A 123,621-nucleotide genomic window follows, 5' to 3' on the forward strand; every position below is an offset into this window, starting at 1 on the left:
AGAAATGAGAAGAACCAAAAGAAAAAGAAGAGAAGAAAAAATATTTCTCGTTTGAGATTTGGGCATACTGGATTAAATAGTTCTCTGTGTATTTTATGGAAACATAGGTATGGTAAATATGAATACTGTGGAGTAGATGAAACAATTGAACATGTCATGTTGTACTGTAATAAATACGAAGAAAGACAGCAATTAATTCTAAATTTAAATAAAGTAAAAGTTAAATTATATTTATTTGAATTAGCTATAAGTGATAAAAAAAAAAAAAACAAACAAAGAAAAAACAATTGTATAACAGAATTTAATTCCTGAAAGTCATTCTGGTGAATTCTCTATACCAGTGGATGGCGGAAATGCAACTATTTGTTGTTTGCTAACAGCCAAAAACTTTAAATTCCAAAGCAATTTTAGAAAGTATTCAGGGAAAAGGAAAAAAAAAGAAAAGATTTCGTATTAGAAATCAAGCACAGTCTATTCAGATTATATAGGGGTGGCACTGATATTCTGTTATGTTGGGTTCCAGCACATGAACGTGTAAAAGGCAATGAAAAGACAGAGATATTAGCAAAACTGGCTTTAGAGGGAACAATAACCATTACAATTGCTTTTTGGGAGAGGGGAAGGGAAATCACTTATTAAGAATAAAGAATTGGAACAATGGCAAAAAAAGGTGGAATGAAGATATCAAAGGAAGAGGATTATATAAAGTACAAAAGTCAGTATTAAATAGAAATATTAATGAGAGAAACAGAAGGGAAGAAGTAATAATGATCAGATTAAGAGCGGGTTATATCTATTTAAATGGCAATCTATATTTAATAGGGAGTAAATAATGATAAATGTGAAGGATGTAGAGAGATAGAAAATGTAGAACACGTATTGATGAACTGTAATACATATGAACCTGAAAGAGTAGTTGAAAGGGCAGGCCAAGAATGGAGTCTTAAAGGATTATTGGGAAATAAAGGAAATATAAAGGATATTTATAGATTAAGGAAAGCATTATTTATTTATCTTCAGAATACAAAATTAAAAAATAGAATTTAATAGATGTAAAACAATGTTGCTACACACTCATGAACCGTAGGTGGCGGTATGCACCTTAAAGTTGCTTGCGATCCGCCATGATAGAAAAGAAGAAGAAGAAACTTCCGCCAAACAGTGTGGTGTCAGAAGTTAGTTTTACTTTTAGTTATAAAGTGGCAAAATTATTAAAATCTTTCGTTATCTAGCCACTCGGATGGCCCTGCCTTCGCCCCACCTTCCCGCTGAGATCTGGGTTCATGTCTTTGGATATCTGCGCGTGCCAGACAAACTTAGCCTGCGAGCGTGCTGCAAGTACTTCAGGAAATTAATAGACCACTGGTCTCTTTGGAAAGGCTGGACTGCAGTTTTAAATTTCAGAAACGGCTCCTACACCAAGCGCTTCTGGAGCTCTCTTCGTCAGAGGAAGGTCAGCAGCGTGGTGGTGAGGAGAACCGCAGCCCACAACTGGAGGCAGCTGTCCGCGGAGCTTCCTGGCCTCACCGCGCTGGTTCTGGAGGAAGGCGACATGGAGAACCTGAGCTTCAGCTCAGACTTCCCACATCTCCAACGTCTGGCTATCAGAAGCAGTGAGGTGGTCTTAGACGCGCTCACTAGACCCCACTTTGAGCAGCTCACTCACCTCAGTCTGTGTGACGTAAGGTTTCCCATTAAATCCAGCTTCCTTCCTTTTATTTCCCACCTCAGGAACCTCACATCTCTGGTCTGCCATAATTCTGGCACCTCAGTGGAACCCATCAGTTTAATAGAGAGCTTACTTTATTATTTGCCTAAGCTGAATCACCTTTCCCTGTCTTCTAAGCGAGCCTGTGTTTATGTTCCTAAGAGGCAAGTCAATGAGAGAATCTCCTCCTTGCTCTCCCTGGAACTCATCCAGTACTCTGACCATGTTTTCCCAGTGAATACAATGAAGAAAGCGCCTCACCTGAACAGCCTTTCTGTTTTCTACGAGGACGTTCATCAGAACATGCAATACACCAGCTCTCACTTGGCGTTTCTCCTAAACAAATGGCTGGAAGATCTCCCCAAGCTGTCCAAGCTGGCCGTCACCAGAGGCCCACCTGTAAAGATGTACGTCGCCTCCATCCCGGCTGCTGTGACCAGCCTGACGCTGTGCAGGTCAAGGTTGTCTCCTGAGGACATGTCGGCCATATCGGCACAGCTGCCCAATCTCCTCCATCTTCACATAGAACCCTGGCCTTCACATCTGGGGGAGAACATTGCTAGAATCCCAGAGCTGTTCCCGAAGCTCAGGACTCTCAAGCTGCGCCGTGACCGTGTGCCTGAGAAAGACTTGCTGCATCTCCACCGGCTTCAAGACCTGGAGCACCTGGAGATTCTGGACAGCTCACCGGATCTTTCACATCTAGCTGCCCAGCTTCAGGCTCTGACCAACGGCAGACTTCATGTCTCCTCCTCCAATCCACAAAGTGACCCAATGTCATGTGCATGTATTCATAAAATATAAAAAATCATTTAAACAGTTTCTCTACTATGATTTGTAGCCTTTCTTTCAGTAGCTCAGCATTGCCAAGTGTTTGATGTTTTGAAATCTTGCGGTTTCATTCAAAATGTTTCTAATCTTTAGAATAATTTCACATTCATTTGAACATTAATTTCTCCTCTGGGTTTCTTTGAACCCCTGCACTACATGTTTTGGACCTTTTTTGTTGCTTTAACAAACAGAAATCATGATGTGGGATATGGTGAAAGAGATTGACTCTGGTCAACTCACAACCTTACTTCATTTTCTCCTTTCCATACTACTTTTATATATTTAAACCTTTCTCTTCATAATTTTTTTTCATTGCAGTTAACTAATCTGATCATAAAGTTGCTTAAAACACAGTAATTCATTTAAAGCAAGATGTACATTATAGCTGGAGATTTTGTTTTGCATTCTGTTGCTATTTAATTTGGTTCTGATCCCCAGTTTACCTGCTGACTTTTATATTTTTGTTTTGTTTTTCCTGCTATAGTGCAGCTGGAATTATTACATTATATGGTCTAAGAATCTTACTTTAATGCTTTGTCTTACTGTGCCAAATCCTGAAATTCAAAGGACAAATGAAAACTAAAGGTCTAACATCCATTTTTGTTCTCTGGTGGAAATTATGGTTTCTTTTTTTAAGCTATTAAAGATAAAGCCAGATTGCTTTAAAGTTTTAAAATAAAAATAAAAATTCAGTCCAAACATTGAGGGTTATTGTTGGCCATTAAAAATTATTGAAAAAAATAGATATTTATTCTGTGATAAAGGATTTTTCTATGTGTTTTAGTCTCGTTTGCCTTTCTTTTTTGGTAAAAATATGAAGTGCAATTTATGTCAAAGAAATGTTAACATGTTTATTAAATTATCAATGCTTTTCTCTCCAAATGTTGTATGATTAAGTTCAATAGTATTAAATAATAGTATTTCTGATTAAAGTATCACAAGAATGGAAAAGAGAAAGTACTTGAAAAGTAAAGAAAATCAAAATTCCACATAAACAAAATTATTTGTTTTGGTCAATAAACATCCTTTTTAACATATGTTCATGTAGAAAGACAAAGTGTTAAACTTTTATCAAGTTTTCTTTCTAAAGTAACTTCAAATGGGACAGAGTGTATAAAAAGCATTTTCCATCTTTAAACTGTTTTTTGTAAGTTTTGATCAGTTCCTTTTCTTTTGCAAACCCTGGAAGGTATTCAGCACCATGGGTTCTGCTGTGTCTGCTGGAGAGGAAGAAGTGTGCATGCATGAGGCTGCCACATTCTCGCGTGATTTGAAAAAGCCGCGAGATTTTCCGCCAGATGGCGTGATTTTTGTCAACCTAGCGGTAATTTTGATGTAGTTACCAAAACGACAAACAAGCTAGAAAGCACTATCATATGGCAGTCTTCAGTACAGTGGTCATACATTAAAAAATGTTCATTAATTTTTTTCTCTTAGACATTGGAGAGGTGCATTTAAATGTTATAGAGCTAAACATGTTAAATTGGTGACCTGTTATGATTATCTTGTTTAATTTATTTTGTCAGGGAAAACTAATCCTGAGTCAGTTAAAAGTCAGGGAATTCTGAAATTAGGTAAGACTGTGGAAACCCTGTATAAAATAACTGTATAATGATTCTCTAGAAAAGTCACATTTTATTAATAGTATTATCTTGTATAAACATACTGTGACTCTAAAATAAGTTATTCATTTGTGACATTGACTTCTATCTTGTGATTTATCTTAAGTTTTTAACCTGTCAAGTTTTTTTTTTTTTAGATTTTTAACATTACGATTTGTATTTTTCCCAAGCACACAACAGTTTAAAGCAAAGTTTAGTTTGAAAAGAATGTGCAGGAAGGATTGAAAGGCATGTTAACACGGTAATGTAGGCTTGAGTTCATTATCTGAGGCATGCATATACACACCAGGAACCTGTAAAATTAAATACTGAATTACAAAAAACGTTTAAAAAACAAACATGTTTCATTTATATATACGGTATACAAAAATGAATATTAAGAACTATATTTATCAAACATTATACTGGGCAAGTAAAAATTGTTTCTGGGCAAATTAAATGTGAATGTCACTTGCCCAAAGGGGCAAGTGGTAAAAATCCTTAACGTCAACCCCTGAATACAACTTTATTTAAAAAAAGTACAAATATATCTTTTAGATCTCCAAACAAATACAACAGTGATGTTTCTTTTTTTACTTAAAAAAAAAAAGACCAAAAGTTAGATGTTAAAGAGCCAATCTAATTCAGGTTATCCACTGTTCCTCTGTGGATCATTTTAACCACTAGATTAATAAAGTTCAGAGGTAGAAGTCACCCTTGAAAGTAAGACAAAGTCAAAGTCTTCACCTGTTCTGTCTAAATGCAATGTGAAAAAGTAACTGGGGTTAAAATTGGTATTTGCAAACATTTGGTTAATGCATTCAACCAGCGACAATGATTAAAGAAGCAAAAAGGGAACAAAGCCACCAATTCAATATTTACCTTTTATTTGCAAAGGTTCACCAATCATTTAGCAGGACCCACAAAGGCTTGCACATCACCCACACACATTTATAGCTCAGTAAATTCAAATACCAAACGCTACATGAATGCGACTCCATCTACAAAAAGTTCACATATTTGCATTTAAAGTAAAAAGCTTTATTTTTTTCTTTGCATGAATTCTCCAACAGAAGCATAAATGTTATGTCATGTTGTGACATGAGATAAAACATGAGCAAACCCGGGGTCTTTTACTGCAACACTCTCTCCCCTCTGCATCCATCACACCCCCATATGTATGCTTTAATGTATGCTACGCAATAGCATGTTTCTCCCTGGCTCGTCTGTTACAGTGTATAGTTCAGTTAAAACGCAGCACGACTCCCAGAGTTCAGCTCAGCAACCAAAATAAAACACACAAAAAAATCACAGGAAAGACTCGAGAGCTCCACAGTGTCTGGGACGTTATTGCATTGACACGTTTGGCACAAGGAAAACACTTAAAATCAACTTAAATGTGGAGTTGGTGTAACTTTCTGCAGGATATGAAATTAAAGGCAATGGCGTTATCTTGCTGATGCACTATAAAATAAAAAACAAAGGCCATATATATGAAATAAAGATGAATATTTTCCTCTAAAGACCCTGATTTAGGGTCTTATTCTGATTCCTGATCAGTAAAGACCAGCATCCAGCTTCCATCGGCGACCTTTGCACCGATACCTCAGGATAACCAACCATGGTGTCTGCGTTCGTGTTGAAGGAATGAGAGACTATCATTACAGTAGGCTACATGCTAACAGAGCCAGCTCTTTGCTTAACAGAGTGAGCCTTTAACTGCTCTAAAATTAAACATTTCAATCAAACAAAGGAGCTTTAAACACGTTACAGGTGTAGAAATAGACGATTGTAACACTGGCAGCTGGTGCTTTTATACCTCTAAATAAATGATCATGCTTCAAATTTAAAACGCACCACCCCAAAGTCAATCTTTCACTAGTTTTATAGATGCATTTAAAACGGTGATAAATGTATGCAAGCTGCAGTGTAAAATATTCGAAAATATAGCTCTTTAGTTTAATACCTGCAATCAAAGCAGTAACATATACATTTTAAAACTATTTCAGGTGGTTTTACCTGCAATTTAAAAACATACCAAACCATATTATATGCAGCATTGGTATCTGACCTGATATCTTTTTTTTATTTATGTAAAAAAAGTTTTATATAGTTATGATTGTAGTACCACACAGCACTATGGCTGTAGTCAAATTAAAATAAAGGGAAACTCAGCAGATCTTCTGGAAATAAGTGAGCTAAAAAAGATACACAGATGGTTGATTTCATGATCAGCAGGACAAACATAAAATAAAGATCCAAACCATTTTCCATCCATAAATGCAAAACCTTAGTGCTATTTTTGTAAGAAAAAAAGAAGATTAGAGGAAGAGATGAGCAATCAGGATTTTCCAGAATGATGCTGATTTCAGGTTTCCTTTAAAGCCTGATCTGTCAACCAAGCTTTTATTTATAGAATATAGAATTTTGTATGATTGCATTAAGTAAAAATAAATATAGTAGAAGTTCTTTTGAACCTAACCTGAAATGAACAAACCGATGCGACTTAAAGTATCTGTCCCCAAATTTGTCCATAAAAGATGTAATGTTAAATATTTACGGTCAAAAATAGGAGTTAGTTTGAGCTTAGGGACGCAGAGTTTGCTTCAATGTTTTTATAAAAAATTATTAACAATTTTCAGTAAGCTGGTTGTAAAAAAATGTAAGGAACGATTTCAAACACTGCACCAGAGGATCAGTGCAAGTACGGTTAATGCTTTGACTAATGTGTACAATCTTGTTACCGCTTCATTTTCATCATTTCTTTAATGTCCTTAGAATAAAATTAAATCAAAATCAGCCACTTGGTAATTTGCATTGGCCTGGAAAATCCTAATCGGTGCATCTTTTCTAAAAATCAAAGTGAAATGTGTGCTGAAAATGAAAAAAAAAATACTTGTTTTTAAATGAAATCTGTAGAAAAATAAGAAGTAATTGACATCAACATATAAAACATTTAACCATGATCAGAACGCGAGCTTTAAGGCTTAAATTAAAAAACCAGTCTAGGCTAGAGAAGCAAGTAAAACGTGTGTCTGTGAAGATTTACATATAGAAAAGTGGTTCAGTTATTCCAAATGGCACCTCAGAAGTTTTCAAAGTTAGAAAAATACATTTTCATAGCACTCAGTGTTGAAACAAACGCTGATAGTATTTTAAAACTCTTTACTCCCAGTGGTCCATGCAATCAAGCAGCTGTCTCAGATCTGCAGAAAACTGTCACACAGACGACAGACGGCTGTGTGATGCTAGGGCTTGCCCTGCTGAATGGGGAAAATACTTTACAATCAAAACTCGTCGTTTACACACAAACAAGGAGATCATAACATGTTTCTTTCTTGCTTTTGTCACATTTAGGAACAAAAACTGAAATAAAAATCTCTTTGGGCTCCATTAAAAGGTCTTTATCTGAAGGTAAAAGTTGGCAAATCCAGGGAGATCCCTTTCAGTGTCATCTCTGATAGAAACATTTCTACCCTCCTTATGATGTATTGAAAAATCTGAGCGATGCCCACAGACATGGTGCATTCGTACAAACACTCATTGCACATACAGCAGACATGCGGTCTAACTGAAGAGTTTGATGAAGCAGCCGTGGCAGTACGGCTTGTCGTTCTGCTCTTTGAAGGTGCCCTTGTTCAGCTGCTTGAGGCAGAAAGCGCAGACAAAGTGCTCCGGGTGGAACTTCTTGCCCATGGCTGTGATGCAACGGCCAGTGATGGGTTTCTGGCAGCCGGAGCACATGGAGCCACGGTGCTCGTGGTAATGGGACTCGCAGTACGGCTGGCCGTCGTGGTCGAAGAAGCTGCCGTTTATGAATGGCGTGAAGCACTCCTAAAAAACAGAGCAGATAACTGGCTTACTTTCAGTGTTAAAATGTTTTAAGGTGGAACTACACAATATCTTCCTGATCCCACCCCCAGGACCCAACAAGCACCTATCTGAAACACAAGCAGAAGAAACCCATCAGGACAGGCCTTATAACCAAACTCCCCTATGACACAGTTCCTGGAAAACCAAAAAATTATTTACAATTTCTCAAGTTACCGACACAAACTCCACTGTCCTGTATTAGGATTTGAGGAAATACAGATCTGAGAGAGGAGAGAAAATAAAACGTCATGCGTGTTTTCCATCAATTCTGCCTGAAACAGCACTTGGGGGAATCCCTATTTGACTTTTAGGGATTTCCTCAGATGGCTTGTAAAGATAGAGGCCCCTTTTCTTGCTGTTCCCTTTATAACAGCTCCAACTTTTTTTTTCAGGGTTTGGATATGGACTGATTCATTCTAACTAAGGGATATGCTTTGATCTAAACTAGGGGCACACGGATCAAATAGCCTCGATTTCTTTCATTTTGGGTGATTGGGGATCAGTCGATTCATCCACGTAAAACTCATCTACCTCTGCAATATTTATGATCTAAACTTTTAATTTATATTTCATAGAACTGCCTCCTGTGGCGTCTCTTAAATCTTTTTGCATTGTTTCTGAGTTTTTGCTCAATATTTTATTTCCATATGGACACTAAGGGTAGTGTGACCTCATATCAGCTGACATTGTCAGTAATTAAAAACAAATAAATAAATGAAGAAAAAAAAATCTAGATTGCAGATCTAGATAGCATCCGAAAAAACTGCAATCACTCATCTAAATCCCTCAGTTGTAGCGCTGGGTGTGTTAGACTCACTGTCCTGCAAGAATCTCTGCTTCAATCTTAATCTTTAGTAGCTGCTTCCTAACAAATCTGTGTTGTCCTCCTTCATTTTTCTTTCAATGAACTCTGAGCAGCTTCCTGTCCCCACAGAATGATGCTGCCACCACCATGGTTCACTGTGGTGATTCCGTTCTGGGTGCAGTTCTACTTCCAACACCACTACAGTTAAAATTTTAATTTTCCACATTCTCTAGCCTTTTCTCCGCCTCGAGCTTCTTTTCCGAACATACGGCTTTTCGATCAATCACAAGCAGTTCTGCGCAAACACGCGGAAAAAGTATTATCTGATATATATCTGATGAAATTGTTTTTTTTTTTTTTATAAAGCATTTTAAATCCCATGATAATCACATTTAATGAATTTTAATTCCAATTAAACGTTCACGAGTCTACGGAAACCGCGGCAGACCAAACCAGATGAAAGTGCGCATTCAGCGTCTGCTCTGCCGATAATGCAAGCGTAGAAGAAGAAATGCATTTGAGATATAAAAGTACTCCAGAGTGTTGTTCAGCATGGGGGTGAGTAGAAAATGAAGGCTAATCATGTTTTGGGTGTACTATTCCTTTAAGGCCTTAATATAAAAAAAAAAATAATTTAATGACTTTTAATGATTTTTAATGACCCGCGGAAACCCTGCTAGAACTATTCCCACGTATTTCTATTGAATATTTTCTTTTCATCACACAGTTTAGTATCACTTTATGTCAATCTTATTATCCCAATAACATGCACAAGTTTTTGGTTGTAAAGTCAAAAACGCAGCGAAGTTTAAGAGCTCTAACAGCTACGAATACAAATGTCTGTTGGACTCATTAACATAACAGAATCATCATGTTTATCTGAGGGGTCTTTAAGTGTTATTTGTTTGGCCAGTTTCTCACCCTGCAGACGAAGCATTCAGGGTGCCAGAGCGAGTTGAGGGCAGAGATGTAGTTCTCCAGGATGGCCCGGGAACAGCCGCCACATTTAGGAGCAAACATGTCAAAGTAGTCCTTTCTGCAGAACGCCTTTCCATCCTTTTCATGGAAACCTAGGCAGCAGCAAAGGAAAAAAACAAAAAAAAACTCAGCGAAAACACCAAGTGCATCTTTAACAGTAACAGCTGTCTGTGGGTGTGGCGCTTACCTTCTGGTCCAAAAAAGGATCCACACTGAGCACAGAAGAAGTGCTCCGGATGCCAGGTCTTGTCCAAAGCAGTCACTACTTTCTGTAAAATCAAAAAAGCAAAAGGTCACGACCTGTAGATCTATAAAAAAGTTTAAATTGGAAGTAACTAAGCATGCTTGTATGTGATGGTAGGAGAAACTATCACTTAGGCCAGCAGAGGGCAGAAAAGGTTCAACAACAAAAAGACAGGCAGCGTATCCTATAGTCCTGACTGCCTCTGAGCAGCACATTATGGCTAAAAAACATCTTTATATGTAAAGTTTCTGCAGTGCAGAGACAATAAATAACAGTTTTAAAAAATAGTTTTAAGGTCATTTTAAGGGATTCAAACTCCTCCACCAGGAGGAGCAAGAGAGCACATTGTGCTATTTCTAACTAATGTAATTCTGAATAATAATAGAGGCATGTTGGATGCAACTTTTTCTTTTTACTAGTCAAAAATCTGAGTGGCATTCAAAGTAAACAAGTGATACTTTAAATAAGGAAGTCAAACAGCGCCTAAGGAAGCCGTAGCACTGACTCATGTCGACCTTCCTGCAGGCTGCAGTCCACCATCCTCAGCCTGCTTCTCTGCAAACACCTCTGGCAACCTCTCTGTCTGCATGATTGTGTGTGCGCGCCAAAGAGAGAAGTGACTGAACAAAAAAGAACCACCCAAAGGGAGCACGTCACCACGATGATAAGACTGAGTGCTGACAAGTGAGACAAGAGAGGAACATGCAGTGACGCGGACATATGAATTAGTCTGTCAGTATCAGCTATGGTCAGCTTAGTGGAAAAACTGACCTGCTTACGTCTTTGTTGAGAGTTTGAACTTAATAACCTATTATTACAAAACTGTAACAGGCATAAGGAAAGTTGCAACCAAAAAATTCAGCGCATTTTATTTGGATGCTGCAAAGTGTGGTTAGCATTTGTTTTCCGCTCCCTTTAATACGACGCCCCAAAATAAAGCCTAGACATTCCAGTATTTTTCAGGGCATCTAATTAGGAGGGAGAGTCCACCTGGGAGTAATTTCACAGACACTGATCTTTAGAAACAGCATCATGGAGACCAGGAGAAAACCCCAGACAAGTCAAAAATGAAAATGTTGAAAAGCTAAAGCAGTTATAAATCAAAATCTCAAGCTTTGAATGCTTGATAACAGAGAACTGATCAATTTATGGCCCAGAGAGGAAGAGTTTATAGAATTAACTGCAAATCTATCAGGCCTTGGCAAACCATCTTAAGCGCTTGTCAAACTCAAAGTCCATAGGCTGAATCCTGCCCCTCTATTTGGCCCTGGCTTTCATTTTGTACTCGTACTCGTCGTCTCCCACTTTATCCGGAACCGAGTTGCGGGGGCAGCAGACTAAGCAGAGACTCCCAGACTTCCCTCTCCGCAGACACCTCCTCCAGCTCTGTTGGGGGAAGCCCTAGGCGCTCCCAGGCCAGCCGAGAGACATAGTCTCTCCAGCGTGTCCTGGGTCGTCCCCTGGGCCTCCTCCCAGTGGGACGTGCCTGGAACACCTCCCGAGGGAGGCGTTCAGGGGGCATCCGAAGAAGATGTCCGAGCCACCTCAACTGACTCCTCTCGATGTGGAGGAGAACAGGCTCTACACTGAGCCTCACCCTATCTCTAAGGGAGAGCCCAGCCACCCTGCGGACAAAGCTCTTTTCAGCCGCTTGTATGCGGGATCTCGTTCTTTCGGTCATGATCCAGATTTCATGACCATAGGTGAGGGTAGGAACGTAGACAGACCGGTAAATTGAGAGCTTTGTCTTTTCGCTCAGCTCTCTCTTCACCACGACAGACATTTTGTTTATATCGATATTGAAATGATATTATATCAAGAACTAGACCAGGGTATAAGTTTTGGCTATATCGTTCAGCCCTACTCTCAATCCAGTCTGACTCAACTTATTTTGTGTTACAGATTTAGCAAAAAAAGAAACAGAGAAAAACCTAAAAAAAACTTGTAGAAAGCTGGTTCTACAAATGTTGACTCGGTGAGACAAAATACAAATGAACAACACACTTTATATAATAATAAAAAAACTTAAGAGATTATGCACTATTCTCTATTTATCTATCAAATACCCCATAAAAAATATTAAAAGCTGGTTATGTGACAAAAAGTAAAATATCTAAAGGCCCCAGAATTGTGCACCAACAGACTTCTACAATAGTGCAATTTTATATTTTTCTTAATAAATGATATTTAGAGAACTACTGGATATTTCACACAAGGAAGAAAAGTTGGGGTTACCATATTTTAGCACCTTCCTGGATTGACCTTACTAGAAGGACAAGAAGTTACTTCCATCATTTACTGGTTTTCCACTAATGCCCTAATATATCAGCTTATGAATAAGTTATCATTATTTTCTGCCTGTTCATTGTATCTGTGTGTGTGTGTGTATATGTTTGTGTGTGGGTGGGTGTGTGTATTACTAACATCCAGGATGGGTCCATTACAGTAGTGGCATCGCGGGGAGAACAGGTTGTGGTAGTCTTTCTCACAGTAAGGCAGTCCGTCACGCTCAAAGAAGTTCCTGGAGCCTATCTCTTCCTGGCAGTGGGTGCACACAAAGTGCTCCGGGTGCCACGTTCTGCCCATGGCAGTCACCACCTGGTGTGGGGAGACACGCCGCATTAAAATGTGATGAGCTTGCTCGGCAAAAGAAAAGCTGAGCCACAGAGCTGGGTGAGAGGATTACTGCAGGCGGGAGCAGCTGTTTATTAAAATGTTCAAATTCAAAGCAGCACTTTTTGGAAATGCTAATTAAACCTTAAAGGTAAGCTATATAATCTACAACCAGAGAAAAGGCTGCTTTAAAAACTGATGTAGGCCAAGAGAGAGATTTGTTTGTTTTTACAACTGTGAAGCAGCATTTTAATAAAGTAGAGAATGCAAATATTGCAAATAAACAAAAGCTGTCAGAGAACTATGACATGGGAGAGGCGTTGATGATGGATATCCACTATAACCCTTTAAAAATGCCGAATAAAACGTGTATTTTCACCATGGTGGTCTTATTAGCTTACTGGATGTCAGTATGCTAGTATATATCAGCAAATAGGCATAATGTCAGCTTTTACCACAATTATATCCAGTTCTTATTTCGGGAAATGTGACCAACAAAGATAACTAAGAGACATTTAGCTCTTGGTTGACATGTATACGCCTAAAAAAAAAATAGGTAAAAACGATAAATCTTTAATTTTGAAAACCAACATAATTTTGCAGGGGAAAGTACATATTTTTCTATAATGATGGTAAACTGCTCATTATTGAGTTTCATTGTTCTGCTATATTGGAGAATATTGCTTAATGGTAATCTAGACGTTTCTGTCGTTACCTGTCCAGCAATCGGTTTCTTGCAAGCACCGCAGACTCCCTTAGCACTGGTCTGGACTCCGAGTCTGTTGAGGTCAGACTGCAGGCTTCCCAACATGTTGTCCAACTTGTTGGCTGGTTTTGCTGGAGCAGAGTTTGAGGCCTTTCCCTGTGACTGGATCTAACAAAACCAGAAAGTGGACATTTATTTAAGAAAAAAAAAAAAAAAAAAGACAGGAGAAAGATTTTTTGAACACTTCTGTATAAAGTGTGCTTTATTTGTGCTCTAAGGTCAGACTGTCCATGTTCCCGGTCTGAAATAAAGCAGGATTTCCAGCAGTTAGAGTACATGCTCAGAGCAACTTGGGTTCATCATCAAATATGGCTGCTGTGCAACATCGTTTATGAGGACTCTATGATATGTGTGTACTTGTACCTGCTGCAAAGTGAGGACATTTATGGTGCATTTTAATAGCAAAGTGAGAACTTGGGTGTAAAGGGAGGACGTTTTACTGGTCCTTCCTTTGTTGGCTTAGGTTTATGTTAAGTTTCATGGTTAGGCTGTAGAAAGAGAAGAAAATGAATGGAAGGTCCTCTATTTGTATTTAAGACATGGATATGTGTGTGTTTGGCTGCTGCAGTGTTAGCAAACTCAGACCTTCTCAGATGTTGTGGTTATTGGATCTTCAAGACTCCCACATTCCTCTGAGAGAGAAAATAGCACCTTTACACCATGGATTCCCTTTTACACAAATGACCTCCTCCTTTCTTCTGATTCCGAAGCAGTATAAAATCTACTGGGATTGATTCACAACCAGATGTACACACAAACAACATCAGTGAAGGTTGATTGGACTAACATGGGTCTTTCACTTCAGTCAGCCTAAAGTCACGGGACCTGTTGACTTAAATCCTGCTATAAATGTGATGGTAACTGTGCTGTCATGTGGCAGATTAGGTTTCCGTTGCACTGCACGCCTACCATTCCCAAGCGTGGCTGGACACTTAGTGCAATGGGAACTTTGCAATGAGAGCGTTACTGTCTGCTTTCCCCTAAGCTCTTAAATTCTCCCCTCAACACCAAACACACAGCTCTTGGCGCCGTCGGATGTCAGAATTAGAAAATGGGCTTAGTCCCTCTACGCAAGGCGTCACAACCAGTTGTAACATAACCGGCTGGATTTCTGACAATGCTTGACTTCAGGTCAAACAACGGAGCAGAAGTTGGAAAACAAATCTGCAGAAACAAAGTGCAAAAGTAAATAAAGTTGAGAGAAAGTATGAGAGGTGATCCATGCCTGCAATGGAGGGAAGACAGGGTCGTATTCTGTCTGACAGCCCACTGATACAAAGACCTTGGGGGGTGGAGGTGGTGTGACGGGCTTGGGCGGGGGACTAGGTGATGGAGGAGGTAAGACCTGGGGAGGCGTGGGCTCCCTGGGTGGCGGAGGAGTCGGCTCCTTGGGGGGTGGAGGAGTCGGCTCCCGAGGAGGAGGGGGTGTTGGAGGTGGTGGAGGTAGAGGTGGGGGTGTCTGGTGGACCGGTGGGGGCTTTTTGGGTGCTGGGGGAGACTGTGGAGGTGGGAGGACTTTTCTCTGTGGGGCAGGTGATTCGGGTGGGATAATGATCTGGTGGGAAAGAAGGAAAAAGGAAAAAGACACAAAAAAGCAGGAATGCAGATAGATTGAAAAAAGCAACATAAAGGAAGTTAAAGATGTAAAAACCCTAACGTCCAATTTGACCGAACGTGGTACTGATACAGATCCTTGCTGTCCGTCTACCTTATCCACAGATGGCTGGATCCCTTCCTCCCGTGTTCGTTGTGGGTTGGACATAACAATGACTCCCTCTGTCAGCCAGTCATCCGGCTGTTGTTTCCGCCTGCGCTCCACTCGCCCGATCCCCAGCTTTCCCTGCAGCTCCTCTATTAGTCGATCTTGAGAGTTGCTTTTATTGACAATTATTGGTCCCATCTTACGTCTGAGCAATCCCTCCCTGTACATCGGATGTACGTTGGACGTCTCTTTGGTGCGGCGAATAACCGACTTGAGCTGGAGAGTGGAGGATAAGGTGTTTTGGAAAGCCAGGATCATGCCAGGTATCAGTAAATCCCATCTTTCATTGCAAGCTTAACACGTCCAGTTACAGAAAAACGAGCACTTGCTTCTAATTATATCTACTAAAACGCTTTCCATTCAAAAGTTTAGGGACCTGTTTGAGCCACAACACTGCCACCTTAAATTTAAGTCTTTACTAGCAAATTTAAGCTAAGGCATGCTGGACCATTAAAGGTAGAGGTGTACTGAGAAATCAGCTGGCCAACAGGCTAGCCATTGTTTTAGCCTTAAAGCTTTCTGACCAGTGAGCAGCAGGTTGGAAATTTTCAAGAATAAAGGTGCTGGCGAAAGGCCAAGCATTCAAGAATCCATGAGCATGACCAGCATCTCTTAGCATCTACCTTTACCTGAACTACCAGTGATTAAAAAGCAGCATTAGAAACAGACTTGCGTCAAAGAAGAGCAAGCGCAGACGTGCATCGACAAGCTTTCAACATCAGCCAAAACAAAAAGTTCTCTGCAAAGAATTCTTCCCCCTCAAGCCATTCTGTGATAGCTGTATGACACAACATGCATCACACTGCAGGGGATGAGGAATCTCTAAGACAAGTTTGTGCCATTTCACAACATTCTCAAGACATGAACACAAAGCTCACTCAAAATAAGCTTTTATTCCTAACTTAAGGGTATACATTTTTAGAATATGAGGCAAAGTTATAAAAACGGTGCACTAGTTTAAAATTGGATACAACTTCATGCCAGCAGCTTGTTTTGGGTGAGTCGAGATGCCTACTTGACCAGACGCAGACAGTCGATCAACTGCGGAGGGCTGCTGTGTTGGTAGGTCCAGTGTTGCATCTGGGGTCCCGGGGCAGGAAGAGGGGGTGAAGCACTCATCCATCCAGCTGGACTCCGTCATGGGTGTCAAGGTTCCCTCTCTGCTAAATTCAGGAAAAAGTCCATCCTCTTCCTCCCAGGATTTGTCTTCATCACCAGGTAAAACACAGGTGGGAGGCTGATTTTCAGTCAGGCTATTAGAACCAGCAGTGAGGATCTTATCCAAGGCATCATCCAGTACAGGTTCTCGGCAAGGCCAAGTTAAATCCAAAACATCCCCTGTATTTTCTTGGGAATATGGGGCATTCACTGGTACGGTAGCATGAGAAACTGGAGAAGCTCTGGGACTACTGGTGCCTGAAGTAGTGAGTGTTTTCCTAAAGACCAGAGGACTACCCTTAGGAACCCAAGTTTCGCTCTTTGGAACGGTTACTGGACTTGAAAGCCTAGGAAGTGTTAAAGGAGAGGAATTTCTTGGGATGGCTTCAATCCCAGAGCTCTTAGGTAAGACTAGTGAAGGGGAGTTGTGGGAAAGAGTCAGAGGACTTGCAGTCTTTGGAATAGGACTACAAAGTATCGGAATAGTCACAGGACTAGAACTTCGTCCAGCTATGTCAGGACTAGCACTCCTCTGGATAGGTAGTGGACTAGAGAGAGCAGGGACGGCCAATGGACTTGCTGCTTTCGGAACTGGACTTGAGAGCCTAGGAACGGTTATTGGACTAGATGTTCTTGGTACTGCTTCAAACAGAGTGGGTACTACTACTGGACTTTCACTATTTGTAACCTGTGGAGGACTAAGACTTTTAGAGTACAGACTTTTAGACTTTATGTCAGCAGGACTGAGGATTTTTGATTTACTGGGACTCGGGGTTTTAGATTCAGTCACTGGACTCTTTGGCACAATGACTGGACTGGAACTCCTTGCAGCAGAGTCTTTACATGCAGAACTTTTAGTTAGAGAAGTATGAACAGAACTGCTTATATCAGTTTGGGTTTGAGGCTTCAAAGCACTTGAGACACTAAAGCTCTCCAAATGTGAGACTTCGGACGTAACAGTTGTATCCTCATCTTTCTGTTGGACTTGGGAGAACTGAAGGCTCTTGGAAGATTTTACTATTACAGTTGAACATGAAGATGAGCCCACTGAGTAACCATCCTCATCTATGTGAAGTTCCAATGAAAGAGGCGTTGAGGACGGCGAAGTAGAGCTCAAAGGTCGGGGAGTATCCTGAGCAGATATAGATGGACCAACGACAGCTTGGGTGACGGGTGATCCAGCACCCAAAAATGGGTCACCAGAGTCCTCATTGACAGACAACTGAGAGCTGGACTGAGTCGTGGAGACAGTGATGTGATGAAGGCCATGAACAAACAGAGAACAGACAGTGATAGAGAAACCAAAATAAGGCCAAAATAATAGGGAATGAATTGAAGGAAATAAAGAGAGGAAAGACATAGAAAGGGTATTTACAGAAGAAGAATCAAATGATAAGTATAGATGTAATACAAATGCAGTTGCAGCACCTTATAAAGTGGACCATGGAAATACAAAGGTCACATAATTGAGACCAGAAATAAGGTATCATTGAAATTATTTACATTTTGTCACTTTAAAGACAACCTCCTGCTCTAGCTCAGGTATCATATTTAGCAATTGTTTTGGTGAAAAAAAAAGGGAACACCCTCTAAGTCTGAAGTATTTTTTTTAGCCTATGTTTTTGGCCTGTCAGTTTGGCTGAATGGTCATAATCAGTGAGCCGTGCCAATGTGATAAAATGTTATCAAGATTCAAAGGTTATAAACTTGACAAGGTGTTTCACAATTATCATTAGATTCAAGTCCAAACTTATATACATACAGGTATTTAAGTTAAAAATAACCTACTGGTACAAGACATAGTCAAAGGCAGTCACTACAGCAACACCTCTGTAAACCTTACGGTTAGATTTTATTACTTTATAGTTAACTGCTGGTGAAGGAAATGGAAAAATGGTACAAAACTTTAGATCTGCATGCCACAAGAGCAAGATAAGGCACTAAAGAAAACTGTATGACCCAAATGGCATAAGAGAACACATGAAGAAGCCGTCAAAGCTTAAAATACCTAGCTGTGGTTAAGTGTGAAAATCTCAGCCACTCGGCCCACTTTTGTACCCCACTCACATTGCTTTGGACTTTGAAGTCAGACAGAGAAGCCATGAGCTCATCCAGCTCTCGTGTGGCAGAGGATGCAGACATTCTGGCTTGTTGCTGAGAAAAGGCCTCCGCTTGTCCGTCATTAGGCTCATCTGAGACCACCAAGGGTGTGGGACTAAAACAAAATACAAAAATCCACTGAAAGGCTTATTTTATTTAACTGTAACAAGTCTCAAATGTCTTTCTTCTTACATGGGAGTGGGTACAGAGCTCTCAAGCTCATCCAGAAGGCTCTCCACACTCGGCCGTGCGTCTACAGTGTGCTTCGGGTTATCCAGGTTAGAATGAGGGGGTTTAACTGGAGCGGAGAGTCCATTCTCCTGGATGTGGCGGATGGTGCTGCTTGCAGGAAGTGGTGGAGCTACTTCTTAAAATATATGAAAAAAGGCTAATTTTAATCTTTTATGTACACTAAAAGCTGATTTGAACGTAAAAGAACAAGAAAACAGGCAAAACACAGGAAAGCACAGGAACCAAGATCACCCAACCACAGAAATAGAAGTGCTAAATTTAAACGGTGACATGTCCACCCCTACAGAGAAACTATTAAAGCACCTTCTGTGGGGAAGGCAGGGGTGCTCTGCTGGACGGCGTTGAGCTCCAACAGGAGGCGGTCCAGCTCAGACAGGTTGCTGCCCAGCAATGAATTCATGGCAGCCGGTGATGATGATGATGACTCTCTGTTCTTCTGCTTGTTAGGAAAACTGCACCATGGTGACAAAAAAACAAAAACAAACATATTACTTATTTCCTACACCTGCAGAAAAAAATATATAGTTTTACTTTTCTACCTTAGTTCTTTATCATGGATTAAATCAGTGATATCATAATTGGGGGATCTCTACTTCTCTCTTCCATCTAAAAGAGCTAATAAATCCCAGTTGTTGGTCACACTAACCTGTAAACGTGGTCCTCTTCACCGGCTTGTTGTTTTGGACTGCTGCTTTCTCTAGACCAGGGGCTTTTCGGAGCTGAGCTGAAGGACTGGATCATAAGATTAAAGTCAGTTTTAAATTATTGGTCAACAACTTGACTAATTTACTCTCAGTTCCTCAGGAAAGCCACTTCCTTCACCAAACAATGAGCATTTAAACCACCTTGAACTTACACAGGGTCAACCAAAGTCCGCTTTCACTTACCTCTGATTCATCTACTCCATTCAGACTTCTCTCTTGAGATGGAGAGCTGATGTCTTGCTGGTTCTGACCCCCAACAGGGATGGAGTAAGCGTCGTCGTCAGACAGGAAAACCGGGTGCTTGGAAATGTGGGAGGTTGAGGACTCAAGGTCCGCCAATAAAGCATCTATAAAACAAAATAAAAACAAATAAATACATACTTATCTTTAACTCTCTCTTAAACTTTACATCAGGAAAAAAAAAGGAAAAATTGTTAGAACTGTAAATTTACAGTCATTTTTACTATTGTTCAAGGCTGCACTTTTAAAAAGATCAAATTGTCCAGTGAGCTGTTTCCAAATGAAATTTCTTTTTGTTTTACACTTGTGTAAACAGAATGACAAAATCTGTCTAGTCTAAAATGATCGTATCAAAGTATATGGATAAATATGACCTGATCTTTTCTTATTTATCATCTAAAGAGGAAAATAGAAGCTGGTACAATTAAATAATTATTCCAGACGAGTGAGCGCAAAAGTCAGTTATATATTTAGCATTTAAGAACCAGAAGATATGCTTGTGAGTATTGTGTTTTTCCACAGTGGACACCATAATGTCTGAAATGTTATCTTTGCTCATCCGTAGATAAGAATAAGTGTGTAAAAGAATTTACAGATTCAAAGCAGATATATATGTGTAAAACTTCAAATTATGAGTTCAAATTTTGACAAATGTTTCTTCTCAGCTGATTGGTTGGGGTCATGTCAATTACAAATTAATACCCAATAACAGAACAGATGGGTTTAGCAGTTATGGCCGCCAGTTACGGAGCTGGAGGTCTAGCGAGCATAGCGCTAAAGATGGAGGACCCACTTCTGTTGCTCAGGTGGAACATAAACAACCTTTCTCCTATAATGTGTTCGAAGATCAAATTTTGAACTGTAGCTTTTGTGAAAAAAATACAACTTCTATAAATGCACAAAAAAATAAATGATTGGAAAATTTGATTCAAAGGCAGAAAAACTATTTGAAATACAAAACTTTGTGATTTACAATCACAAACAGCATATATGACTGAAGTTTGTGCAAACAAAGAGGGACCAGAATGTCAGTATTCCCCAACTTGATTCTTCTGACTAGAGCCTTGGCAGTCAGAAACACACCAAATTCAACCTTTTTGTATTTAAAAAACAGATCATACCTATGGAACTCCCACAAAAGCACTTTGGCTTAGACACTGGTTTAGCCATTTTAGGGAACTGCATTTATGACTAAGAAAACAATTTCTGACAGCCTGAGACGTGTCTGCTGTTTATTAACGAAACAGGAGGGAGAGAACAGATAACAGGAAACCTAACTGAGCCCAGAAAAGCTGATCTGTTTTGACGCTTCCAGCTTTTGACCTCCAACTGACATGAAAACCTGGAAATGTTGGCAGCATTCAAGATCAACATTTTCTTTGTTTTAAGACAAAAAAATTAAATATTAATGAAAATTCAAAGCGGCAATCTAACATATTCTAGTTCCTACAGATAAAATGGCTGAAATTAGTGTCTGCTGGTCAAAGCAAGAAATCGTCAACAAATAAAACAATTTTGGAGTTTCAAAAGAAGCCATCTGCAAAGGCATCTAAAAAGATGTTAAAGAAAACCTTTCCTTGAAGCAGATAGATGGACAGATGCTTTTTGATAGTGAAACAATCAGAATCAAAAATATCAACAACTTCCTCTTTTTCAGTGTAAACAAAAAGGAATTAAAACTATTCAGCTCCGTCCCAGACAGTGACGTGCTTGTCATCATGTACTCTTGGGAAGTAACGTTCTTCTCATCATGCATTCAGCTTGCAAACCCCCACAAAAAAAAAAAAAGTTACCACTCTTTCGCAATCGGTCCAAAGCCCATGTGCGCTGACATCAGAGGATTCAAAGTTGTAAAAGTTGACTCATGCAGCCTGTCATAGCCACTCTTTTGGTTACTCAGTGACCCTTCCTTGGCAACAGTGTGTTAAAACCAATAGGGCCAGTTCAAATACACGACCAAGCAAAAATCTCCCATCGACAAGCTGATTATCACCAGGGTTTTTTAATACTTTGAGCTGAAAACAAGCAAGATAAAGTATTCAATACCATTTTTTATATTTAGAGGATTAATTAGGGTGCCAAAGATGCATTCTAGTACGAAGTAAAAAACACAAAGGTTCTCTTAAACCTCTAGAGTTTAAAAATGAACTTCATATCTAGTCTACATGAACAGATTCCAGTTGAGTATGATAGTATATTTGACATGTATGGCCAAGGTGTGCTGAGCAGCAAAGTCCCACTCTAAGGCCTGTCCTAAAATAAACACCAGCCAAAAAAGTTACAAACTCAGCGTTTAAAGAGAACACCAAAGTGAGACATACCTTAGAGAAAGGCAAATCTGCATAATGAAGAGGTCGAGAGGAGATGGTATGAAAGGAAAAAGCTGCTAAGCACAGTTTACAGTACGCCAGCCAGGAACTACCTCTCCTAACTCTACCATCAGGCTCAAGGGAACCCGAAAGGGTGGGAGCAGAGCAGAGGGGTTAAAATACAAGGCAAGGGGTTAAGGGTTTATCCCTCTGCTCCCAAAGTGGCTCTAAAGCAAGAGATATTACTTACACACAAAAAATAGGGAGCACCAAAAGCAGTTTTCAGTCAGGTGAGGAATCCAACATGAGATGAAAAGGAGAAAGCAGAGCTGTTATCAACGCAGACCTGTCTAACTGAGGGAGTGGTATCACTACAGTGTTTAAGAGGTATAATCAGCCCCTCCTTCCCTCCGTTAGCACAGCTATGACTGGGTTTTAGTGCTTCACGTGCTCAGCCTGTATTTAACCTCAGAATAACATCATCATAGTACCATGATCTTGTTACCTAAGCCTAACCGAACCTGAAGAGGAAAGCCAGGTACGCCTGTCATCAGCGTCGTAGCAACTCTGTTGTGCAGACAGAACGGAGACATGTTCACTTAGACCGCCTTAGCTTTGGCGTATTTATCATGGCTAACATGCCAGCTGACTGGGTGTCACAGCAAAGAGTCCTTTCTGGGTGCAGAGGCCAGGGTGCATTCCTCTCAGTTTCATTATGGACACAGCACAGCACTCTGTTCACAGTAGTAAAGCCCATATCAAGCTTTACTTAGGATTTAATAAGTCACCGTTTCATAGCCGCTAAGAAAACCAAGATGTGCCCAAACATGTCTGCACTTTCTAAAAGTGTATAAAAGTGAGAGAGGGTGTATATAAAAGTGTATTTGGTTTAAATAAACGATTATTAAAATTGCAGATATTTCTTAATATCTGAGAGAAAGCTGAACTTAAGAGTTTATCAGGAAAGTTTTCACACATCTGCAGTTCCTTCACCTTTAATAATATTACCGCCCTTTTCTAAAAAGGTATTGACCACTTCCTTTAAATTTCTACACACAACACCCCATTAAGGATGTGTGAAAAAAGACTGAAGTTGTTAGAAACTTCCACTAACGGTCTTTGAGATGCAACTGAGGTTTCTGTTATAGTTGATGGGATCTACTCAGTTTGTACCGAATAGAGGATGACTATTGTGACCTGCTAATTGTTTGGTGAATTAAACATCACCCAAATCATGAATCCCCATTCTTCAATTTGTCAAACTACAAATAAAACAAAAATAACACAAAAATTAAATCTTAGAAGCAGTTTGGGATCCAATCAGGATGCTTCCTGCAAGCAGATAAGCTCTAACCCCTCATCCATGCAGACTCCTTTACCATACAACCTCTGTTTTGTGGTAAGTTGACGCCTCAGTCGCTATCTTGGTCATTTCTACTGGATCTGTTGCTCTAAGGAATAGAGGACAGACCCCTCTGATGTCTCTAAGACATATGAATCTAATCTATTTTTTGACTGGTGATGTGTCAATTTCCTAAAACAAGCTGAGCCAGAAAGTGGAAGCAAAAAGAAGATGTGGCCAGGAACAATCTAAGACGCATCGAGTTTGGATTCCGGATGGCGCATTTTGCAGGGGAAGACGAGAGGATAGGGAAGGTAGTACGTGTGAAGTTTGGTTCCTAAAAAATATCTTACATCACTAAGACATTAAGCCGACTATTAACAAGCTAGCCGAGTAGTTCAAAGTGCAGTTTGCACAAATGGGCATTTTTTAAGTAAAAATATATACAATATCTTTGGAGGCAATGCATTTTCATGATTTCTTTTTAATTTAACTTGATGTACTTTACAAAGTATGGTATTCAAGAGATATTCTGGTTGTTATAGTAAGCAAAGCCATCGGCTACCAAACTTACCCTCCAGCTAAAGCCTCTCTGTGAATCTTAACCCTAAGTGGTGGGATAGAAACATCCATAAAGAAAAACCAACAACAACAAAAAAGTTTGTATTTACACAAAAAGAAAACCTGCAATTTGAAAAATGAACAGACAGGTGGTCAAAGCTTCCCCTACGCTGAACCGCCAAAAGCAGAACAAGACAGTCTTCCTGTGTTAAAACCCCCGATGCTTCCTTCATGAGGTAGCTCACATTTTAGGAAGAGCAAAACGCACGGATCAAAAACAGAAGTGTCAGATGTAACATTAAAGAAAAAAAAAAGCATAATTTCATACTTACACAGTACACAGAATTAGATCAGATCCCATTACTTCACTGGAAACTGTCTTGAATAAATGGCGAGGATGTATTTTAGGGCTCAACACTGCCCGTTTCTGATGTCAGAGTAAAGTTTTACTGCAGCTGGCCCAGACCTCTGTCAACAGATGTTAGTCCAGATGGTTTACACAAGAGATGTTAATCAACTTAGCCGTGCAGCTGAACTGAATTTCACCCTAGTTACATGGGTTCTGCCACTCTAATGAAATAGAATACGATTAGACGTAAATATCAGGCTCAAGGCTACACAAAACACGCTCTCTAGGACGGGTTTCTGTGAGGGTAGACATCCTAACATCTGAGAGGTCTGGCATTAACAATTATGCAGATTAAATTAAATAAGCAGCCTATTATAACTCAATAGTGTGGCTTTAGTACTAATATAAATTATGTACTGTGAAGCTGGTGTTAAGCTCAATCTTTGGGCTGCTTTTGTTCCAAATACAGAGAGTCCTTGCCTCTCGGCAAGCCGCAACCCATCCACAAACTAGACAAGAGCACAGAGGTGTGTCACCTTCCTCTGCCAAGTAAACATACCATGACACACAGACTCCAGAGCAAAGCACAAGCTTGTACCCTAGTGACCAAAACTGGAAACTGCAATCATACCAAAGAGGAGAGCCAAGAATGAACATCCAACACTGCTTTACAGAGGGATGAACAAGGTTTATGTTCTTAACTCAATCTAACCATTAGAAATACAATCCTGAATCAACTAACATTATATCAGGATGTATTTAGAGCTTATAGTAAGGAGGCATATTTGCTCTTTAGTGTTAAAAACCATCATATTATCCAGCCTTAAATCTTCCACAAGATTTTAAAGATCGATTTTATGTCTGAGGAAGGATTACTGCGTTGGAATTGTCAGATGTTTTGCCTCCTTATTCTACTGAATGACCCCTTGATAGCTGATAATTAGCCTGGGTTGAGTTACACCCATTTTTCTCTTAACCCATTTAAGCCTAAAACGCCTGGAAAAAACACCTTAAAAACCTATGGCCGATTTTAAAAAATACCCCTAAAACCTGAAGTTTTTCTGTAAATTCAGCAACTGTGTCAACGCCTAGTAAATTATTGATATCTCAGCTTCTGTAGCAGATAGAACTCAAAATATATTTTATCTTTGAAATTCTTCCCAAAAAAAAAGTGAAAAGCAGTAATAAAAAAAAAAAAAAAAAAAAAATTCAACCTTTTATTTTTTCCATATGTGATCATGTCTTCATTGAGAATGTGCAATATAAAACGTTTTTAAAATAAAGAACAAACTACATAAATAACTATCTGATGATTACTTATCAAAAGTATTATTATGCATAATAATGCATATGTCTGTGTTATAAATTGCATACAACTTACCTCCAGATGGCCACAAATCTGTCCCGGGACATATTTTGGGGGAACTGCGTCCTGAAGAGAGGTTTACTCTGTCGCCAATAATCTCTTCGTACTGGCAACACAAGAAGTCCCATGCCCATACACAGCCCAATAAATGTCTTCATCTCCGTCACAGTCACGGGTGACCACTTTGCCATCTTTGCTCTTGTTGGAGTTTGGTTTGTTTGGTCACTGTACCTATTCGTCTCGGTAACAAGATGCATCCAAAGTTCTTCATTAAAAATATGCTCAAATGCCTGCAGCGGTGTGGCGTCTGCAGGCAAATCAACTTTCACTCCAGGTGTGCGGTTGAAAACACTCCGTGCATTGCGGTGGTAGTTCGATTGGTTCAGCGCGTTCAAAGTCATAATTTTCATCTATACCGTCATCAAAGCCGACACACTCCTCAAAATCACTGCCTTCCGACAACTCTTCTCTGTCAAACTCCTCCATGTTTGCTTGAAAAAAACTTCTTTCTTCTTGCTTGACTTATATGCTCTCCCGGCGTCAATGGTAGAATTACGCAACAGCGCCCCCGGCTTGAATGGTAGAAATGCGGTAATGCTTTCCCGGCCTAAATGGGTTAAACTCTCCTGGCATTTCAGAGCTCTATGATGACATGCATTCTACGAAGGATCTTTGAAAGAGAAATAGGCCCACAAATTCACACATAGCTGACATGTTTCAGGCCTGAATCATTTAGAGTGTTTGTTCCCAGGGAGCTTTATGTGTTTACAATTGTGACGGTAGAACAGAAGGGGTTATTTTTTTGTACCAAGTGATAAGAAGATAGCATCCACTAATTGCTAGACTTGGCCTCCATTTTTTGCTGTAAGTTTAGTGAGATTTTGATATTTATTTACATCCCTTACTGTTGGCTTAAGAGTAGAGGCGAAATAAACACTTTAGTTTTGTTTCTTTTTCTGTAGATATGGAAACATGTAGCAGGCAAGATATTTTATTTTTATGCAGCCATTTAGAGACACTCTGGTTCAACTTTGCTTTAAACTAAACAGGCGCACATTGAAAACTGATCACCGTGTAGAAAACGGGTTTCCAAAGAGCTGCATTCACAATCAGCGCACTGGGTATTTGAAGGACCAAAATACATCATGAAATAAATGAATGTACCATAAAATAAGTAGCTCTAATATGTATTTAATCAGTCCATGATTTAAAACATATATATTTATGGTTAAATCATATAATGCACAATCGAATAATTAAATGTTCCATCACATAATCAAACTTACATTAAAGTATGAATCAAATAAATGTTACTAAAAATGTGTGAAGGGTCATGACTAAAGCAGGAACAGAAAAATTGGCAGAATGCAAACAGAGAAAAACAGGAAATAACCACCAATTTCTGAGAAAAAGAGTAAAATTTGTTTTTTTTGTGAAATGTGCATGTCCAAGATATGAAGAAACCAGTCAGTGCTCTAAATGACAGTTTTAGAGGTTTTAAAAAGCGAACTCAGCTAAGCCTAACTGTAACAGCAGCACATTCTGAGACTATTAAGGAGTACAGCACCTCTTTATGTCACAATACATGATGGTTAACAAAGCATTGCGGAACATTGTTAACTCAATGATGGGGAGTGGACAGGCTTTAATTTTGCATCGGCCAATAAATTGCGTGCTTGAAGAAATCTCATGGGAACTTAAAGCAGTCACTATTGGAATTTTTTTTTCTTCAAGATGGACAAAGCTGAACTAAAGAACTGAACTAAAGAACTGAACTGCGGCTGTTCAGATTCTGACTTGGAAGGAGATAAACGGAAGAAAGGGATGGTAACATCTGCACAACTTTGGAGGACATTTGAAATTTCCTACTGACATTTGTATAACTCTGACGGTGAAAGTTAAACAGTCCTGTAGCTGCAAACTCTCTCCAGAGCTCACGTACAACTTATAGATTACGTATCATATTTTTAATGTATGTGAAGAAACATTTTTCTATTTCTTATGGGGCGATTTGAGAACAGTTTTGCTTGGGGGAGTGATGGCCTAGTGATTAGAGCAGTGCGCTTATGCTCACTGAGAAGGTTGCAAGTACCTTGTTCGATCCCCACAGCCTCCACTCTGGGTTCCTGAGCAAAACCCTTAACCCCACACTGCTTCCGCACAATGGCAGCCCACTGCTCCCCAAGGGGGGTGGGTTTAACCTTACCCTATTTATCCAAAGTGAGATCAATTAAGTTCAATAAATTTCTATTGAACAAATTAATTAAATTAAGATTAATGTCTCATTTTATCTTTTTTTTTTCATATTTTGACAAATCTATATTTGTAAGGACGTTGATATGCAATACAGTGCTCACGCTTGAAAAAATTGTGCTTGGCAGCTAACAGTAAATTGAATCTGTATAAACTTCCGGAATCCCCCAGTATATGCCTCTATATGGTAAACATATTGCCTTTTAACATGCAATCATTGGGAGAATTACTATTCATTTGGATGAAAAGCAGATAAAAGAGCCAGAAAAGAAGGTCCTAAAATTAACAAAAACAAACAAACATGGGACTTCAGAGAGTCAGGTTGCAGATCCCAGGACTGTACCATAACAATCATTACAGCCAAAACCACAGGAAGGAATTAAGAAAAAAAATATACAATTAATTTTATGTTTATGGTTATAATCGTAATTATTAAGCTCCTAAAAAGGAAAATTACCTCAATGTTTTTATTCTCAGGATAAAACCAATCCCCCGTACCTTAACGGTACGCTTTCTTGCCTTGCTGATTTTGAAGCGCGACTAAAAGAAATGAACATTCGTTCCATAGTGTCATATTTAGCAGGGAAACAGTATCTCATAAATTAGTGATTTAAAGTTCATAAAAACCACTGACGGCATTTAAACTATTTTAGACTCATGATCTTATTTCAAAAGCATTACTGCAACATTTAACAGATGGACCCAATTTTGAAAGCTAGACTTTAGGACTTTTGCCATAAAGGATGATTCTGCAGCAATGATTTCTACACATTTTAAAGCTTTTAAGCACAGTTGTTCATCCTAACTTATTGCTAATGAATTGTTGTTCCAAGGACTGGGTTGGTGAGAAGAGATTTTTTTTTTTTTTTGTAATTGGCAGCTCCAAGGCTCTGGCAGAGTCCACCCCTGTCTGGGAGGTCTGCTGGATTTTTAAGTGATTTTAATTCTCCATTAAAACACTAATTTTATTGATAAAACTGTCAAACTTACAGCTTGCTCGTTGCTTTTGTATTATTATAATTTCTTTATCCGTCTTTTAGTTCGTTTATACCTGTGCTGCACTTTGTTGTTTTTAAGCGCTTTATAAATAAACGATGATGATGGAAAAGTACAAGCATTAAGGATGCTCATCTCTGCAACCCAAATCATGACCTTCTAATCTGATTTCAAACAGCGAGGAGAAGAGAGAGGAGCGAACAGATGAAAAAAGATAACTGAACCCGGGAAGGGCATGTGTGTATGTGGCACTCACAAGGCGAATCCTCAAAGGCCAAAAAATGTGGGTTGAAACAGATTAAGGCGACTCCCTTCCTCCCAGATGAATGATGTGCATTTTAATTACAAGAAAACTGCTTCGCATGGGGCTTATTATGGGAGAGAGAAAAAAAAGGAGATGAAAAGAGGAGTGGGAGAAGCAGCAGCAGCAGAAGGGAAAACGACAGGAAAACCTAGGAATGGTTGTGCAGGATAGGAGGGAAAAGGAAACCATTTGAAGTATGTTAAAAGTGAAGGCCGATGATAGGTCGCCACCGTTCATGGTCAAACAACTGAAAATATTGATGAAATCTTAACCAAACAAACCAGAAGATGAGCACAAGCTCTACTCTTGAGTTTTGTTTTGTTCTGGAAATAAACAAGAACGTCCCAACAGGAAATTCGGCACTTAAATGATCCATTACGGCTGCTGACCACAGCATGGAGTAAATCAATGCTGTTTGACACTCAGTGCATCCAGTCCTGTTCATTTAGCTCTACTGGAAGCGATTCATTTCAGAGGACGCGTCATACGGTTTCAAAGCCTGCAGGGGGTGCTGTTGAGTCATGTCAACAACAGGCAAACACCTCACCTCTTCTTGTTCCTCCTCTTGGGGCTGGTATTGACAACAAAAAAAGCCTTTATCTGCTATGTTTGAAATGCTCTCTCTGATGCATGCCTCAACTGCACAGTGGAACTGAGCTGAAGCATATTAGCTGAGAGATGGTGTCTGGAAAAACATATTTACTCCTGTTTCCTGACCTTCTTTCTAAATCGCCAACCTCCCATTCCTCTCATTTCTTCCCTCTGATGTGTTTGATGTTTTGCAAGGTGCGCGCCGGTCGATATGAATTCCTTACGTGCCGCAGCCCGTCTTCCAAATAGGAGGGAAAGAGAGAAAAATGTGCACATCAGTCATGGAAGATAGTAAGATAAGAGGACAGGAAAGGAGAAGCACAAGTTGGAAAAAATAGAGGCGTTTGCATCGGTTTTAATGGGAAGAGTCAGAATATCTCATTTAAAAGAAAAGGCAAAACATTATCTTACATTAAGTTGAGTTTTAAAATTTGATCTAACCCACCAGGAACAGCTGGGCTCACGTGACCGTTAAAATTACGTAGGTGAAAGCCTGCATTCACCAAAAACAACTCAGGCAACCAAATCAAATAAAATGGAAGGCAGATGCTCAAAAAGGTGCAACAGAAATAACGTGCACAGGTGGCTCTATGAAGGCTGGAGCATCTGGACCGACTATAAATACTTCCCCACCTGACCCAGACTGCAGGGACAGACCTACAGTAGATGATTTATGAACATCAAGGTAGCTGTAGACCTTTACAGACCACCCAACCGGCCTGTGCTGTACATTATTACTGCACCGTTTTAGACATTTCTAAACCCTTAGGTTGTGGTGTGAGCAAAACTGCTGTTCATGCTCACACCAAGCATTTCCTGTTTGCATTTACACCTCCCCATTCTGATGAGAAATGCTAAGTAAGTTTCACAACATTCGTTGAATTTAAATACTTACAGAAGTAGTTATACCCTCTCACCCTCTTTCTCTTTATCGTGCTTTAACTACCAGAAATTTTACTGCACTTTACTTGGACAAATGGTATATTTAACAAAAAAAAAACCAAGATGTGTCTTAATTCTACCCCATTTACTTTGACACCCATTAATAAAGTCTAGATTTTGTAACAGCTCAGAGCATTACGGTGTGTCTGAGGTCAGGGAGGAACTCTATAAACAGTTTATCTCATATTATCTATCCCATTATTAAAAAATTAATGCTTTCATTTTCTTAGCATTAGCATAATTTTATTCAGGCAGTGCATAGACCAAAATTTAATGGAAAGAATGGCACTAGTGCTAATATAAGACATGCCGTTCACATTAATTCTCTTTAAAAATTCAGAACTAAAATCCACACCTATGCTTTTTTATATCTAGAAAGGTTACAAATGTCGATACTGGCATTTATTTGTGACTTCAGCACTATATTTGCAAAGCGTTTTCTCAACAGGAAGACTATCACAATGACTAGTTGCTTTTAAAATAGTGAGTAAAGAAGCTACATGGTTTTACATTTATTTTCCATAAATATGAAATATTGCATTTAAGAAACAAAACTCTTTTTCTGTTAACTATCTTAAAACTTACCGGTACTATGTATAAAATTATTATTCTCTAAGTAAACAACTGTTAAATTTTTTTGTAGTATGTGTGATTTTACCTGGTGAGCTTTCTTTTGAAGGGTCATGTAAGATTTTGTAGTTTCGGAAAAAATTAAGAAAAAGGGAAAAAAATCCCACCATGATTTTTGCCATAATTCCCTGATCCAAACTAATACGCAGGGAAAGAATGATATCAGTAAAAGAAGCAGCCATAGGTCATGCGGTGACTCTTTAGGAGCTGCACAAATTCTTAGCTCACGTGGGCAAATCTGTCGACAAAAACCTTTATAGGTTTACAAGCCCAACAAACAAGGAAGACTGCTACTGGTTAACAGACCACCAAACCACTGTAATGTGGAGCATGGTGACGAGAGCATCATGATGTGGGGATGCTTTTCTTCAGCAGGCCAAGGAACCACGTCAAAGGTCTGAGCATAAAGGTGAAACCGTGCAAAGCGGTTTCATCCGTCCAAAGGAGCCATAATAGTAGTTGTAAGGAGTTGCAGGAAAAGGGGCGGACCCAATCGTCAGGTTCAATTTGCATGTTTTCTAAGCCAAAACAAGGCTTTGCTTTGATCCACTCTATAAAGCCTTCAACTCAACGCTATTTCTGAAATTTTGAATTGAAAAGCTTCCTGGATGGGAATCGAAACGTCTTCAAACTTGGAAACAAAGTCCAGTGGATTGTTTTTTTTTTTTACTTTTTTGGAAGGAGATGTAATACTTATGCCACACCAGTGGGTGGATTGGTAATACTGTCATAGAAGTAAAGATGGAAAAGAAGGAAAAAGCGCAGGATGGAAAAACTACAAATAAAGAGGGAGTGACTCACCTTCCAACATCTAAACAGAGACAAAGCTAGTTAGAGTGGCCTAGCCAAAGCAAGTCCAAAGCTAAATCCAAATCAGAAGAAGTGGCAAGACCAAAAAAATTTATGTCCACAGATGCTTTACATCCAACACAACTAAAGTTAAAGTGCGTAAAAAGGAAAAAAGTTTAAGAACATCTCATTTTCTTTTTACTTCCTATACTTCCTGTATGTGCTACTCTGTAAACTTGTCTAACATCGTAAAAATACCATAAGGTATTTAAATGGTGTAAGACTTTTCTCCAGAACTGTGCATAATGTATTTGACCAACTTAACCCGGATTGACACAAATTGAACTAGGTTAATTCTTTATATAATACAGTGAGCTAAGTGGTGTACTGACTGGGTGGTTTATCCATGATTTGAACCGTCCTGAGTGAGGATCACTCAGCAGTCTTTCAGCTCTGGGAAGCTTTATAGCAGCTTTTAGCGTATTGATCAGCAGTTCCTCCAGGGCTTGTTGTGCAAACGTTACTTTTGAGACATGCTGTGCACACATTAAAAAGAATGCAGCATCCAGATTCCTATACAGCAGTGGCTCAGGTTCTAATGGGGGAAATAAAGAGGATGATTGGCATTTCATCTATGGTGATTTGCCAAATACAGAAGCTACTCGGGTAATATGATTTAAAACAATTTTAATGATTAAAAAGCACTTTCTATATGAACATTTATCAAAAAGGTAAAACTTGTAGACTCATTCCATATCCTTTTCAATTGTAACCCAAATTTAGTTTCAAAAAGAAAATAGGGACAGTGCATAAGCCTGATGAAAAAAGATTTTTCTTATAGAAATATCCAACCATAGAGAAGACTGCTGACATGTAAGGAAGACAACTTGCTGATGATATGGCTGTTCAAATGGTGATGCATGCAATTATGTTATGGGATAGTTGAGTGGAAATAAAAATAAAAAATAAAAAAAAAGATTAAAATACTTCCACATGGGGGTGGCATTTGCTAGGTTTAACATAAACAGTTTGATTGTTTAGTTATTTTAACAAAAACCCAGCAGTGACTCAAACCTGCAGCGAAAGATGTGGGCATATTGACGCTTGTTTCTTTACCATCTTTAAAACCTTCTTTTTCCAGAGCAAATTTTGAATCTCTCCTATCTTTTAAGTCTTATGCCTAAGAGCTTAAGGTTTTAGAATCAGACAAAACTATTGAAAAATTGTGTTCATAATATTCTGTTTATAACAAAATTAATACATTTGAATGAAAACTGACCAATTAAGGAGTTATGGAGGAGGTTACTGAGCTTAAGATATGACAGGATATTCTCTCATGGAAGGATCTGAGGAACATAGCAGGAAGGGCCAACCATGTTGCAGCAGGTTGGGAAGGTAGAGAAGTATATTTTCTCATGAATGCTACGGTTAAAGAGAGACGGTTTAAATCTAAAAGCTAAAAAGAAGGATAGGAAGGAAATATGTCACCATAGCCCTCCATAATTTGTCCTCTGCATTCAGCCCATCCCTTAAGGGTGGACTATACTTCTGCAACCACACACATCAAATGTCGCTTGCGTCTGGTTGCGAAACTGTTTTGCTGCCATGCTTCTGCAACATCGGTCTGGAATTTCTAGGGACGCACAACAGTTTCCCGCCAAAGGGCAAGGGGGAGCCTATTCGAGAACTCGCAAGAACTTCGGCCGTTGGTCACGAGAACTTCTTCGGCGGTACCAGCGAGAGCGTCGATTTCCCAAAACAACATTTCTGAGGCATTGTACAAGTGGTTGCCCCGGCACCGAATCGAGAAGGACGACCACACAGACAGCCGCAAAGGCATACCAAGGACCAATGACAGTGGCTTTTTGTCTGCGCACTTCCGCTTGAGGTCTGCGCGGGTTTGTGGCCGTCCGACGTGTAGTCAGGATTTTTTTTAAGGTGTGCAATGACAGTTGCAGAGCCTCTGCGCGTGGGGCGTGGTCGCGCATAGACAGATTTGACGGTTGCAGAGCCTCTGCGTCAGAAGTATAAATTGCCCTTTAGAGAGCAGTGTGCTGCTATGCCAAGAGGCACACAGGAAGCATTCTAGGGTTTAAACGGTCTAAGTTTCAAACCAGTGAACTGTTGACCCCTTTCCAGGATGCAAACAATGTGATCTCTACCCATTAAAAAACCACTAGCATAGGAAACCAGGGGGGGCATTTGAAACACAGGCCTTATAATTTCCTACTTTTTGTTGTTTATTTTTAAGGATTTATAAGAACTTTAATGCAAGTTGTGAGGTTTGCAACACTGTTGTTGCATTTAACACTGAAATGTTATTACTATGGCTGTTTTTATCTGTATTAGACAGGTACCATGCTCAGTGTGTACCCCAGGACCACTAACAGGATTAAGCAGCTACAGAACATGCATGCAGGGATTTTTACATGACATTTTATGCCATGAAATGAAAAAGATGTCTTCACAACGACGAATAACAAAACAGAGTAGAGGTTTAGCCTTCTCTGAGCTACCTTTCCCCTTCCCCACAATCAAAGGCTTACGTAGTCCTCTACGCACAGCTTGTGGGTGCTGAAGCTTTCGTGTGGTTTACAGACTGACTGCATGGCTTTTTTTGGGCTTCTGTGTACACCAGAGGAAAAAGGGCTTTTTTTTTTCAATTGTTTTTTTTAGGTTTAACTCTTAAACAAAACAAGCAAAATCTAGCAGAGCTGCTTTTATATGGTTTTGAATTTCAATATACATGAAAAAAAGCATATTATTTGACAAACAACTACATTGTGTTCAGGCTTACTCTACTGAAACTGAAGGGATTTTCCTCGGCTTGCCTGAGAACTTGTTCGGCTTTAACATGAAAGAAAAAAATCCAGAAACTGTGTCTTGAAGTTAAGCTAATTTAAGCAAGAAGATATAAGCACTAACAAAAGCTTAATTAGAGATGGACCGATAAGGCTGATGCCGAATAATTTAATTGTATCTCGATATGTGCAGCTGATTTTGTGGGCCGATTCTTCAGGCCAATTTTGCTTTTCCTTCCTTCCTACTTGATAAACATAACATATCAGGGCTGGTGGTGGGTGGAAAAAGCGACTTGTATTATTTGCTTGCAGGCGCGCTGGAAGCTGTTTCAAGCGAGGGGGGCTGTTGGCTGGGTTGGAAAACATGTGACGTCATTATGTTGAGGGCTGTGGCTGACGTTTTTAACATAATATTGTAGGCCTACATTTGTCGCCAAAAACTGCCATTTAAAATGCATCGGAACAAAGCATGAATATTTTAAACTTTATTTCTTCTCTTTTAATCATTCAAAACAAACAACAGCTCCCAATCAACAGGATCAGGAATACTTGAATAAAACATGGCCTAAATATCGCCTAAACTGAGCATTGAACGTCTTGAAAGTCCATTCGACTATGGATATGGGGGAATGATTTCATATCTGAAACAAAAAACACACACACACAAAAAAAAAAATTAACTAATTTCATATTTTATCACTAAATAGCTTAATACAGACATAATATTTAGTGATATGCAGCCTTATTCTAGCGTAGACTTCTTCAGCCACAGGACTAAGATGAATAGGCACATAACGCTAAATGCGGCAGTATAGGGGAATTAAAACCATTAATTACCTCGAAATAGTCAGAAATACGTTTCTGCTGCCTATTGCTAGCCATGCCTAAACGAATGTGAGGTGGCGGAAGCTTCCGGGGGAGTAGCCTAGTTTTTTATGAAATATTAAAATAATGAATCATTTGTTTATATCTTAGACACAGCCCATCATTTTAATCCCATATCAAACACAGTCTTTTAAAAAATAAATACATAAAATTTCATGTTTTTAAGTACCATATTATGTTACTCCATAGCCCCCCACCATGGGGGGCTGATGCTTTGACGAGGGAGGCTGCAGCCCCCGCAGCACCCCCCTTCCCGTGCCACTGTTTGCTTGTTGTAATTCAGCTAATTGGACGAATTTCAGTGCGATTTTGACAACTTTTGGGCCGATTCTCAATTCACAAGAATGCAAGTACGGACTTGTGTCCTCGCCAAGTATGTTCTTGACAAGAAAACAGGAAATTATGGAATTGGGGAGAATAGGAGAAGGCGGCATAGATATGGGTCAATTGGAACTGATGCGTACTCGTGATGTAACCACATGCTCAGCTCGGCTGGAGCTGCATTTCCCCTACTGTTATTAATAGTCTCTAGATGATAGGAAATTCCTACTTTTTCACTTAGAGGGGGAATGATAATTAACACAGGTCAGATCAAATGAACATTTTGCCAAATAAAGCAAAAAAAATAAATAAAAAATGGCATCACAGCCAGCAGTACCTCACACGCAGCTATGCGGAAGGGCTAAGGCGAGCCCTGGCTGCAGTTACCCTGATGTCCTCTGGTTGCCGTGGTCCTCTAAACATCAGAACCTTTTTTTAAATAACGCACTAAATCAGTAAACAGGACACATGGTGAAGCTTAAAATATAATGGGGGAGGGGCGAGAACAATATCCGGGGACTTTGTTCTAAGTCTTGTTTTCTTGTGAATTGAAACAGTATTATGGCTGAGGATGATGACGTTTCACGAGCACATGAGAACGCATAAGTACACATATTGAGAATCTGCTTCGGAATAACCAGCGGCAGTACTGAAAAGCACTGGACAGAGCCCTGAGAGAAGGAGCCAAATATCAATCAATCGGCCAATATGCTCATGACAAAATTTCAGTGAAGCGGTCTGCTACACTGAAATATGCTGCTTGGAACCACTGGGTATTAACAAAGGTTACATAAGTCTCAATTTTAACAAAAAGCAACATAAATAACCAATAAAACTAAAAAATAACAATGAATAGCAAACAGATGTAGTGTCAATGCAGGAGCTTCACAGGATCTCAAGGCATGGTTCCTGAATGCCATAATGAATGTAGCCGCTTTTAAAAAAAAAAGCATTACAATTTGGAAATATTTTGGATTTAAAAGAGAAAAAATACTAAGCCTGATTAATAAGTGTTTAATTTAAAATTTATAGGGTATCAATTTCGTAAGGCTCTTGTGGAAAGTGTTCCCAAAAGGGAGGTAAATTCAGTACAACCCCTTGAGCTGCTTGGGTAAGTCATGCCTCCATGTCGAACTTTTAGCCAATCATAGCAGAAGTAGCAGCAGTGACGTATCACCTCTTGATTTGTTTAAAAACTAACAGAGTTAACTGATAAATTAAACTCTTACCAAATCTATAATTTATAGCACTCTTTTAGTACTATGAAATAAGTGTTAGGTATGATTCATGCTGTCAAGGGATCAGGTCAATCGCGGTATTGGTCATTACTCAAAGCTGCAAAATCAGTATCAAAGGAAAAGGTTTTAATGGGACATTCCTACTTTGAATGGTCCAATATTAATTCATAAAACCCACTTATTGATCATTTGCTTGTACAGAAACATTGAGACAGTTTAAGAAATCAAATAATGTCTTGAGTTTACAATGTGTTTGCAGTCAAACTATTTAAAAAGCTGCGCCTATAGTATTAGGTATGAGCATTGGCATGGGTGTTGCGATATGATACATGTCACAATTCTTGTGTCATGATACGATATTATCCCGATATTGCAATATCACTATATATTACAATATTTTTTCCCAAATATCAAAATTACATTTAAGTTCTGTATATGTTCATCATAGGTTTTTGATCATTTAGTCATTTTGGCATCCATGTTGTTTGGGGTTGTAGTCAGTCCATGTCTTTCACTTTAACGGCCTCAACTACAGATATGGTGCTGCGCCACAAAGCAAAAGGGGTACACAGCGCCATCTATCAGAGTGGTGGTGCAGGGGTGGCCATTTTTCCCCTCATTGCTTTAGGTAAAATGTTTTGTTTTTAAAATCGATACTAGGAACTGAAAAATCCATATTTTATCAGGCAGCCGATAATCATGATATATCAACAAACAATTTTTTTCCTACACCCCTATACAGTATGGTTTGAATCAATTAAAATTAGTGTTGCACCGATACCGATACCAGTATTGGGCGGGGCCCCGATACTGCACTAAAATGGTGGGATCGATATCGATGAGTACCAACAAATAGGGCACCGATTAGAGTCCTGCAACGGGTCGGGTACCAGGAAAAATGCTCTTTTGCGGGTGAAAAATACATAAATAAAAATAAACGGGTTGGGCGGATATTTTTTTTAGTGCGGGTGGGTAGTTGGTGATTTTTTTTTATTTTTTTTTTTTATGCGTGTCTATTGTTATGGACATCAGAAATCTTATATTAATCAGGCACTGTCTGGGGTCACCCTTGTTGTAGCTTGAAGCCCTGCTGGCAGTGTGGGCTTCCCTCCAAAAAGGCCACAGTCAGTGCATACACGTCTGCTGCAGCGTACTATAGCCTATTACTTGATGTTTTAACGTTTTAAATATCAACGGGTCGGGTCGGGTTCGGATTTGAATTGAAGATATCCGCGGGTGACGGGTCGGGTTCGGTAGTCATCCTAACGGGTTCGGGCGGGTGCGGGTTGGTAAAACTCGACCCGTGCAGGACTCTAGCACCGATACCATTTTGAAAACCAAAAGTTTATTGAACTATTGTCACCCATTCCAGGTAGGCAATAAAAGTTCTACTGGATTCACTTTGTAATAGTCTTTTTTTCCTGCTTCTCAAAGGTAGGCAGCAGCTTGATAAAGCAATTATTTTACATCCAAGTAGTATGCAGTTCTTCGTATATACACACACATCAATTTCAAACAGATGGTATCGGTATCGGCCAATACAGCACAGCCAGGTATCTGGGCCAAAAAATGGCATCGGCGCAACACTAATTAAAATGACTGCATTTTATTTTTGGTAAGGTCATGTTAAACAAAAAGGATACAATAAATATTTAGAGTTTAAACAAATTTTTACCATTTATGAAGTTTTTGAGAATAATATGAAGTAAATATTTAAATTTATTATTAATATTATTTCTAAGATTAATATAAAAAATCAAAGATAACTAAAATAATTAATGACCGCAGCACTAGTTGATGCCTCATTAAGGATCTATTATTTGGGCGTGCAGGTGGCGCAGAGGCTAGCATGCTCGACCCATGTACGGAGTCCTTAGTCCTTGAAGCAGCAGACACGGGTTCGAATCCGACCTGTGGTCCTTTACCGCCCCCCCTTTCCTGTCAGCTTACTGTCGACAAAAAGAGCCACTTGTGTTGTTAAAAAATTTAATTCAATTCAAAAACAAAATAAAGAGTATCTATTATCGTACCCAAATAACAACAGACCAAATCATAACCCATTTCTGTCTCTACTTGGTCCCCCCTCTACAAGTTTCTGCTCTCCGTCTGTGTATATCTGCATTTTTTAAACATCTCAAGAGTTGTCATATATAGCAGCACTCTCTCCAGCAAGTACATATCCAACTATGTTTGTGTTTTTTTAATTACTAATCACTAAATTTTGCTGCGTTTATATTGATCATTATGTTAATTTTACTGAGGAAATCTGTTATAAGTACAAATATAATTCTGCATGCAGAGACGACAATCCTAAGGAGACGCTGTTATTGGTCTTTCACTGTGGTGGATGGACGGACGTGCAGATGCATGCTGTGTCAAGAATTTGTCTTAGTCTGGTTCTCTAAGCTCTGCTCCTCTAAAATACATGTTGGGGTGTTTTTTATTTCATAGAGAATTTAAAGAGAACCCAGAAAGAGCTTGGAATAACCCAAGGAAAGAACATCATCTCGAGTGTGAGACTGACGCTTGGTTATTGTGCTCCTTTAAGGGGAGCCTGCTAGAGCCAAAAATGCAGATTATTGCCTGAATAAACAGATCAATAGATGGTAAATTTGCCGTTCTTCTAATCAGTTCTGGCTTGACTGAAATAGGTCACAGCACCAGAATACAAGCAACTCTTTGTCTCCCCTCCAGCAGTGAACAGACATGGGAATGAAGATAGAAAAGAAGGATCTAAAAGCTCCAATCGTTCTCCTGGAAAAATATTCAAGTGTTTGTGCTCCTAATTCTTCATGCATGTAAACCTGTAAAGCATCATCAAGGCTGCCAAATACTCAAATGACCCTCAGGAAATCTCTCTTCTTCAAACAATCAGAATCTGATTGCAAATCCAGCTGTAATCTCAAATGCACGCTCACTTTTGAGTCATACTCCCTTCTCCCTCCGCCTGTCCTGCTTCACCGTTCATCAAAGGCTTTCTTTGTGACAGCTTTATATCCAGAATACGGCCGCGGGAGTAGTGTGTTAGTGATTGTTTAAACCTGCCACGAGCCCAGAGGAAACCTGCTGGGCTGCAATTCATTTCCAAATAAAGCAGGGATGTGTTACTTCAGCCTGCAGCAACAGCAACCATGCAAGATCTCAGAAAAATTACATTTTAGTACCAATTAGGGAAGAACCTGCAAAACAAAAATACTCCAGGTGCATCTAAAAAAACGGCATCTGACAGCTGGAATTGTAATTCATTGTCGTAAAGCCGGAAGCAATGTTTTGTTTGCTTTTAAAGTGGTCAGAGAGCAGCATTGCTTCCTCAAAGCGTTTCCAATCAGATGTTGAAATCACTGCGACATCATCGCTCTCTTTGTGAGAACCATCTACCAGCTGTTTTGCAGCTTGCACCAGAGAAGCAGCGGCGACGAATCAACTGAGCCGTCAGTCAGCGGTGGGATTGGAAAAGATGAGAACCCAGCAACAAAGCGGGGAGGGGGGCTGCACTTGTCAGAGCTCAGCATGATAGAGGGTGGTCTGTAAGAGCTTCAGGCATGAAGCAGAGAGTGTGCAAAGATGCCCGATACGAAATAAGTTCCTCGCTTTGTCCTCGTTTTGCTTCGTTTGGTCATAGATAACAGGCTATCGGAGGCAGCTCTGCTTGCCTGGAGGGAACAAAGACAAAGATGGAGCGATTTCCACAAAGGAAGTTAGGGTCGGATGATACATACACACAGATTGGTGTGACTCACATCATGTCTGGTTTTTACACGGAGGAGTGAACTGTGGCTTCCACTGCAACACAAAGGTTTCTAAGGGTGCCTCCTGTCAGGGGCCATGTTTAAAGTTAGACATAGAGCTGCCAAAGGGCTCTGTTGGCAGAAGATCACAAACACAGCTGCACTAATGGCTTACACATTACAGACAAAAAAAATTCATTTTCAAATTACGTAAAAGACAAAAGCAGGCAAGTGAGGCATGCTCTGACCATGTGAAGGAAAACTGCACTCATTGACATGAACAGCATAGGGGAACATCAGTTTTCAAGTCTTACCAGTTGTAATACTAACTGGGCCATGTAACCCATGGTTACGGTTTAATCTAAACCATTCCTCTGCAGCTCTGGATGCTTTCTAAAGCTGGAAGGTGAACCTCCAGCTGAACTCTCCTTTTACAGCCTCCATTCACCTTATTTAGCAAAGAATGTCACAGCAGGTAGTCAGTATAACAATGCAAACTTCACTGATAAATCTTTCATCCCGTCTTTTCATCAGCAGTGATGACCCTGATCAGAGATTTCACCAGCAGGCGTGGGTCCCTTTGAAAGTTAAGCGGCTCAAAGAGAACGGAAATGGTTATTCATTTTAGAAAAGGCAAAAGCTGCCATGTTTCAATTCAATTTTGTACATTATTAGAAAACGTTTAAAATGTTGCAAAGAAGAAATAAAACAAAATTAGGAATTTCTTCAGAAGTTGACATTAGGCATGGCAGTTATAGGCAGGAAGCAGAGGCTGCAGACCAACATGGACCACACATCTGAGAAAAATGGAGAGAGGTGTTTAGGAATGTGCTGCAATCAGGAAAGTTGTAGTTGTACTAGTAAAATAGTGCAGACGATGTTACATGCTTTCTGGACATGTAGAGAAAGTATATATAGATCAGAACATATTTCCATCTCCTGTTTAAGGACATTAACACTAAAAAAACAACCTGGAGCATAAAACATTCTTTGACAAATCTGAAGATATTAAATGAAATAAACAATTCCTTAAAAAAAAAAAAAAAAGCATAAAAAAAAAAAAAGAATTGAAACGTGGCCAATTGTTGGCCACCCCTACCATTTCTCCCTCTAATACAGATGGTGGCAGCAGTAATACTCTCAAGTGGAATATTCAAAACATTTGAATTTTTCATATATTACTTACTATTTTTTCATATATTCATAATTACGTGACAACAAAAACATTGTGGTTAATTATGCACATCAATATACTAACATTAAAGATGATAAGTAAAGAATTCATGCTCTTTTCAGAACTAGATTTGGTCTTATATGGGGTAAAGAGTCTTCAGTGAAATCAGAGATAAATCATATTTTTCATAAAAACGTATTAAAGGCACACTATGCAACATTTTTCAGTTAATTAATGTGTTCCATAACGTTTTGGATGATTAAATGAGTCATTTCAGGTTGAACAAAGGTATTCTCGGCCGCCCTGGTGGTCTGTGGGGGAAATACCGCACTTGCAATTGCAGGAGCACCGACCCGCACCCACAGGCTCAGAAGTCTCGCAAGAGTCAGTCTTGCTTTACGGCGAGAACTGCTACACGCCCCCAGGTAAAAGCATGCTCGTTGCTAGCACAGTGGCGATCTTTGTGCAGTTATGCTACGTTCACATCGGACGCAGCAAAATCGCGTCTGCTGCTTCATTTTTACTGCTTGTACCAGTTAGTTCTGATGCACGGCTGAAGCAGCTTTGCTGCCTTGGCTGCGCGGTGCAAAAGTGTGTCTGACGCACGTTGGGCGGAGCTTCACTATCCTTTCTCTGCCTTGCAGCTATATTTGCTGTGATCAGTGGGAATAAAGTAGCTTTAATATGTGTTTAAGTGAGAAAATACACCTGAAAACGTAATCAGTGCCGTCAGTTCATTCAGATTATTATCCTGCCTTCAATATTTTTTCTGTCGGAGCCGCTCAGACCCCCACATACCAGCGGTGCGCCTAGGAATCCCTTCATCAGCAGCCTCTGGCCGGGTCGCCTCCTCGCGGTTCACCGCGGCAGCTGGTAGGTGTTTTTCATCTAAATAATCCAAACTGCATATTCTGCCGGCAGATTTCTGCATTTTAAGTTAATTTAGGCGTCAATAAACTGTTTAAGAGGAGTGATCATCAGCGCTGTGTCTCTCTCCCTGCGTCAGATGCTTAAACGCGCCCGACGCGCTGCTTCAGCTGCTCAGACGCGCTGCGCCTGCTGCTCAAAACGCGCCGCGGGACCTTTTGCTGCGCCTTGACGCGCGTCAACCATTGCCTTTCCATGTAAACTCGCTGCTTCTGTCGCGCCAGCTGCGTCCAGTGTGAACGCAGCATTAGTCATTCGTTGCGTTCGCCTGTCTGCTAAGCTCAAAACAACCGCGCCTGGCTTGACGGAGAAACCAGGAGAACAGCTGTGCATATTTACGACAGTGCACTTTTACTTTCGCCCTCAGGGGGGAGCCTTGCTGGAAAATCAACACCGGTTGCATAGTGTACCTTTAAATAATAAATTTGTGTAGATATTAGGACTTGTAAATATCTATTTTATAAAAAAAATAATTATTGATAAAAGTAGATAAGTAATAACACTTGAAACGATTTTAAGCCCAGAACTCAAACCTGAAAAAATGTTATCCACTACGCTTTTTATCTAGAACGTTTAAATATATGCTTCTGTTTGTAGACATATTTGGTCTTATCTTTGGTTTGACCCTGAGGTTCTGGCGCCTATCCACTATCAGCCCCCCCTCAGTGTACATTGGTTAATGCCTGGCCACCCTAATAAACATTTTCTAGCTACGCCTCTGACGGTGACCTCTCAAACATAGTAAGAAAGCTCATCAATGAATATATTTTACTTGAAGCTTTGGGGTTTTCATGCAAAATGAATTTATATCCAAAGGTTTTAGTCTTATTTAATTGAGATTTAACTTGTAATTTTATCTGCCGCTTCAGGCTTCAAACTTGCAGGAACAAAAAAAAACTGTTGGTTATTGCTAAAACGTGAGTGAAGATTGTGCAACCTTATGTAACTTGACCAAACTGTAGAAGGGGAGATCAGTCAGTTCCAACATTTTCTAGGATACCTGAATGCCTCACCACAAACTGCCACCAGTATTCATAATAATTTTATAATTGAATTTTATTGATCTCACATTGGAGAAATGTACCTCTCCATTTAACCCATCATCTTGGGGAGCAGTGGGCTGCCATCGAGGGGCACCCGGGGAGCAGTGTGGGGTTAAGGGTCTTGCTCGGAGACCAAGAGTTGCAGTCTGTGGGACTGGGCCTCGAACTCAGAACCTCTGGATTCCAAGCTCCATGCCCTAACCACACCACCAAGAGCGGATTTAGGAAATTCGGGGCCCTAGGCAAGGACAGGCAGGGGGCCCTCTGAATTGAGAAGGCAACACATAAACATAACCATTATACAGATACTGAATTTTTTTTAAGAATAGACATACATCATTTGTTCTACCTTTTGTCCCTCTCTTCTTATCCGTTTTCCTCTCTATGTTTTCTTTTGTCCCTTGTTCTTTTCATATTGGCAATGTGCTAAACTGACCTTTAATGCTGTCTCAAAAGGAATCAAAGATTTTCCTATAACGAAACCCAATCTAACTTGGCTGATTGCTCCTTCCTGTGTTTCCAAAAAGGCAACAGCAAAACTAAATAACCCAGTCCTTCTTTTTACTGTAGACAAGCCATGATCTGCTTATCTGTTCTCCATTTTTCATTTGGATGAAATAATAGCTGCATGAATAGCAGGAGGCTGGGTTACCAATCTACTTGCTCTGGAGAGTAGAGTTCACTGCTTTTATGTTGTCGCCAATGTCTCAAGTAGCATAATAAAGTCGCTAGATTTGGCGATGGGTGCTTTTTTATAAAATAAAAGCACTAGAGGGGTCTGAAAAGTCACTAAATATAGCGACAAAAGCGCTAAGTTGGCAACACTGCTCTTCCTGCCATTTGTTTTCAAATGATTTGCTGCTGTCTGTTTGGACCTTTCTGAACATGTGCAGCAAATGGACTGAACCAATGTGGTGGACACTGAAGGGGGAGGGGCCTGAGACAATATTATAAGCGTTCTGATGGCATTTTACCGAAAGGATTTTTATCAAAAACATAATTAATGTGCACAAATAAGTAAAAGCTGTATTAACCATACATGTAAAAGTAGTTTTATGGGGCCCCCAGGAACTTGGGGGCCCTAGGCAACCACCTAGATTTGCCTAATGGTAAATCCGCCCCTGCACGCCACCACTGCCCACTGAGGCTCCCCACTCTTAAAAGCTCTTGGCAACAATTGTGAACGCTCCAACCGACAGCTGTCTTTGTCAACAGATTCTAGCTCCTGAGTCGTAGGTGTCTGCAGCTCCTCCAGAGTTATCAAAGGCTGCAACTTTGTATTGGATTTTATTTAGGACTTTTAGAGTTAATGGGTTGAATAAAAACAAAGAAACTCATCATTGTATTGGCCTATTATATCCTAATAAAAATACATACATGACTTTGGTTTTAATATATTTGTTGCATAACTGTTTTTTTACACACTGTTTCCTAACTTAAGAAGCAGCAGAAATTTGGAGCCAGGCCGCTGGTGCAGAGATCTGAACCCATGAGAGGTGAGCTGATGGTTGGCTGAGCGTGAATCTGCTGCCACCTCGTCGGCTCCCCTTACAGCGCTGTCTGTCCACAGCAGCGGACTGCGATCATGATCGTGCTTAGGTTTGAGCTAGAGTTTATCTTAATGTACGTGTATAAATATATACACACCGTATGTTTCAAAACCCGGCAGCACTTTGATTTTCAAGTCAAACAGATGGACAAACCCAAAAGGTGATTCTGTTTGGAAGCCTTTGGCTCCTGCAATGACTGTGTGTGTTTGATGTGTGTTTTAAGCTCAGAAAAATGGTCATTCAGTTCAGGCTGGTCGGCTGCAGCATCAGCCTGGGTTACCGCAGACTTACAGGTTTTTTTTTAGGCTTCAAAGAAACAGGAAGTTAACTTCTAGCGAGTTTTTTTTTTCTTCAGAAAAGCAACCTCAACCATCAACAGATTTAGCAAAAAATAAAATTGTGTGCAACAGTTTCAGGTGTAATTTCATGAACGTTCGAACCAAAAACACTTAACTTTCTTTCATTCATATTTTCTACAGTTCAACCTAAATGTATTCTCTTTGACAGAAAATTTTGTGACCCGTTTAGTGATAAAAAAAAAAAAAAAAAGCCAATCAAAAATAGTTGCAGCCTTTTTTGCAGTCTGTTTTATCGTAATATGTAAAACATTAAGTGTGCTGACATTTTTCTGACATTTTTCATTTTACTTGTGAGCCTTTGTAGGCTTTAATTGTGGAAATTTGTATTCAATGTGTAATTATATTATGTCTTTTCATGAAGGGTTTTAGGATTTTATCTGTAACACAGTGATAATCTATTTAAGCTATACTGGAAAATATACATTTTAATTGCATGTGAAGTAGATACAAGCATGTATAAAAGGACTTGTTTTTTTAATCTACTATGAAAACCAAGAACTTCAATGAGAAAGGGAGTTAGGAGAGGAGCAGGAGAGACTCCACAGGTTCTGGTAAAAATACTTTAAACAGTCATAGTTGCGTCTACAGATGAGATACCTGTAATCTGAATGTAGCAAATACTTATCAGAGCATTTTTAGGTACTATTGTGATAAAAATAATATTGAGGATAAAAACACACTGTTAATTTTTTTAAGTCAATCTTAGCTAACTGTATAGCTGTGAATTCATACCATGGCAATCCCCATAATCACAAACAATACTTTTGAAATAAATATAAAAATTTTAAATAGGCTTCTTCGGGACACTGATTACATAGAAAAGTGTGATTTATATTACAAAACATTGCATTGTAACGACATTTAAAGTTGTAAGGAAGCGACCGTTCCAACCGTTTCCGAATTCTCCAGCGTGGTGCCCGACTTTAAACAAGTGAATGCGATTTGTTGCTTATCAAAGGGGGCGGGATTGTTGTGGGGGAAGGTTCGCAAGCAAGTTTGGTTGTGGCCAGTGTCTCATAAGCATCTTGCTAACCAATTAGCAACTTAGTGCTAGTAGGTTCCCAATAGGAAATTCCATTGGGACCAAGTAGCACTAAATTGGTGACTTAAAACAACACTGTCAAGGAACGCTATGGACAGAGGAAACATGCAAGAGGAGGAGAGTTTTGTTTCGGAGGTCATAGATTAGTTTGCTCCATCATACATTTTTTTATTTAGAGGAGGAAAGCGGGGTCGAAGATGTTGTGGAAGAGGACGCCAGGGCGGCAGAAGCTTGGTTTGGTATAGAAGGCTTACAGCCGTACATGTTTGAGCCCTTGCTACGTAACGCTGCCAGCTCTGTTAGCTCTACGCCTGCTGAGGACACAGGCGTCCATCCCCATAAACACTGGGACGTAACTCAATGGGAAAGGAAATTATTCTTATTTCAATTGTTGCATTTATTAACTGCAACATATGAATCAAGATGCTATGACTGAAAAAATTTGATTGACAGATGGCCGTTGAAATATGATTGGCTGAATTTAGGTGTTCAGGCTGACGTAAAACTAACTGGCCAGCATAAGATCACGAAAAAAAACACATATTTTAAGACAGGATTTATTTTTTTAAATACACATTTTCTACATTTTGGGACAATATCATCTATCAATATATACATGTTTAAGCCAGAATTATATGACATTTAAATATGACTTCCCTACTACTTTAATCATATACTTAAAATTTGCCAATCCCCCATTGGGAGAAAAGTAAAGAAGAAAAATATAATAATCACAATTCACCCATATATATTTTTTTTTATCATCATTAAATCTGATTGACAACAATTGAAACGATTAATCAAAATTGTTGTCATGACTATCACAATTATAATAAAAGATATAACAAATGACAAACCCACAAATGAAACTGATAAATAGTTTGAGCCAAAAAAAAAAACATTTTTATGGAGGTCTGGATTTTTTATTTTAGGTTGGATTATTTCAGCCTGTAGCAAACTTTGATGCATTGAATATTGAAGGGCATTTTGCTGACCTTTTTAAAAATGTATTTATAAAAAGGCTAATGACATTTAATCGAACATATTCATCATACAAAACTATCATATTTATTATTGAACATATATGAAGGAGCTTTTTACCTCTGCGGCTCCGCCAAGGATGTTATGCTTTCTATTGAGCTTGTTTGTCTACTAATAGAATTACTAAAAGTTATGGAAGGATTTTCATGAATTTCTTTATCAGAGATATGGCTCATACCAAGGAACAATCCATTACATTTTGGTGATGATCCAGATCCTAATCAGGATAAGCGAAAAAAAATTTTTTTAAGCTACAGTGTGTAATAATTACAGGCATATAAAGTCAGAAATTTAATATATTATACATAACTATGTTATTTATCATCACCTATGAGCTCAGCCTTTTAACCATAATATTTGCGTTGCCTTAGAATTCGTTATTTATAATTACATAGGAGCGGGTCTCGCAGCCATGGAGGCTGACATCTTTGCGCTACGGCAAGCGCAGAGGCAACAAACTAGCGATTGCGAGATCTCCCATGACGCTCAAAAATAACTACGGCAAGTTGAGAGAGATGAACTGAGACGGTACTGAACAGTAGATGGCAGTATTATGCCTGAGAAGCGTTTAGTCTGCCTGAAACCAAAGAAGAAGAAGAAGCAGGTATACTGCGCCTCAGTAACAAGAAAGGTGAACAAGGCGGCAGGCGTGAGTGACTTTGCAAACTGTTTGGCACTGTGTGGCCAAACATCAGACGAATGGAGGATCATGCCTACTCTGTATCACAACGAAAAGCGGCGGACACCGAACCCCCGTCATCTAAGAAGCGGAAACACGACGAGAATAAACGCAAGCGTGACAAGAAACGGCAAAAAACACGGATCAACATTGGCACGGCATTTACACGATGGAAGTCACTGATGGAGGAAATAGGTTTTCAAAGTGACGCTCAAGTTGCCAGTTTTCTCTTGGACAGGTAATTAATCCTACACACACAATTGTCTAATATCACTGCAGTTTTTGGAGTACAGGATGCTCAGACCTGTCTAAAACAATAACATGCTGCGTGATGATGCTGTTACTCTCCAGTATACTTATTCAGCAACGTCCCTGACGTTTCACAGGTAATGATTCAGTAATTTTCTGTAAAATAATTTTCTGGATATATACCTCGGTTACTTCTCTCCGGCTCCTTTGGAGATCTTCAAGCCTTTCCTCCTCTGCTCTCACCCCGCTGGCTCCCCTCTCTCGCCTGGCCCTAGCTGCACGGCCTCCCTGCCTTCGCCCTCGTCCTCTCCCTCTCCCTCGCGTTGTAACCCCCGTGCCACCAAAATGACTTGGACTCTGTAAACGGGGGATATATATTCTTCCAGCGAACACAATCTCGCTGTTAAACTAATGACTACAATTACTTTGTCTGTTTATATCACCATGCAAAGCAGCTCACCAAGACGTCACAACGATGTAGAAAAAATAACGGGTATATTTATTATCTTAAGTCTACATGAAATCTATACCCTACACAGACTAATGAAATACTATCTGTAAAATTATCTATGTAAACAAACCTCATCACTTGAGAGGGTAGGTGATGTGGACGTCGTAGAAGAAATTTTGTCCCGTAACGCTCGCCGTACTGTTGGGGGGGAGAAGCGGTGGGGGGGAGATGTTCATGTTGCTGCGGTCTGTAGTCTGACCGCTAGATGTCGCTGAAAATTACACACTGTAGCTTTAAAGGATACTTCAAAATTATTTGGCAGAGCTAGTTCCGCCCTAAACCTGAGGGTGGCAGCGGTGACTATTGACAGTCTGGAAGTTTATTACAAGGACAAAAAAAAATAAAAAAAACACAAGAAAGGGAAGCAATGCCTTACTCCAAGTCTGGATCTGCTAATCAAGGCAAGAAAGAAGAGTGCTGATCAAATGAAGAAGGTGAGAGCAGAACAAACACCAGAGGCTGCAGACACATGCTGGGTCTTATCTATGAATTTATAAAAGGGTTTTAAGGAACTTTTTAACAGAGGTGTGCCTCATGCAAAGGAAAAGCTCATTAAAATTAAAATTTTAATTAACTTAAAATCAAAAATTTCATAATGATTCAGATCATATGCGCGTTTTAGCTGAAGGTGTAATAAATGGGGCAAAATTTGCTGCTTGGCTGAGGTCTGGGCTCTCAGATTGCTTTTCTAGTTTTAATTGTTGTTCTAATTTGGGAGGATTAGGGATTGAACGTACAGCTGATTAGCTAATTTTGTTTAAGCCAGCAGTCTGATGTATTGTACCATTGCCCATAGATGAGATATAATACCCCGTTTTTTGCTCATCTACAACTGCATCCAAATAATCATTTTCTCAGATTTATTTAAATTTCTTAAGGAATGCCCAAAAGTCGTCTTCAAAGGTCCTGCAGCTATCAGAGGCTTCTCTGCTTCAGCACAGCTAATTCTGATCATGGCTGGTATTCGCTTATCAATGGAAATCAGCTGTGCTGAAGCAGGGAAACCTAAAACCAGCTTTGGGCAGAACTGCTCTAGCGGCACAGATAGAAGTCGTACATGGATCTAGCGTTAGGCCTGTCACGATAATCAATAAATCAATTAATCACACGATAAATAAAAACTATCCATGTCATTTAATTTATCAGCTATATCGTCTCTGCCTGTGTTTTTCTCTTTCTATTGATGACACTGGTTGAAAAGGCTTAACCCCAGTGCTATCCACTGACCCCTCCCCTTCCTCATTTTTGAGGAGGTAGGAAGAGTAGACTATCGCATCAGGTAGTCAGCGTGCATCATTTTGTACTTCTGCAGGTTTAGAGCCCCATGAGGAGTTAGCGAGGTAAAAAAAACAAAAAAAACACATCTTATGTTGGGGGAAAAGCTCGAAATGGAACTGGTTTCAAAGTCAAGCGCAACAGCCGCAGTGTTGGGAGTATTTCGGATTCAAACCAAATGACCGAGGCGAACTGCTGAACCTATGCGAGCCAGTATGTCGCATTTGTCATAAAACAGTAGCAACTAAGAGCAGCAATGGAACCAAGCTACACATGCACCTAAAGCACAACCACCCAGCAAAGTTTCTCCAGCTGGAAACAAAAAGTACAAGCGGTGGCCCATCTGCTTCTTTAAGTTCGCGACAGTTCACCATCACTGAAGCAATTAATCAACAGGCAGCGTACAAAAAGGATGGAGCAAAGTGGCGCGCGCTCCCAGACATTGTAGTTCATTTAATTGCTAAAGAGATGCTTTTATTTAATATTGTCGAAAAGCTGGCATTTAGAAAAATGTTGCAGACATTTGATAGACTGTATGATCTCCCCAGAAAAACATACATATCACAAACATGATACAGTGGTATGAAAAAGTGTTTTCCCCCTTGCTCATTTCCTGTTTTTTTGCATGTTTGTCACACTTAAGTGTTTGGGAACATCAAACCAATTTAAACAATAGTCAAGGACAACACAAGTAAACACAAAATGCAATTTGTAAATAAGGGTGTTTATTAATAAAGGATAAAAAAAATCCAAACCATCATGGCCCTGTGTGAAAAAGTGATTGCCCCCCTCGTTAAAATATACTATAACTGTGGTTTTTAACACCCGAGTTCAATTTCTCTAGCCACATCCAGGCCTCATTATTGACACACCTGTTTTCAATCAAGACATTACTTAAATAGGAGCAGCCTGACACAGTAAAGTCCACCAAAAGATCCTTAAAAGCTACCCATCATGCCGAGATCCAAAGAAAGTCAGGAACAATTGAGAAAGAAAGTAATTAAGATCTATCAGTCTGGAAAGGGTTATAAAGCCATTTCCAAAGCTTTGGGAATCTAGTGAACCCCAATGAGAGCCATTATCCACAAATGGCGAAGACATGGAACAGTGGTGAACCTTCCCAGGAGTGGCCAGCCACCCAAAATTACCCCAAGTGCGCAGAGACAACTCTTCCAAGAGGTCACAAAAGACCCCACAACAACGTCCAAAGAACTGCAGGCCTCACTTGCCTCAGTTAAGGTCAGCGTTCATGCCTCCACCATCAGAAAAAGACTGGGCAAAAATGGCCTGCATGGCATAGTTCCAGGAAGAAAACCACTGCTGAGCAAAAAGAACAGTAAAGCTTGTCTCAATTTTTCCAAAACACATCTTGATGATCCCAAAGACTTTTGGGAAAACATTCTGTGGACCGATGAGACAAAAGTAGAACTCTTTGGAAGGTATGTGTCCCATTACATTTGGCGTAAAAGGAACACTGCATTTCAGAAAAAGAACATTATACCAACAGTAAAATATGGTGGTGGTAGTGTAATGGTCTGGGGCTGTTTTGATGCGTCAGGACCTGGAAGACCTGCTGTGTTAAATGGAACTATGAATTCTGCTGTCTACCAAAAGATCCTGAAGGACAATGTCCGACCATCTGTTTGTGAACTCAAGCTGAAACGAACCTGGGTTCTGCAGCAGGAAAATAATCCTTAACACACCAGCAAGTCCACCACTGAATGGCTGAAAAACAAAATGAAGACTTTGGAGTGGCCTAGCCAAAGTCTTGACCTGAATCCTATTGAGATGTTGTGGTATGACCTTAAAAAGGCTGTTCATGCTTGAAAACCCTCTAATGTAACTGAATTAGAACAATTCTGCAAAGATGAGAGGGCCAAAATTCCTCCAGAACGCTTTAAAAGACTCATCGCAAGTTATCACAAACGCTTGGTTGCAGTTGTTGCTGCTAAGGGTGGCCCAACCAGTTATTAGGTTTAGGGGGCAATCACTTTTTCACACAGGGCCATGATGGTTTGGATTTTTTTCTCCTTTAATAATAAACAGCTTCATTTACAAATTGCATTTTGTGTTTACTTGTGTTGTCCTTGACTATTGTTTAAATTGGTTTGATGTTCCGAAACACTTAAGTGTGACAAACATTAAAAAAAACAGGACATGAGGAAGGGGGCAAACACTTTTTCACACCACTGTATGTTGAACATATGTTTTTTTTTCCCACTGTGGTTTTATCTTGTGTTTTATTTTTATTCAAGTGTATTTTTAGTTAACAGAGACTGAGTCCATTTGATTTTTATTTGTCGTTTTATTTTGTTAACCAGTTCCAGTGTTAAGTGTTCTGTTGAAAATAAAGTGTGTTTATCTTTGGCAGGAAAATGCATGCATTATTACGTCATTTCTATTAAATCAGTGCAAAAAGGTCTCCAAACAATATTATCGTTTATCGCAATAATTTTTGAGAAAATTAATCTTTCGGCAAAATTTGTTATCGTGACAGGCCTATCTAGCGTACAGTGATGAGGATGCTTATTGCGATTGGTCGTAAATGATTTGATAGTAAACAGCAATTGTACAATATGCACACCAGAAGTTGTACTAAAGATGATTAATTTCACGTAGCATAGTGTTAATGGAATGGTCTTATAATATTTCAAAAAATTGCACAACGTAGGGAGGGCATGGTGGATGCAGATGGGGGTTTGAAATTTTCTACTCAAATACGGTGAAGCTTAGAAACTATGTTTGTGTTTAAGATGAATTGATGTAACATTAACAAGCATTGTCTAACATGGTTTCAGTCAGACTGCAACTAGCTGACCACAGTTAAAGAAAATCACATTTAATTCTGAGCAATTCTTTTTTTTTCTTTTGACATTTATTTGCTTTTCAAAACGAAAAAAGGAAATGTTAAAAATAAAAAATAAAAACCTGATCCTTAGTCATGAAACAGAAGTTTCTGCTAAAGAGGAACCAAACAAACTAAATTTAGACAAACTCCTCTGTACCACTGCTTGAGTGACGTTTCCAACGTTGGAGCTGCTGCGCCGACAAGCCTCTCTACTAACTTCATCTGAAGCGATGCCACTGAAGTGGCAGTGGAACGCATCAGAGAGACGGCGACGCCTATAAAGCAGATCAGAGCATCGGAGTCGATAAAATGAAGTTAACTCTAAGTGGAGGTTGCTAGTTGACATTCATGTCTTGTCGGTGCAGGCCCGGAGCAGTGAAGCAAGAGGCAGCGCTCGGCGGTGCTGATAACTGAGGAGAAGGGGAGGGCAGGGGGGGGTCAATAAAAGTTTCTCTGATGACATGCCTCGGCTTTGAGATTCACATAACACAAAGGAACACCTGGCATTTTAAAACAAAGCTTTTATTTGCAAAGATGCTGATTATTACACCCTTTCCAATCTTCCTCCATCCGATTCTCACCATAAAGGCTTATCTCCTTTCCTGCTCACTCCACCAGCTTTGGACTGTCAATAGATCCCAGGGTTTCAGTTTCCTTCACGATTTAACCACAGGAATGGTGGGGAGAGGGGAAAAAAAAGAAAAAAAGAGAGGGTGGGGCAGTGTAGTGTTAGTTGGCTGTGGTCCACTCTATGTGAGCCTGATCTACTCTAAATACCTGAAAAACAAAACTCTGTGGGAGAGAAAGGAGCCTTTAGGGGGAGAATCTCAGGATGTGGATTTATAGAGGATATGGGGAATTGGGAGGGGGAAAAAAAGCTGGAAAGTGAGGAGGGGGACGGGGAAGACCTGGTGGCAGGTTTCTAGGTGCTGCTGGCTCAGCCCTTCAGACGCTGGGCTGGAAGTTTAAAAATAGGAGCAGGTTTGCCAGAGTGATCTCCTCGTCGCCGCTCTAAACATCACACTGGTTGTGCTTTAATCTTCAACAAACAAAAGAACCCCACCCCCCTAAAAAACTAAATACATCTGTGATATTTTCCACAATGAAAGAACAAGAAGCATTGGTCTATACTCCTCTGTTTGCATGCCACATTTCTGCATCGCTCCTAAACCGTTGACTGGATTTACAGCCCTGTGACACAGTAATTACACTGGGTTGTGTAACACATATTTTTGATGCAGCTACTTTAAGGAGAGCCCCATAGCAGCGTAAGCTGAGAAGATGCCCATAAATACTGACTGGATATAGACCAGCCAATGATCCCCGTTTACTCTCCCTGCAACCAACAGGAGCCCCTCCAGGGTTAAAAAAAATAATAATCACCAAAGTGTTTTTTTATTGTAGAATAGTTAAAAAATTAACAGGTTTAAATCTTAAACATCAAAGGTTGCATCCATAGATAACTACTAGCATCTTTTCATCCAGAGGCTGTAGCTAACAGCTTTACCAAAAAACCTCACTTTGAAAAGTCTTAAAGGAGATTGAATTTTGTGAAGATTTGACCGATCTGAATGAACAACTCAAACAAAAACTATTAGACTTCAAGGATAAGACACTAGATTAGACCTCATCCAGAATAGCAAATTCAATTGCAGTTGCAAGTTATACCCAAAGAATTCCAGTTGAATCTGCAAAGTTATTAAAAATCAATGTTTGGCTGGTAAAATTTGAGAACAAAAACATCCTCCTTTATTTGATGTTGCCTCAGAAAAAATTTATTTGTTTCAATTTGTTAAAATAAGGTAAAACAAGGCACCTTTAGGTAACCAATTAGACATTCACCGCTCTGAGAATTCATTCACCTTTTTTTACTAAAGACCTGCAACATGAAATCAGATTAACCATCAGAATAAAATAAAAGGAAACTAGTATTGAAAGCAAGAATAAAACAGCAGCTTAACTGATTGCAGTTTCTGACCACAAAAGCCAGTTTCACATGGTAACACTGTTGGTTAAAAGACTACCTCCTACCTCCATTTCCTGCTTCAATTATCAACTCCTTCGTAATTTTCTGTCCAAAATAAACTCTTTAGCCTCGTTAAAGGCTGTACACCACCATGATATATCTGAGATTGAAGCATTTTCTGAAATGAATAGCTCTTTGGTTTTGGCTACTCTCAGACTACCTGTGACTAAATATAGAATGTATTGGAACATTTTTAAACCAGGGCAGATTTGTACCATTTATTACCTTTTAATGAAACCTCGGTTTACAGATACTGAATTATCCCTTTAAGAAACATCTCTGTTGTTTTAATAGAAGCTCCACCTGCGGTTCACAGTGGGGTGGGGAATAACATTTCTTGGATGGCCTTTGCTGCACATTTATCATCTTTGACTTCACTAACGCATTCGGGTGTTTTTTTAGCACATGAACTCAAGTCCTGAAATGCATTTCACGGATGTCCTGCTATACTTATCCCAACAGTCACTGGGGGGGTGGAAGTGTTCCAGTGATGAGAGAACTGCAAAGAGAGTTACAGTTTTTTACACTTCCACCTAACAAAGTAGGCCTCAATTACATAAGAACAGTCTTCTCTTGAGGTTAAATTACGCCACTCTACAAACCGCTACTTTTGGCTGGTTGCGACAAAATGATACTTTGTTTCTTAAATTTTAAAAACAATAAAGTTAAGATATGCATTTCTCCTATTTCCTCTGATAAAACAAAAACAAAGCCCCCCCCCGGCAAAAAAAAAAAAAAAAACACACTATAAAGCCTCAAACCCAACGCTAATTTTGACATTTTTAATTGAAAAAGCTTCCTGGATGGGAAGCAAAACATCTTCAAAATTGGAAACAAAGTCTGGTGGATTTGTTTTTTTTTTTATGCTTTTTTGAACTGATCAGAAGTTTCTGGCCTGCATTCAAAGTGCTTCACATGGCCTATACCAAACACTGCATCTCCCTGAAAGCGCCATCTGCTCTTTGAAACAGCATCATGCTGTCGGAATCAGTCTGGATAGGGATGCTGCTGGAATAAAAGCAGGCGACTTTGGAAGAAATCATGTTGATTTTAAACAGAGGCAGGTTTTTTTCAAGGTGCAGAATTCTTGCAAGGGTAAAAACTTTTTGAGATATAACCACACTAAAATTTGAAATGGTAAAATAAGAGTTTCCACAAATACTTTTAGGTTTCTTTGAAAAAAAAAAAAAGCAACAACAACAACACTGGAAAAATAGAAATCTAGACGATTCATTTTTTCTTCAAATAAGTGCATTTGTTCTTGAATTGAGGAGGTAAAAGAGACATTTTGCCAACGGAACAAGACAATTTACACTTGTAATAAGAAAAAACTATATTGAATTTACCTCATTTATCTCATTTACCTATTAAATTTAAAAATAAATACACTTCATTTAATACATTTTTACTTATTTATAGATCGCTTTTCCAATGAAGAAAACACATGAAACTTTCTAGTTGTAAGATAACATGTGAAAAAGTACAGGAGGTGTTAATACTTTTGGGAACTACTGCATTCATGCAGCTGAAAAGGAAAGGAGTCTTATCAAAAATGACATGCAAGAAGAGAAGAGGCAGGCAAACAGGGAGAGAAAGGGATTAAAGGGTATTCTGCTGAGCCTCCCTGTCACTGGAACCTGTCCCCTCAGGGTTTGCATTTATGGAAGACGAGTAGGGCCACTGAAAACATAATTAAAGTTAACTGATTTTTAAATATTATTTCTGTATAAGAAAAAAGTCATAATTCTGACTTTAATCTCAGAATTCTCACTGAATTTTGAAAGCTAAAAATACATGTTAGCATCAAGCAGTAGCCATGTCTGTTTTTAAGACTAAAATAGCTCTCTCATTTTAATCACCTTCTGTTATTCCATTAATGAAATAGCTTCAACGGGGACCCCTTGGACATGTCAAAAGTCGCTTAATTCCGTCTTTTTCCATCAATGTGTTACTGGTCCTCCCAAACAACTCACATCTTTGTCAGTGAAGCTGTGTGCTCACACATCTCTTCCTTCATGGTGCCCATCTACATTAACGGGAGATTAACGTCAGAATTCTGAGAAAAAAGTCAGAATTCTGAGATTAAAGTCATAGTTCTGGGATTAAAGTCAGAATTCTGAGATTAAAGTCAGAGTTCTGAGGAAAAAGTAGGAATTCTGAGATTAAAGTCAGAATTCTATTATTAGAGTAAGAATGCTGAGATTACAGTCAGAATTCTGGGATTAAAGTCAAAATTCTGAGGAAAAAAGTCAAAATTCTGAGGAAAAAAGTCAGAATTCTGAGATTAAAGTCAGAGTTCCGAGGAAAAAAGTCAAAATTCTGAGATTAGAGTTAGAATTCTGAGATTAGAGTTAGAATTCTGAGATTAGAGTTAGAATTCTGAGATTAGAGTTAGAATTCTGAGATTAGAGTTAGAATTTTGGGATTAAAGTCAGAATTCTGAGGAAAAAAAGTCAGAATTTTGAGATTAAAGTCTGAATTAAATTTTTTTTCCACATTAAACTGAAATAATATTTAAAAATCAGTCAACTTTTTTTTTCAGTGGCCCTAATCCTCCTCCATATGCCTTCTATGCTGGAACAAAGTGTTTTTATTTCTGAGCTCTCTGGGCTGCTTCTATCCGTCCATGTTAGGAGCAACATTGCAGCAATGTTATAAAATAGATAATCTGCTCCAGCCTGCAGCATGTTTTTATTTTTAACATGACAACCACCAGAACCTCTGGGGTTCCTCTCCTTTCAAAGTGATCATGATACATAAGTTGAGGGAACACAACACCTGACTAATCGGTTAAGTTTCCCACAGCACTGCAAACGCAGCATGGTAACTGCCCGCTACCTTCTCAGTTTACAAAAAAAAAAAAAACATCTAAAGACCACGATTTAGTTCTCCACCACATCACCCATGCTGTCGGTGTTTTCTCCTATCCGAGTGGGTGTCTAATGTTTTAATTAAACCCAGCTGGACCGAAGAATGCGACAGCAAATCCTGAGCAGACTTCCTGAGGGTTAAAAAGCCATCATATTGGCAGCATTGAGCCAACCTTCGCACAACTCGCTGCTTTCATGCTGCCTTCACGGCGACAAAACTCACCTAAATCATCCATGGTGGACGCCGGAAATGGGTCCAGTGACGAGAACCGGGACCGGGGTCCTTCTCTCAAACGGACACAACTGGACTACAAAGCCGCCGACTCGGTTCCGACGGACGCCTTAAAGGAAATTCCCTTTTCACTGGATGCGGGGAAGTTTTCAAGTCCTCCTGCTCCTCCTTCTTGCTCTCCTGCTGGTCTACGAGCCTCCAAGAGACTTAAAAACACACCTAACCAGCTGTACCCCCCCACATACACCGCACGAGTCCTCTACGGTCCACATCCAGCCCCCTGCTGTCCGCAAGGCACATTTCATAGCGGGCGGCGCCATCTAGCGGCTGGAAATGGTACACACCACAGAGTCGGGGATATTTATCAGTCCTGGACCGCTCACGCAAAATAACAAATTCTAATCAGAGGCGTAGCTAGAAAATGGTTTTAAAGGTGGCCAGGAAATAACCAATTTATTTAAATAACCAATTTACCATACAGCCTTTGCTAACAAATAGATGCATATTTTTAAACTTTCTAGATAAGAGGCATAGTGGATAAAATTCTTTCAGGTTTGAGTTCTGCTGCGAAAATCTTTTCCATTGTTATTACTTATTTGCTTTTAACAATAACCATTCTGCATAAAATTGATATTTACGAGTACCCTTAGCAAAAAGTAGTATACTTGAAGTAAATTCTATTCAGAATACTTAAATATAAGTTTAGAAAATATACCGAACAATGTACTTTTAGTTTACTAAAGTAATACTTCTTAGAACTAAATTGGAACATTTTTAAGTTTACAATAAAGTAAACAATAGTATAGTCAAGTACACTTGACTATACTATTGTTAAGTACATGAAATATAGTTTAGAATAAGTAAACTCTAAGTGCACTGCCTGATTTTAAGTATGAAATTAGTGCACTTTTAGTATACTTGAATAAACTCCTTTTTGCTAAGGGTTGGACTGGGTAAAAAATAGATTTTAATCGATTTTGGATCGATTCCTTTACATTTTTGTAAAATCGATGTGTCTGAATGAGATCAATTAGTTTTATAGTGATGCGCGTGACGTTCACATTCAAATGAGCAGGCTTGTGCAAATGCCGAAGCGAGTAACACACTGCTCAGCAAGCTGTCTCAACTGTAGTCTGATGTCTGGAACCATTTTGGATTTAAAACATAAGATATTAACAAATGGTCGCTGACCAGCAAACACCCTGTAGTTATTACAGACAACGTTGCAAATATGGTTTGTACAGTGGAGATAATGCAGCTCATGCATGTCTGCTGTGTCACGTCTGCTTGCTCATGTGAGGCTTCACTTTTTCACTTGTCACAAGCAAGTTTGCACTTTTGAGACAGTTTTGTTCACATCTCAAGTTTAAACTGTCTGATTTACAAGTTTGTGTTTAATATGACAGGAAAAATAAAATACATGAGTATTTTGAAACACAGTTGAACTACTTTCACAATTGTAAAAACAGATTGAATTGAAATTAATCGATTTAGAAATGTATGAATCAAACTCGAATCGATTCAGGACTTTGGCAAAAATACGCAGCCCTATTACAAGTTCTAATATCTACACAAATTTATTATTTAATACGTTTTTATGTAAATAGTTACTTTATCTCTGATGACTCCTAGAAGACTTGCAGTTTTTCTTTATCCCATATCACAAAATCTAGTTCTGAAATGAGGATGAATTCTGTTCTTATCATCCCTAATGTTAGTATATTGATGTGCATAATTAACCAGTGTTTTTGTTGTCAAGTAATTATGAATATATGAAAAAATAGTTATATATGAAAAATTCAAATGTTTTGTATATTCCACTTGAGGGATTAGAGGGGGAAAATGGTATGGGTGGCCACAGGGGTGGCCAATGATTGGCCATGGGTGGCCATGGACACCCCTTGCCCCCCATCTAGCTTGGCCCCTGATTCCAACGAGATTTTAGATGTTATACATAAAGAATTGCAGAGTATAATTATAAGCAAATATAATCCAGTCAAATTTATCGTATATATTTGGCACGTTTTTGTTCTATTATCTCATATCAAAATTATTTGGAACCAACAGATTTTAGAATGTATTTATTTGTGCTTATTGTGGTTATATCTACATCAGTTTTTCTATCTCCTAGGTTCCTGGGTCTTCATGCTGCAATTTGTCCATCAATATTCTCTATTAAACCTCTGAGGCCTTCACTGCACAGCTACAATGATGTCTAGATGACATTCAAATAACTAGGGGAGATATTAGGTGGGAAACAATTGAATTCAATTCAGTTTATTTATATAGCGTCAATTCACAACACGTCATCTCAAGGCATGTTACAGTTCACCAGATCATGCAGTCAAGTTGATTAAAAGTTTTCTATCTAAGGAAAACCAGTTGATTGCATTGACTCATCATCAATCCCTCACACTAAGCATGCTTGGTGCGACAGTGGGAAGGAAAAACTCTCTTTTTACAGGAAGAAACCTCGAGCAGAACCAGGCTCAGTGTGAGTGGCCATCTGCCGAGGTTGACTGGGGTTAGAGAAGACAGAAGCAGGCATACAGTTAAACAATGAGAAGCAATCTTCTATCGTGCTTTTCAGTTATAAGCAGACAGAAATGTCTCTTGTAGTTTGATTTGTGGGAGAGTTGGAGGTTTTATCTCCAACATTAATGCCTAAAGAGGTTGTCTTGAAGAAAAAAACATAGAGATTGTCAGAAAAACTAACTTGTTTCCAATCCTGACACCTCGCTTTTAAATCTGTTACACACAGTAATTTAAAATATCCTTTGGAGAATATATATTCCAGCAGTGAAAATGCAGAGTATAAATATTATGTATTTGTCCGAGTCTTGGAACTGGAAGAGGATTAATGATTCCGATTTCTCGTTAAGTAAAAGAGGTAAGGTAACAAAGATTATCCTGCACAGCATCGCATTACGGCTTCTATGTCAACAAAAAGTGAACATAAAAACAATTTCAGAAATTCTTGTCACATTAAAAACCGTTCATAATGTCTTGCATTGCTGTGGCAAACATTAACTAGACCACTTTTTGTATATTGATAATAATATTAATAAGTGTTTGTGTTTTTGCAGTTACTTCTCAGCTTTTGCTTTTGCTGTCCCGTCCTGTGAAGAGATCTAACAACTGAATGGACAATTGTGTCAAGCAAAAAAATGATACTTTAACTAACAATAATCTCTGAAATAAGTGGTTAAAGGATTGGCATTTTAAGGGTATTATAATATTTCTTTGTTAGGATGTCTAACACTGGTCTCCTCCTATGCAGGATGTTCTATGTAATAGCTTCTCCACAGAAATAAAGCACGACCTTTAGGTTCAAGAAGAGTTTGATTGTCATTTGAGACGGGGGAGGTAATATCTGAATTTTTTTATTTTTAATATTTTAAATAAATGAATTCATAAAATGATTCTCAAAGGGTTTTCCAATGTTTTCTTAAAATTTTTGAAATTTTATTTATTTTATTGTTGATATGGAAAAGTTTCCGACTTTCAGTTAAATTAAAAGCTGTACATTTGGGCTGAAAAAGAACCAAAACAAAAGGAGGACGCAAGGTGAACCACCTAAAGGAGGGGTCAAAGTGTGAACAGACAGTTAGCTGAAGAGAAAAAAAACGTCTGTGGAAAAATATTGAAAAATATTGGATAAACTTGTGTATGCAGACTCGCAGAATGAAACCATCTTAGGTTTTAAGGTCCTGTTGATCACGTGCATGAGTGTAGTGTCCATTGTAGCAGGACATTTGTGCTCTCAGAGTAAATGCACTAAAACCACAAACACTGAAAGGGTAGTAATTATAAAAAATTATTTTTTCCCCCTGCTATGTACTTGAAGCATCCTATTTACTGAAGAGAATACAAATGAATAAAACAATCTGTCTTTGCAAAAGGGAAGAAAGCAAAAAAAAAAAAATGAAAACATTTACTTTGAAAATCTAAAATTTTAAACATTTATTTTTAGTAGTTACTGTTTTGGAGACTTATCAGGGCGATCTAACAAGAGGAGGGATTCTTTGTTCCCAGCTTTAAGCAAAAGAATCGAATAACTTTCCAGGGGAAGCTCCATCAGGACATCATTAAATAAACTGACTCTGCAAAACCAGAGGCTTCTGACAGAACACCCATCCATTATTCCTCATGGATGAACTATAAAGGCTCTTAAGCACTGCATCAAATGTCAATAGAAACCCATAGTTGCACTTTATATAATGGGTTTCCAGAGAAGGAATTGCTGTTTGGTTGTACATGTGATTCCCATAGGAGGTTATAGTCAGCTGTTCAAAGGTTTGATATGGTCACTGCAACTTATTTGATACAATTTAACGAGATATTAATTAGAACTTTTCCAATATAATTTTTATTGTTTCTAATTTTTCTACCACAGCACACTATGAGAAAGTTTCTTCGAATCACAGTTGCAGGCTTTTTGTGTTTGGTTTGCTAATCTCCTACCAGGGGACTTTGGCTTCATTGGAGCCCAAAAATATGGATATCCATCAGTGCTGGACTGGATGTTTTTAACACATCTTTGCATCAAGAGTTTTGCAGCCTCCGACAGGTTCGTGTAGGTTGATGGCTGTTTTTTTTAGGGCTTTGCAGATGTTGACGTTATTGTCTCATCACCTATACCTGCTTTAAACTAATCAATGTTTTTTTTTTATCTTTGACCTATTCTTTGCCTACTTACCTTTAGAAATGGTTTCTTCAGAGTTTTTCTTCCCCAGTCCTTTCTTTCGTCAGTTAATTAAAAAATCATCAAGGGACTTTCCTGTGTTGTTTTTTAATCTGAGTCATCTAAGGTTCAAAGAGGAAACTCAATGTGTTGGATTGATGATCAATCAGTTAAGACCTGCCAAAAGCAGTCCTCTTATTTATGCTTCCCTGTTAGGGGCGGAGCTAAGGGATAGCCAGGGGTGACTCATGCCGGTCACTGACCATCCCTGGCAGATGATTTGCTGTTTCCATGCAGATCTAATTTATTACCGCTGGAAAAGCAGTTCCCCAGTCCATCAGAGGGTGGCAGCAGGGAAGTGGAATATATTGTGTTACTTTTTAATTGTTAGTGCACTAACCATAAAAGGACAACAAAGCTATAAATATTTATGATTCACAGCAAAGATTGTATGCTCTTTTCAGAACTATTTTTTGTGTTTTATGGGGGGGAGGTATGTGTCTCTGCAGTTGTAGGAGTCTCCTATGTAATTAAAGATAAAGAACTACTCAATGTATTTAACATGTGGATTATGTTAAACCATAAATTATTCATTGAGACTGTATGGTTGTTTTAATATGTATAATAAGGCTTCATACAATTTGAAGGGTAGGCTTGAAACTTTACTTTTTGATAAAGGTAATAGTTAGAGTGGCTCAGGTTATCCTGACCTATCTCTATAGTTATGTTGCAATAGGCCTAGACTTCTGGAGGACATAGGGACCCTTTTTCATCATTTTGCTTCATTCTATCTCTATTCTCCCATTCTGCAGAATCTGTTAGTGCAATCTCTAACTGGTCTGTTTCTGTTTGACTGTGACACCGCCCTGGAGAGAAATATCAGCTGTGCTGCTGCCATGAACACCATTGTTTATAGATGGTTGAGATTGGCCCATTTTTCAGTGTAGTCCTGTTTCTCTGACCGTGACTGACTGGATGTGCTCTCTTCATCCTCTGACATGGGAGTTGGTTGGAGCTCATCTGCCTGGCTGTGTGTTTCCTGGAAGGGGCCACCCCTCAGCGCACATTGGTCCCTGCCTGGCCACCCCTATGAAAATGGTTTCCTGCTGTTGTTCACCATGTAAATATATCATAATTAGATTTCCAATGTAAAGCAGATGTAAAGCTGATTAATTTACTGACCTTCTTAAAACCAAATAGAGACAGATTTCTGTTGTGACTGAACTTCACTTCCAGTGCTGTTCCATGTGTCTGTAATAGAGAGCAGGGTTCTGTTACTTATGAAGTCCAGTCATTAAGTAACAGAACCCTGCTGTTTTTTTTTTCTTATAGATATATTTAGAGAGTTTGGAGATATTGGTAATCTTTCATGTATGAAGACAATGCAGTTCTAAATGTCAATTCCTTAAGTTCCTGTTGGTTTTAACAACAACCATCAGAACATCCAGAAATTCTGCATACATTAACCTGAATACATTTGTTAATTTGTCTCCTTCCTTTTGTCAATAATGATCACTGAAAGATTAAACACATGATTCCATCCATCAAAGGGGGCTTTGCGCTTAAGGTTTCTTTCCTACCAATTTTTCATGCAACAGCAAAATATTTTAAAACTCCAACACTACAGTAAGTCTGATATGTCAGATAGATGAAGGTGGTGCCATCCATTTGTGAGCCAGCTGCGTAGAATCCCCAGTGTTGTATTACCAATCCCCACAGCAGCTGAGTCTAAAGTAAATACAGGTCTTTGTGGGAGTAATGCCTCGGTGTTTCAGCAGCCACATGTTTTTGGAAGTCTGTTTTGAGTAAAATCCTAATCTGTAAATCTCTGATTATAATTGTTGTCGACATTCAGCTATGCGATTAAAGTGCTGTTCTAAATTTAACACGTGATCCTCTGACGTGCCGGCCACAGGGCCCCCTGGTGAAGATATTTGTTTCTGATGTGCAGGCAGGAAGCTGGGTTCAGTGATGTTTATTTGACATCACTGAATTGTATTTATAAAGAACTATAGAAATGTAAGCTTACCACTTCTCCCCTAAAGACGAATGGCTTTTGGAGGAGGAGTTTTTGTATGAAAGACAGACAAAGCAAAAGCAAACTACCTGATTTTTTTTAAGCTCAGCTGAAACAGTGTTTTGTAAAACATCCTTTTGTTGCAGTTTTAGCAGCAGATATTTTCAGACATCTCAACATCTTCTTCTTTACTAAATTGCTCATGTTAAACCACAGTTGAAGAAGAGGGTCAATTAGCTTTGGAGTCTATTTCAGACCTGGCTGCATGTTTAAGAAGGTGAGCCTCCATACCGACACCTTGTCTTTGGTTGCCACTAACAAGTTTCTCTCTTTTATGTACTTCCTGCAGAGGATGAGTAGCACCAACCTGCCCCCACCCATCCTCACAACCTTCTACAGAAGCACCATAGAGAGCTTTCTGACCAGCTGTCTCACTGTGTGGTGTGGAGGCTGCAGCTCCTCAGACTGGAAGAAGAGTGATGAGAATAGCAGAGAGGATAATCGTGGCTCCTCTTCCCTCCATTAAAGACATTTTATCCCAGCGCTGTGTGTCCCGAGCTCATAACATCATATAATACCCCACACACCCCCACCATGGACTGTTCTCCCTGCTGCCCTCTGGGAAGAGACTTCGCAGCATTCAATGCAGGTCCATCAGATTCTGAAAACGCTTATTCCCCACTGTCATCAGACGGCTGAACTGTTGAAAAAAAACTCTAAATCATCTCACAAACTGTACATCAAACTTATAACACCAAACCAAAATACTGCACATTTGCACCATATATATTAAATGCTCTGAACTTCCATACCAATGCATTTTTTTTGTACCATGTTTTTTCTCCCTAACCATTTACAGGTGCTGGTCATAAAATTAGAATATCATGAAAAAGTAGATTGATTTCAGTAATTCCATTTAAAAAGTGAAACTTGTATATTATATTCATACATTACATACAAACTCATATATTTCAGATGTTTATTTTGTTTAATTTTGATGATTACAAATGACAACAAATGAAAATCTCAAATTCATCATATCAGAAAATTAGAATATTGTGAAAAGGTTCAAAATTGATGGCCCCTGGTGCCACACTCTAATCAGCTAATTAACTCAAACCACCTGCAAAAGCCTTTAAATGGTCTTTCAGTCTAGTTCTATAGGCTACACAATCATGGGGAAGACTGCTGACTTGACAGTTGTCCAAAAGACGACCATCGACACTTTGCACAAGGAGGGCAAGACACAAAAGGTCATCGCTAAAGAGGCTGGCTGTTCACAGAGCTCAGTGTCCAAGCACATTAATAGAGAGGCGAAGGGAAGGAAAAGATGTGGTCGAAAAAAGTGTACAAGCAAGAGAGATAACCGCACCCTGGAGAGGATTGTGAAACAAAACCCATTCAAAAATGTGGGGGAGATTCACAAAGAGTGGACTGCAGCTGGAGTGAGTGCTTCAAGAACCACCACACACAGACGTATGAAAGACATGGGTTTCTGCTGTCGCATTCCTTGTGTCAAGCCACTCTTGAACCACAGACAGCGTCAGAAGCGTCTAAAGAGAAACAGGACTGGACTGCTGGTGAGTGGTCCAAAGTCATGTTCTCTGATGAAAGTAAATTTTGCATTTCCTTTGGAAATCAAGGTCCCAGAGTCTGGAGGAAAAGAAGAGAGGCACTTCATCCACGTTGCTTGAAGTCCAGTAAAAAGTTTCCACAGTCAGTGATGGTTTGGGGTGCCATGTCATCTGCTGGTGTTGGTCCATTGTGTTTTCTGAGGTCCAGGGTCAACGCAGCCACATACCAGGAAGTTTTAGAGCACTTCATGCTTCCTGCAGCTGACCAACTTTTTGGAGATGCAGATTTCATTTTCCAACAGGACTTGGCACCTGCACACAGTGCCAAAGCTACCAGTACCTGGTTGAAGGACCATGGTATCCCTGTTCTTAATTGGCCAGCAAACTCTCCTGACCTTAACCCCATAGAAAATCTATGGGGTATTGTGAAGAAGAAGATGCAATACACCAGACCCAACAATTCAGAAGAGCTAAAAGCCACTATTAGAGCAACCTGGGCTATCATAACACCTGAGCAGTGCCACAGACTGATCGACTCCATGCCACGCCGCATTGCTGCAGTAATACAGGCCAAAGGAGGCCCAACTAAATACTGAGTGCTGTACATGCTCATACTTTTCATGTTCATACTTTTCAGTTGGCCAACATTTCTATAAATCCTTTGTTTTTATTGGTCTTCAGTAATATTCTAATTTTCTGATATGATGAATTTGAGATTTTCATTTGTTGTCATTTGTAATCATCAAAATTAAACAAAATAAACATCTGAAATATATGAGTTTGTATGTAATGTATGAATATAATATACAAGTTTCACTTTTTAAATGGAATTACTGAAATCAATCTACTTTTTCATGATATTCTAATTTTATGACCAGCACCTGTACATTTGATCACTCCTGCACTTAAAAAAATGGAAATGTCATGAGAGCTGTACAAAACGAAATTTGGTTTTGTTATATTGTTATGGCAATAAAAGTCAAAGTCTTTTCCTTTGATTAGCACCAATTTTACAACTATTAACTCTACAGGCCTCCTCCCATCTGAAGAAAAGCACCCCTACTGCATGATTCTGCCACCACCATGTGTCATAATAAGGCTGGTATCTCCAGGTTTATGTGCAGTGTTAGTTTTTTACCATGCATAATTTTACACATAGGCTAAAGCGCTTATTTTGTCTCACCTCACCAAAGCACCCAGGCAAAGAGCAGGTCTTAATTACCCTTGCTACTTCACTAAAAAAAACAATAAACAAAACAGATTTATGCAAGGTGTGAAAACAAATAGGTTTTTCTGTTAATAGACCTATTATCCAAGTTTGTTTTCTCTACAGCCACTTGAGAGTTACCACAGGCCTTTAGGCTTCTTCCCAACCAATTTACAAAAAGACCGACTATGTTTGTGGTGGGAACCTGGGGAACTGTGGAAAAGTAAAGAGCAATGAATAGTTTTTCAAGCGAATACATGTAAAGACAGCAGTAGTTGGTGTGCAAATTCATTAGTCTCAGATCAGTGGCAGCAAAAATGTATTTTGAATACAAGAAAAAAAAAACATCTTATCGTAATTAAATTCCTTACCATCTATTTTAGTAATGAGGGAAGAAACATTTTGATTTCACTCTGTAGTCGTACAGAATCAATGAGAGCAAAACAAGCAAAAAGGCAGAATTTCTCCCTTTTACATGATAGTTATCGTTTACAAAATATATCATCAATAAGGTTCACTCTTGGTCCTTCTCCTCTCCATGAGTAATAATATGCACCAGGTTCTTGTAGTCCAGGTTTCCTGCCACGTCGGGGGGGAAAGCGGTAAACATCTGCTCCATCTAACCATCAAAATCACACAAGAACACCACATTAGTCTGTGTGCATCAAAAGCCGGGATGATTCACTCTCAGTTGATGCTCTTTTCATTATTCAGAGGGAAAATGGGCCTGACGATGGCCGTCACAATGACGTCTATCCTTTTTCGAGTCACACTCTTGCTTTAAGTAATCAGCAGTAGCTAATGGGGATAATTAGTGTAAAACACCAAAAAATACCTCCTCAGAGGTGAATCGGTCGGCCTGAGTTGTTAGCATCTGTGTCACACTGTGGAGAGAAGAAAAACAGTCTTCATAGCTAGAAAAGATTATGCAGCACTGCTTTCAAAGAATTAGCATACTGCAAACCCACGATACATACTAGTCTTTCTTCAGCACGCCTTTTCCCTCAGTGTCGAAGACTTTAAACGCATTCAGGATGGTCTCCTCTGGATCTGCACCTGCAGTCGTTAAAGCAGCCGTCACCACTTTTCCAACACCACTTAGCTGTTACTTTAACAGTTAAAGAAGTACTGAGGTTTCATTAAAATGCAATCAGTAGTAACTAGTGCTGTCAATCGATTAAATTTTTTTAATCGCGATTAATCGCATCAATGCCTGAGTTAACTCGCGATTAATCGCATTTTAATCGCAAATTTTTTTTCTGATTGAAAATCATTTAAATACTCTCGATGACATACAAAAAATACATACAGGCTAGGTTTGTGCCAATGTTCTTTTTTTAAAATGAAAACAGGTCACAGACACTGATTTATGCCATAGAAACATATGGCAAGAAGATGGGGAGGCATGTAGCAAAAAATAACAAATATGTAGCCAAAAAAAAGGCCCTGAAAACAGGCTGATGTAAAAGACCGTCTTTACAGTTAATACAGTCTTTTGAACAAAGACAAGCATTTTACCCTACTGCTGTAAAATGTAGTACAGTTAACATTAGATGTTAATTAACCAAGATAATAATGAACAATTTTCAATCAATACATCAAAATCAATAGACCGACATCACTAGATGGAGGTAGTCTATGCTCTAGAAAGTTACTTTTCAGCCTCTTAAAAAAAATGAGAACACACACACACACCCACACACAGACACATACACACACACACACACACACACACACGATACCGACCTGTGGCGTACACAGACAGCAATAGTGCCGTAGCAGATTCCATTTCACCTCAGTAATCTGTTTTCTCAGCGTATTTCAGGTTGCTACTAGTTACCAGACACTCAACTTGATTGTTGGTGGTGGGGCTTAAAGAAAAGGCACTAGCGTCACCCAGTGTATGAGCGTCTTTTTCCCTTGAGGAGCTCTCCGCTCTCGAAGCCTATGAGAAATGCATACACTGGGGGAAAATAGCCCCGCCTTCCCGCAGGCTGCAGCGGGATGTACTTGGAAAATTGTACCATAAAACCACATAGCGTTAATCTCACGTTAAAAAAATTATCGCCGTTAAAATGGCCTTGCGTTAACGCGATAATAACGCGATAATTTTGACAGCACTAGTAGTAACGCATGGTGTCGACAGGCAGTCATTCTATAAAACACTGGTGTTGGTCCTATTGGTAAAACCGGGTGATATTTGTGGATGTGAATACAAGGGGTCAGCCATGTTACAGTGATGGTGATGCAGCACAGGATGCAGAGGAGTGATATCAGCAGTATGGCCGGTTTATTTTTTTTAGATGATGTCCAAAGTATAAGGAATTGCATACGATATATATAGAAGGTAAGGGCTTGCATGGTGGTGCGGTGGGTAGAGCTGTTGCCCTGCGGCAAGAAAGTTTTGGGTTCGATTCTGAGTCTCTATGTTGCTCTGCGACAGATTTGTGATCTGTCCAGGGTGTACCCCGCTTCTCACCAGCACTAGAGATAGGTACCAGCCCCACCGCGACCCTGACAAGGACTAAGCGGGAGAAAATGGATGGACGGATAAGACGGTATTGATGAATATCAGTTATCAGGCATAATAGCAATACCAAATACAATATACCTATATGAACTGACCAACTATTTCATTTCAATCCATCCCCAGTTAGTAGTTCACTGAAGAACAGTAGCCTGGCCAGCCAGATTGATGCAACATAACTGTGGTGCATCAGTCTGGTAGCTGGCAGTGCTCCATTTCAAAGGCGGGACTTACAGCGTCAACATCTTTAGGTGAGAACCAATCTTGAAAACTACAGATGTGATGGACAAACCCAAAGCGGCACGCTCTGTTTTTGTAATTTTGTAGTCTTTTTGCCTAAAAGATCAGAGGATGTAAGGCATACATCTCCAAAGTCTGTCCTAGAGGGCCGCTGTCCTGCAGGTTTTAGAGGTTTGCCTGCTCCAGCACAGCTGATTGCCATTGATAGCTGATTAATAGGCTTTTGCTGAACTGCAATCATCAGAATCAGCTGTGCTGAAGCTGAGAAACCTCTAAAACCTGCAGGACAGCTGCTCTTGAGGACTGACCTTGGATATGCCTGATGTAAGGTGTGCTTTCTAGTATGTTCTTGATTTTCATTGCAACACTGCTCCATTGCGGTCGTCAGCTTGATGTGATGCCAGCAGCAAATTGATTCTGAATTTTGGGTAACTCTAACGCTGAGAGTCATGTATCGTACAGTCCCGACTCCCGCGCTGTGATTGGTCCAGCCGGATCTGGCCAGAGTCATCAGCGAAATACCAAACATAATTCCGTCTGGCTGGCAAGACTAGCAGAACAGAGGACTAGTGTTGTTTGAGATGGTCAGTAAAAACAGGAAATCTTTGTTTTCTTTCTTTCTTACAATTCTTATATAAAGGATGCACGACTGCTAAGAAGCCTTTCTCCAACAACTATGAAGGTCTTGAACAGAAGCAGTGGATCTGTGTAATAATTGTGTGTTTATGTGATTTACAAGAATTGCTTATAAACCTGCAGTTTTAGCCCATACGTTTGAACAGGTGGTATTATTCTGCTGTCCTGGTGTTTCTTAACACCCCCTCTGGTAACAGTAGCAGGGAGGGACTGTGGTGCAATTACTGGATCACCTGCAAGTGCTTTGGGCAAAAAAAAAAAGAAAAAAGGCCTGCAGCTCTACAGCTCTATCTGCTGCTCGTGGAGAAGAGTACCGTAAGAATGATTGAATCCTTCACATCAGTTTCTCAAATAAGAGACATAAAATGTAGGAAGATATGAAACTAGATAAGTCTAAATAAATGCTACTTGGGGAAAGGTCATGTAGCCTCACCATTAATCCCTCTTTTCACGATGGTTTATGTTCCTACCTTTTAGCTTCTCTCCAAACATTGTGAGGAAGACTGTGAAGTTGATGGGGCCAGGAGCCTCTTTGAGCATGTCGTCGATCTCTTCCTGTTTTACGTTCAGGCGTCCTTTGAGAACAAAACACAAAAAACTAATCCTAACTCCTTAAAGACTAATGTCACCATGATCCTTGTGTAGAAATGTCAACATACCAAGAGCGGCGAAAGTGTCCCTCAGATCATTCTTATCAATGAAGCCATCTCTGTTCTGGTCCATGATGGTGAAGGCCTAAATTAGGAGCACAGAGAGAGAGGTAGCGTTACCAGGAAATAAATTAAATGCTTGTTTTAAACCATAGTGGTCTCATCTCTACAACAATAACACTTGGATGTAAAATACTTTTTTCACTCCTCTTTTCTTTCTTTACAGACAAAGACTCAGGTATTTATAACACGTAAACCACCCCTCGGATATTGTGCGGCATCCGGGGAACGCACAGCAGTTCATCTGTGGCCTAATCACTGATGACACAGTCTGAATGTTTGGGCACCGCCGACCTTCATACCAGCATACCTTACAAGCCTTGCTGTTGCCAAGCCTGAGGCATGAAAATAGACAGGTGGGCATACTGTGGTGGTGAACAATAGAAACAGAAAGACAAGGAGTGAAAGAAGCAAGATCCCTCAGGGTGTGTACAACCCTTAACTCTGCAACAGCTAAGCAGAAACCAGTGGATTTTACATAGAGTTTACTGAGCAGCTCTCACCTCTTTGAATTCCTGGATCTGGGCCTGCTCAAACATGGAGAACACATTCGAGTTGGCTCCCTCGGCTGCCCTCTTCTTGGCTTTCTTGGGGGCCTTTTTGCCATTGAAAACAGAGAAGGTATAAACTAGTTAATTGTAAATTAAGCAGATAAGGCCATTAATTAGCTATAAAGGTACCTTCCTCAAAATTGACATAAAGTTAAGATTATTAATAAGAGAAAACACACAATATGACAAACTACAACTTAACAGAGCTTTTTTCCTCAGCTGTCCGCCCTGAAAGAGGCATCTCTCTGAAGCCAAGACAACACACCTGCCCCTAATGTAAGAAACATCTCACACATGCAGACTTACCATGGCTGAGCAGCTGGGATGTCACACCAACAATGATGCCAGTGAACAATGGGGGTTGACTTTTTGTAGTCTCTGAGCCACATCTCCACTGGATGATATTTATAAACTATGTCCTCTTTAGGAAGTGACAGGTAAATGATGCTGTATACAACACTTATAGTACTGCGGGCTCTCAGAGGAAAAACACAGCGCGCACGTACACATCCATTCACCAAAGGCAAGCATCTCTTTGGGTCATCCAGATTGACACTGGACAAAGAGGTTTGGAGCGGCCGGTCAATAAGAACAGGCTGAAGGTTAACCTGCTTGATGATTTCCTTTGACTGTAATTAGATGTTCAACCGGATAAAATCTGCTCTGCTGATCTAGACAAGTTTCTCTTACCATAACCATTTAAATTTCTAATGTAGAATTATTCACATGTCAAGGTTAGATTCAATTATTATATCGTCTTTTCAGTCACTTTGGGGCAGCTTCTCCTTAACCTTTGGTTTTATCAGGACTATCTGAATTTACCAAAAATAATTGTGCAGACCCTGTAGGGAGGTGTGTTTTGAAGTTTTATAAACATATTTTTTACAGATATTCAGCTAAACTCAAAATAAAAGAAATTGCTTACTTAGAGAAAGACAAAATACATTAAATGGTTAAGAGATGAAGTCGTCAAATATCCAGTTTGATGCGTTTAGCCATGATAGGAAACAAAAGTGAAAAAAAAAAGAAAAGAAAAACGTACCTCAAAAGTTTTACTGTATGATTTAATATGCAATTAAATCAAATGTTTCAAATTGACAGTAAATAAAAGGTATTATTCAAACCATAGCATCAAAATCCAACATCGCTGCCTACAGAAAATACTGAAAGAAACTATTAAATAATTGCATCCTACCATTTGCTTTAATCAATATGTTGCTAGATTGAGTGCATGACTGAGAAATTTGTCACTGCCAGGTAAACTTGAAGGGGACCATTCACAGGTTCTTGAAAGGGTTTTTGACTAGGAAAAGGTTCTTGTTGTTTATTAACTCTACACCACAATAAATTGGTTAGTATTTAACTTGAATAAAACACCCAAATGTCATCGTTATACCACCAGTGATGCCCGTGCTGCAGTTTTAACTGTGTAATGAAAGATTAGTTTAAATTAAAAAAATAAATAAACAAGAAAAGAAATTTTCTGTGAAAACTTGGAAGAATAGAATTCTTATATCTTCCGGTACTAAAAAATGTTTATAAAAGATAGCCGTGACTCCATCTGGACCAGGAGCTTTGTTAAATGATAAGCAAGATTATCAAGAACAAGATTATCAAGTTCCTCTAACCTTATGTTATGATGTTTATAGTCATCTGCAATGTTAGGAATACATTTTTCAATCTGGCTTAACATTTTAGTTCAGAAAATTTGGAGGTATATAAGTTGTTATAAAATATATAGATCTCTGTTGCTATTGTTTTCTCATTGTTGGTTCCCACTTGATTAATTATCAAGGATTTAATAGTATTTTGTTGTTGTCTCCTATTTTCTAGATGACAGAAGTAGGCTGTGTTTTTTCATTCTCTTGATCTAATAAATCCTCCTTGGGCCCTTTCTGATATACATTTCATCTAGCTTAGATAGGAGGTTGATATTGTAAGTTTGTCTACTTCTGAGGGATTAGGTTTAATGTAGTATATGTTTAATTTATGTATAAAATTTAAAGTTAAAATTTTCAAGTTCTTTTATTAATTTCTTTACTGAATGAAATAGAAAACTGTATGATCTTGTAATTTAGAAACTCACACATTTGGATTGGGTTGATTAAGTCTTCTGAGTCCTTAATATCCAACATTAATTATTTGAAATTATGGCAGTGGGTGTCGTGTTTTAAGAATATAAGAATAAGATCATGGTCAGTTAATGGTGCAACAGAAATGAGTTGATTGTACAGTTGAATTGGTTGTCACAGGAGCAGAGAATCGCTGTCAATAATTTTTTTTGGGGAAAAAATGGGACTATGCCTAAAACTACGAATGAACTTTTACTCTGTCTAAATTGTCTTCTCCTACTGAAGTAGTTTGATTAGTAAACTTTAATTAAAACATGGAGTCTTTGGTTGATTCAAAAGTTTCACCCTGTTACAGTATCTGGCTGCAATATGGCCCTTCACAGGATAGTGAGGGGATCTGAAAAAGTAAGTGTCCCTATTTTTGTCCTCAATCATTTTCAAAGAGGCTGCAGGAATAAAACTGTATACATCTTCAAAGACTCCTATAATTCTCTAACGAACTTTCAGAGCCGCTGCAATTAGTCAAGCATCAGCACTGTGACATCAAAGGCACAACCACCAGATGTTTGCACAGCTTTCTGCCTAAAGCTGTTCAAAAGCTGAGCTGCTGTTGGGATCATGGAGGTTACATTGTGTTTAAAAAAAAAAAAATATATATATATATATATATATATATATATATATATATATATATATATATATGTAATGTACTTAATTTTTCGTTTGTTTCTTTTTTAAACACCAATGCCTTCCTCAGAAATTCTCCCATTTTGTTGTGTGATCCGTTTGGACCTGAACTCCACGGTTTTTCCTAAAACAGCAACAAATCAAAGTGAAAAAACAACAACTAATTAGGTTGAACAGTATGTCAGAAACCATGAGCTGGATTCCTAGTTGGGGAAAAAATTTTCAAAGAGAAACTCGTCTGAGAATCTAATCCTCAAAAATCTATCCTTGCAATTCAGGTTTTGACAACTCTGGGCGTGATGTAGTCCATCTGCTTTGATTGACTGTATTCTCACAGTGGAGAAATGTAGTCTTTACATCAGCTCAAAGAAGAAGAATGTGCCAAAGGAAGAAAAAGGTGCATGGGATATATACAGTATATATATATCATATGCGTCCACATATGATAGCTTTTTTTTTTTTTTGTATAGTAGGATCCTTATACAGGGTTATTGCACAGGGTGTTTACATGGGTATTTATATTTGTATGATATCAATTAGCCCTGGGAAGCTATGGACTTTCACCAGCAATATAAAAGAGACAAAAGTGCTTGGAAATCAGCAGCTCATTAAGTGTGATCTACTGACCTGTCGGGACTTTAAAGCCAAAATTGCTCACATTTCACACCAGCTTTACATCCGTTATTTGGCTCACCTCTCTCTCTTAACAAACATTGTAATGGTAAAACACAGAGTATAAACTACTGCCTAAATGTATTTCACATAAACATAAATGCTTCGGCTGAGATTAATAGCAGTTAAAGGTTCTATCCAATTATGTATTTTGCTTCCAGTATAAAACCTAGAGGGTGAAAACACAGCTGGGTAGTAAACTATAGATTTTCATTTAGATGGCCACTGTTTAAAGATGCAATATCTATAATAAAGAGGAGGGAAATCTAAAGAAAAATACAGATCAGTATAAAAAAAACCTCTAAGGGGGTTTCACACTTTGCTTTATATCAACAGAGGCAAGTATAATCTAAAAGAAAAAAAATCTAAATTGATTAAATAGGAAGGTCTGTACAGGGGCTTAGGTTTAATTTAAAGTTTTGTAGGGACACATTTGGTCTGACGTCGGTCTAAAGAGAAAAGCAGCACTTCTTGCTACATTTATACAAATTTTATAAGCACTACGCACGATAGATGCTGTTTATCAATGGCTGAAGCTTAAATGGCTCTGATGAATGAGGAATTAGGACTTTTTTCCACTTTGAAAAGGTTTGCACTTGAAATGACCACCGACTAAGACATTAGGTAAATCTGGATTTATACTTTTTTTATTTTTAAGATATAGAATTGCGCAGGGATAAATAGAGGTAAATCCCACTCTTTTAAATGTTCTCTTTGTATTAAGAAACAAAGCCAAATATTAGATTCAAGGGACGCCAAATAAATGTATTGTATTTACATGTGCACTGGAAGTAGAAGAGGAACTGACACTGAGCACTTAATATATTAACCTCACTCTACAAGCTGTACGTCTAGGATGTAGTTACTCTATTTAACCCATTTCATGGATTTCATTTAGGGCTGAAACAATTTATCGGATTAATCAATTATTGAAATAATGTCAACAAATTTAGTAATCGATTGATCTTTAACTGGAGTATAAAGACATGTCTTTAGCTCACAGAGCGACCCACTTATAAAAGGAATTATACCAAAATTGTAAAAAAAAAAAAAAAAAAAAAAATTTTTTTTGCATTTTAGTTAAAAAATTTATTCGTCCGTCAATATTTTCCATCCAGAACTCCTCTACTGCTGCAAAAATGCTGTATTGTAAATTATAAACATTTTATTCACATGTAATTGTTGGTGGGGACAAGTAGGTCGGTCCAAAATTTTGGCAGGGACATGTCCCTATGCAAACCTACGTCCATGGGTCTGTAGGTGGATTTTCTAAAGTGGCAGATAGTTTTAATTGAACTTACTTACCTTTTAAACACAATTTAGAAGCTCCAAATACATTTATTTCAATGTTGGTGATTAAAACCACACTTTATATTCATAAATCTATTGGCGACAGCGAATGGTGTAGAAATGAAAACAAGGAGAAGCCACCATGAGCTGTCAGCAGCTGTCCCCTTAAGATCACACTGTTGTTAGCATTGCAGAGCATTTCAAACAAAGCTTAAGGATGTCATCAGCAGCGGGCGCCGCACGCTAAAGTGTTAAACTCCAGACACTGGACACGTCCTTACAATGTGCCACGTCTCAATGCATCATTAACAAGTCGTCCAGTGTCACTTGAGGCTCCGCCGGTCAAGGAAAGAATCAGCTTGTGAAAATGAGCTAAGCGGGCTGAGGTCAGGAGGTGAGGCCACAGGTGTGGCTTCTATATATAAAGAGAGGCGCTGAAAGGCCTTCTTGCACCCGGGGCCTCCCACTCTGTGGCTAAACATCCAGCAGCTGCCAAACTGTGTCGTCTCACAGCATGATGTGAACGAGGAGCTCAGATTTAGACAAGTTATTGGTAACTAAAGAGACAAGGGGTTGTTGAAGCTTTTCTTCAGTAGCTCTCGGATCTGAGCAGGAGCTGCAGCCTCTGGGGCTGAAATGGCAAGCTATTGTCACATGAATGCTGAACTCCTAAAAATAGAGCAGCCTCTGGAGCACAAAGGGCTTGGACAAATGGCCTTTTCATTGGCTGTCTTCAAGAGTCTCGAGGCACAAGTGAAAAAAGAAAAGGGGCTCCTGATGTTTGGTCTGCTTGAGAAAAATACAGGAAACCTTAATAAATCAGGAAATTATCATTTAAAGGTACATTCAAAAGTTTGACAGTTAAGTTAAATTCAGATTTTTTTTTTCTAGCTTATTAAAACATTATGGTCTGTTTCTTAGACATGTAGAATTTTATATCTAAATACTATATTTTAATACACACATTTTAGCTGACTGTCTGAAAAACGTATGTGATGTAGAGTATTTAAATTCAATACGCAGTTGGTTCTTTTTGCGTTAATTATTGCGTGGCATCATTTAGGGCTGAGCGATGAATTGAATATTCTGTTTATGAAGATTTTATTTGTGGAAAAAAAACAAACAATGTACTTCTTTAGCAGGGTGACATCAGTTTAGCAGTTTTTGTTCCTAGATGTTTACCTATAGCTGATAAACTGTGTGATACCACTGGCTGTAAATAGTCTTTTGTTTACTCTATTTTAACAGTCCTTTAAACTAAGGTCAGCTTCTAGAGTGTATGAATAAAATAAAAACCAGCTTCTAAAATAAATTTACAGAATGTCATTTTAATAGGAATCTCAAAGGAAGATGAGGGAAAAAAATGCAGCTCACCTGCATTGTTGCGTTTTATCTCTCCATTGACACATAACAGTAGAATTCAGTTTGTTTACCAATCAAAGTGCTGGAAAATAAAAGCAGCATCTGTATAAGGAGAGACTTCTTTTATAGTGCAGGGGATGCTCCTTAAGACCTTCTATGACTGTTGTGGCTTAATTAACATCTCTGATGGATAATGTCTCCCACCCCATGCATGAAGCTGTTGCAGAACTAGAGAGCTCCTTTAGTGACAAGCTGCTGCACCTTAAATGCACCAGGGAGCGTTATCACAGATCCTTCCTCCCAGCATCTGGAAGACTCTGTAACCATCACTGTTCCCAACAACCTCAATATGTTGTTACATTGATGCTAATTATGCAGTTTCTACCCTAGTTAAATAACATGCTGCTGTCATTTTGCACATCTCTGATGTTGCGGCTATTTTCAAATATCTATTACTGTAAAAATGTCCACAGCTGTATATTTATTTATTCTCCAGGTGCAGTTTTATATTGTTAAAACACTTTACATTACAGTATTGTTTCTTTCAACTCTTTGCCATTATGTTATTCTTATACATGTTTTAAGTTCCACATTTGTGTGACCATTTTTTTCTATAATCTTTTTGCAGCTGTAAACACCAGAATTTCCCATTGTGGGACAATAAAGGGATTTTCTATTCTATTCTATAAAACCTGTCAGCAGTTCTGGACCTCAATGAACTTTGATTCTATGAGGCTGGGGCCACTGTACGCCCAATACTAGTTATAACTGCCATTTTCACACTTCTCTACCATATCTCTTTTCTTTCCACTAAATTTTCCAACAAGATTATTTACAGCACTTTGAAAACCATTTGTCATCTGCACAATCATTTTTGCCAACTAAGCTAGTAACCGCCTATTCAAGTCATCTGCATCATTACGTTACACATTATTTTAAAAACTATTTAGCATTTAAATCTGGGGTTTTCATCAAGGCTGTGTTAAAACCCATTTTCAGTTTCCCTTTTAAATAAACAACTGAAACAAATTAATTTCCTATATCTTAACTAATGGATTTGGTTACTACAGTAAGAGTTACATTTTTTTAGAATTTGTTAACATTTTTCAGCTGATTTGGAATTCATAATTAGGTAAACATTAATGTTACGGTACATGTTGAGACTTAAGTTTAAACAAAGACTAAAAATAATTAAATATCAGCATATTGTAAATATGCCATTTCAAGCACAAAAATAATTTACTTAGAAATTCTCAAATTATTTTTTTTTTTATGTAATAACCAAGTTAACCATAAATTCTGATGTTTTTTGGACAAATGTGCCAGTAAATAGGAATAGAAAGATAGTTTTCTATAATTTATAGCTAACAAAAACAACAGTACAAATTAGAGGTGAAAGACAATGGTTATAATATTTAATACTCCGTGACAAAATCTCTACAGGAAACGCTAATTAAACATTTTTTTTTAGCAGACACCAATATAATTTCCAGCATAAGAGCATCATGATTAGGATTATGTAAAAGCACAAAGATGATAAAATAGAAAAATAAAATCACAATAGGTGGGCAAACCTTTTGTACAGAGTCCTACAAAGACCAGCTGAACGTGTGTGCAATCTGTTGCATTACTTTATTTTTCTAAACACTGGTAAAATCAGCTCCATATTCTTTAATACATTCAGGAAGGGTTTTTTCTTTTTAGATAAAAAATCCAGAAAGTCTTCAAACTCAGTGCCTTACTGCTGAGAGAAATACTGGGCGGGTCAAATGAGGTATCTCATATGTTTACATTCAAGAACCATGACTGATAAACTGAAAATTAGGAGATCCAGAAATAAAATTGTCTTTCTAAGCTACATGGATGGAAATTTGGGCGAACTGTCTAAATGAAGTGGATGTTCCTCTGTATGACAAGAGTTAAGTTTCGAAACCAGAAAGAAAGAAAAGGAAGAAAGATTTAGTCATTGTCACGTAACTTCACTGAGCAGAAAGTTCACACAGGGTAATTAATATTGACGTGCTTTGTTGTTAGATTGTGGAACTCGATGAGGCAGAAGCAAGAGACAAGACTCTGTTTTGTTTCAGGTATACATATCCATGCCATTTACGAATCAGGAGAGAAAAAACAAAAAAATATTTCCATTTTCAGCCTATATACAACAGTAAGGAACACTGTACAAAAAGAAATGCTCAGGTACTAATGATTCAAACCCCAACATGATTCCTTTTACCCTTCATATATGTTTCAGTACTGAGGTTTTTCCCTTTGGACGGATGGAAGTGCATTCACAGGCTGGATCCAGATACAATCACCCACTTGATAGAGCCGCGTTGGGACGTGTTAAAAGAAAACTCATCGGACGTTTAATAGGACACTTTTATCACTTTGTTCTTTAACAAAAATAGACACAGCTTTTCCAGCCTTGAAAGTCCTTCTCAGAATATATATATAAAATTATGTCTCATTTATTTACAGTCAGATTGTGTTCTGAAGGAATAGAAAGGTACTGCTCCATCGCTGCTGGGGGCTGTGGGTAGTGTTTTTTAGTGTCAACCTGTGAGGAGGGGGGCTGAGGCCATTCCAGGGTGCAATTCTGTTCGTCCAGGTACTTGACTTTTCTTTTCTGTCAGCGTGTGGACAGACGGCCAAGCCGAAGATGATTGTAATAAAATGCTGATTGTGTTTGGAGGAGACCTGGTCTGTTGCTATGGTGTTTAAGGAGGAGCGGAGCCAGGTTTACTATTGTTGATTTACACAAACCTGAACCTTTTATTTCTGGAGGCTGCAAATTATTTCAAGGTTAAAAGTTTCTATGTCTGTGCTTATGTTGTAGTAAGAAGGGTGCGAAGGTGTCTGAAGGTAGCAAAACCCTCCAAGTCTTAATGCGGAAAAACTCACATCTTGGGTTTTCTTTGCAAAATAGCAACAATGTGTTAAAACATAATAAAAACCAGGTTTATCTGATTTTATGATATTCTTTAGTGACAATAGAGCCTAATCTTAGGAATGTTTTTTATTTTGTCTAGTGCTACGTTTACTACCTGCTACAGCGGCTTTTCTGTGTAGGTATTGAAGCTTAGGCAGTGTTTCAACACAAGGCTGTAACATTCTCCCTGGTTCTTTGAAAAGGATGAATTTCTTCTTGTATGATGGGTATTGTGGCACGGCAGCTCCTTAAACAGATGATTGGTCCCACACCTACAGCATAGAGTAAAAAGAAGTACAGTTTAGTATTTAAAATGGAAGAATATTTAAAGAATCTTACAGAAATATTCACACCCCGTGTGGGGAATTTATGAGAGTAGACTGGGCTAATATTAGGAAACACATTATTAGAAAAACCAGTGCTGAATATCAAGATAACAAGGTTATAATGTTTACAACTGGCCTTTTCTTTCCAAGTGTCCCCAATACTGAGCTTTAGCATCTCAGGAATAAAATCCTCAACAGATAAAGTGTGGACATTAGCAGCTAAAGTCTAAATATATTCAACAGAAGGCAGCTGAAATACAATTTCCCACATATATAGCATCCAATTGATCCCTTGTAATGGAGATAATCACAGGATCATATTGCGATGACTACAGAGATTTGGTATACAATGCTTCTCTATGATTGACAAACAACAATTTGGATGATCTTATCTCTAATTCGTCTGAATTAAAACACACTGAGAAGTTAGCAGGTTCTTCACCTGAGTGTGAGGGTTGAGGATTTAGAGGGTTTAGTTTTATCAGTAAAGCACATAAAAAATGAAAGCTTATGAAGATTTATGCTACAGACAGACAGATGTTGACAAACCTTGTTGACAGGGTTTATGGGTGTGCGGCCGGAGCCAGTGTGAAGTCTCTGACGCTCCTCGAACCTTCCGGGGGACCTCTCCCTTCGGACGTCCATCATCCGGCCAGGGGAGCGGTCCATGCGGGGGTCTGCCATGGCCCTGCCCGGGGAACGGTCTAACCTGGGGTCAGCCATGGCCCTGCCAGGGGATCCCACGATCCGGCTCTCGAGCATCCTGCCGGGGGACTTCTCCCTCTCCAGCGGCCGGCTGGGAGACTTGTCCCTTCGGAACTCTGTGCGAGCCTCTCTGTAGCGGTGGGGTGTGCCCGGGTCGCCGTGTACCAGGGGATTGGCGGCGAGTCTTTTAGAGATGTGCTCGTTGTAGGAAGGCGGCCCACGCTTGTTAGGACTGTGGGGAGGAACCCAGGCGTAAAGACAGGCATGGTGTACCTCTTAACCAAAGATATTTCAAATGACAGGTCATGGACTGCTCCTGGCAGTGCAGGAGTCAGGTTATTCACAGGATGCGATGAGGGAATGGATTCATACTGGAGCTAATTCAGCCTGTCTACAGGTACCATTGTTATCTGTGGTCAGAGGAGACCGATCCAATCAGCTCCACTAAGTCTGCTTAACAGAATAAAAGTTGGAAATTAAGATGAAGTTTAGCAGCAGTCAGAACACTTTAGAAATAACTAAACAGGTTATTCTGTGGTTTCTTTATTATTCACTGAAAGCATTTTTAACAAATCAATTTAAAAAAGAAAAACAAAGATTAAGATTTATAGCAGATAAACAATCCGCCCCCTTTCCTGCAAAACAAAACAAACAGTTAATTTCTCACTTTTGCAATCTTAAATAATTCTACCCCTCACCACAAGTGGGCCCCCAACTGTGTTGGTTAAACCCAGTGACCCATCAGATCAACAGAGAGGAAACAGAAGAGTGACTGGAAATCTCTTAATACTGATGTAGTAACTGAAACCTAAAGAAAAGAGTGATCAGCTCTTTCTGTTAACCTGCCTGCTCCAAGAAGCGCCTGTCTTGAACATGCTGTGCCTACCTAGTGAAGAAACACATCCTCTGATCAGTGAGTGGTGATGTGGGGCACAGCGCGATCATTACTGCATAAAGTCGAGACTAAGTGGCCCTGTTAGCCCTTTTCTTAGCTAATGTCCAAGTTGTTAGAATGCATGTTTTTCCAGCCATCCTAGGGAGGAGCCTAATCACCAGAAGTCGTGTTACACAGCAACGTCATGAAATGTGCAGGTCACACAGGGAGCACCAGCTTTGCATTAAAGCAGTGTACATTTCATGGTATATAAATACTTATAGTTGAATTTGAAAGGCTTAAAAAGAATCATGTAAAAACTTAAAAGCCCAGTTTTTTTCAGTTCAGTTTAGTTTCAGTTAAGATAACAAAAAGTTATTCCTCTATCTATGCTAAATGTCACAATAACTAAAACATCTCCAAATACAGAAGCTTTCATAAATATTCTCTGTATTTAGTAGAGTAACCTTTGACCTCTTGTTTTGTATACACTCTGTGCATACAAAATGACAGTAAAAGGTCACTAAGACCTGTGTGATATTAAAAAAGCTGTCCTGCTCCTCCTACAGTAATGTTTACTGACAGTTTCCCCCTTTTGACCTGACAGAACTTCTGCAAATCAATCAGACTGGTCGGTTTCACACAACTATTATAGCTCTGTCTGCATTTTTGCTTTATGAATAAAACTTTTTGACAGCAGCTCTTTAAAAAAAAATCCTTTTTAAAAATGTTTTTAAATTGTGGTTAGGTTGCTGCTGCCCCAACTAATTTACGAGTTGGGTTTTTCTTCTTTTCCAAGTTTGATAGTAGTTATCATGGATGAACGCATCAGTTCTAGTTTGATCAGAAAACAGGACATGAATCCAGATAGAGATTTAACCAAAAAAGAAACCAGACTAATATCTCCCCTTATTGATCTTAATTTTTCCTGTGATGTCACAAGGAAGCAGAGTGTTGTAAACTACATCCTCTAGTCCAGGCAACCCCAACCTCGGTCCTCGAGGCCCACTGTCCTGCAGGTTTTAAAGGTTTCTTTGCTCCAGCACAGCAGATTTTAATTGAAGGCTGATTAACAGGCTTTTGGTCAACTGCAATCATTATAATCAGCTGTGCTAAAGCAGGGAAACCTCTAAAGCCTGCAGGACAGGGGGCCTCGAGGACCGAGGTTGGGGATGCCTGCTGGAGTCTGTTACTTTAACAAAGGTAGAAAGGAATATTAGTGTTAATACACATCTCCATTAAAAGCAATGTGCATTTAGGAAGATATTTTTTTTTTATATAATTCTAAGCATGAAATATTTAGTCTGATGCTAAAAAAAAGGTTATTTTTATACAGCGCATGTACAGTAAACATCTGGGTAAGGTCTAATGAACCTCAAAAGGGAATTAATTCTGACTTATTTTGCGGGGGCTGTTATCCTTGAACAAATGTAAGTTTTAAATCACTTCCTTTGTTTTCTTATCCTTCATCTTAAAACCAAGGGCAGGAATCTAATTTCTCTCATTAGTTTCCACAATAGATCAAACAGAATAAAACGATGCGTCTCTGGAGTGAAACCTAACTGAAAGGTGAAAGTGAAGGCGAGTGTGAGTTGGAGAGGATCACAGCTGTGTGCTCTCACCTGCGGCCGGAGCCGTTGCGCTGCAGGTCTCCTCCGCCTTCTTGACTCTGGACCAGGTTCCCTTTGCAGCAAATGACCCGCAGCTTGTTCTGGTAAGATGAGGCCAAGTAGATGGCCCCGGAGGAGATGGCTGGGCCAAGGTAACGTGGGTTTGGGATGTCCAAATGTGCATAAGAGTGTGATCTAAAGAAAAGTAAAACATGTTACATCTGATAAGTTCTCACATTTTAGTAGCAGGAAGCCACAGCCTGAGTTCTAGTCTTTATTAAGTTATATTACTGAATGTGCAACAGTGCCGCCATCAATAATAAGACAGAGCTGACTGTATATCTTGAAGAAGATTAGGTTCTTCAGTATTTGGAGGCAAGATGCTGCATATCTTCAAAAGGTCTGTAGTGGAGAGAACGGCATTTTCTACTGCCATCTGTTGGGGTGGAGTCAGAGACTCTGCTGTCTTAGTGACTGCTGTAGAGTAGCAACCTGCACCAATATTGTCAGTACCTAGAGACTGCGAGGGGAGGGTGTCAAAGCGAGTGCAGCTATTTTAGCTTAGCATAGCCCAATAAAAAGCTCCCTTCAGCTGAAATGAATGTTTCAGATTGGTAGGCAAGCGTAGCGCAAAGCAACCGCAATCCTCATGACCAGCGTACAAGGGAAGGAAACATTCACAAAACCTCTGCTGTGTGAATCGACCCATATGAGGCAGAAAACGGAAAACTGTCACAAAAAAAGTGCCTTCTATATCAAACTATGACATATAATTACCTCAGTGAAGAGGGGCTACACACAATAGAAGAGGTTCATGGTCCAAAAGTGTTTAACGCCTTTGTAACAGCCTTGTGAACCTTTCATATCGAGGTTCAGAAAAAAAATTTAACTGCAACAGCTACTGTTTAACCACTTAGTTATGAGGAGGTTTCAACACAAATATTGTAAAACTAAAATATCTCATATGATAATGTACAAAAAATGCAATGTAACATTAAGATTAGAGATGCACCGATATAAATAACCGACTGTGAGGTCAAAATTTGAAAGAATCGTCATTGTCTATGAGCAAGAATGCTGCATATTATTTATCAGTCTGAAGTGGAGAGTTTGATCTCTGCTGCCATCCTCTGCCAAGGTAACAGTATCAGAGAAAAGACTTAAAGAAGCTAAAAAAGCCAATAAAGAATGCTGGCTCTGTTCTAGGAACTCCTCCAAAACCTCTGGAGATTATTTCACAAAGAAAAAATCTTCATTAAGTGGAAAAAAATCTTCATAAAGTGGAAAATATTATGGTCAACAGTGAGCATCCTTCCTGCCTAGAGCTATCAACACTTACAAATGACTGGTTAGAAAAACAACAACAACTATGAATTATTTCAACAATTAATTTCCCTTTGGGATTAATAAAATATTTTTAATTGGAATAACCCTGTAATGCTTCTCCAGGTGCTCCCTAAGGAACGACTTGAATGCGGAGTCTGAATACCGTAATTTACAGTTATAGTGAAAAATAAGGTGAGTATTAATTAAGTTTTAGGGCAAATTTATAAGGAGCCTCTGCAGACCTATAAAGCTAAAATCAATGCATGCCGCTTTTCAGAATTGTATTTGTATAAGGAAAATAAATGAATTAAAAAACATATTTCTTCCACTGTACAGCTTTGCATTGCCTTGTGTTGATGTAACAACAAAAATCCTAATAATATACATTAATCTTTGTTCCTGAAACAGGACAAACTCTGCTAAAGATAAATTATAAAATGTGTGTTTAAGGAAAACCGAGGCAAGAAGTTTCTAACAAAGACAAAATGAAAAAAAAAGAGAGACATATCTTACCCTAGAGCAGCATGTCCCTGAATTTCGATAACATCCAAAGAATTAAAGTAGGTCACAAACAGGTAGGGCTCTCTATAGGCTGAAAAACCAACAAAGCATCCATCATCACTACTGCTTTTGGTCCTTTGTAAACAAACAATTAGTCAAAAGGAAACACTGGTACACAAGAAACTGGGTGACAATTACCAAATGAAAGAGGCAGACGGCTCCACTTGATATCATCTGTTCTACTCCTGCGGCCGTATGAATCTACAAACACACCAAACTCTGCAAGACAAAATTCCAGCATTCAGGACTGCAGACTTCCATCTGAATTTAGCTCATCCCTGTTTGGTAAACCTGTTCATCATTGTAAACAATGCAATTTCATTGGTCTAACCATGGAAACAGAGCAGGTATTCATCCTTCTGAGGGGCTGTGGTGACTTGGATGATGGAGATGGGGAAGCTGTGGGAGGACGCGGCGAAGACAGCTGAAGCTAGAGTTACGTCGTTTTTATCCAAGAACTCTGCAAAAACAGACCCCCCCATCATTTAAATGAATAAACTCGTTCAGGTGTGACAAAGCTGCTGTAAAACCATCTGGTTAGTTTAAATGACGACACCAACCTTCCAGCACATACTGCTTCATCTCGATCTCATAGAACTTGTTTGTGCCGATTATGATGCTGTATCCGGTAAAGTGGATACAGCTGCATGGCTCTGATGTCTCAATCTCCTGCAAATACAAACACAAAATGGATTAGAATGTCACACACTTGTTCGAGTAGAGCAGATCTTCCACAGTTTGTTCACCTTTCTGATGCAGAACTTGTTGAGGCTTTCGTTATGTCGCAGGATTGTAATCTTGTTAGGCATAGCAGCACAGATGCAGAGTCCATTATCGATCTGTAACGACAGAACAACTCTAATCAGGACAGAAGTAAGGATCTGTAATCAGTCAGTGCAGCGCTGTGTTGTGACTGAACATCAGCTCATTAAGCTCCATCTGGATGACAGCCCACAAGAACTCAGCTCTGTTTGAGCAGAAAATCGACTCACCTTTCCAGATGAGAAGAGGTGACATCCCTTCACTGTTTCAAAGATGAACGGATTGAGGTCAGGCTGAGCTGGGAGATGGGACTGAGACAAAGACTGTTTCACCTTCTTGATCTCCACCAAGCACAGCGCCCTCTCCTCCCCTGAATGACAACAACCGGAACACGCATTAGAACATAGGCAAGCATTTATCTGCAACTCACTGTGCAGGAACTTTAATCTGATGCTTTTAAGATCCTTAAATACCTTTAAAACTAAAACGTAAGACAAAAAAACAATTAAAAAGTTTAACAAATTTCATTTAGGGGTGCAGCAGGATATACCGGCATTAACATAGATAGAGCCAAGGTCATTTATTGTTTAAATATCGGTAACGGCCTAGTTTATCAAACAGTGCGACAGAGTGGCGACCTGTCCAGGGTTTACCCAGCCTCTCGCCCATAGACTGCCAGAGATAGGCACCGGCCCCACCCTGACCCTGAAAAGGACTAAGCGGTAGAAAATGGATGGATGTAAATATTAACAGATGTTTATTCCATCTTGTTGCCAATGTTGAACGTTTCTGGATAGTCTGAAACTCTGCTGTATGTTTACATGTTCAGGAATTCAGTTGCATCAAAGTTTTTCCATTAAACTTTACATTTCCAAAAAACACACGAGACAAGACACAAGAACTAAAAGGTAACTAAACAAATGCTACAAGACTGGAATCCAAATTTTATACTGAATCATTGTTTCAATAACCCATGCTTCTCATAATGATTCATCACTTTGAACTGAGTTGATCAAACAACACTTCTAAAAATCTGGAGTTTTTTCAGGCTCACGAGAGGTTGGAGAAAGAACCCCTCAAATAGCTGGACAGTTACAGGTGACTCTTTACAGCACATTAAAAACATGGCTAATGATTAGAACTGTTTAGAAAGTTTAAACACTTGTATTTATTAAAATGGAAAGAAAAAAAAATGCACAATAAATATGAAATGTTGATAGAAATACATGTAAAGAAGATAAAAACACAAGTTTAGATTTAGTTTAGATGACATTGGACCTTTAAACAGAAGGTCATACAGAAATGACTCATCATTGCTAAATGTAGCAAATATGTATTCTATATGTTTATTATGTATATATACCTAAAAAAGTAAACATAACAGATAATATAACTCTTTAAAATTGGTGTTTTGTATAATTTGAGTTGCAATATGAATTAGCGCTGCAACTAATGACTATTTTTCAAATAAAAATAATCTGTGGATTATTTTTTCGATTCATAGATTAATAATCTGATAGCCAAAGGTTCTTTAAAGAAGTTGTTTTTTTTTTTTTCAAGAAATTAAATCAGGTGAAACTAAAACTTTTCCACTTGAGGAGTTCTGGATAGAACATATTGACAGATGATTTTTTTTTTTATTATCTTGAATGGCAAAATTATTACAATTTATTATTTTTTTTTACAATCTTGTTGACCAATTTTTTAAATAATCGATTAATCCCATTAATTTTTTCAGCCCTAATATAATATAATAACTGTTACAACTATTTTCTCTTCAATAAAAGGAATTCAATTATTTCACAGATTTTTTAGGTGATTTAGTAGAAACTCATAGTTATCAAATAGTGCAAACATCATACCAGTGATCATGAGCAATTTATCCAGCTCCCTCAGGATCTGGATCTGAAACACCGATGTCAGTCCAGGAATGTGCGTCAGAGAGTTCTTAATGACGTTGAGAGCATACAAGCCTTCTTCAGAACCAACTAAGACGATCTGCGGAAAAAGATAAGAAAGCCATGAGAAAGAAACCCGTAGCAGTCAGGAAAACACTCACAACACAATCTGCACTCCGCTGTGTTCCTGTACCTGGTCTGTGAGGGGTAAGGTGCAGTTGATGTCCAGACGATCATCCCCCTCCAGTTTCAGCAGAGAGTTGCCCAGAAGCTTCTATAGAGACAACAAAGAAAGGACGAAAGAACGATTTGAAAAACCCTGCACACTGAGCATGGCAGAGAGGGCTTTAACAAAAAAATAAATTAGGAAAGTTTATTTCACTGCAGCACACAATTTATCATACATACATCAGATACATCAATTATTAGAACTTTTTATATTTATATATAAATTATATATAATACGTTATATGGTTATTAATTGTTTATTTTTATATATAAACACAAGTTTTATTGGAATGTAAAAACAACATTAAACGATCACTTAAATACTTTTCAAGTCCTTTATGTATTTAAAGCTGTACCGCAAGAGGCATTACTTTTAAGGAACATCATGCATAGGTAAACCTGTAGCGCTAATAGAGCAGACAGGAATGATACAGAGGAGAGAGAAGCTTTAGACAAAAGGACAGCTGCACCAGAGGAAAAGATGTGGAGAAAAAAAACCAAACAATGACTGAATAGAGAGCCCACCTTTGCAAAAAAGTATAAGGAAAATAAAAGAACAAGGATAACTAACATGAGATAATCTTGCTTAACACAAGCATTTTTATAAGCAGAATGCTAATACAGGTTTAGAATATTATATATATCTTTTTCAAGATTTTGATGCTTCATTCTTCCTTTTTTTAAACTAGTCAGTTATTTTGTAAGGAAGTGTGAGAGTGCAGAAAGCAGAAAAGAGCAAAGCTATTGGGCAAGTATTCTGAGTGTTGTTTACCATTAACGTTGGCACATTACTTTAGAGATACGCCCACAGAAACAGTGCATATAGCAATGCTAGCCACGCTAAATGCTAATGTAACACACTAAAGACTCTTGAAAACAGAATCCACTCACACAAACGGTAGTTTTAAAGGTCTATAGTGCAAAAAATATATAAGAAATGGGGATTATTAGCATTATTAGCTCAAAAAAAAAAAGAAGTGATTAGAAATGGTTCTGATAAATGATCTCCTTGGTGGATCTCTGGTCTCATCTGTACAATGAACTTCCCCTTTAAAAGGATGTGGACACTTTAGAGATATTATAATTCTAGTAATGATACGGCATTTAATTAATATTTGGCCAACACAAAAAGGAAGAGCACCAACATTGTACAAACTACAACGCTGTGGAGAAAAGGTTTTTAACCACGTACTTATGTTACAGTATATTGTAGAGGTTAGAATGTATCAGAAATGTAAACTTTATTTAAAGAAAAAATAAGAGGTAGAGACAGAGGCATTTCTTTGGGAAAAGCTGACATTTCAGAGATAAAGCATCACAGAACATAAGATGGGACGAATAATATGTTTTCAAGTACACAAAGAAAATAATCAAGCGTCTGATGTCAGCTGTTGCAAAAACCGAGATCATGTCATGATTCTCTGAAAAGGGTTTAATCACAGCTTTTGCAGGAGCATGCAAGGCAGCATCAAACAGCAGGTCATGTCTGCAGCAGCATGATCGTGTCCATGCATTAATATCTTTAATTAATGAAAATGTATGCAGGACTGATTGCAGCTGTTCTGATCGACCATACTGAGTAAGTGACCCTGGACTGTTCTGACCTGAACTACCGAGCACAAAGTTCTAAGCAGAGTTGGGGACAGCTAACACATGCTCAGTCGGACGGGTGACTGAAGCCAGAGCGTTCGTGCAGCTACTTACTGTACCTGAACCAGAGGCGATAGGTTCTTCTGTCTTTTAGAAACACCTGCCTATAACATGATTCACATAACCCAGTTGGATGGAGGTTTACGCACAAACACGCACACAATCACACACATACAATTTATTCACACAAAATACGACACATAAAAACAGGATGAAGATATCGAAAACATGCAAAGAGAGAGAAGGAGGAGAGAAAAAAAAAGGTGAAGATGCTTGCTGATGAGGAATAAAAAGCATCTTAATTTACCTTTTCAAAGGTAAAGAGCTTTTGGCAAAGATTTGAAAATAATCTAATATTGAGAAAGCAGTAGGATGCTTGCATACATCTTATTTACAAGAATAATTACTCACTAAACAAAATCTTAGTGATGTATGAATACTCTGAATAATACTTACAGCCTCGGTTTCTGCTCTGTCTTTAGATCCACAGCTTCCGACCACGACGGACTCCAGCACTGCCACCCACCGCTGCTTGTCAGGGAAACTGGGAGCCATGAAGTAGAGGCACTGGCCTGGCCAGCAAGTGGTGTGGGGATGAGATTCCAGCTTTAAAACATAGGGGATGTCTGTGGATGTGTACAAAGATACAGTTTGGAAGAGATATTTGGAGATCAAATTATCTATTATCCATTCAAAGAAAATACAGATAAACAGAAAAAAAATATCTTTTAAAAAGGGCTTTGCAAGATGTTAATATAATGTCATTTCTGGTGACAAAAAATCTCTATATTTATTCCCACAAAAACTGGCTCAAAGTAAGATGTGTATTAGATCCAGAGTGAATGCTTAGAACATCAGTATTTTAAGATAAAGAAAGAACCCTTATTCAGTCGTGCATAAAACAGCTTTAGCATAACAGTTATTTAATAAAAACAGAAGCAAAAAAATTGACCCTTAAAACGGGCTATAGATGCAGGAAACCCCTCAAACATTAAACAGCGTGACATGTACGAAGAAACCAACTTTGTCCAGACAGATGTCAATAAGTGGTAGAAATAACTTAAGTGATCTTAACCAAAAAGAGATTGAACTGTTAGCTTGTCTTAAATTCTTCCTTAATTAGTGTGTAGACATTAGGTGTTCTTATGTTTAAAGACTCAAGCGAGGATAAATTTGAGTAGCCATGAGTAAATAAATCCCCTAATAGTCCACAGATAAGTAGAAAAATATTTTCAAAACCAAAATCAAAGCAGAGTTGCTATCAAGGTCATGTAACTTTTTTTAATGAAGTCATTTAGGAAAAACTAAAAGAGGAAGCTAGAAGATGAGGAAGATTTGCTCTTTTGAGAAGCTGTATTCTTTACCTGACTTAGCTGTGTTGATGAGCTCAGAGGCACCAACAGCTCCATGGATGGTTACCTCGCCATCAGGTAAACACAGCTCAAACTCCTCTTCAGCCTTTACAGAGTCTGGGGAGAAAATTAAAGAGCTTGATGTCAGTGTGATCGACACAACATGTTCTATGAAAATGTAATTCAAGAAAAAAAAAAAAAAAAAGACAATTTCTGACCTTCTGTTGGCTCAGTGTCATAAACTGATAATTTAGTTCCATCCAGAATCACGTACTTCCTCTCCCATCCTTGCTGGCCACGTTTGCCATTTCTATCCAGTGAAATATGAATATTAAAACTACTTTTTAGCACCAAATATATAGATATTTTGGGAAAAACTAGTACCTTGGTTGCTTCATCCAGCCTTCCAAGCGGACATGCCCAGTGGCCTCCTTCATTTGCAAAGCAGGGGAGTTGGCCTTCTCTCTGCACAGAGCCTCTGAGAAGTGCGTGGCGTACTCGGCTGGCAGACCGCAGGTGGCAGGCAGACATGGGGAACACTTGGGGTGGCACAGGGTGTGGCACTCTGCAAAGAAACAGAGAGAAGGGCGAACGAAACTTAAATTGACCATGTATATATATTTACTGAGAAAGAATGTCACATTTAGATTTAAGAAAACTAATCAACATTTAAGCAACCCTAAGAGCTATCCTAAGGGTCCTGGAAACTGGCATTGTTTAAACAATAATAGCGAAACCAATAATCCCTCCCAGGCAGAAAGAAGCTGAATAAAATCAATTTTAAGGCATAATTATTATGATTACTAAAGCATTTCTGTCATTTCTTGCCTGTCATGTCCTCTGAAATATTTTTATGCTCCATCTGTGCTGCTGAGAAGCATGATACAGACCTAAACAAGTGGCAGCCTGCCGTCCAAAGTGAACGGTGTCCAGGCAGACGGCACATTTGGCAGCCCTCATGTTGAGGCCAACGGTGAAACGATGAGGAATGTTGTGGTGCATTCTTTCCTTCACACGGCGACCAAATTCTGCAACGCATGAAGAGAGAGAGAGAAGTTACAGAAATTAGGCAAAGTGTGACATTATTATTCTGTTGGATAAATAACTAAGGAGGCTCAGCAAAGATTTGTGTCAGATGCAGCATTTCCAAACACTATAAGGCATCTTAAATAATGAACTGAATTTGTTATAAATGAGCGTTCAAGCAGCTCATAGCAGTGAAATTAAAGTCTGATTGTCATGCTAGTAAGCCCAGAAATGTATCATAATGCTTCTGAGTAAAAAGCTACCTACACATGTGGACAAAATTGTTGGTCATTTAATGAAAAAAACCCACAATGGTCACAGAAATAACTTAAACTGACTGAAGTAAAAATTAATTTAAAAATCTGTGAAAATGAACAAATAAAAGTCACACGTTGCTTTTTAAAAATCCTTTACCAAAATGAGTCTAAAAAATAACATTAAAAATGATGGCATCCTTAACTTCAACCTTGACCTGTTGAACAACCTTTTGAGTCATTGGTTGCATTCAAATGATTTGTGTGACTGTCGATCAAACTCCTGCTCCTCTCAGCAGGTATCCTGGCCCACTTCGGATGAGCAAACTTCTCCGGTTGTTTCAGGTTTGAAGGGTACCTTTTCCAGTTTAAACTCCTTATAAAGAGGCTAGATGGGATTTAGGTCAGGGCTCCTAGATGGTCACTCTAAAACAGTCTGATGTTTTCCTCTTAGCCATTCTGGGCTGTGTGTTTTGGGTCATTATCCATACGATGTGCGACTAAGACCAAGCTTTCTGACACTGGGCAGCAAATTTCTTTATAGAATCCATGGATAGTCTCGAGATTTCCTTGTAACTTACAGAGATTCAACTTATCCCAGATGAAGCAAAAAGCCCCAGAACATTATAGCACCTCCTCCATGTTTCATGGTAGAGACAGCATTCTTTTGATATGCTTCATGTTTCCATCTGTGTGAACATAAAGCTGATGTACCTTGGCAAAAAGGTCAATTTTTGTCTCATCTGACGATAGGACATTCTACCAGCAGCTTTGTGGCTTCTGAATAATATGTGCAACTGTAGTCAGAGGAACATCAAGCTGCTTGGAGATGGTCTAATAGACTTCAGTTTTAACATGTTTGTCTATTATTTTCTTCTAATTTCCTGAGAGAACCCTTTCCTTTGCTTTCTCTGGTCCATGTAGATTGTGGTACACGCAAGGAGTGTGTTCGATTTCAGCAGCTGCGTCCTCCATAGGACCTGGCCAACCAGGACAGGGTCTGTTGAGGTCCGTGAAAATAAGGAGGCAGGAAGAGTTTTGGCTATGGATTAAACAGGTCCAGCCTTCCCCTGTTTCCCCTACGCTCTGTTGCCTAGCAACTGTGAATGTTGACGAAAAAAGCAGGCAAAGAATGTGTACCGAACTTCTCACTGCTGTTCTGTGTGCTAATAACATTTTTGAGGAGCTTTAGCAGCAGTACCTTTGTAATAGATATCAGATTTAGTCCCCACAACGCAGAGATATTAGAATCTGTCCTTAAATGTCAGCCAAACCCATTTGCACAATGACAGGGACAGACAGGGACAAATTTTCAATAAACCAAACATTATCCGCCAAATATCTGACTCAATCACCAGCAATTTTCATACAGAACTATTCACAGTCTTGCATTATATTAAACTGCACTTACAATATTCACCACTGTTCACCACCATTACCCTTTTTCTTCTGTGCACGGAGCAGCCGGCTTGCTGGGAATCACAATGAATCATGGGATACACAAGGATACGTGGGATACAATGGACCTGTCTTTCAAAACGGGCAAAAAGAAGGATGCACTTGTCGGCTGCATAACGAGGAGTCTTGCAATCCGAACAGGCCTCGACGCTGCGCTATGACGTAATGGGCTCACGAATCTGGCCTTCGGAGGTTGCTGCCGCAGGATTCGAACACAGCACATGTCACCAAAGAACACAGTGACTACCTGTAGTCTTATATAGGCCTACTGCCTGATTACTTTATTAGAGACACCAGTGATGCTAATTTAGAGGATACCTCTAGATTTAACATGGCCCTTTGGTCACATTACTTTCAGTCTTTTCTAGGGGTACCACCCTTTTATCCAAGCCTGTTTCACAAGTTTATTTAATCAGTTTTTTGTAGCATGGTTGAAAAGCAATGTCTGAGTTTTTTGTTATTTCATTGTTGTCGATTTTCGTATATTTTTTATTGATTATTTCTTTAGTCAGATTCAAGATTCAAACGAGGGTTACCAGCAATTTTGTCTACATGTGTATCCTGCTATATTTTTCTACATCTACATGACTAGAGGAAGAAAGCAGTATTTGGTCACGTTAGACAGTAAAACAGATGACCACAGTGAGGATGAACATGCAGGCATGTGAGACGAGCTCAGTTGTTTGATGGTGGCTAACTTACTTTCAAACGTGACCCTCCTCTTTTCTGTGAAGAGCAAAAGGAAAGAGACACAAAGAAGAAAGTGGTCTAGCAATAGCTAACACATGGACACCAATAGCCTGCATCACAAAGCAAGAACAATTAATTCTACCTACAGGTTGTAGGGCCTTAGATTCTGATTATTATGCTGGATTATTTTTCAACATTAAAGTGGCCCCGTTACTCAAAGGATTCCTTTATACCGATATGTTAGGCTGATGAGCTGTTTCCAGTTGTAGCTGATCAACCTGCAACCAAGCTATGGAAGCAGCAGCAATGGCTCAGTTTCCATGGTGATAGCTGCTTGACGATGTGCTTTCACAGCATGTTAAAGTTGAACCTAGGTTATTGTCTTTTTATTGTTAAAACATAAAAAGATGCATTATCCTGCAAATAATGAAGAAATTACAAGATTATTCTCATTTATAAATTTATATATATTTTGAAATTGTATTAATGTTAACCATTACATTTTAATTAAGGATTAAGTTGATCATTGAAAAAAATGTATACATTCTCAACTGTGGAAATAATATATTTTTTTTTTTAGATAAAAAACAAAGGAGGCATTTTATTAAAAACCATTTGAAGTAGTTGCTTAGTTGAAGTTCAAAGGTATACCTCAGTTAATGCTATTGGCTGATACAACTGTAGGAAGGACTTCAGGGTATTGGTGCTTTAAGTAAACAGAAAACAGGACATTTAACCTGTTGATGCCCATTTTAGAGCTGATAGAAATCTCTGAATAACTGATTACTGCATCTATTATTCAATGCTGATTTTATATTGTGAGATAAATAAAAATAAAGCTTTAGCTGAATAACTAGGTAGCACAATCTTATACTACGCCTTGATTTTGCCAGATTAATTTAGAAGGAAGTCTTAGCTTAGTCATTCATTTTTGTTTTCTTTGATATTCTTGCTTTGTGAAAACAGCCATTGAGAGAAGACATACAAAACAGGACATGGACAAAAGAGGTGACCCAACAGTCCATTGGTTGGCCTCAAGTTGAATGCGAGGGGAAATCAGCTAACCTCAGGATAAGGAGTTCAAGATTTACACAGAGAAAAAAAGTGAACACTTTGGTTTCACGTGTCATTTATGAAGGTGCATTTGGTCTGACTAACCTTCAGGAGTAGAAGTCTCTTTGCAGCGAGTGGATGGGTTGAGTAAACTGCTGGGGTTAGGCTGATGTTCTGGAGATTTGACGATAGCTGACATGAGAATCTGGTGTCGGGCCTGGGCTGGTGTGGAAGGAGCCACGTGTTCCTGGGCTTTGAAATGAGCCGCTGCATCGTCAGATAGAAAACAGAAGATAAGGACCATATGGAAGTTTTGTTTTCAAAATGTAGGTTTACCCTCAGTGGCAAATTGGTAAAAGCTTTGAAATATGCTTTTTTATCTATTTATTTATTAATAGGACAACATTGAATCAAGGTATGCGTTTAACCTCAATTTTTTATTTGTGCTAAATTGCTTGATTCGGTATTAATAATATATTCATCCTATAGGAAATTCAGATTTAATGGGTGGCAGGAGAAAATATAGGACTGTTCATCTTACAAATGGATGTTGTTAAAACATAAAACAAGGCAAAATTCTCTAGAAATGTGTTTAAACAGAAAGCAGGAAGCTGTCCTGTAATTGCGTAATTGTATCAATTATTGAAAACATTCACTATATGAATATTTTGCTATTAATGAAAGGAAAAAGGGAATGAGAGGCAGCAAAGGAGGAAGAGGTGGTGAAGCAGCAGTAGAATGGAAGCAGCGGAACTATACAAACTATGAACAGGTGAAAAGAAGCAGCAAAATAAAATAAACTGCATTTGTCACTATTATAATCATTATTACAAACGAAAGGAAGTTAATCTTCTTTAAGATGACTGACCCTACCTTCTTCTCTAAGGGAGCGTAGCTCTATCCTCATCTTCTGGAGTGCCTCCTCCAGCTCGGCACACCTGGAGCGCTCCTTATCTAGGGCAAGTTTCATATCTCCATAAGGCATGGGGACTGCCGGCTGGGCCTGTTGAGCCAAGGCGCCATTAGTGGTGGTGCCGACATCTTCACGTCGCCGTCCAAAGATACCCTGTAAAGAGGAGAAGCAGTCCTCACTCCAGTCGTGACGGAGACGGCGACTCAGTTTTGTAAAATATTTACCTTCTTCTTTTTGGTAGGTTGATCCATTTTGGCCTGCAGGAAATCAATGAGTTTGGTCTGTTGGGAGATAGTGCCCTCCATTTTTACCTTCTCGTGGGAGTATACAGCCTGTGGAAGAGAAATCAGAGGCTAAGTGCCAGAAATGCATTCAGAGACTGCTTAAAAAAATAAATAAAAAAAGAAGATAAACTCTGTTTGGGAAAGCTAATCAGAATTTATCCTCATTGGCCCACTGAGACACCTTTAGTTTTTGCTTAAGCATTGACCAACTAAGGAGGACTTTCCTCTCTAGTGGGGACCAGGTTTGACTTGAATGCAGAGGTACAGTATTGACTGAGCACCTGTATATTCTCCAGCTGGTACTCCAGGTCTGTCCTCTCAGTTTTCAGCATGTCAGTCTGGTCCAGGGCATCCTGAAGGCCTTGAGTTAACCGAAAAATGTGGCTTTTTTGGAGGTCCATCTGCTGTTGGAGCTTTGCTTGCTGTAGAGGCACCAAGAGTCACCAAAAATGTTAAACAAAATATGAAAGAAATCCTTTAGAAAACAACGCAGGTGTGTTATTCTGTACCTCTTCCATCAGCCTCTGCTTCAGTTCTCTCTCAGTCTCCAGTTTCTGCTGTAAGCTGCGAGCATTCATCTCCAGCATTGCATGCTTCTTCTCCAGATCGTTGAGCTGTGACGCATACATGTCAATGAATGTCATTCACAAACAAGATGGGTGAATATGAAAAAGAAAGTGTCCAACTGATAGAACAGCGTTTCAATTCGCAATACATACAGAAATGTGCAACAAAAGTGGGCGTTTGCATATCTAACTATATATTGTAGGACACAAATGTCATACAAGCAACAGGGGCAGCTTATATTATGTTATGCCAAAGAATATCTTGTCTGTTAGGATTATCTAGTGCTGATGTAGTCTGACCTAGTTGGAGATTACTGTAAATTGTCCTTTTGAAACAGTTCATCATGTTTTCTGATCCAAGATATTTCAGGTACCAAAATATTTTTCCTGTAACATAAACAAAAGTCTATATATATATATACAGGTGCTGGTCATAAAATTAGAATATCATGAAAAAGTAGATTGATTTCAGTAATTCCATTTAAAAAGTGAAACTTGTATATTATATTCATACATTACATACAAACTCATATATTTCAGATGTTTATTTTGTTTAATTTTGATGATTACAAATGACAACAAATGAAAATCTCAAATTCATCATATCAGAAAATTAGAATATTGTGAAAAGGTTCAAAATTGATGGCCCCTGGTGCCACACTCTAATCAGCTAATTAACTCAAACCACCTGCAAAAGCCTTTAAATGGTCTTTCAGTCTAGTTCTATAGGCTACACAATCATGGGGAAGACTGCTGACTTGACAGTTGTCCAAAAGACGACCAGCGACACCTTGCACAAGGAGGGCAAGACACAAAAGGTCATCGCTAAAGAGGCTGGCTGTTCACAGAGCTCAGTGTCCAAGCACATTAATAGAGAGGCGAAGGGAAGGAAAAGATGTGGTCCAAAAAAGTGTACAAGCAAGAGAGATAACCGCACCCTGGAGAGGATTGTGAAACAAAACCCCTTCAAAAATGTGGGGGAGATTCACAAAGAGTGGACTGCAGGTGGAGTGAGTGCTTCAAGAACCACCACACACAGACGTATGAAAGACATGGGTTTCTGCTGTCGCATTCCTTGTGTCAAGCCACTCTTGAACCACAGACAGTGTCAGAAGCGTCTTGCCTGGGCTAAAGAGAAACAGGACTGGACTGCTGGTGAGTGGTCCAAAGTCATGTTCTCTGATGAAAGTAAATTTTGCATTTCCTTTGGAAATCAAGGTCCCAGAGTCTGGAGGAAAAGAAGAGAGGCACTTCATCCACGTTGCTTGAAGTCCAGTGTAAAGTTTCCACAGTCAGTGATGGTTTGGGGTGCCATGTCATCTGCTGGTGTTGGTCCATTGTGTTTTCTGAGGTCCAGGGTCAACGCAGCCACATACCAGGAAGTTTTAGAGCACTTCATGCTTCCTGCAGCTGACCGACTTTTTGGAGATGCAGATTTCATTTTCCAACAGGACTTGGCACCTGCACACAGTGCCAAAGCTACCAGTACCTGGTTGAAGGACCATGGTATCCCTGTTCTTAATTGGCCAGCAAACTCTCCTGACCTTAACCCCATAGAAAATCTATGGGGTATTGTGAAGAAGAAGATGCAATACACCAGACCCAACAATTCAGAAGAGCTAAAAGCCACTATTAGAGCAACCTGGGCTATCATAACACCTGAGCAGTGCCACAGACTGATCGACTCCATGCCACGCTGCATTGCTGCAGTAATACAGGCCAAAGGAGGCCCAACTAAATACTGAGTGCTGTACATGCTCATACTTTTCATGTTCATACTTTTCAGTTGGCCAACATTTCTATAAATCCTTTGTTTTTATTGGTCTTCAGTAATATTCTAAATTTCTGATATGATGAATTTGAGATTTTCATTTGTTGTCATTTGTAATCATCAAAATTAAACAAAATAAACATCTGAAATATATGAGTTTGTATGTAATGTATGAATATAATATACAAGTTTCGGGAATTACTGAAATCAATCTACTTTTTCACGATATTCTAATTTTATGACCAGCACCTGTATATATACACACATTGATCTGGCTAACAGCCAATATGTTACAAAGTTTAAGAAAAAAATAGTAAATACTACTAAATCAGACTTAAGAAGTTTAACTTTTGAAGTACACGTTTAATGAGTTAACTCAGTTAATTCAAGAGTTTTCTGAAGCAAGTTTGAGGAAAAGGAAGCTAAGTGATTAAAAACCTTCTTGCCCAATTCAGTCAGAGCAAAATGAACAGAGAGGCAACAAATTGTGAGAGCGAAATGTATATGAGTCAACATTTCCCACTGTCATTGCAGAACTTATATAAGCAGGCCAACAAATGCCTGGTAAATCACAGTTAACCATTGAGAGCCCATTTCCAGCAACCAAACCAGACCACCTGTTAATATGGGGGAGTGGTCACCTAGAGTCCAGGGGTTCTGAGGTCAGGTCCCACTCCCACAGACTGCCACTCTGGGTCCCTGAGTAAGACCCTTAATCCCACACTGCCCCCCAGGGCGCCGTACAGTGGCAGTCCACTGCTCCCCAAGGGGATGGGTTAAATGCAGAGAGTTAATTTCATTGCTCTGCACTTGTGATAGTGTAATGACGATAAAAGCTGAAATAATAATAATAATACAAATGACAATGGTTTGTTGATGTTTGCATTTTTGTAATGAACCCCAGAGAAAACAGTTGCTTTTGGCAAGAGACTAAAATAAATAATAAATTATAAAAGAGAAACTACACACCTCATGTAACCATTGAAATCTACTGCCATGGTTCTAGTTGGATGGTTCTACTTCTTTATCTTAAATGTTAGCACTCGCCTAAAATGACTAATTTCCTGTAACAGGCTCATATAGATTATGGGTTTTATTCTTAATATTTTCAGTTATCCAAAATATTTCATCCTAATCCCTGCTGCATCTATTTAGAAACCAGCTTTGATGCGTTTGAGAATCAGTTTCCCATTTTAACGCCCAGGTATGTCTGAATTTAACTGTCCAGGGACACAGGCCCTCAGCGTGATGCTGCTGCTACTGTGCTTAATTGTCAGTGTTGTACTCCTAGGTTTTAAAGCAGCGCCTTGATCCTGAACCTTTTACAACCAAACATCTCCGGGAGGCTTTTGGCTTGTCTCTGCGGGTGGCTGGAAGTATCTGTTTGGTGATGCTGGTGTTTGAACACCTTCCAGTGAATCTGAAGATCCTGTTCTTTTTTTTTTGAAGTTCTGCTAAACCATCCATGACAATTTTCTTTGTTCTGATTCTGTCAGTTAGAATAGCATAATGCGGTATTTTAGAAGGAACGTTTTCAATGGCATCTATAAAAGCCCCATTCCTACAAGCAGCGTATTCATATGCAGTAATTTATGTCATCTGGTGTAATGGGTTTCTCGCATCACCCAGTCTGCCAAATGAAATGCACAAGGTTTAGAAACAAATATGGATGAATTGGGAAGTAAAGAGGATAGGTGAGACACTTACAGTGTCAGAGAGACTTTCAGCTTTCAGTCTCTGCTCCTTTAAGGCCTTCTGTAATGCCAGTATTTCAGCTTTATGCTCCTTCACTGCTAGTTCCACTGCCTGACGAGACTCGGAGCTGCGCTGCTCTGCACGAAGCCTGGGATCAGAACCAATAAGTTAACTTATAAAGTTGAAAAATCTAAGATTATGAAAATGAACAACAGTTAAATTGCATGTTTGTGAACAAAAGAAAAAATGCTTTGAAAAAGCCTAATGTTTCACCTGTTCTGCTTTTCATTATCCAGCAGTCTCTGCAGGTCTCTGGTGCGTCTCTCGGCTTGGTTTTTCTCGTCCTCCAGAGCTCCTCTCCATGCCTCCCACTGCCTCTCCTTCTCCAGCAGCTCGTCGTTTAGAGACTCCAGCTCCACCACCTGCTCCTCCAGCATGCTGCATGTTGTCTTCAGGGTCTCGATGTTCTGAGAACATAAATGCAAAAAAACAACATTAACATGGTTGAGAATAAGTAGCAAGATGTTACGATCATCATTTCCTTTAAAAAGAAGAGTATTTTAACTTAGAAATTATTTATTTAACCATAAATATTTAAACAGCTATGGTATATTTTCACATGAATGCACAGATATGAAAATTTGGGCCAATATTAATACCAAAGAATTTTGCTGTTTATGGTTGATAGCAGACATTGCATCCTATTTTGAGCTCTATCCTTTTGACAGCATAACTAAACATCAGTTGTCAATATTGCCCCACTTTTACTTATCGGCCCGATACAGATAGGTTTCAAAATAACCAACACTGGCTGATCCTGATGTTAAAGCGGATCGATGCTACATTCCTGATTTTCACTTCTTCAGCACCTGGAGGTAGAGGCCAATTCAGTTGCTCTGATCTGACCTGTTTCTGGTTGTTGAGGTGCATCTCGCGATCGGCCACCTCCCTCCTGAGGCGGTCCACCTCCTGGCTGAGCTGCATCTTATCCTCCCTCTCGTCAGATGCTTCATCCAGCTGTTTGGACAAGTAGAAGTTTTGGCGGTTCAGTTCGGCATTTTCCTGACTCAGCTGTGTGAGCTGCTCTTCCAGGTCAGTGATCACCTGAGGGAAGACAAACACATGGAGGCGTTAACCCCGGACATACAGGTGATCATAACTTAAAACCTCCTACACATTTGCCTTTTGGTTCATTTTATTTGAAATGTGTTGCTTGGCTGGAATAATAATAAGCTGCAAATAGATCCTTAGTAAAGTGCTACTCCTTAAATATAGATTGCAACACTGAACAAGTCTTTAGCCAAATATCTTTTGTTTAAAGTAAAGAAAAAAGAAGGTAGAGGCGGTGCTTACTGAGCAGCTGTCCCTTAAGGCATCAAATTTGCGCTGAATGTCGTCTCTGTGGTTCTGCAACAAAAAACAAAACAAAGAAAACAAACTCATAAAACATGATGCACACAAAGTGAAATTATGAACAGCCTAAATCTTTAAGATTAAGTATGTTAGAAGAGAAAATTAACATTCATACAAGAAGAATACATGGAAGTGGCTTTTGCTGCAGGGTATCTGCTTCCGTCGTCCCATCTGCACACTAACTTTATGAGTAATTGTCTTTGTGGAGTATCACCTCTTACCCTCAGTGCAGTAATTTCCTCCTCCGCCTCAGCAGTTGTCTCCTCCAGCTCAGTCTTGGCCTGTTGCAGCTGACTTTCCAAGGCAAGGCGTGCAGCCTGCAGGCTGCTGATCTGGGATTCACGCTCTTGAAGGGATAAGGTCAACTCCGACACCTGTCTCTTAATCTCCAACTTCTCTTCTTCATGTTCAAGGCCCATCTACATGGAAAACAAAGTGATAAGTCTGCTTTCACCACGTTCATGCACATCTTTCATTTTAATGTTTAATATTCTAACATTCAAGATTTTGGATTTTTTTTTCTTTTCAGAAATTTGTGGCAGCTATTTTATGGTGGTCCTGTTTTAGAAAAGAAAGCCACACACTGTGAAGAGGATTGGCAGACGGTTGAAAGACTGATGAATGAATAGAATATGAACCAATAAAGGAGGGAGTGGAACGTACAGATGAAGGGATAAAAAAAATGAAAACAAGAATGGATGGATACAACCTTTGAAGAATGAAATACAAAAAAATAGCCTTATTTATTTATTTACATATTTAGTCTTTAAAAGCAGCAGTAATTGAAGGAGCCTTGTTTAATGTTTGTAGAAGACTGGACTCTATAGGCTTTAGGAAAGCAGTGCTATAATAAAAGTGCTGCTGTGTAATTAACTTTATTCTTAGCTTTAAATGACAATATATAAGAAAATTCATCAAAACCAGCCGAATTAGAAGCTATAATCTCAGAGGGGTAGAGAAACACACTGGTCAAGATGAGAATCAGCTGATTCTCATCTTGACCAGCTGTTTGGAAAATCCAAAAATCAAATTTTTTTTTCTGATCCGTGAATAAAACAACATGGGGCCCGGATCCAGCACTAAAATGGTGGTATCGGTATCGGCGAGTACCGACAAATAGGGGACTGATACCATTTTGAGAGCTATCAGTTTATTCAACTATTGTCACCAATTCCAGGTAGGCAATAAAAAGTTCTACTGGATTCACTTTGTATTAGTCTTTTTCCTGCTTCACAAAGGTAGGCAGCAGCTCGACAAAGCCATGATGGCAGTTATTTTACATCCAAGTAGTATGCAGTTCTTCATATATACACACACATCAATTTTGAACAGATGGTATCGGTCGATACTGCACAGCCAGGTATCTGGGCCAAAAAATGGCATCAGCGCAACACTAGTTGCTTCTACATCTTTTTTATTGTTGTTGTTAACCTAGGTTGGTACTGTCCAGTGCTGAAATGGCTGGCGCCTTGTCTGCCCTGGCTGTGCAGTCACCACAGGCCCTGTCCAGTGCTGAACCTTAGGAGCCTCGTATGGGCGCTGTTGAAGGAGTTAGGGTCCTGTCTGAAGTGCTGGCTAATGGCAAAGGGTTAAATTCTGAAATATTGGAAAGAATTTGATGGACGGGTTTCATAGGATGAGTGATGTGCAGCCCCCCAGAAGCCCTCAGCCAAAACAATTAACTTGTCTGCCCCTGCTGTGCAGTCACCACAGGCTCTGTCCAGTGCTGAACCTTATTTAACCTGGGGTGGTACTGTGCAGTGCTGAAATGTTTTTAGTGATGGTTTTCACTTATTCTGTGTGCGTCTATAAGTGGAAACATGTTCAAACACAATTGCAATGTAACTGTACTTTGATGATGAAAACATGATGAAAGCAAAAAAACAAGAAATGTACAAAGTGACCAAGACTAAAAAAATTATTGAGTAGATGTAAACTAAAGCAGTGTGGTCTTTGTAAATGAAAGGTTAAAATGTTGATGGCCCTTAAAGATGTGACACACCCCTGCTCAGACAACCAGAACTAGGTTTTAGTGGTTGCTGCTCTTTCTGCCATTTAGCACTTTTACATTTCGTGCAAAACGTCTTATGTTCAATGAAAGGCCTTCAGCCATGGGGTGGGTCATGTCAATCAAACCGACCTGGAGATAACCGGATCAGCAGATTACAGTAAAGGCTGTTTCTTTATATCTTTTTTAACATTTAAACCCGTCTCTTATGGGACAAACAAAAATTGGAAGTGTTGTCAGTCTTCTGGAAATCTCAGAGTAAAGATATCAAACATTACATTACTGGTTATAGAAAAGACTAGTTTTTAAAGTGTCAACTTTTTTATTTTTTAAAACAGGCCGTGTATCCTGTCTCAGTAAAGTCTGAGGAAGCAGAGCCATGACAGCAGGCTGTCAGCAACATCTGCAGACAAGCACTCAATAACAGACTTTAGTTCTTCACCAGTTATTAAACCATAAATAAAACTAAACATTGAACCATTAGGATGAATTTCCCATTGTGATGGACAGATGTGACCATGTCTATGCTGGTACTAGGGGTGTAAATAATAATCGTTTTGTATCGATGCATCGATCCAACGCATCGATACGTCCGCATGAGTATCGATTCAAGTTTTTTTTCTCCCTCCGGTCTATTTTTATCCATTTTGCTCCTGGACGTAATTCTCCCTCCCGTGCTGCGGTGGCGCTAAACCTATTTTGCCCTCCTACCTCGCTTCCTGGTTATACTCTTACAGCAGTTTGTTGCTGTAAGCTTGACACAGACATTTTTTATTTACGCTCAGTATTTAAGCGTGGTCTGTGCTATACGCTGTGGGTCTAGATTTGGCCGAGGCGGTGGGGGCGAGTTTAGTCCGACGACGGAGGGACATGAGGGCCAAAAAGAATCCAGGTGGAAAAAGGGTCCCAGCATTCTCGCGCATCTCGCTCTTCTAGCGGGTCAAACTTCACGAGTTGTTTTCCGCAATTTTGGTCATAAAAACAAAACAAACCGGACTCCTGTCTGCGGTCAGCTACAATTTGGGAGAGGTGCAGCGGAGCGTCTGTGGAGGGGGCGGGGACGTCTGGAGCCGAGTTATTGAATTGCCCCTTTTGTACAGATTTTGTGCAGTATTTTCTGATACAAAGCCTTGCAGAATCTATAACGCAGGGGTATTATTATTTTTCAGTGAATGAGGTTTTAATAGGAATAAATAAATAAAGTGCAACTTTTCTACTTTTGTTATTTTCTGTAGTTTCTCAAAAAAAAAAAAAGCATAACGATATTACAGCTTTCATTGATTTATTTCAAATTTGAAACATTGTCTAGCCTGTAAGGTGTGCAAAAAAAAAAAAAAAAAAAATGGACCAGTTCGAATCGTGGTGTATTCTTGAGTATCGAAAATAATCGAATCATTGGGTCAGGAAATCGATACTAAATCGAATCGCCATGATGGGTGTGATTAACACCCCTAGCTGGTACTGTGTAAACGTACAAGCAATGATCTGATTCCTCTCCTCATTTTTTTTCTAGTTTTTATAAATATTTGCAGACTAAGAGCATAGGGGACTGAAGTTCAATCCTTGGCTTTTTTGCCAAAATCTGGCCAATAAAGCTTATTTTGACTGTTCACATTAGGGGGTTCTACCTAGACGAGAGCAATAAAACCCGACCAGCTGATCAGATCCTTAATCCCTTCGTTTCACTGTAATCCTGCTAGGCTGGATTCGGTGCTGGTTTAAGTGAACTACTTAATTAGGAGTAGCTTATAGATTAACCCTGTCCGTTTGCCTGCTGTTGCCTCACCTCCCGAAGCCTGCTCTCCAGCTCCATCAAGCGGGATCTCCTGGTTTGCTCCTGCTGACTCATTTTTTCCAGGTGCTCCTCTAGTTTGGCATTCTGAGCCTCCAGCTTGCCTGCTTGAGATTCCAAATAAAACTTCTGCTGACGAAGTTCTGAGATCATTTCCTCCTGGGCTTTCCTGCCAAGAAAAACTAAAATCAAATAGGGCTTTTATTTATATATTTTACTCATCTCTAAGAAAGACAATCTGTATCAAAAGACTGCAAAAGTATTTATACAACTCTCAAACTTCTCTCAATTTCAACCCCAAAATAAGTTTTAGACTAACTTAAGGTATTTTTATTTTGTCCAAACAAATATTTCAAAAGTTAACATGGAAGTACAAATGGCTCCTTGATTTCAAGTTTTGCACACTTGGACAGTCAAAATAACTACAGATTCTTCTTAGAGAAATGCCTCATGCTCAGTCAGAATGGATGCCAGCCTAACGTGAGCAAGCTTAAAGAACATCCAATTTTTTGGAAGACGATTCTTTAGATTTAGGTCTGGGTTATAAATATGTTTGGTAGCATGTTCCATTTTAACTCTAGTTACAGTAATTTTTCTTCCAGAACATGGGCAGATTTAAGCAGCCTCAAGATAACTGATATGGATTTAGGATTTAGCTCCCCCTATCTGGTTCTTTATAGTGTTCAATTATTTTTCTGCCACAAAAATCTTTCATTTTAGTCTCAGCTGACTGGAGCATCATCTATTTGGTCTTTGTGATGCTGTTTTTATTCTAATGTTCAAACAAAATTGGAACAGCTGGATTCTGCAAGGATTCATGTTTTTTTCTCTTTTTTTTTAAAAAAAAAATATGAAACTTTTTCCCCTCCAGTTTATAATTGTACTCTATTATGTGTTTGTTGATCACATAAAAGTAAAAGCAATAAAGTTAGTAAAAAACATTCTAAAATATGGACATTTCTAGATTGTGTGATTTAAGAAAGCTGTTTATTTACCGGTAATTAGGAAAAAAAATACTAAAACCTAAGCCTACCAATTCTTAGATATGATAGAAAGACATGGAATAAAAGGCTGGTTTAAATGTACGCGAGTGATGAAGTGGTAAAACTCAGGCTGGTCGTGAAATTGGCAAGTGTTTGACGTTTTGTTCTCTCACATGTTTTTCTGGGTGTAGATGCTGCTATTGGCTGCTAGCTTGTTAGCCTCTGACAGCTCAGCGATGCGCTGCTCCAGGTTCTTCATCTTGGAATCCATAGCATTGATGGTCTGCAGCAGAAGGAGGATAAAATCAAAGCCCTGCAGATCAAGGTTTAACTAGAACAACAAATCAAAATATGATCCTCTAGAATTTACAATAATTACATAAAAAACAATGGAAGTTATTTCGGATTTTTTTCCCCCTCTGTAAGTAAACAATGTTTTACATGAACAGAATTCAATTTGAATCTATTTAGTCGGCTGCCATGTCAATGACAGACGACTGCCTGAGAAAGCTTCTTACCTCCTTGAGTCTAACACATTTACGAGATTAAAAAACTTAAGCTCAGGCTGTATTGAGCAACAAACACATTTTTCCATTTACCCTGTCTTCTTTAGCACTACATGCTAATGCAACCAAACTGCATTAGCATGGAGTACCACATCATCTAATCAATTCTCATCTCACAATCACACTTTCCTATCAACGTAACCTGAACACATTTTCAACTCCAAACTAAGCAGACAGGGAGATTTAAAGGGAGATTTGGTTTTCTTACAGCTTTTTGTTCACTAATTAGTTTGCAGTTCTCCCTGGACTCCTCCTCCTGCTGTGCCCTTTTGGCCTCCAGGCTCTCCTTCTCAGCCATGTCTGCCTTCATCTGGGACTCCAGAACCTGGATCCATAAAAGCCAGAACAAATATGAGACTTCACTCATGGCATTATGGGAAAAGTGGGGGGTGGAAACTTCACATAGAATATTGTCAGGTCTGAATGTGAGACATGTGATGGTAACACTGGTTCAACTATAAGACCTGGGGAAAAGACTCAAGTATTTTCTGACTCACCTTGATCTTATCTTCAAAAAGCCGCTCTTTTTGAACCAGCTGAGTTTCCATCCTCTGGGCTGTTGACTGGGCATCTCTCAGGTTTTCCTCTAGTTCCTATGGGAATTAAAAGCATTATTACAATATCTAAAGTTACCATAACAACACAGTGAGGAGACTAAATCGACCCTCACTCTAAAGACAACAGACAAAAGCAAAGGAGGAAACTTGCATTAAAAAGCTGGAAATCAACAAGCTGACTGTAGCGATGCCTGCTCATGGTGAAAACCACCAGATTAGCTCATTTAAAACTAACTCTTCTCAATCTTTGTGTAAGGCCCTGCTCCCTCTATCCATGTCCTACATCCATTAATGTCTGAGACAAGATCACTACGGGGTTAGAAGGGTGGAAGGCACGGAGCAGTGGGGGAAATTAGGGGTGGAGTAGCAGAGAGTATTAATGAGCTTTATCTAAGGGTGTCTTACCAGGATCTTTTCAGCCATCTGCTGGATTTGCTGGGATTTGGTCTGAATGTCATCTTTCAGCTTGTTCTCCCTCCTCTCCACCATCTCCAGCCTCTTTACCTGGTTTTCTAGTGTCTTCCTGCCCTCCTGCTTACGCAACAACAACATCCAGCGTAAAAAGTAAGTGCACAGAAAAGTGGTGGCGTCCATCAACAGAGAAGCAGAGAGACAATTAAAAAGTGGAATTAAAGATGTCAAACTGCCTTATAAAAATATCTACCATTTCAACTTTTTCTCAACTTATGTTAAAAACAAACGTTTTAAAGAGCTATAAAGAAAACGTTTTCCTTTATGCTGTATCGACATTAATCTCTCTAATTTCTTCTCTAAAGCTACCTATTGATGCAACAATTACTAAAAGTCTTTAAAATTTTGCCTCAAAGAGAGGGCTGTTAGTAACTTAAAATCTTTAGTAGGGCTGGGCAATTTCGGTTCAGATTCCTCGATTCCATTCCGGTTCCTGTCAATCTTTGATTCTGATTCTTTAAAGAGAAAGTGCCACAAAAGTTTACATGTTATAGGTGAGCTTGCTAACCAGAGTTCTGTTTGAACGAAATGGTCTAAATGGAAATTGACTTCCTCAATCATTTAACTTCTTGTAAATATTACTATGAATTTTTACATCGTTTTCAACCAGTATATAAAAATGAAACCTATGAACTCTAATATAATCAAACCTTCTTTTCACAGAGTTACATTTTACACGGAGCTTTCCGTTTAACATAATTATCTTTACACGTATCCAGTGTTTGATGCTTCAGGTACTAATGTCGTATGACACAGTTTTTATTTTAATTATCTAGTTCTGTCTGTGGTGTGATACTAGGCTGTCAGAGCTGGAGGAAAAAGCAGCACAGGGGGGAGACATCCTTACAGTTTATAAACTTTGGGGTCGTGCACTGCACTTCATTTCCACTCAAAATGTGGATGTAGTGATGTTTCATCTCAGTGGACAGAGGAAAGATCACATTTAATACTCCATTGTTCAGTTAGTGGGTTTTATCAAATGAATCGAATTAACTATAATAACAAATCTAAATTGTGTGTGTAACATAAATTAACTTCTTTCAAGGCACTGTGTATTGCTGTAGATTTAGGCTGGTACCTCTGTCTCTCTCAGACGACGCTTCAAAGTATCACTGGAGTCGGTTTTCCCTCGCAGGCGCTCCAGATCCCGCTCCAGTCGCTCTTTGGCCTGTCGGACATTCTGCAGCAGCTCTGTGGCTTCTGTGCTCGCTTTCACTGCCTGGGGAAAATCAGAAGGTCAAAGGCTGCTAATGGATCCCAAGACGGACATCTTGATATGCTAGCTCAGCTCCTACCCATGGTTGCCTAGGGAAAATAATGGACTATGAGAATAAACTGGAGCTCTTTTACAAAATGCTTAACTGAAACGTCTGCTTATATCAAGACAAACCCCCCAGTGTCTATGGAGGGACAGCATGTGTTTCTATATAATAAAGAAGAAACAATAAAGGCAAAACTACCTTAGAAAGTTTGTCTTGGAGCTCTTGGATTTTCACCTGCTGCTCAGAGTTGGTCTAAAAGAAAAAATTATGTGTTCAGACATCAATTCTGATGAGTTTAGCTGATTAAAGATCAACAAGAGTCTCATCTCTCTTTTACCTTCTCAAGTTTGGAAAGAAGCTCCTCCACTTCAGCTTTTCCTTGCTCTTTGGCCTGAAAATTAACAACCCGAAACAGATCAATCAATATTCCCCAGCTGTGGACACAGGTTACTGTAAAATTATTAATTTCCGAGGAATAAAAAAATAAAGTAAAAAAACTGTGTGATATTTTATCAATTAATCGATGTCATATCTTTGACTATATTTACCAACAGGTCTATTTGGTGTTTAATGTTAACCAGTCTATTTTTGTGTGTATTTGGTTGATTCATTTATTGTTTGTCAAAATTGTCTGAAATAAATTCCTTTTCATTTCACTGTATCATTTTTTTTTTTACCTTTTAAAATTTCTCATGTGAATCTCTACATTAGGTGTTTAGAAGTAATGTATCAATAGCATGGTTACATTCATAATAATTTATCATTATCATCAGCTAATTTAGCTATGGAATATGGACTCTAAAACAATTAATTGCTAAAATAACCCACTCAGAAGAGAAATGAGGCCAGAACTGTGCAACGCGCATTTTGAAATAAAGATGAAAAACCTTCTGTTTCTGTAAATATGCACCATCTAGAACTCATTAAGTAGCAGCCTTTAGAAGGAAGCAATTCATTCAAATAAATTTGCTAAATAAGAAAATATAATTTTCCAAAAAAGTAAAATGACTCCTCAAACATAATAAATGCTAAAAACTTAAGAGCAAACCATGATTTGCTTTGAGTACCGTATAAGCTTTACACTCACTATAAATATATAGCTTATCTTGGGGAAAAACAAAACAACAAAAAACCTAACCCAACCTTTTGGATTCTCTGTTGATATTCCACTGCTTTTCTTTTAAGCTCCTCGCTTGTTTGTCTGGAGTCTCTCAGCTCGGCTTCATAGAGGTCACTGCGACGCCTTGCAGCTGAAAGGTCCTCCTCCAGCTGTCTGATGGTCACCTGCATCTCCTCCAGCTGGGCGTGGTACTCCTGAGGACATGAGCAGCACACAGTTGGTAACAGGAAAGAAAAAAAAGAACAAGTAAAACTTTGCAGATGTGAAAATTTACCCAATGGTTGAAAAATTATGTTGTCGGGCCCCAAGATGTACCGGTATACATTCTTCAGACTTTCCTTCCTCATCAGAAATTCTCAAGTAGGACAATATTAAGAGTCTTTGCTGGATTTTTGTCTCATAGGAAGCAGTGAGTTTGTGGTGATTCAAAATTCCACCCATATGCCAGTTATCTTATTGCTGATTATTTCATGGCTTTGTCATCAGAAGATAAAGCCATTATCTCAACATTTGGATTTTCCAAATTTGTCAGTGCATAGCAGTCTTAGTGTATATGGACTTCTGAAATTTAAGAAAGCAATAAAACACAAAAACCTTCCCCTTCATTCTGACATTCAGCTAACAATGAATTCAATAATCTTAACAATGAAATAATTGTTAGACCATTTAATGTCTAACAGTTATAATAAAAAGCTTATGGATTGCCAAAGCCAATTACTGTCTGTACGACACGTTTCCTGACTAAACACTTGTCAGGTTATATTATGATCTTAGGCTAGCTGTTGTCAGTTAGCCATACTAATTTATTGGCCGTGCTTTTGAAGGGCAATATCTTAAGCCCCAGTCACACCTTGATGATCTGGCCACCATATGCCTGATGTATGAAAAATCTGGCAAAAACGCTGGCATACGTTGGATAAGTCATGGGGACATTTAGTATATGTTATGAGCATGGTTAAGTACGCTGGCACACGTCGACATATGGCAAGTACATCGACATATGCCAGCATATGCTCAGACCAGGGCCATTAGTTACAGGTAAGTTATTTGATCGTTGTTATACGTTAAGTGTGAGTTACTTATATGTTGTGGCGTCTAGCTTATCAAAAACCTATCAGTAACTTGTGCATAACTTATGCATATCTTATCTCCAATGCTTATCAACGTATTTGACGTGTTTCAGACGACCGCTGAACGTGTTTCTAACTTAAAGCTACTGTATAATGGCCTATTTGCAGCGTTTTGGTATAAAAGGGGGTTCACAGGAGGAAATCGTCAGTAGTCCTCCAGACTTTATCCCTTCCTAGCAAACAAGACGCTAAATCAGCTGTGACTGCAAACCATCTTTCTTCTTTTTCTTTATGTATGTAATCTTTTTTTTTTTTTGGCAGGCGGTTAACAGCCGCCAGGTTAATACCGCAATCCAAGAGATCTTCTTATGCTGGCCGGACACCTCAGGGCGCATTGCTGCCCCTCTCAGGATATTGGCCTGTGACATTTCATGGGCATTACGCTGCTGTGCGCTATGCATAAGTTAGGCTGTCGTTGGACATAAGTTCTGGACTCATTACAAATACGCTTTGTATATGCCAAAAATAAAAACAAATAAAAAAACAATTGGAAAGTTCAGTGTATGCCAGTGTTTTAGAACATTCTGGGACATCAGGCATACGCTGACTAAATTGTCAAAGGTGTGACAGGAGCTTTAACAGATCATTACCAACAGTGAAGAAGAGCCGATTATATTTCTTGTTGGCGAGTGATCCACTCTGCATGCTTAACTCCAACATTCCCAGACAGCTGTTTAAGAACAGGAAACCGCAGAGAAGGAGCTAAAATAATAGCCAATAAATTTAATGTCGTTTAAAGCACAGTGCTACATTTTTCTGTTAAGGTTTGTCTGGTCTTTATTACCTGGAATAACCCCCGAAAAACCTTTTAAACTAAATGTTAAATTAGTCCTATCAAAACTAGCTTAGCATTCCAGGAAACTGCTCTGTATAAGAAGTAAGGAACTTATTAGTTTATTGAAGACAGTTGCCATAGATGCATATTTGGGAAAATATCACAAACCATCTGTCACCAAAAGCCTTACTGCTGCATGCAGAGCGTCACTGGTGGGTGAAGCGTGTGGGATATTTTACTGCTCTTCAAAGCTGTTGAATGTTAGGGCATATGGAATTGATTTTAATGACTGAACCGAAGACAAAAGCTTTAAAAAAAAGTCCTAAAAAAGACATGCCTAGCTGATTTCAAGTATGGAAAAAGTAGCATACGTTAAAAACTGAGATCTGAGTGCAGACAGCCAGTGCTGTGCATGCCTCCCAGATCGACTGACACCATTTCACTCTGCATTCTTCATCTGAAACTGCAGTACTTTGAGACAGTTCTTCAGTAAAAGCTCCAGAATTGAAACTAAAATCCCTAATAGTTCAACTTTCCACAACATTAACATTTTATTATCCTGGAATAGTTGGGGACATTTTTTAAAAACCAACAAGAAATTAAGCTCTTTTAGGAAGAATTTCTTGAGCTGAACTCTATCTGAATGAGGTGAGTCTGAGGTGTAGAGGGTGAAGAGGAACTGAAACAGAACGGTGCCCCGGAGGGCCCGTGTCTGCAGCACCGTGCCCCCCCCCCCAGAACACCTCTTCACCCTCTACACCTCGGACACACTGGGGTACCGGTCATCGGTCGGTCATCATGTACTTTGTGGACTGGTGTGAGGAGAACCACCTGTGTCTTAACACCAATAAGATGAAGGAGATGGTGGTCGACTTTAGGAGAAGATGCCCACCTAAGTCCCCCATGAACATCCAGGGGCAAGACATAGAAACTGTGGGGAGTTTCAAATACCTGGGTGTTCACATCAATAATAAACTGGATTGAACTCATAACACGGACCCCCTGTACAAGAAGAGACGCCTCCACCTCCTGAGGAGGCTGATGTCCTTTGGAGTGTGCCGGCCCCTGCTAAAACCTCTTATGACTCTGTGGTGGCATCAGTCCTCCTCTACGCTGTTGTCTGCTGGGCCTCTGGCAGCGCAGAGGGGGACAGAAAGAGACTGAACAAACTGGTGAGAAAGGCCGTTTCTGTCCTAGGCTGTGCTGCGAGGAGGGTGCTGTCCAAGCTTACGTCCATCATGGACAACACCTTCTACCCTCAAGTGGAGCTGAACAACTCCTTTAGTGAAAGACTTTGTCACCCTGTTAGTAAAAAGGGGTGCTACCGCAGGTCATTCATCCCTGCTGCAACCAGACTCTACAGTGCGACACTACAAAGGTAATAACATAATATGCAATTTCTATTTAATACCCTGTGCAACAACACTGTATAATAATCCTGTTAATTAAGAGACATCAGCTATATATATGTATATATGTGTGTGTGTGTGTGTGTGTGTGTGTGGACACACTGTATATACTGTATATACCCCATGCACCTTGTCTTCCTTTTGGCACCTTCTTCTTTTTGACTATTAAGCTGATGTAACGAGTAAATTTCTCCACTGTGAGATCAATAAAGTCAATCAATCAATTAAATATTAACAATGAGCCACCTAGCTGCTTTATTAATAGAACATTGATGTAGATCCTAACATTTTACATGCATCTGTTATATGAAGTGTTGGTGCATCAAGCCAGTCTAATTAATGGGTGTCCTGCCTCTGCGTGGTGGCCTGGAGAACCTCTTGGTCATGTTTTGAACCGTACAGGGATGCCATCTGCTCTGATGACCTTTATGACTGTGGGACACCCAAAGGGGAAGCCCTGTCAGTGTAACACACACAGCTTTTTTTTTATGATTTATGGGGACGTGTCACTAACTTACATATTTTACATGGCCTAACCCAGACCCTTACCATAACCATTACCAACATCTAACTAACCCTGACCTAAACTGAATTTACACCTGGATGCCCCATCTGCACCTGCAAGTCCCTACACTGTAGGTAAAGCAAGAACACTCCCACACACACAGAGGGATATTTTTAGACTTTAGAGTTATATATAACATATAATGTCACTGCTTCTTCAAGTGCTCCACTTTAATCAGTCATAGTTTAGAGCAAAACTTTGAAAAACGACAAAATTAACGACAGATTTAAAGATTCCAACTTCATGAAAAGAAAATGACCACAAAACATACTTGTTCCTTGATTTCTTGCAGCTTGTTGCTCTGCTCTCTGATGTCGTGCAGCAGCTGCAAGGCCTTATCATCTTCTCTGGAGACCTCGACGCGTGCCTCCTCCAGGCTTCGCTTCAGGCTCTGCAGAAGCAAGCATGGAAACACACAACACAATCAACGAAGTCAGTAGTGTAAAAACCTAACAGATGTGTTAGTGAGCAATCACTCCTTTTACAGTATCACGTTCATACTTTCTCAGACGGCCTACAAACATATCTCAATGAGCTGGTAGTATGACTCACGCTGCACTCAGTAATGTAGGTGGCGAGGTCTTGCTCAAGGATGCTTCTCTGAGTCTCGGACGCCTTCAGCTCCACATCCTTCTGGTGGAGCACTGACTCCAGGTCAGTCATTTTGCGCTGGAACCTGGAGATTTCCTGCTCCATCTTAATGCATCAAGGAAAGCTTAGATTATACGTCCATTTTTATATATATATATATATATATATATATATATATATATATATATATATATATATATATATATATATAAAAAATATGTATTAAAAAGGAATGAGCATCACTATGCTTGTCTGCCAACTCCCACTTGGCTGGTGAAACTCATTCTGACTGAGATTAGTGATTTCTGTGACCACCGAGAAGGCCGCAAATTACGATGCTGTGATGTTTTACCAACAAGGAGATTATCTTGGCTTATTGAAGCACAAGCAGAAGCTTCCATGATCCATGTAAAGCCAGTCTGCCAGAATAAACACAACAAGCCTGCTAATAAAAACCCCTTTGTAGGACAGTTTTGTTTAAAATATGGAAACAGAACTCTAGTTTCCAGTAAAGGAATTAGTAACTTTGGTTTGCATGAAATGCCTACAATGTGTTTCTGGAAAGAAGAGCTTTATCAAGCTAATCCCTATTAATAAAATGTTAATAAACTGTGATGAAACAAAGCATGGATTTGTGCTCCTACCTTATGGCATTTGTCTTGAGTGTCCTGTAATTCTTTGCTTTTAAGATGAAGCTTCTTTTCCATGGAGTTGGTCTTAGCAGGAGAGTTGAGGCCTGCAGACACTGACCTAAGACACATGGAGAGAATTATTAGTGCATTTAAGTAAATTCCTTCCTGCTGAGCGAAACCAAACAAATTAAGCATTTTCGGCTTTACTGCAATATTAGTTTCATTTACATGTGGTATCACTGCTATCAATGTATCCAGTTTTAAAAAGAGGGAAAATATTATACATTGAAAATGTTACAGTTCGGTCCAAACACGATCTTTATTTGTTATTAATTACACCCCCTCTAAAGAAGTCCAAATATAATCAAAAATAAAAAGAGATGGGCTGATTTTTTTCCCCCTGTATGGCCTGTACCTGCATGCTTTCATTGATTCATGGAGACATTCACAGGCCATGCCATAGCATAGTTATCCCTTTTTTTTCAATGATTTGCTTCATTTATCAATAAATCTTTGTTTTGCAGGGGCTGGGCGCAGGACCCATGAACAGAGGCTATGGTCATCACCGTGGCCATCACAGGTTCAAATCCCGGCATGTTGACCCTTGCTGCAAGTCTTCCCCCTCTCTCTGATCGCATTACAAGTCTGCCTTCTGAGGCCCCTAGAGTCCAAAAACAATCCAAACTGAAATTTGCATGACATTTGTTATCAATTTCCATAGTTATCATGAAAAAAAAAAAAGCAATTCTGACTTCAAGTCTCCCAAGCAATACTAAACAGCAGCACATCAGGAATCGGTTGGCCTGATAAAAAAAACTGCCTTAGTCTATCTCTACAAATTAGTCAAGTTGCAGTTTGATGTATTCTGTTGTATTATCCTGGGGGGATAAGAAATAAACATAATAGATTAAACTCCACCTGAATATACTTAAGGTGAAGCTTCCATTTGTATATTTACATTAGTATTTAGAACAAAGAAATATTTGTATATTTGCAACAAAAAAAAAAAAAAAGATCTTTGATGCATTACAGTAAAAACTTCTTTCTAGGTTTCATTCTGTATTTTATTCTTTATATACACTAAAAATACATTATAAGCTTTTCCAACTAAAAGCTTCTAGGTGCCAAGATACTGAGGAACGAAATAAACTCCAAGAAATTTGATTCAGCCTAAGCCAAATAAGGATGCTATCCAACCCTTTACACTGTTTAAAATGTCATCCTTTCTTTTTTAGTTCCCCTCACATAACAAGAACACAACAATCATAATAGAAAAGCTTTATAATATTTCTTTCTAGCCTGTAAAAACCAATGAAGCAAAGAAAACAACATCAAGGTTTGCCTTGAATCAATTCCTTCCATTTAGAGGTTCATCTGGTCCGGCAATAACACTCCTGCCAACAGTTAGGGGGATAAGAATGAAAGCTTTTTGTTGTGTATTTTCTGTTCAATGTTTTTTTCGGAACAACTACAAATAGCAGTGGAAACAAGAAATAGTGATGCAGGCATGGAAATATTTCCTCTCTCACTGACAAAATAATGTGACAGCAGAATTTTGATTGTGTTGTTGTTTACCATGGGTCTATTTTTAACTTTGCAGTGCTTTTATCTCGCCTGATTCCTTTCCTTTGGAATATCATAAATAAACAGGCAATTCAGTTTAATCTGCCTTCCTGGAGAGAAGACAACTCTGAGCAGCAGCTTTTGGATAAATGAGCAAACGGTTATGAATGGATTTACAAACACAGCAAAAGGATAACAAAGTTGACTCAGCCTGAGTCACTGTGTTAGGAAAAAAAAGAGTCACTGTGTTAGGAAAAAGAAAAAACAGACAAAGCAAGCCCTGCTCCACAGTAAGGAGTGCTCTCCCTGAAATATATCAATACACGGAACATATAGTTCATTATATAAGCAGAATCCCCCACCCACTCACATTGAGCTCTGCTAAATAAAACCTGAAACACCACATCAGGCCCTTTTTTCTTGGGATTCCTGAGGAAAACCAAAAGCCAACAAGAAGCTAACAGGATTATGCTTTACTTACACATAAAAACTGAGACTATATGCAAATAATATTGTAAATATATAAAGTATACAGATTGAGTCTCTATGTCCTGGGGTCTATAAAAAAATGTTTCCATTCATTTCATAAAACTGACAGCATCAAAGGGGCGTCTTTCTCTCAACTTTCAGGCTTCTTACGTCGTCTTCTTGGCAGGTTTTACATTAAACATTTGTGTGAAGTACAGGCCAGCGCTGTGTAGTCAAAGAACATGGTGGTTCATTTCTTTGAACTGTGGCTGAAAAATAAATGAAGATTCAGTGTAGACTGCATTACTGAGAGGGAATCGATGAAAGACAGGAACACCCATAAGGTATGCATGTTTAAGGCTTATTAGCATTGATCTGGTGAATGCACAGGATATGCTTATAATCCAAGAGAAATGAACAATAAGAAGTAAATCCATCTTAAGACAAATGATTCCGACAGTAAGAAATCATCACCAAAGCATTATCTGAGAAATGACGTCTAATGAATCAGTTTGATCTGACAATCGGATCCTTTACCATCAAGCCTGATTTTAAAAAACAAACAAATCAATAAAAGATAACAAAATAAAAGTGAACAATATCTATCATAAAAATATCTTTTCAGCTTGTAGAAATGACTCATTTTAAAGAGTGAACTCTAAAAGGGTAGAGTAGCAGTTTAAACATGAAGATGATAAACTGTCTGAAATCCTAAAAAGTATCTAAAAACTGTACACAAGTTCATATTATATAGAAAATTGTGAATTAATGATCGGTATCCATAAACTCATCAGACTACGGTCTGGTTAACAATATCTTGGCGTACAAAGGTTTTTAATCAGTTATGCTTTCAGAACCACATAGATTGTCAGTTATCCCATTTCTACTTAGAATGAGATCCTAGTAACAGAGAGTCGGGTATTTTTTTTGGCTGTATGGTACATAGAGTAATTAAATGTGGCCCCTCCCCCACTTTTTACTGCACACTGTGTCAGCAGACTGAAAGTGGGCTTCTACCGCTTTCTTCAACCTTCATCCAAAGGAATTTTCAGTAGATTGGAGAAATTTCTGTGAAAAACTTAAAGTAACTAAAGAAGTCCAAGCTATCAATACTGTTATAGCAACACTGAATTACCAGTAAAAGCACCTGTTGGCAATGTAAACAGCTAACTGCAGACTAGCTACCTAAGCAGATACGGTAGACTGGCTAATTAACAGCTAGTTTCAGCTTGGTCTACTTGTGTTACTCTGCAGATAAACAAATGGATGCTTAAGCATTCCCACTTGACTAGAAAAAGCTGTTTCGCAGAAACAGCAAAGTGGGAATGCTTTTTTTGCTGAATGAAAAGAGAAAAATTAGCTAAAGCAACTGTGAGAAGGAAAAGAAGCACAAATTAGCCGAGGAACATATGAAAATGTGAAAGGAAGTCATCAGAAACTTCAAAGTGCAGAAAACAATTGAATCATCTGAAGATTTTGTAGGGTAGAATCATCTGGCAGTAAAATGGCAGAAACAGACTCATCTTAAAAGCTGCACATCCAAACCATACATGATATCAAAAAATGTGTTCAACGTGGACACTAGAAGGGTCTAAATGTAATGTCTCCCAAGTTTCTAGAAAAAGTTCTCAAGAAATTTTGAAGGGGGGCCACCTACTTTCCAGAAACATGTCAGGCGTGTTATGAATTAGCAGCAAACAGAAAAGCTTAATTCCTGTCCAGAAAGAGAGCAGAATGAAACCAAAGTTCTCAGCATAGGCTGAAAAGTATTAAATTAGCTGAATCAGAAAATAAATTACAAAGAAAAACTTGAATCTTATTTGGTTGAAGAAAAAATGAGTAGCTCAAGGATGGGAAGTAAAATGTTGAGGAAGATGGTATTGAATAAGTATCAAAATTTAGAAATTGTGGAAATGTCAAGACTTGGCAGAACAATTTGAAATGATTTAAAATGTGTTGGTTGATCAGCATAAAGAAAACAGTGTCATCCTTAGAGGATTGAAAATCTACAAACCTATGTGCAAGACTGACCATGACAAGCAGAGGAAGGACAAAGAGAGAAGCTTATAGAAAGAGAGCTAATTTCACTTAAGGAGCTGAATTTGTCAAAAACTTTAACCTGCATGTTACGAGCCGCTGTGTTGATGACAGCACCGTTGGCAGGCTAAGGCTGCTTGTTACGAGGTTAGCAGATGCTTTATTACAGTGTAAATCTTAGAACCTGATTAAGAAATATGCACTGAGGTGTGTGGTCAACAGGCCTTGGTAGTGTAATTTGAAGAAATTGGTTGAGTTTGGGTCATAGCTACGAGCCATATGGCACAATGAATGAGTGTGTGTAAGGAAGAGGCTTTTATTTTGTAGAGTCCCTTTAGTCTTATTTTGAAAGTCTAACATGGATGTGTGTCAAGGGAAGGGTCATGCCCAGCAGTTATATAGAATCCATTTCTAAATATGAAATCACTCGTTTTCCATGTTATTGGGTGAATAGATGCTGTATTAGAGCGTAAATGGGAGACTTTTATTGTGAAATTCGCCCCGGGGTATGTTTTGAAAAGGTCCCTAAAGTCTAATAGAAACAAGCTGGTAGAGTTTGGGTTATAATGCTGAGCCATTTGCATCAATTAATACGTGAGCATAATATAGAGGCTTTTATTGTGTAGGGTCACTGGAGTCTTATTTTGAAAGTCTAGCAGGGTTGTGTGTTGAGAAAAGGGTCAGACCCAGAAGTGTTGTAAAATTTTTTTCAATTGAGTGAAAAATGAGGGAGTGAGAAGAATTTGTTCGGAAAAACCAGAACAGCTCAAAAGCTAGAGCACGCACTCTGACAGTTGAAGAATTCCGTCCATAGACTTCCATTATAAATCTGAAAATCTTAAAATTTTCTTTTAAAGTTTGAAGCTTCACTGAAACAAAACTGTGAAAGTTAGCAAAAAGTTGAGTTAAACATTAATAGCAGAAAGATACAGAAACATTTTAAAAGTTGTTGAAGTGGGCTGAAAACTGTTGAAGTAGTTTAACGACCAAAAACGTACGGAATAATAATAATAATAATAATAACTAGAAAAAGCTGTTTCGCAGAAACAGCAAAGTGGGAATGCTTTTTTGCTGAATGAAAAAAGCTGAAATTAACTGCAGAAAATATGAAAATGTGATAGGAAGTCATCAGAAAGTTCAAACTGCAGAAAACAATGAATCATCTGAAATTTTGTAGGGTAGAATCATTTTGGCAGTAAAATGGCAGATACAAATCATCTTAAAAGCTGCCAGCCAAAAACCCTACTAATATC

General features: G+C 39.0%; 3 protein-coding genes across 10 annotated transcripts; all 3 read right to left on the minus strand.

The window, feature by feature from the left end:
• Nucleotides 1-7,288: 7,288 nt before the first annotated feature.
• On the minus strand, nucleotides 7,289-59,126 carry LOC119780127 (flocculation protein FLO11-like). Of its 2 annotated transcripts, none has more exons than XM_038280036.1 (14): nucleotides 58,858-59,126; nucleotides 19,579-19,742; nucleotides 19,338-19,423; nucleotides 18,995-19,143; nucleotides 18,632-18,803; nucleotides 18,407-18,554; nucleotides 16,197-17,573; nucleotides 15,128-15,397; nucleotides 14,645-14,974; nucleotides 13,369-13,527; nucleotides 12,465-12,638; nucleotides 9,984-10,065; nucleotides 9,740-9,888; nucleotides 7,289-7,974 (listed from the first exon to the last, which is right to left on the minus strand). In XM_038280036.1, exons 1-14 carry the CDS (start codon nucleotides 58,868-58,870, stop codon nucleotides 7,708-7,710), a joined length of 3,540 nt encoding a protein of 1,179 aa, XP_038135964.1. In that variant the 5' UTR covers nucleotides 58,871-59,126; the 3' UTR covers nucleotides 7,289-7,707. The 2 variants fall into 2 exon arrangements, with proteins under 2 accessions (XP_038135964.1, XP_038135963.1); XM_038280035.1 differs by having other exon boundaries at nucleotides 18,632-18,806; nucleotides 58,858-59,125.
• Nucleotides 59,127-68,622: 9,496 nt separating this feature from the next.
• Nucleotides 68,623-73,406, minus strand: myl2a (myosin, light chain 2a, regulatory, cardiac, slow). Its single transcript, XM_038280037.1, has 7 exons — nucleotides 73,319-73,406; nucleotides 72,965-73,057; nucleotides 72,411-72,486; nucleotides 72,222-72,326; nucleotides 69,326-69,404; nucleotides 69,184-69,232; nucleotides 68,623-68,967 (listed from the first exon to the last, which is right to left on the minus strand). Exons 1-7 carry the CDS (start codon nucleotides 73,319-73,321, stop codon nucleotides 68,863-68,865), a joined length of 510 nt encoding a protein of 169 aa, XP_038135965.1. The 5' UTR covers nucleotides 73,322-73,406; the 3' UTR covers nucleotides 68,623-68,862.
• Nucleotides 73,407-80,481: 7,075 nt separating this feature from the next.
• LOC119780129 (citron Rho-interacting kinase-like) lies at nucleotides 80,482-118,448 on the minus strand. 7 transcript variants are annotated; one of them, XM_038280039.1, is made up of 40 exons: nucleotides 118,313-118,448; nucleotides 117,630-117,773; nucleotides 117,349-117,468; nucleotides 113,222-113,392; nucleotides 112,416-112,469; nucleotides 112,277-112,330; nucleotides 111,895-112,035; nucleotides 110,751-110,876; nucleotides 110,286-110,381; nucleotides 109,997-110,113; nucleotides 109,396-109,505; nucleotides 108,234-108,408; nucleotides 104,661-104,858; nucleotides 104,380-104,433; nucleotides 103,933-104,130; nucleotides 103,300-103,493; nucleotides 103,039-103,174; nucleotides 99,504-99,608; nucleotides 99,276-99,416; nucleotides 98,935-99,042; nucleotides 98,671-98,863; nucleotides 97,903-98,064; nucleotides 96,757-96,780; nucleotides 94,207-94,344; nucleotides 93,701-93,881; nucleotides 93,535-93,626; nucleotides 93,329-93,433; nucleotides 92,421-92,590; nucleotides 92,024-92,068; nucleotides 90,280-90,360; nucleotides 90,051-90,186; nucleotides 88,419-88,558; nucleotides 88,173-88,265; nucleotides 87,987-88,095; nucleotides 87,758-87,886; nucleotides 87,565-87,645; nucleotides 87,379-87,457; nucleotides 85,552-85,734; nucleotides 82,900-83,287; nucleotides 80,482-82,296 (listed from the first exon to the last, which is right to left on the minus strand). In XM_038280039.1, exons 1-40 carry the CDS (start codon nucleotides 118,427-118,429, stop codon nucleotides 82,273-82,275), a joined length of 5,112 nt encoding a protein of 1,703 aa, XP_038135967.1. In that variant the 5' UTR covers nucleotides 118,430-118,448; the 3' UTR covers nucleotides 80,482-82,272. The 7 variants fall into 7 exon arrangements, with proteins under 7 accessions (XP_038135967.1, XP_038135966.1, XP_038135971.1 ...); XM_038280038.1 differs by having other exon boundaries at nucleotides 110,751-110,879; XM_038280043.1 differs by lacking the exon at nucleotides 92,024-92,068.
• Nucleotides 118,449-123,621: the final 5,173 nt, after the last annotated feature.

This window comes from Cyprinodon tularosa, unplaced genomic scaffold (assembly GCF_016077235.1).
Source record: "Cyprinodon tularosa strain WSP-4 unplaced genomic scaffold, ASM1607723v1 ctg155, whole genome shotgun sequence".
Taxonomy (NCBI): Eukaryota; Metazoa; Chordata; class Actinopteri; order Cyprinodontiformes; family Cyprinodontidae; genus Cyprinodon; species Cyprinodon tularosa.

Bases quoted from the DNA above. Each gene is read 5' to 3' on its own strand.
- LOC119780129 (XM_038280038.1), bottom strand. From the start codon at position 118,429: ATGTGTCTTAGGTCAGTGTCTGCAGGCCTCAACTCTCCTGCTAAGACC. The intron at 112,331-112,415 runs GTAAAAGAGAGA...TTTTTCTTTTAG, and splicing joins TTCTTTCCAAACTTGAGAAG to ACCAACTCTGAGCAGCAGGT. The intron at 99,417-99,503 runs GTACAGAATAAC...GTGCCTCTACAG, and splicing joins AGCAGAGGCTGATGGAAGAG to CAAGCAAAGCTCCAACAGCA.
- myl2a (XM_038280037.1), bottom strand. The intron at 72,487-72,964 runs GTGAGAGCTGCT...CTCCTAATTTAG, and splicing joins AGATCCAGGAATTCAAAGAG to GCCTTCACCATCATGGACCA. The intron at 72,327-72,410 runs GTATGTTGACAT...TTGTTCTCAAAG, and splicing joins GGACACTTTCGCCGCTCTTG to GACGCCTGAACGTAAAACAG.
- LOC119780127 (XM_038280035.1), bottom strand. The intron at 19,424-19,578 runs GTAAGTGAAAGC...CTTATGATCCAG, and splicing joins ATGGAGTAGATGAATCAGAG to TCCTTCAGCTCAGCTCCGAA. The intron at 18,555-18,631 runs GTAAGAAGAAAG...ATTTTGTTTTAG, and splicing joins AGCTCTGTACCCACTCCCAT to TCCCACACCCTTGGTGGTCT.